This window comes from Pongo abelii, chromosome 11 (genome assembly GCF_028885655.2).
Source record: "Pongo abelii isolate AG06213 chromosome 11, NHGRI_mPonAbe1-v2.0_pri, whole genome shotgun sequence".
Classification (NCBI taxonomy): Eukaryota; Metazoa; Chordata; class Mammalia; order Primates; family Hominidae; genus Pongo; species Pongo abelii.
In genome coordinates this window covers 82,578,102-82,722,280 of record NC_071996.2, presented here as the reverse complement: position 1 = coordinate 82,722,280, position 144,179 = coordinate 82,578,102, and the positions used below count along the sequence as shown (strand labels likewise).

At 36.7% G+C, this 144,179-nt stretch overlaps 1 protein-coding gene across 1 annotated transcript; it reads left to right on the top strand.

Annotated features, from left to right (window-relative positions):
• The first annotated feature begins 81,475 nt into the window (after window positions 1-81,475).
• CWC22 (CWC22 spliceosome associated protein homolog) lies at window positions 81,476-143,253 on the top strand. The gene is given in 20 exon segments (NM_001132308.1): window positions 81,476-81,515; window positions 95,141-95,280; window positions 99,892-99,959; window positions 101,724-101,834; window positions 106,556-106,801; window positions 110,238-110,366; window positions 114,762-114,930; window positions 115,318-115,371; window positions 117,492-117,627; window positions 117,715-117,921; window positions 118,009-118,071; window positions 122,575-122,679; window positions 123,923-124,004; window positions 129,104-129,164; window positions 133,126-133,203; window positions 133,802-133,954; window positions 135,558-135,685; window positions 137,226-137,327; window positions 137,420-137,640; window positions 142,410-143,253. Coding segments are annotated over 19 exon segments (2,727 nt in total). The 5' UTR covers window positions 81,476-81,515; window positions 95,141-95,253; the 3' UTR covers window positions 142,997-143,253.
• The last annotated feature ends 926 nt before the right edge of the window (window positions 143,254-144,179 follow it).

Sequence of the window (144,179 nt, the reverse complement as noted above, 5' to 3'; positions counted from 1 at the left end):
AGAAATGCTAGGGTGGTTCAAGGTAGCCAAACCAAACTATTAATGTAATTAATTATATCACACTAAAGCATCAAAAAAATAGAATCATATGTCAAGAAAAAGCTTAATAAAATTTGTTAAAAATTTTCTTAGTAAAATACACTCACATCCGTAATGCCAGCACTCAGGCAGGCTGAAGCAGGAGGTTTGCTTGAGGCCAAGAGTTTGAAACCAGCCTGGGCAACAAAGCAAGACCCCGTTTCTTTTTTTTTAAAGAATGCATGGTGGTGTGTGTCTGTTGTTCCAGCTACTTAGGAGGCTGAGGCAGGAAGATTACTTGAGCCCAAGAGATCAAGGCTTCAGTGAGCTGTGGTTGTGCCACTGTACTCTAGCAGCCTGGGCAAAAAAGCAAGACACTGACTCAAAAACATAGAATAAAATTTGGTAAAATATAAATTAAGAGCCCTAAACAAGATGGAGTATTTTTTAATTTTGAGATGGAGTCTTGCTCTGTCACCCAGGCTGGAGTGCAGTGATGCGATCTTGGCTTACTGCCATCTCCGACCCCCAGGTTCAAGTGAGCCTCCCGAGTAGCTAGGATTACAGGCACCCGCCACCTCGCCCGGCTAATTTTTTTGTATTTTTAGTAGAGACAGGGTTTCACCATGTTGGCCAGGCTGGTCTCGAACTCCTGACCTCAGGTGATCTACCCACCCTCTTGAAATTTAATAACTATCAGAAACATTTGTAGCAACACTGCTTTACAAACTATATTAGAAGTCCCCAGTGTAATGAGACAAGAGAAAAAAAAAAATTGCAAAGAAGAGGCAAATACCATTATTTATGGAAGAATTAATTTTAGACAATCAGCCAAGAAATAATAAAAACTAAGAAGAAAGTTCTGTAGGGAACCCATAAAGATTAAAATGTTAAAGATCAATAGATCTCTAACATATTAGCAATGGTCAATTATAAAATAACAGAAAATAGGTGCCACTATTTTAGAATAATAGATTATAATAAATAGATAATATAATAGATAATAGAATAAAAATAAGATATCTAAGATTCTAAAAGTGTGAAGACAGGTCATGGCACTCATATTTACCTATTATATCTGAAATTTATTTTTTAGCATGGGGTAGACAACTAATGTTTTTACAGTAGATACTCAATTGTACTAAGAACATAAATGGAAAGATATATACCAAATTTCTAGATAAGAAGACTCAATGATTTAAATATGTACTCTCTTGCCAAATTAACAATTGAGACAATATGAATAAGATTTTAACAGGGTGTTTTAAAACCAAATAATCTGAATCTAAAATTTATATAGAAAGGAAAAGTACTTGGGTGGCCAAAATCTTTTTAAAAAGAACAAAGAATACAAACTTGCCCACAAGATATAAAAAGCATATCTGAAAACTATTATAGGGTAATTTAGATCTTGAGATACTAGTACCATTTTCAAATCAGTGTGGAAAAGGTAAGCTACTGAATAAACATTCAGACCATTAGCCATTCATTTGGGAAGAAAAGCAAAAGAAACCATAAACTATAAAAAAACATTGGATGGAAATTTTATAATCATGGAATGGGGAAGATCTTCCTAAGGAATATGAAAACACAGCTTTTGTAAGGAGAAAGGTTAACATATTCTAATATAAAAAATATTTAACTTTTGTCCAAAAAAGGATCTCACAAACATTAAAAGAACGATTTACAATACATAAAATACAGAAAGTTAAAACCCTAAATATAAACAACTACCCTTATAGACCAAGAAAAAGAACAAACTCAATAGATAAAAGAAAAGCAGTGAACAAGCAATTTTCAGAGGAGAAAATATAAATGGTAAATAGATGTTAAGATTCTCAACTTCACAACTAATCAGGAAAACAAAACTATGACAAAAATTTTCACCCAATTGGCAAAAATTAAGTATTAAATTATAAATATTAAATATTATAAAGATTTAGCTTTTAGGAGGATGCTGGGGAATGGACACTCGTCTTTTTTCTGTTATTACTTGTTAACATGTGAAAAAAGTACTGCACACAGTATACATTATTTAATGTTCTTACTAAGTGAGATTTGCTATGCTTACAGAGAATTGACAATTTACAAACGTTTTATTTCTTAAATTACCCTCATCCAATGATGTACCACATTATACCACAAGGGGATGGTATTTCTCTAAAAAAATTCACTGTCACAGACTAATGTAATTTACTGAGGTAGTGAGGAACACCTTTTAATGATGTCAAGATCAAAATAATTTAGCCTCCATGTTCAACTATAACTCACAGCTATTGAAAACAGTCACAGTCTTACATTTCTGGAAACACGAATAATTCCTAAAATCAAATGTTCATGGGTTAACCCAGCACTAGAGATGGAATGCTACCAACCAGAACAGAAAAAACAAATACGTAGTTCTGGCCCCAGCATAAAGCTGTCTTCATGCTAGAAGGAGGTTAGGTAGCATGTTGCTGCTTCAACAGCAGTAGCAATTAGGTGTAAAAAAAACAAAATAAAGTGTTACCTCAACATGCTAATAGAGTCCATTGGGGGAAATATCAAGTAGACAAAATGGTTGTTTCCCCAGAAACAGGCAGCAGGAATCCTTGCAAAGAATTCCCCACTCCATGCTTAAAAGCACTGGCTTATAGAACTCCAGTTTACTATACACAAGTACCAAAGATATATAGCTCAATACTTTTTATGGCAGCCCTAATGGCATTTTATTCATGGGTCAAGTCATAAGCCAATGAGAATAACCTCTCTAATGGCCTGAAAAAGTAGAATACATAACACTATAGCATGAGATGAAACTACCAACAGCTTAAATGATTCTAAATATAGGTCAAATAGCAAAGCAGACCAGCCTTCTTAAGGCAACGTGGTGTCATTAACATCTATAGAGTTCTCACTATGCCAGGCTACCTTAAGCTTCATTTAGTTCATGTATTCTCACCAAGACTGTGAGATAGATGCTCGTACTGAGGCACAGGTTAAATAAATGGCAAGGGCTGGATGGAACCAAAATTAAACCTAGAAGGTCTACCTCCAGAGCCTGTACATTTAAATACATGTTACACTACTTATCACGAGGCTGAATTCTGGACTAGTATTTTTAGGTAGACTGGATTCCAGTCCTCCACTGCCACTACACCGTTGAGGCTGGGAAAAGTGCATTGTTTTGGGGTTTTCAGGTCTTAGGGTCCCCTACACCCCCACTCACCAACTGCCCACCACCTTCACCCCCATAAAGGAACTGAACTAGATAATGTACAAGGTCTTTCTTTGGTTCATCAATTCATGACAATATTATGAAAGCAGCTATCAGATTGATGCAAAGTTGTAAGGTCTTATATGTTTAGATATCTGCCTTCTATGATCGCCAATAGCAGCAAAGAAAACTTGTTTTATAATATCTGTCAAAGGCGTACAATAAATCACCAGTTTGTTTAAATAAAAGTATGACTGTCTCTTATCTGCAAACAGGTTTTGATATAGAGAGCTATATATGAGCATTATATGCCTATAAAGAGTGTGGGTGTACTGCCATCAAGAAAGTAAATGGAGAACCAAATATAGAAGTTCTAAGCAGAACTTCACAACTCTGACTTTACCTGGCTCCAGTCCCTCCACTGTGACTTAAGTAATGTGATGACTTTAAGAAGCTTCATAACATAACAGAAATTACATGTGCTTTAAAGGCATTTTGACTACAGCTGGGTGCAGTGGCCCACGCCTGTAATCCTAGCACTTTGGGAGGCTGAGGCTGAGGCGGGTGGATTGCCTGAGCTCAGGAGTTTGAGACCAGCCTGGGGAACAGAGTGAAACCCCGTCTCTACTAAAAATACAAAAAATTAGCTGGGCGTGGCAGCAGGCGCCTTTAATCCAAGCTACTGGGGAGGCTGAGGCAGGAGAATAGTTTGAACCCAGGAGGCAGAGGTTGCAGTGAGCTGAGATGGCACCACTGCACTCCAACCTGGGCAAGAGAGTGAGACTCTGTCGCAAAAAAAAAAAAAAAAAAAAACAACGAACAAAAAAACAGATTCTGACTACAATTGCTGACATTTTCATTAAAATTTACAGAAATGTAATGCACTGGAATAGTATTAGGTAATCTTACAACCGTTTTAAGAGGCCTTCAAATTTATGATTTTAGCTTTTATTTTAGATTCAGGGTATATGTGGCAGGCTTGTTATTTGGGTATATTGTGTGATGCTGAGGTTTGGGGTATGATTGATCCCATTATCTAGGTACTGAGACTAGATAGTTTCAAATAGTTAGCTTTTCAATCCTTCTCCCCCTCATTTCCCACTCTAGTAGTCCCCAGTGTCTATTGTTCATCTTCATGTCAAGTATCCAGTGTTTAGCTCTCAACTTATATAAGTGAGAGCATTTGTTATTTGGTTTTCTGCTCCTGCATTAATTCACTTAGGATAATGGCCTCCAACTGTATCCATGTTGTTGAAAAGGACATGATTTCTTTTTTGTGGCTGCATAGTACTCCATGGTGTACATGTACCACATTTTCTTTTTCTACTCCACCATTGAGGGACATCTAGGTAGATTCCATGTCTTTGCTGTTGTAAATAATGCTGCAATGAACAGAGAGGGAGAGTGAGGGAGGGAGAGAGAGAGTGAGGGAGGGAGAGAGAGAGTGAGGGAGGGAGGGAGGGAGGGAGAGAGTGAGGGAGGGAGGGAGGGAGGGAGAGAGTGAGGGAGGGAGAGAGTGTTTGGTTGAATGATTTATTTTCCTTTAGATCCCAGTAATGGGATTGCTGGGTCAAATGGTATTTCTGTTTTAAGTTCAAGAAAATCTCCATATTGCTTTCCACAGTGGCTAAACTAATTTACATTCCCATGGACAATGTACAAGCATTTCCTTTTCTTCTCAGCCTCACCGGCATCTGCTATTGTTTGACTTTTTAATAATAGCCATTCTGACTGGTGTGGCATGATATCTCATTGTGGCTTTGATTTGCATTTCTCTGATTAGTGATGTAGAACATTTTTTCACATGGGCATTGGCCGCTTGTATGTCTTCCTTTAAGAAGTTCAGTCTTTTGCCCATCTTTAATGGGATTATTTTTGTTTGTTGAGTTGTTTACATTTCTTATAGATTCTGGATATTAGACCTCTGTCAGATGCATAGTTTGTGAATATTTTTTCCTATTCTATAGGTTCTCTGTTAACTCTTAATAGCTTCTTTTGCTGTACAGTAGCTCTTTCATCTAGTTAGATCCCACTTGTCAATTTTTGTTTTTGTTGCAATTGCTTGAGGACTTAGTCATAAATTATTTCCCAAGGCCAATGTCCAGAATGGTGTTTCCTAGGTTTTCTTCTAGGATTCCTATATAATGAGCTCTTACATTTAAGATACTTAATCCATGTTAATTTTGAATATGGTGACAGGTAGGGGTCCAGTTTCATTCTTCTGCATGTGGCTAACCAGATATCCCTGCACCATCTATTGATTAGGGAGTCCTTTCTCATTGCTTATTTGTCAGTTTTGTCAAAGATGAGATGGTTGTAGGTGTATGGCTTCATCTTTGAGTTTTCCATTCTGTTCCATTAGTGTATGTGTCTGTTTTGGTACCAATATCATGCTGTTTGGGGTACTCTAGCCTTATAGTATAATTTGAACTCAGGTAATGTGATACCTCTGCTTTGTTTTTGCTTAGGATTGCTTTCAATATTAGGGCTCCTTTTTGGTTCTATATGAACTTTGGAATAGTTTTTTCTAGTTCTGTAAAAAAATTACGTTTGAATCTATAGATTGCTTTGGGCAGTATGGCCATTTTAATAATACTGATTCTTCTAATTCATGAGCATGGAATGTTTGTCCATTTGTTTGTGTCATCTATGATTTCTTTCAACAGTTTTTTGCAGTTCTCCTTGTAGAGATCTTGCATTTCCTTAATTAAATGTATTCCTAGAGTTGTTTTTGTGTGTGTATGTGTGGCTACTGTAAATAAGATTGCTTTCTTGATTTGGCTCAGCTTAAGTGTTATTGGTGTGTAGAAATGCTACTGATATTTGTACATTAATAAAGTTTCAGGATACAAAATTAAAGTTGTTTATCTGTTCCAGGAATTCTTTGGCAGAATCTTTAGGGTTTTCCAGGTGTAGAATCATATCATCGTCAGAGAAAAGATAGTTTGATTTATTCTTTTCCTATTTAGATGTCTTTTATTTCTCTTGCCTGATTGTCCTGGCTAGGACTTCCAGTACTATGGTTGAATAGGAGTGATGAGAGTGGGCATCCTTAGCTTGTTCCAGTTCTCAAAGAATACTTCTAGTTTTTGCCTGTGGTCTTCAGCTATTCTAACAGAATATCAATTCAGCATTAAATTATATGTTTCACATTTATCATGAGTATTAAAATTTTTTAAGTCTATAATTTCAAACTAGACATTTCTACAAATTGAAGGAAATACTTCCTTAATACATTTTTCAACTTACAGTATCTTAAAGTCTTTAAAAGATTTTTATACGTTAAGTCTATTTCTGCCATATTCCCATTCTGGCCTCAGATGTTGCCAGAGGCTTGTCCAAAAACAAAACATTATTTTCAAACAAAAATAAAATTAGTTGAGAGCTCTTAAGTTCAAAACTGCTAAAATTTCAGAGTTGAAATAAATGCTAGGGATTAGAGAAAAATCCAAGGAATAATGGTTTAATGAAGTTTAAAAATCTTTAGTATTTACTACTCTATATATGAAGTAGCAATATCATCACAGTAGACTTTATAGTTTGATTTATAAGTTTACTTTGGCCTTTTCCCCCCATAATAAAACTACTATTGAGAAAACTAAGTATAGGGCAACTAGCTTCATTAAAGCTGAATAAACTTCCTTACCTATATTTCTCAATAATTCACTTCTTGGTGTTTGGTGCATATGCAAAATCAGGAGCTAGCTCCATAAAAATTAGTCCTATATGATAGCTCTAAGAGCTAAAGATGTTCTTTCAGAGACTGAATATCCGTGGAAATTTTGCCATTCAGCTTATGTTGTATTTTCCTAGCTGTAAATAAAGCATATCATCTATGACATAAAAACAAAAAACCATATTTTTTATTATCAGTATAATTTTCTGTCAATCCTACAAATGTTACGAAATAGTCAACATTTTAATTATCTTAAAGATTTGCATACATACTGGTGTCCTTTTAAGAGTAACGCAGAACTAATGGTCAAAATGTTCACAGAATTCTTCTCTGAAATCCATATTTCCTATTGGTTCTCAAAAGGCACATTAGATTAGATCATAAAGCTTTTTCCAGAGTCAAACTAAACTAGAAAACAGGATCCCAGAGAGTAAGGATATAAAGAGCAAACTATCTCTATTTGTGCCAAAATGAATTGAAAAAGTTTAGATTCTTAGCTTCATTTGAACTACTTTAAAACAGACAAAAGAATATTTTAGGCAAGAGTAATCAACCTTAGTAAACTTCAAGCCATTTTGAATTTTATTATCTTATTCTCGTCTTGTAGATTATGCTATATTTTTTCTTAAGTTGTCATGTTTTAAAGGAGAAAAGGAAACTAACATTATGTTTCAGCACAGTGCCAAAACTGAATTATCTCATTTAACACAACTTTCCAGCAAGTGATACATTACTTTCCAGAAATTTCTGATGAAGGACTTCACATTTAAAATCTTGGTGCTATACTATTTATTGATGTGACTAAAAAGACTGACCTGGGAGCAACAATCTTTCCATAGCATATTTCTGAACTCTATGTGGAAAAAATGCCTGAACCAAGATATTAATTCAAACTTTAAAAGCCATGGGATTCACTGAGAAGAGCTTACCATTCAACAAATGTCTGTTGAGTGCCCACAGAGGCCCTGGTTGGGAACCGGAACCAAAGGTAACACATGGTCGCAGTCCTTAAGGGGCTTGTAAGTTAGGACATGTGCATAAGCTTAAGACTTATGCACTTGACTTAGGTTACCATAAACATGTGTCCCCAGGAATGTTCTAACCCAAATTTCTCCCAAGTGCTTTCTAACTACAGATAACTAGAACAAAATCTCAGACTTACTACTGGTTTTTAATATTTCCTTCTAGATATCTTACATATCACTTACATATCACACTGCCTCTCTGAGGCCTGTGCTGTTCCTTAGTGGTTGCAAGGACTTTTAGATCTCTTTTCCAATTACTGGGTGATGGGGTCCAGTTATATGAAAGCAAGGCTTTCTGAACTAACTACAAAAAAAGCTTAGTGCTGTTGCTGGTGTTATATACAACTTAGAAATTATATTGTAATGGTGGTTGTGTGGTATCATTTGAGGACTACAATAGGTTATTTTCTAGTTCTCAGAATTCCTCAATTTGCTTTTAACAGTGCCTGCAACTGCAATTGTAGTCATGCTTTTTAGTAGGCCTAGAGCAGAGATGACAAATACCTGTTCTTTCCCCCTGTGCCACAGTAGGCATTATTCATTACAGCACTCTCTCCATATAATGGGAAGAGGACTTCTCATTATAGCATTACACCCTTCTATTGAAGGAGTTCCTGGATATATCCTCTAAAGGTGGAGATTGTCACCTACAGACCAGCCCTGGCTGAAAAACCCATGTTAAAATGTAAATCTTGAAATCCAAAAGGGAATTGCCATAAAAGACTCCAAATAAGGGCAGTGTTGCCAATGAGAGAAAGAGGGCATTACCCTAGTTCACTCCAGACTGGCACGAATAAGCAGAGATCTGAAACTCATTTTCTGACAAGACCTATGTTTTCCTCAGGACACTAGAACTCCAATCTCTTAGCTCAGGAGCTTGACTTGAGGACTGGTCCTAGGGCAGTTTTGAGGGGCAAAGGTCAGCCCTCCTTCAATTCCAGAGAGAGCAATAGGAGTCAGCACAAGGAGTGCTGGGGATCCCACTTGGGGAAGGCAATGAAAGAAATCTCATTTGCCATAACAATTAAGTAATGCATTATGATACCACCTCTGGCTCCAAACAGCCCCCAATCTCATTCTCCCCCCTCACCGTCTAGGCAAAAACATCTTTAATCCATCAAAATAAAAAGTTTTAAATGTAAAATTTTCTCTTCTTTGTTTGGAACTAAAACTTTCATTAGAAAGTCACACAATCTCACTAGAACCAATTGTAATTCCCACTAATACACATCTCCATGTAAGGATAAATACTAGCATATGAAAAGCTTCATTAAATGAAAATCAAAACACTGCCTTTTTGACCACATCTCCTAACATCTCCTTTACACCCTGTTCCAGGAACATTGTTTTCCTTGCTTCCCTTTGAACATAGCATACATGTTTCCCACCATGGTTCCTTTGTAGATGGCTTTTTCTGTAGCTATCCACGTGGCCCACTGCCTCACCTCCTCTATGCCTTTGTTCAAATGAACTTCTCAGAAGAAGCCTTCCTTGAAAAGCTATTTAAAATTACAATCTCCCACTGCTTCCCCACCTGGCACCTCCAATGCCCTCTTATCCTACTTTGTTTCATGACATTATATTAAACTGTAATATTTAATTATTTGTTATTGCACAGGAAACGGTTGACATAGAAGACCTGATACTGTCCTTCAGAAAGACCTGGTTGGTGGGGGCTAACCCTTGGCTGAGCCTAGGAACTTGAATTTTTGAATGCTGTTTTACTAACTGACAAGGCTGCTTTGTGAGCCTGAGGCACTGAGCTCCATTTGCCTGAGCTGTTTGTAAAAATGATTTATGGTGAACATCTACTTTCCTTCAGGGAGTCTGGAATCTCAGTAATTGTGGCTGGTTGCACAGGCAAAGAATGCCTACATAATGAGCCCCTAAATAAAAACTCTGCACTCAGTCTCAAGTGGGATTATCTGGGAAGAAACAATGCCACTCAGCATGTGTTGCTGCATTTCATTGCTACAGCAGGAAGTGGGTTCTGTGTAACACCTTGTACCTCCCACCTATTCTACCCCTCCCCCACTAGGCAACCCCTGGGGGAAAGAATGTTGGGAGGCTGTGTCTGGACTCCTACAGGGTCTGACTTGTCTTTTCTTCTTGCAGATCCTGATATGAATCCATAGCTGTGAATAGAATTACCTGTGTGTCCTGTGAGTCTCCCAGCAAGTCAAACTTGTTGAGTGATCATGCAACCCTCAAAAAATTATGTTTATTGTTCATGATGTTTCTTTCCCTATTAGAATATAAGCTCCTCAGGGCAGGGACTTTAGACTATCTTTAGTTCACTGACATATCCCCAGTGCCTAGAGCAATACTTGACATAATAGGTATTCAGTAAATATTTGAATGGATGGGGAATAAAGCACATATTCTCCAATTAAAAAATATCAATGTTCCCAAAGATTTTTAAAAGGATATTTCATCTACAATACGAACACATTCTGCTATCAAGAAAAGCTGCTTTTAAATGAAAGGCAAGAGCTGAATTGCAAATATTATGGTGACAGTAAAAAGCAGATTGCGCATTGCAGAAATACCACAAACAAGAATGAGATCATTTGAAGAAATTCTCTTTAAACTAAGAATGAGATAAAAATAGATTGACAATGTTTAACTATCAAAATCACAAGAATCCAAGGAGAGATCCAGTTACCTACACTATACATAGTAGGCTCACAGTAATTGTTGAATGAATTGAATGCAATAGAAAAAAAAAAAGTTGGTATTAGTATCTCAAATATAAAGGCAATTAGAATGTTTTAGGGAAAAACATCATGAAACAAGAATTCAATAGATTCAAGAGATCATATGTGAGAACAAAAAGATTCCCAGATATTTGGTAATAGAGGAAGTAATTATAAACTCTTTAAAACATTTACTCAATCCTGCTGACTAAAAAATTAACCAAATGAATTCAAGTCACAGAATAACCAGTACCAAGATAAAATTATGAAATCATAACAATGTTTCTGTCATATTAAGGACTAAGACAGGAATTTAACTATCGTGACTTTAATTTGGTTTTGGCCAGGCTTTCACCTTTGTGGGTATTAAAATGAGAGAACAAAATGAGGCCTGTAGACCACATGACTACATAATTAGGAGTTACAAATCAAACTAAAATGATGCTAATTCAAATATGTTCTATCCCATAGCTTGACAAATATACCACTCCAAGTGAGTGAGGTCCCTGGCTTAAGGTGCTTTTTAACACAATGTTTTAGTTTATTAAAAGTGACTCACAGGGGCATCCATAGTCTAGAACCTATTTTGGAGTCCCATCTACTTACCAGCCCTGGTGACAAAAAAATATAAACTATGTGTAAACCGATGATTTTATATAATTTATAAGTTATCAAAATATCAAAGACAGTTGAGCTTATTAATACAGCTATCTTGGTATTCTATTGGTGAAATAAGATTCAAATGAGTAATAAAAATATAGTTTATAAATTATGGATTTATTCTAAAAATTCATTCCCTTTATTTCAGTAAGTTACTAATTACATTATGTTTAATACTTTAATTTGTATTCTATTGGCAGTAATACCAAATTAGACAATCTTCCTGGAGTCACCATAGATCAGATTTTTTTTTTTGGCAATAATTTCAATTTGGAGAATTTCACTGCAACTGGAAGTGTCAAAAATCTTAAAACAATGTTTGGATTCAGAAATGTGAATTCTCCACATTATGTTAAAACATTGTAATGGATCACATATCACAAATTAGTATCAATACTAGAAAATACTTATTGTAACTCATCACATTTTAATTGCAATTTTCACTTTTTAAAGCAATAGCTGATGTAAAGAATCATTAGTTTTCCCATTAGATCTACACATAACTTAGAGTAATATGAATTGTTTAATATCATAAGATATCCCTCAGCTGCCATCAGCATCTATAGCAAACATTGTGCTAATTCATAAGTACCTCCAGAACTGTGAATGAGAGAACATGAAGAGAAGCAAGAAGATGCTCAGTGATTAGCGGTACTGATAAATAATTCATTACACAAAATGCAATTGTATCTGTTATGACAGAAAAGATTTTTTAGTTAATGTGTCCTTTCTATGACCAAGAACTTAAATTGTTCAAAGCTTCTTTCACTCCAAAGCAGTATCCATTCAATGTTAGTGGCATAATCCTCAAAACTTTTTATTGACTTTTGTTTCAAAGACATGAGGCAGGAGTTGGGGAGAAGCATCTCTCTGCTAATTGGGTTAGAAAAGTGGGCTGCTATGGTTTGGATGTGGTTTGTCCTCACCAAAATTCATGTTGAAATTCAAACCCCAATGTGGGCCTGTGGGAGTTGTTTGAATCTCTCATGATTAAGGTTAATGCCCTTCCAATATGGAGGGGATTTGACCTCCCAAATTGCATCTTGAATTGTAACTCCCACTATTCCAATGTGTCATGGGAGGAACATGCTGGGAGGTGATTGAATTATGGGGACAGGTCTTTCCTGGCTGTTCTCATGATAGTGAATGAGTCTCATGAGATCTGATAGTTTTAAAAACAGGAGTTCCCCTGCACAAGCTCTCTTTGCCCAATGCCATATATGTAAGATGCGACTTGCTTCTCCTCGCCTTCTGCCATGATCATGAGGCCTCCCCAGCCACGTGGAGCTGTAAATCCTTTAAAATCTCTTGTAAATTGCCCAGTTTCAGGTATGTCTTTATCAGCAGCATGGAAACAGACTAATACACCTCCCACAGGGTTAGTGAATTCCCACCCTCACAGGAATAGAAAAGTTCCCAGAAGAGTGGGTGTTAAAGAATTTGGCTTCTTCAGTTTCTTTTTAAAAAATATGAGCTTTTTTTAATTTGTTCACTTCTTGCATTTGAAGTGCTCTTTGATGACATCCTTAGCCTAAGATTCTTTGCTATAATTCTTTATTACTACACAATTGCAACTAATCACTTTACAAGGTTTGCCCACTGTCAATTTTTCAGAGGTATAAGCATCTAGACATAGATGAATTTAGAGCCAAGCCCATCTTTGTGTACTTTCATCTAACTGTAATGAGTCTTGGTTTCCCTCTTGCTTTCTTGTCTCACTGGGTGATATCTCTGCACACGACCATTCCCTGCCATGAGTGGAAGCAGCTTAAGGACCTCACCAGAAGCTGAGCAGATGCCAGTGCCTCGCATCTTGTATTTCACAACTTGTCAAACTAAGCTAAATAAACCTCGTTCCTTCATGAATTACGAGATAGTCCCAGGCTTCTGTTTTTCACAAATTACCCAGGTTCAGGTATTCTGTGACACAAAATGGGCTAAGACATGGGCATTTAAGTTCAGATTATACTAAATCAGCATTGAGTGCAGAATCTCAAGTGACAGTGGCAATCATAAGCTCTTCAGTAAATTTATTATTGTGTGTTCTTGAGATAGGTAGAGCCATATAAAGCATGAATCTTAAGGAGAGGGCTTCCTTGGTAATGGTAACCGGTGTTATCCAGACTTAAAATTTACATTTTTCTAAGAAAGTGAAATTCTCAATGTCTACACATGAACGTCTGCCTAGAAAATACAATTGTATTGATGAAAAGACCATATTTTAATAACCCGCTTAGTTATAAATATACATTTTGAATGACACTACATAACAAAAATGCCATTCACAGAAGCAATAAAGACAAAACTGTTTTAAACATGTGTGAATAAAAAGTTATATGAACAAAACTAATAGAACACTTCTAAATGGTATAAAAGTACACTTGAATGGAGAGAGATGTCATTTTTGAATAGTGTGCTGGACCACTATTTTTAACTTGGTTAAGCTAAAGTCATGTTCCCAGATTAGAATTGGCCAAGCAAGGTATTTGCATGGGATTTGGGAAGTGGAAGAGAATCAGCAGCTATCGCTCTTTGAAGCTGACAGTGATTAGTTGCAGTGATGGGCAGAGGTTTCAATGAGTTTCAGCTTGTCCTCCCCTTCTCTTCTGCTCCATGACCTGCTCTTTCTTGACTGCTGATCCTACTAGCCAATATGAATCCCAACCTATCAACCAGACACCTTGATATAGACCCACATGACTGACAGGTAGTCCCAAAGACAGCCACCATCAATTCTCCCCTCCCTGGACATGTTATTTTGCTCCTTTAATCAACAGGTAGAATTTGTTTCTCCTTTTGGCATTGGGATAGACTTGTGACTTTATTTGACCAATAGAATGCAGTGAAGGTAATGCTTTGCAGCCCTGAGCCCAGGCTTTAAGAAACCCATGACTTCCACTTTTACACTCTTAGAAGCATGCTGCCATGCTTTAAGGAAGTCCAAGCTACCTAGCTGGACAGGAAGGCCCTGTGCAGAAGACTTGAGGCATCTGCCTTTGTCAGTTCAGCCTTCTATAATGAAACACCTTAGACTTAATGACTTATAAACAGGAATCTATTTCGTACAGTTCTTGGGGCTGGGAGTCAGATCAGGGTGCCAATATGGTCAGGTTCTGGTGAGGGCCCTCTTCCAGGCTGCAGACTGCCATCTCTTTGTTGTATCCTCATATGGTAAAAAGAATGAGAAAGTTTGTTGAGGTACCTTCATAAGAGCACTAATCCCATTTATGAGGTCTCCACCTAATTAGCTCCTGAAGGCCCTACCTCATATCATATTGGGGATTAGAATTTCAACTTATAAATTTGGGGGGCATACAGACATTCAGTCTTTGTGCTCATTGTTGCTAGGATGCTGTTAAAGTCTCCAAATATGTGAGGGAGGTCTTCTTGGACTTTCCAGCCCAGCTGCAGCAGAACTCCAAGTTAAATACAACTGCATGAGCAACTTTGTCTACACAACATGGAACACTGGGCCTGTCCATACATTGTATTGAATGAATAATCATTAGAACTGAAGAGGCTTCAGCCTTTTGAAAAGTTTCCCAAGGAATCTAGAGCAATCTTGGCACTCATCTTAGGGAAAAAGTTAGAAAATACTCGATTTCAGATGTCCTAGCATTTTGCTCAGTACAGTAGCATAGAGCAAGAATCAGGGCAGGTAAAGTAAAATTTCTCTGCCTAGCACATAAATTTTGCTTTCAGAGTTGAGAAAACTCATTCCTTGGGGAAAACAGCTACATTCATAAATTATAGCTGAAAAAACCTTTGAGCTCAAAGAGAAATACATTTATTTCAGATGAAGGAACTGATGCCCAATGGGTCATGTGATTTGTGCAGGGCCATACGTTGGTGCCATAGCTATTCCCAAGACCCAAATTCCACTCTATCCCAGGGTACTTCCCTCCCTATACTCTTTTCTACACCCAACCCACTTAATCAGCCTCTCCAGCTCCTGCAACTTTACGTTTATGAACTGAAAGCAACTCAAAGGAGGTAAAGCACAGAGGCAGAGTGTGGTTCACATCATCTCCCAGAGCACTGTCCTCTCCACAGAACACACTCAAAAAAGCAATGATCAAGAGAAGAAAGTGAAGTGCTTACTTGCCAAGAGTTTTCTTCCACTCTACTCAGCAAGGGCAATCTATTTACAAAAGTAATTTTGAATAGATCAACATATTGACATGTTGAATCTGTTAACACACAATTATTGATTTCTACCTATGCTATTAAGTTGTAAGACAAGATTCTTATTCTTTGAAATTAAAGACATTTTCCAGTATAACTGAGGGGATTTGTTTGCTTAATTAATGTCATAAAGTAGGAAGAATTTCTTCTATTTGTTACAAGAAAAGTGTTTACTTATAAATAAAATGTTCCAAGGTGGACAGCCTGCACTTTGAATTGCCATTTCATCTGCAGGAATGCTACTCCTGTTTCATGAAACCAGATTAAAGCCATGTTTATTTAAAGATGCCTGTTCACAAAAGGCAATGCCAGCATAAAATTAAAATTCAAGAGATCAGAATATATTACTAACAAAAGGGTGCTCCGAGGTCATGGGTTTTTACAACACCCTGAACAAAATTCCCCCTGAAGACTTTAGAGCAGTGAAATTATGCACCATGTCAGAATATTTTCCTCTAAGTGTGTATGCTGCTCATATCTGGGAATTGTTCTGACCTCAGTGTCACAGGGTCAAAGTATGGAGTCTCAGACATTTGCTAACCCTCCTTGGCATTCTCAGCAGTGAGCATCTATCTGTTTCTCACCAGTGGCACCTGCACAATTCCGCTAGGAAAATTATTCAGGACTATCCCATCAACTGCTGTCCACTAGATGTCTACAGCATCCTCAGTCAGAGGCAACCAAACACATTCTCATTCCTCAATTCAGCAGTCAGCCAGGCTATTCCAAGTTTCCACCTCCCTGCATGCCATGACCTGGACACTCTCTCAAGGCAGTAGATTAGGGCAATTGTAGGGCTCACCTCATTTGTTTCCAGTTTCTCAGAAATTAATGTCTTGTATCATCTGATGTCTTGAAAAAGCATTTCATGTTTTTCCAAGTTTATTTCAGGCATAACTATAAATCAAGTCTGTTACTTCACCTTAGCTAGAAGCAAGTCAGTTTTTTTAAACTTAATATGATTCTGACTTTAAAAAGCAAGATATAGGATGTGATGGAGATAAGGAAAAAAGACTTGTGGTTCAGGGTACGTGAGGGGGAGAGGAGACTGGGGGTAGAAAAACAGGAAGGCATTGAACACTAACCTGCTCTATCCCACAATTTTTTCTAGGCATAGCCTGGAAAAGAGTTCAAGCACTTCAGGGTTATGTCAAGGCTTATATTTATGACTCAGTATTTACAGTAATAAAGTGATTTCTTTCTAAGACTACCCAGCTTATGCTACACAAAGAAACATCAAGCCACCTTGTTTGTGACTGGTGCTCTGTCAGCTGTCTCTAGATCTGCACTTGCAGATGGGCAGTTCCCTGCAAGGCATCCACACTTTAATGTGGAGACAAGGCCATCAGCTCCCAGAAAAGATGAGATTTACAGGCACCTCATGTTCTGCATCCTGTCTCCCACCATCTCCTCCCAACAACCTCCCTCAGGTCACAGAGCATAGAAGAGTTACTGACCAAAATCAATCCTGGAAAGATGACTGTCATTCTATCCTCCACGGACTCATATCCCATTCTCTTGGAGAACTAAGTAGGTATGGTATGAGTTAAGATGAACCTATATATTCCAAAAGCAGATTTTCCCAATGCAGTGAGCAGAGGGGACATTTGAGGACATTTTTTAATTAGTTGAGTGAAATCTCTAAGAAACAGTGTTACATACCCTGTGATGTTTTCTTTGTAAAGATACTAGGACCTTGGCTTAAATACATTGTAAGGCTAGATGAAAAACTTTTGGTAAAATAACGTACACTGATTAGTTCCAACAAGATGGGAATCTTCAACTGGCCTGTGGTTAAAATGAACTAGTCCTTATTTCTTTACTTGAATAAAAACTAGATTTCTGTCATCTGAATATTAATCCATGCAAATCTCAGTCATTATTTGAATAGGAAACTGTTTGCATGGCTGCGATTCAGATAACCTGTTTCTTGGACTTACATGCATGAGAGCAGGGCTGTAGTGTGGCAGGTGTGGATACGCTAGATGACACACTGAGTCAGACCATGCTCAGGTGATAGGTCCGATGATGTCAGTCATTGAGAGAGAAGAAATACTAAATGTATATGTTCTCTTTAAAAGCAGTCTTAATCACACTTAGAAAAAAAGATCATGCCAAAGAATTGGGTTAATAGAGAATCTGCTGGGAAACAGCATAATATGAGGTCTAACCTGTTCTTCAACTAAGGAGGTACAGCAGCACTTACCATACCATTTCTGTATGAAGTGGCTTGATGTGTGGCCTTTTATGTAAGGGGGAGAGCTACTTCCACACCTTCTATACAACTGAATCCAAGTGCATATCCAGAAATAAGATGTACAAGCACCATTAACTCTTCTCATCTTTAGCCATGCTAAACTGCAGTCTCTGAAACTCTGCCTACAGGCTTTAGCTTAGGAATTACCAAGACAAGTATAACCAGGGCATAAAGTGCTAAAAGAATATCCTTGATCATTGTAAATTTAGTTTGCTGCCAAAAGTATGGTATGAGATCAGCAAAAATTTAGCTTCATTTGCCCTCCAGGTAGCACATACTCTCCAAATCCCTGCTGGGTTAGCCTAGGCTAGAAGATTTGGCTCAATTTCCTGCTTTGTATTCTAGTCAAACTATTATGGCTGTCCTGTTTAATAATTGTGAACTGTTAAATAATTGTTAACTATTTGAAGCTGCTCATTTATAGAGATGGAGCCCAGTCTCCTCCACTCTCAGCTGCAGTCTATAGTCTGATTAGGAATATGATCTAGAGAATTTGTCACACATGTCTAGCTATGCATGTCAGCACCACCTACCTTGTCCTGCCACTATTTTCCATCTTCCAGAATAGACCATCATGCAGCCCAAGTGTATGCTGGGCATTTGACCACCAACTTTGCTGGGGTGATCAGACCCAACACCAGGTCGTAGGAGTGACAAAGTCCAGCAGAGTCAAAGGACTGAAAGAAGAAAAAAAAAAAAAAGGTGGGACACAAGGGGGCCATCGCTATTGTATGGAGGCTGCAGAGGCCCCGAGCTCTGGGAGCCCATGGTATTTATTGGTAATGCAACGAAGAAACAGGTGATGAGAACGTGGAGGTCAAAAGGGCACATTGCATTAAGCACATGATTTACCAGCTGTGATGGCTTAGCATTTATAAGGAACATGTTCTGCTACTTGAGATAATGGGAATAGGCGCCTAGGAAGGCTAGAAACAAGGAGCCAGTAAGTCTAGACACATTCCAAAGACATTATGCAAGCCCTGCCTCAGTTTCCCTCCCAACACTCAGCTTTTTCTCCAACATGCCCCCCTTTTTTGGTAAGGGAGAAGGTATCATTACTACTATTACTAGCTATCATTAGCCAGGCGATTGCAGGCTGTGCAGTCCTTAATTGCCAGTGACCCAGCTTTTCTCTTAGCCCTTATTCAAAACTGGAGTCACTCTGGTTTGAATGCTTCCCACATACCTCCCCCTTTGCCTTTTTACAAGGGGACCCTTAATCCTAGGGATTGCAGAAGGATGAAGGTCTGTCTTCTGTAACTTCTTCATGCTGAATAGGGGCGATGATACTCCTGTAACTATTAGGGTCTCTTGTATTCATGGTAAAGAGTCAGAAAGCATTCGTCCATTAAGCATTGTGACTCTAGTCAAGTCCTTGTTCCATCTTCACATTCAGATTCAACTGTCTCATGGCTCGTACTGGGGGAGAACCTGGTCCATGGTTGGGATACATGGGTCCCTCCAGTCTCCCCATTCCATAGTCGTACACATCTTGAGGTCATCCACACGGTTCATTCATCTCCCGCAAAAGCATACCCTCAACCTCTACATTAGTAAATCTACTGAAACAGAAGCAAACACTTTTGTGGTTGTAGCCGGGAGGCCACTGATAATGAGAAACAGGCCTTTTCTGATTAACTGAAGGCATAGAGAAAGCAAATCGAGGCTTGTTCAAACCTTCAATTCGCACTGGATAGGCGGGTCCACTAGATGCTGTGGCTCATGATAGATCTTCAGATGTTTGGTGGGCACCCACACAGGCACCTGATGCAAGCAAGTCCTCTTCCCCATAAAATTATATTTAGGCAGGGATCAGAGGAAGTAGACTCAGGTAAGGAGAATTTTGGGGTCTAATGGCTTCCTGATGTTTGATAGGTGTTCCCTCGGAAGTTAGGAATTCCCTTTCTCTCCATATTGCTGCATGGGCATGGAGGACTAGGTAAGCATACTTAGAGTCTGCATATATATTTACCCTTTTTCCTTCTCCTAATTCTAGTGTATAATGGCCCCTTGCTTTTGCTAGGATGTCTCTCCCTAACAAAGGCGTGGGGTTTTCAGGCATAATTAGAAAAGCACGTGAGAAGAGTGAATTTCCCCAGTCACAACTTAGTGGCTGGAAGATGATCTAGTGACTGCCTGTCCTAGGACACCTCAGATAGTGACAGATCTGGAGGACAGTTGTCCAGGACAGGAGAGTAAGACTAAGAAGACCATGCCAGTGTCCAGGAGAGTTAACCTTCTGGCCCTCAATGGTCAAGCATACCCTGGGGCTCTGTGAGGGTGATGGCATGGGCTGGAGCTTACCCCAGGCACCCTTAGTCCTGCTGCTGGATCATCTGGTTAGTGGCTTCTGACTCACAGGACCTTTGTCCCCTGGGGCAGTGGGCCTTCCAGCGATTCCCTTGACATAAGGGGCATGGACGAGGGGCAGCTTATTTCTATTCGGACAATCTTTTTGGAAATGTCCTTGCAGACTGCACTGGAAGCAAGCCCTATTAAGGCATTCAATTTGCCCAGCTTTTCCCTTTTCCAGAGCCTCCAAAGTCTGCTTGCCTGAGGGTCGTGACTAAAACGGTGGCTTTTTTTATCCTGTTTGTCCCATTCTGCCTGCTCCATCCTGATCTCTATTATAAAAAACCGAGGTTGCCAAGTTCAATAGGGTTTCTAAGTTTTGCTCTGAGCCTAAGGCGGACTTTTTTTCTAATGTCTGCAGCTGACTGAGTGATAAACTTATCCTTTAAGATTAGTTGGCCTTCAACATAGGTGACAGAGGTATGCTTCCCCAATGCCTCCCTTTGTCTTTCCAAAAAGGCAGGATTTTCTTCCTTTCCTTGTGTTATAACGGACATCATTGAATAATTCATAGACTTTTTCCTTTCTAGTTTTCCTTAGTCCTTTCTAGCACGCAAGTTAGCAAGTGTCTACAAGCACCAATCTCCATGTTCTGATTCTGCGTCCCAATGAGGGTCTACACTGGGAAATGCCTGCTGGCCTGTGGGGAATTGTTCTTTCCTCTGTCATCATCCTATCATTGACCTGAGATACCAGAGATCAGCACACTCTCGGGCTGCCACTACAGTGGCACTTCTCTCATTTGGGGTTAGTGTCTGATCTAGCAGTAACATTATCTCTCTCCATGTCAAAGGATTGTCCTAACCCTTGTAAAACATCAATATAGCCATCAGGGTTATTTGAGAATTTACCTAGGTCTATTTTGTTTCAAGTCTGAGAGGGAAAAAGGTACTATACTGACTGGGCCGAATTCTCCAGGATACACTTAGGGGCGTTTTTACCTTGTGGGGAATGTTTCCCATCTGAAAAAACAGGGATGCCAACACCCCTAGTCATTTTCCAGTAAGCATTAGTCCTAGAGCATTCCCTATGGTCCTAATGCTTATTCCTTTCCAGGATGCGTAGCCACCCATGGACCTCTGCTTATCGGATTAGTTACGCTCACCAATGTAGCAGTCCGGCACCTGTTTTCCCACCTTTCTTGATCACAAAGAAATGGGTCTGGGCTGCTGGATTCTAGTCGTCCTTTACCAGCATGCCCAACATTGCCTTTGCGCTCAGAGGTGAGTCCTAGAGCTGGGCTGGGTTCCTGAGTATTTCATACCCACCCAGCTGCCCCATCAAGATGCACTCCCATAAGCAGTTCTTAGGCAAATTCATTTCAGAGAGGGTGTAGATAACCTTTGGAGTCAGGATTGAGAGTTGTTTTTTTTTTATTCTGTGAGTACTTTAAGGCTTGGCTGAGTGCAAACAGCTCGCAGGTTTGAGCAGGCACATTATGCAATTTTTTTTTTTATCTCTGCTTCTATAATAGTCTCCCTATCAATTACTGAATACCCATTGTGTTCCCCCCCCATCCCCCATCACCCAGGAGGAACCATCTATTTTCCTGTCCTGAAGGGAGTTCCTAGGTCTGGTCGGGCCTTTGTATGGTAATTAAAGACTTAAATCCCTCGTTAGGAAACCTGCTGGGTTAAGGGAATTTCCAGTGGTTAATGTTAAATCACTTTTTTCCTAACAGAATAACCCTATACTTTTAGATTTTTGAGTTAGTAAGCTACCTTTTTGGTTTTTGACTTAGGATAGCTCTGAACTGGTGAGGTGTGCTCACAGTGAGGTTTTCCTCTAAAGGTTATTTTTCTATTTTCTTCTGTTAGCAAAGCAGTTGCCACTACCGATGGAATGCATTTGGGCCATCCGCAGGTTACTGGGATAAGGATTTTTGATAGGAAGGCTATTGGTTGTCCGTGGTCTCAGTGCTTTCGGCCTTGTTTACAGACAAGGTAGTACTGGAGTGTTGTAGGGCCACGGAGAAGACCTTCAATTATAGGTTTTAAATTTACCCTGGCTTTTGAAGAGAAAAGTATACCCTATTCCTTTAACTACTTGTGTATCTTTCTCCTTTGTAGATAGATTTAGGAAACACAGTGGAAAGACGTTTGCTATCCTCCCTGCTGGATTATAGTTATGGGAAATTGCTATGTTTCGAGGTGTCCCTCAGCTGTAGCCTTTTGAGTAGAATTTTGTATAGCACCACCAATTGCTCCAGGTTTTAATTTTGCAATTATAGGAGCAGTACGTTTTCTAGCTAATTCATTTTCTAGCCCATTAAGGGGAGAGGTGGCCTTTCACTTAACTCAGCAGGTGGAGCCAACAGTCTAGTAAGACATACTTTTTTCAGTTTCCCTTTTAATTTCCTCCGTTTCCTGTTCCTCACATTAAGAATCTGCAGTTTACGCTCATCCTCCTCTTCCTTATCTGAGCCTACCTCACGTTTGAAATGGCTCAAGAACTGCCTTTATTCGTGCCCACGTTGACTAAAACTGGAATTTCTGCTCCCTCTATTATACGTCTTTTAAAAGTCTCTTCCAATTCTCTCCCATTCACCCAACTCCACAGTCCCTTGTTCTGGAAACCATGGGCAAAACTTACTGTATGAAAGAGTGATAAGTTTTGTGTACTAATTTTTGCTCCCCCTCTTCGTAATAAATGCCTTAAGAAATTTAAGCAGAATGTCTGCTTTTACTTTATCCTATTGTTACCCTGGTTCTTCCAAGTGCTCAGCTTTCCCGCTGAGCTTTTAGACATTCTTCGCTTTGCACACGCTCATAGCATTCCTTCACTGGGGTCTTTATTGCCCCACGTTAGGCAGCCGGGAATGTTAAGGTGATCAGACCCAACACCAGATCGTGGGGGTGACAAAATCCGGCAGAGTCAAAGGATTGAGAAAAAGACAGTGAGAAAGAAAACAGTGAGAGAGAAAAAGGTAGGACGCTAAGAGGGCCATCGCTATCGTATGGAGGCTGCGAAGGCCTTAAGCGCTGGGAGCCCACGGTATTTATTGGTAACGCAACAAAGAAACAGGTGGTGAAAACGTGGAGGTCAAAAGGGCACAGCTGATTAAGCACATGATTTACAGCTGTGATGGTTTAGCATTTATAAGGAACATGTTCTGCTACTTGAGATAATGGGAATAGGAGCCTACGAAGGCTAGAAACAAGGAGCCAGCAAGTCTAGACACATTCCAAAGACATTATGCAAGCCCTGCCCCAGTTTCCCTCCCAACACTCAGCTTTTTCCCAACAAACTTCCCAGCTTAAAGGCAAACCATAGAGGATATGGTCCTAAGACAAAGTCTAAAAAGCTTTAGATTACCCATGAATAAGTTTCAAGCAATCCCTCAACCCCTAGTATTAATTTTATGTATGGATAATTTAGGTCATATGCAAATGCATTTTGATCAAAGTCTCTTAGGATCCATAGCCCCAAAAAAGTTTATGTTCCACCATCCAAAAGACAGATATATTTTTCCTGTTCTTATCCCTCCCAGTCTTTCTCCTCCCTACTATTAAGGGCCACTAAAATTGCAATAAGTATAATAAATGAGCTGGGCAGAATTATAACAACTTCAGAGTAGGTTTCATAGGTCAACCACATCATTCAGAAATGTCCCCTTTACTTCAGTTTCTTGTTCACATTTTCCACTGTGGTTAAGAAAAAATCAGCAACTGCTATTACTTAATGATGCAGTATTCTGAAGCAGCTCCTTAATGGACGTTTAATTGATTTTTCACCCAATTAAAACATTTACTTTCAAATTGAACAGGATGTTGATGAAGGGTATCAGTTTCCAAGAATATTCTCTGCTGTAAATTTTATGCTTTGCTTTTCCTGCTATTTAATTTAAAGCTATCATAGTCTAAAAGGGGAAAATGTCCAAAATTAATCCTACTTAACATGGAAGAATGTAAACAAATGCCAATTTACTTTTTTTATTTGAACAGACATTCTTATACTGGGTTTGTGATCTTCAGAAACTAAAGTTTTTCTATCAATTCATGACTCATGACTTGTCTCAGTTATTACTGATTTCTACTGATATTATTCACAGGCACAACAAAAATCACACAATTTTTTTATTGCATTTTCACCTCAAATGTTAAAATAATTAATTTTCCCCAGATGTATTGAGATATAATTCATCAATAAAAATTGTGTTTATACGTATATATGCAAAAGGTGTATAAACTGATGTTTTGATATACATATATACTGTGAAATGATTACCACAATCAAGCTAATTAATATATTCATCACCTCATATAGTTACCCTTTTAAATTTTTAAGTTGGCAAAAAATTGTACAATTCATGAGGTACATGGTGATGTTTTGATACACATACTGATCAGATAAAGGTTATTGCACATTTGTCATCTCAAACATTTATCACTTCTTTGTGTTGGGAACATGCACCATCCTCCTTTAGCTATTTGAAACTACATATTATTGCTCACTATAGTCATCCTACAGTGGTATAGAACACCAGAATTTATTTCTCCTATCTATCTATAATTTGGTATCCTTTAACAAATTTCTACATAGTTACCTTTTCTGTGTATGTGAGGCCACATAAGACCTAGTTTCTTGGCAAATTTCAAGTACATATATAATGCATTATTTTTTTTTACTGCTCTACTTTTTTTTTATTATACTTTAAGTTCTCTGATACATGTACAGAATATGCAGGTTTGTTACATAAGTATGCATGTGCCATGGTGGTTTGCTGCACCCATCAACCCATCATCTACATTAGGTATTTCTCCTGATGCTATCCCTCCCCTAGTTCCCCACCCTCCAATGGGCCCCAGTATGTGATATACCCCTCCCTATGTTCATGTGTTCTCATTGCTCAACTCCCACTTATGAGTGAGAACATGTGGTGTTTGGTTTTATGTTCCTGTGTTAGTTTGCTGAGAATGGTAAAGTTTCCAGCTTCATCCATGTCCCTACAAAGAACATGAACTCATCCTTTTTTATGGCTGCATAGTATTCCATGGTGTATATGTGCCACATTTTCTTTATCCAGTCTATCATTGGTGGGCATTTGGCTTGCTTCCAAGTCTTTGCTATCGTGAACAGCACTGCAATAAATATACATGTGCATGTGTCTTTATAGTAGAATGATTTATAATCCTTTGGGTATATACCCAGTAATGGGATTGCTGGGTCAAATGGTATTTCTGGTTCTAGATCCTTGAGGAATCGCCACATTGTCTTCCACAATGGTTGAACTAATTTACGCTCCCACCAGCAATGTAAAATTGTTCCTATTTCTCCACATTCTCTCCAGCATCTCTTGTTTCCCGACTTTTTAATGATCCGTATTCTAACTGGCATGATATGGTATCTCACTGTGGTTTTGATTGCATTTTCCTAATGACCAGTGAGGATGAGCTCTTTTTCATATGGTTTTTGGCCACATAAATGTCTTCTTTTGAGAAGTGTCTATCTCTATCCTTTGCCCACTTTTTCATGGGTTTTTTTTTCTTGTAAATTTGTTTAAGTTCTTGGTAGATTCTGGATACTAACCCTTTGTCAGATGGATAGATTGCAAAAATTTTTCCCCATTCTGTAGGTTGCCTATAACTCTGATGATAGTTATTTTTTTTTTTCCTGCTGTGCAGAAGCTCTTTAGTTTAATTAGATCCCATTTGTCAATTTTGGCTTTTGTTACCATTCCTTTTGCTGTTTTAGACATGAAGTCTTTGCCCATGCCTATGTCCTGAATGGTATTGCCTAGGTTTTCTTCTAGGGTTTTTTATGATTTTAGGTCTTATGTTTAAGTCTTTAACCCATCTTGAGTTAATTTTTGTATAAGGTATAAGGAAGGGGTCCAGTTTCAGTTTTCTGTATATGTCTAGTCAGTTTTCCCAACACAATTTATTAAATAGAGAATCCTTTCCCCATTGCTTGTTTTTGTCAGGTTTGTCAAAGATCAGATGGCTGTAGATGTGTGGTGTTATTTCTGAGTCCTCTGTTCTGTTCCATCGGTCTATATATCTGTTTTGGCACCAGTACCATGCTGTTTTGGTTACTGTAGCATTGTAGTATAGTTTGAGGTCACGTAGCATGATGCCTCCAGCTTTGTTCTTTTTGCTTAGGATTGTTTTGGCTATGCAGGCTCTTTTTTGGTTCCATATGAAATTTAAAGTAGTTTTTTCTAATTCTGTGAAGAAAGTAAATGGTAGCTTGATGGGGATAGCATTGAATCTATAAATTACTTTGTTCAGTATGGCCATTTTCACGATTTTGATTCTTCCTATCCATGAGCATGGAATGTTTTTCCATTTGTTTGTGTCTTCTCATTTTCCTGAACAGTGGTATGTATCTCCACTTGAAGAGGTCCTTCACATCCCTTGTAAGTTGTATTCCTAGTTATTTTATTCTCTTTGTAGCAATTGTGAATGGGAGTTCACTCATGACTTGGCTCTCTGTTTGTCTATTATTGGTGTATTGGAATGCTTGTAATTTTTGCACATTCATTTTGTATCCCGAGACTTTGCTGAAGTTTCTTATCAGCTTAAGGAGATTTGGGGCTGAGACAATGGGGTTTTCTAAATATATAATCATGTCATCTTAAAACAGAGACAATTTTACTTCCTCTCTTCCTATTTGAATACCGTTTATTTCTTTCTCTTGCCTGATTGCCCTGGCCAGAACTTCAGTACTATGTTGAATAGGAGTGGTGAGAGAGGGCATCCTTGTCTTGTGCCAGTTTTCAAAGGGAATGCTTCCAGTTTTTGCCCATTCAGTATGACATTGGCTGTGGGTTTGTCATAAATAGCTCTTATTTTGAGATACGTTCCATCAATACTTAGTTTATTGAGAGTATTTAGCATGAAGTGCTGTTGAATTTTGTCAAAGGCCTTTTCTGCATCTGTTGAGATTATCATGTGGTTTTTGTCATTGGTTCTGTTTATGTGATGGATTACGTTTATTGATTTGTGTATGTTGAACCAGCCTTGCATCCCAGGGATGAACCCGACTTGATCTTGATGGATAAGCTTTTTGATGTGCTGCTGGATTCGGTTTGCCAGTATTTTACTGAGGATTTTCGCATTGATGTTCATCAGGGATATTGGCCTGAAATTTTCTTTTTTTGTTGTGTCTTTGCCAGGTTTTGGTATCAGGATGATGTGACCTCATGAAATGAGTTAGGGAGGAGTCTCTATTTTTCTACTGTTTGGAATAGTTTCAGAAGGAATGGTACCAGCTCCTCTTTGTACCTCTGGTAGAATTCGGCTGTGAATCTGTCTGGTCCTGGGGTTTTTTGGTTGGTAGTATAATGTCTTCTAGGTTCATCTATATTGTTGCAAATTGCAGGATTTTCTTCTTTTTAAGGCTGAATAATATTCCTGTGTGTGTGTGTTTTAGTGTTTATGTGTGTGTACCTTTCACATTTTTCTTATTGCTTTATTTGTCAACACTTAGGTTATTTCCATATCTTGGCTATACTGTGAATAATACTGCAATGAACATGTGAGTGAAGGCATCTCTTTGAGACGTTGATTTCAATTCTTTTGAATATATATGCAGAAGTGGGATTGCTGGATCATATGGTTCTTCAAACTGTGTCTAGCTCTCTCTCACTTCTCCCTGGAAATGAAGACAGCTCACTGCTTTGTTTATTTTTACAGGGAAATTAGGAAAGAAGAAAGACTTCTTCTTACACTATTCTTAGACTTTTTTAAGTTCTTTGTCTTTCATTTTTTGTTTGTAGCCAAACAGTCACACTATCCACAAAATCTACCAGTTAATAGCCAGCAGTGAAAGGAAAATAGACTACATTGTCAGTTACAAAACAAATGAGGTTAAGATTTAAATTTCTTATAGTAATACTGTTTATTACATTAAAATTATAGATAATATATTAAGAAAAAAGTACGTATTTGAACCCCAATTAACAAATATTTTTACTGAAACATAAATCAATCTAAAACTACAACTTTCAACAAATAAGTTCTTTTCAGTTGAACTGTTTTTGCTAAAGAAAAAAAACTTATGAAGTCAGGGAAATGTGGGTGTGTCAGAATTTATATTGCTCTATTTTGTTGTTGATTTTTCAAAAGAAAGTATATAAAAATACACACACATTTCTATGGGGAACTGTATTCAGCATTTCGGAATGAATACTTTGTTAGTGTAGCAGAAAAACACATTTGTTAGTATAGCAAAATGTAGGCTTGAGTGTGAAAGGAGACAGACCATGGTTGAGAATGTAGTCTATGAGCCTACCTATAGGAGTTAAGCTTAAGAAAAACAAAATTAGAAACAAAACTAAATTGGGCCTGGTAGCATGCACCTGTAGTCCCGACTACCCTGGAGGCTGAGGAGGGAGAATTGCTTGAGCCCAGGAGTTTGAGATCAGCCTGGGCAACATAGTGAAACTCCAGCTCTATTTAAAAATAAATAATAATAATAAGAAGAAAGGCAAATGAAACAATAAAACAATACTTAAGGGGCATCAGAGAGCAGCCCTTTCCCCTCTTCCTCAATATAGGGTTACAAAAGACCCCACTCTACATAAACCCAGGGAGGAAGTAAGAATGTGCCTCTCTATACTGCTTTTCCAGCTATGGAATTGTAATCAGAATCATAAATGTCTTCAACATTGGGCAGCCAACATAAATAACTGAAACTGTAATGTATTTGGTACCAGAGAGTGGTGGGGAGAGTGGTAAACTGAAGAGTGCATATTCTACACCTAAAATCCTTCAAAGTAATAAAACAAAGAAAAAGACACCATGTTGGCCAAATGAAACACATCAACACAGTAAAATCAGCTGTTGTTCATCAGTTTTCTCCCTAGGACTTTCTCCTACTCCTAGATCCAAGCACCTGATGCAGTTCTCATGGGCTAGGGAGGGCCTCCAGCAGAATGTGGTGGCTTGATAGAGATCTTGTTAACTGAAATCAGAGGCTCCTAGGAATGATGATAAATGATGTTACCATCTTGAACAGTGCCCTATCACCTCCTAAAAGCCTCAAGAATTGGTCAGGCTACTTCTACATTTAATACCACATCTTTTGCTTCTGTCTAGAGCCTTTCCCTCATCAAATGAGAAATTTAGTAACCTCACAGCATTTGCCCTATTCTCCTGGTCTTAAAGCAAGCATGAAACTATTTTTATGGTTTTTCTCACAGTTTTAGTAATTAAAGGTAAAATGTGACTTAAAAAATTGCTTACTATCTATCTAGGGTTTTTTTTTCTTTCTTCTGCTTCCACTCTAGTAGCAAAGATAATAATGATGCAGATGATAATGGAAGGTTTATGTAGTAAAATTTGCCTCATGTTCAGAAGAACCCCCAAGCATTTCGTAAGAGCAGATGAGGCATAGTTTGTAGTTAGGAAGCTGAACAGGCAAAAGGGAGACTTGTGGAGAGGTGATAAGAAATACTCTGAAACTACCCCGAGGTGGAGAGAGGATAAGGGTAGCAAAGGAAACATTTACATCAGTGGCTTACAGACTTACTCTCCCGTACATCTCCTCAACCTTTCTCCTCCTGTCTCCATGGAACCTACCTGAAAAGACACAGAGAATGAACAATGGATGAAACAATTTTGAGAAAGCTAGAGACAGGAAAGCCACAGGGGAGAGAATAGCCTGGGCCGATGTAGAGAAAAGGAAGGTAGAGACCTGAACTGAGGGGCAATATCTGTATCTACTCTTATGAACGGGACATCCATCAACTGTTTGGGCCAAAGTCCAGTGTTGCCTATGTCAGCCAAGCAAACGTTTCATGATCTCACCTACATTTATGGCAGACATTCTGCAGACATCACAGCAGAGATGTTAACTAAGCATTTCAAAGTAATGTTCCACTACTTAATTACATAATTAGCCACTGCTTTAGCAAAGGTTTCCTCTTTTACTTCCTGTCTTAATAGCACAGTTTCTGTTGTCATATAATTCTAGACTCAAACAACTGAGAGTAACATTTGAAATATTCATTTGGCTTCAGACAGAAGGCTATGCACGTGTGTGTGTGCATATGTGTGTGTTTCTGTGTGTGTGTGTGTGTGTATTCTGGCTGGTTTACATTACTGAAGTCAAGCAGACAATTTTTCCATATTCCTTTGAAAAACCAATTTAATAGTGAAAACAGCAAAAGGCAAAAATTATGTTAACCAGTAAACAAATCAGCGCAAGAAAGTGAAGAGAAAGGGCAGGATTTGGTCTGTAACATTCATTTCTGTAAAACTAACCAGGTCATATTAACTGGAACCAATGACCTTTACTATATCAACAGGATAAAGGAAGTCAACATCTGAGCTTCACAATTTTTCTTGGAAGCTTCTCTTCATAATTTTTAACTTGGTTGGTACATTTATGTTTTCTGCCAGTTAAAATTATGCAATATTCTCAAAGATTAAAATATTCACAGCAACTACGTATCCTTGGAAAAAAATAAAATTGTGGGTTTTTAAGTGTTTTATTTAAGAATATCTTAAGTAGACCTAACCACTAAATATTCATTTTTAAAATCTCATAAGCATTTTCTAAATTACTATTTAGGAACATTGAGAATGAAGACCCAGAATTTTCTCCATTATGAAAACACAAAATATATGAAGTAATTCCTAATAGTTTACAACACAATAATTTTATAAGCTAGAAAATGTCTAAACATTATGAAAGCCATTTCATGTTAATCCACTACAAATTGGTCTTTTGATGTGCTACAAGTCCAAGGCATTGGAAACACAATCAAGAAGTATCACTCTTACTTAGGTAATAAAATTTGATCAAGCTGTTATGTAAACAAAACAAAGAGCAAAGGATAGGAATAGATCATTTAAGAAGAAGTACTCCAAATGGACAATAAACATATAAATAAAGGTATCATAACTCACAGTTCTTAAGAGTATGAAGCTTTAGACTCAGATGATCTAGATTCAAATCCAGCTTTATCACTCCTAGCTGTGTGACCTTAAACAAGTCACTGATATTTCTATGTCTCAGTTTCATCTTTGAAATGAAGATGATTAGATAGCCTAGTTCATGGGGATACTATTAGAATAAAAGAGACAATCCACAAAAAGGACTTAGCAAATAATTGTCATAGTATATGCATTCAATAATTGTTGGCTATTACAGATAGAGTATCCTTTATCGGAAATGCTTGGGACCAGAAGTGTTTTAGATTTCGGATTTTTTCAGACTTTGGAACATTTGCACTACCCTATGGGTGTTATGTAGGCCTTTTGACATTTTCAACAGTATCTTTAAACTACAGAGCAGAGAATAAAAGAAAAACAGTGAGTAATACATGTAGGTCTTGGCCTCATGTAGGACATCAGCGTGTCTGGCCTGCACATATAACATTTTATTACCCTTTGTCTTTTCATCCCCCCTTGTGTAGAGAAATCTGGGTATGTGAGAAAAGATATATTGCAGCTGCAGGAGGATGGGAAATTGGCACTGAAAAAGTTTTGGATTTTGAAGCATTTCAGATTTTGAATTTTCAGATTAGGAATGCTCAACCTATATTGCCATTCTTTAGTTGATTTTTTTATAAGGTGAGAGATGAAGATCCAGTTTCATCATTCTTCTACATGTGGCTTGCCAATTATTCCAGCACCATTTGTTTAATAGAGTGTTCTTTCCCCACTTTATGGTTTTGTTTGTTTTCTTTCTTTTTTTTTTTTTTTTTTTTTTGCATTGTCGAAAATCAGTTGGGGCTGTAAGTATTTGGGTTTATTTCTGGGTTCTCTATTCTGTTCCATTGGTCTGTGTGCCTATTTTTATATCAGTACCATGCTGTTTTGGTGACTATGGCCTTATAGTATAGTTTGAAATCAAGTAATGTGATGCCTCCAGATTTGTTCTTTTGCTTAGTCTTGCTTTGGCTATGCAGGCTGTTTTTTGCTTCCATACGAATTTTAGGATTGTTTTTTCTAACTCTGTGAAGAATCATGGTGGAATTTTGATGGGAGTTGCATTGAATTTGTAGATTGCTTTTGGCAGTATGGTCATTTTCACAATATTGATTCTACTCACCTATGACCATGGAATGTGTTTCCATTTGTTTGTGTCATCTATGATTTCTTTCAGCAGTGTTTTGTAGTTTTCCTTGTAGAGGTCTTTCACCTCATAGGTGAGGTATATTCCTAAGTATTTTATTTTATTTTATTTGTAGCAATTGTAAAAGGGGTTGAGTTCTTGATTTGATTATCATCTTGGTCACTGTTGGTGTAAAGAGGAGCTACTGATTTGTGTACATTAATTTTGTATCCAGAAACTTTGCTGAAATCTTTTATCAGTTCTAGGAGCTTTCTAGAAGAGTCTTTAGAGTTTTCTAGGTAAACAATGATATCACCAGCAAACAGTTAGTTTGACTTCCTCTTTACTGATTTGGATGCCCTTTATTGAGGGCTCTTTTTAATTCAATGATAGGCAACACCTTTTTTCCAGTAAGTCCCTGTAGATCTTTAAATTAAATCTATTTGGATTGGCACAAAAGTAATCGCAGTTTTGCCGTTACTTTTAATGGCAAAAAATATAATTACTTTTGCACCAACATAATATATTTAATAAAACAACTATCAGGTATCTATTGGTTCTTTACTGTAAATAAGTCTTTGATATATAATACTTAATCTACTTTTTGTTCTTTTTTTCTCTCTCTCTTCCTTTTCTATTTGGAAATTTTCCTGAGACTTGATTCCTTTGACTCAAATCAGACTAACTTCATATGTTATGGTAGGGAAATTCCCTTGGCCACAGCCATTTTTAAAAAAATAAATGAAACATAAAATAATAAAGTGTTAATAGTCATAACATAGTGGAAAGAAAACTGTAGTCCGGTCAAAAACCCTGAGTTATTCCATTTGGAGACCTCAGGCTCTTAACCTGACTAAGATTCAACATTCTCATCTGTAAATCATAACATCTTTAACTTCATCAGCCTTCATGCAGGCTCAGACTCTGGGGACAAAGCTCAGAAGACTGGTCTTTGTTTGTCCTCAAGGAGTGGGACAATGTATTCTAGGAGAGTTTGGGGCTTTAGGAACAGAACTTTGGGTATTATTTTTGCCTTTTATAATCAATACCATCTCTATTGTGATTCTAAGGGTAATTAGAGTACTACAAAGGATATTTCCTCCTAGAATTCTTGCTATAATCAGATAATTAAAAGTGTCTCTAAAGATTGCTAGGTTTCTAAAGACTCATTTCTCAAACCAGAAAGCCCTACAGGCAACTCAAAGTGAACGTTCCATCGAATCCCTGTATTCCCAAAGACTTACTCTGAGTAACCCTGGGGAACAGCATGGGGAGTACATGGAACACTCATTTGGATCATTAAAAGTAATAAATGTCTACCATTACTTGCTGTCATGGATGATGCAATCTGAGAAAGTGTCCCAAAGTAACAAGTGAAGTTACTTAAAAATTAACTAGCTAAGATAATATTTTGACTTTTATATGTCCTAGGATCCAGAAATTGTGATGTTCAGTTTGATGTCAACAAGGCAGAGTTGGCTGTAAGCAAATTTATGAAAATGCAAAAGGTTTTTTGGCCCCCTGAAAATAGTATCTACTCTTTGCTTTGTCTCTTTGTGAAGACCCCTCAGCACTCAAATCTCTCTTAATGTCTCCTGGTGGGCTGAGTCCTCCTATGTAATGTCCTCATCTGATTAGCCCACCTCAAGCAGGGCTTCATTACTGAGGTTCTTACTTCACACTAACTTCTAATCAAAAACTTATTATATATTCTACTCTTTTTAGACTTTTTTTGCTTAAAATTTGTTATTAGTATTAAGTTAAAGTTAACTTTAACTTTAACTCTGTGATTCTATTATTAAACACAAATATATCAAAAACAAGTTCATAAGATCCCAGTATTTTTCCACAAGAACCTTTGCCAAGTTGGTGACCAAGAAATCTTCAGCAGAACCCCCACTTCAAATGCCAGAAGCAAAGATTCAGTTATGTGCCAAGGCACAAAGCTACTCCAAAGAGTACACAGTGAGACCACCAGGAAATGATCCCTTGAACTCACTCCTTTCCCAAATACAAGCAGATGGAATTATTTATCAATTGAATTAAAAGATTATAGGAATGTGATGTTACATCCAACACTTTTTATTCTCTCCCGGTAAGCATTTGGTAACCTAGCCTTTTGTTTCAGGACAACCCTGACTATAGTTAGCTGAGGAGACCACAGTATGGGGATGCCCAGACCTGACTCTTAAGGTAATTAAAGGATTATTTTAAAAAGAGTATTTATGTCTAAGTTATCTGGAAAAAAAAAGTGGAAAAAAAAAGATTAGGCATAGAAACCCTATTTAGAAATGAAGAGTGCATTTGACTAGGAGTGTTTTCATTTTTGTGTCTCCTGAGACTCTAAGTACAGAAATAGTGACTAGAGGGTATGTGGGTTTGATAGAAGCAAATAAGGCTTTTGAGTGGTTATTGGTTCTTTCCCCTAACAAAAAATTACATTGTTCTGTAATTATTTCTTGTCCTTTTCTTATTTTGTTGCTTCCACATATCATATTGAAGCAATAAATCTTTCTCTCTCTTTTTTCCCCAGCTCATAGATAGAATGTCTTCTGGTTTTTAGTTTCTAGTAAGCTAAAAAAGCTTTCTCCTTCCTTTCTTCTTGCAACCAGAGTTTGGGGCTCCCCTTTGATCACTAGATTGTAAATTAGGTCACTGGAAATTCAGAAGTTTCAGCAGCAATAATTTTCACAAAATAGTTTTATATCTGTTGAGATATTCAGGCCTTGCCAGTGGGGATATTTTAGCTTGCACCATTTTCCCATTAGGTAGCACAGTGACCATGGCCTGTGATATGTAAGGACCTAAGAAAAGTGGGAATATAAAAGAGTTATTAACTGATAGATATAAAAGTAAAAACTGACAATTCAATAATGATAAAGACTTTAATACTCAAATTTGAATACTGGATAGAACAACCACATAGATTAATAAGAAAATAGAAGACTAAAATAACACTATAAACTAGCCAGACTCAATAGATGTCTATACAACACTTCATTCAGCAGCAACAGAATACACATTCTTCTTTTTTTTTTTTTTTTTTTTTTTTTGAGACGGTGTCTGGCTCTGTTGCCCAGGCTGGAGTGCAGTGGCATGATCTCAGCTCACTGCAAGATCTGCCTCCCAGGTTCACGCCATTCTCCTGCCTCAGCCTCCCGAGTAGCTGGGACTGCAGGCACCCACCACCACACCCGGCTAATTTTTTGTACTTTTAGTAGAGACGGGGTTTCACCTTGTTAGCCAGGATGGTCTCGATCTCCTGACCTCGTGATCCGCCCGCCTTAGCCTCCCAAAGTGCTGGGATTACAGGCGTGAGCCACCACACCCAGCCCAGAATATACATTCTTCTCAAGTGCACATGGAAGATTCTCCAGGATAGTCCATAAGATGAGTCTCAAAAAAACTTCAAAGGTAGAAATAATAAAAAGTATGTTTTCCAATCAAAACAGAATGAAAGTAAATATCAATAACAGAATAAAAATTGGGAAAAATCACAAATATGTGGAAATTAAACAACATGCTCCTAAATAGCCAATAGGTCAGTGAAGAAATCAAAAGATAAATAAGAAAATATTTTGAGATAAATGAAAATGAAGACATAACATATCAAAACTTATGGGAGGCAGCTAATGCAGTGCTTAGAGAAAAATTTGTGCCTAAAAATATCTAAATTAAGAAAGAAGAAATATCTCAACTCAAAAACCTAAACTTTCCCCTAAAATGCTGGAAAAACAAGAGCAAAATAAACTTAAAGCAAGCAGAGAAAGGAAAAATGAAGACTAGAGTAGAACTTAGGAAAATGAGGATACAAAAACAATAAGGAAAATAAATGACACTAAAACCTGTTTTTTTAATAAAAATCAAAATTTATAAATCTTTAGATAGATAAATCCAAGAAAAAGACTAAAATTACTAGAATCATAAATGAAAGAGGAGCTATTACTACTGGCCTTACAGAAATTAAAAAGTGTTCTAAAGGAATACTATGAACAATTGTATGCCAATAAGTTAGATTACTTAGATGAAATGGACAAATTCCTAGAAAGACATAAACTACCTAGAAAGACAAAACTGACTCAAAAACATATAGACAATCTGAATAGACCTATAGTAAGTGAAGAGCGTGCATTAGTAATCAAGAAACTACCCACAAAGGAAAGCCAAGATCCATATGGCTTCACTGGTGATTTCTACAAAACACATAATGAATTAATACTAATTCCTCACAAACACCTCCAGAAAAATAGAAAAAGAGGAATACTTCCCAACTCACTTTATGAGGCCAGTATTACCCTGATACCAAAATCAGACCAAAACATCATAGGGGGAAAAAAATCCTACAGAGTTATATCTCTTGTGAATATGAATGCAGATATCCTCCACAAAATGCCAGTTCACTGAATCCAGTAACATATAAAAAATTATACATCATAACCATATGGGATTAATAAGTTAGCTTAACACCTGAAAATCTATTGATATAATGCACCATATCAGTAAAATTTTAAAAATCACATAGTCATCTCAATAAATGTAGAAAACCATTTTATAAAATCCAATACATTTTCATAAAAAGATGTTCAGCAAACAAGAAATAGAAGGAAATTTCCTCAACTCAATAAAGGGCATCTACAAAAATTATATAGCTAATATCATACATAATATCAAAAGACTACATGTCTTCCCCCTAAAATCAGTGTAAGAGATAAACAAAAACTGAAAAGTTTCATCCTACTCTCACATAACTCACCACAGAGTGCAATACTCTGGTCACCAAAGTGTGTGTGGCTTTTCTCCCCAACAACGGATTCTCCAATGAACTCCAACTGAGTGTCCTATAATTTATCTCAATTTTGACACTATCTAGCTGCCCCCAACTTCAGGTGTCAATTGCAAGTAGTAAGCTGTCACCTATTTTGACTGACTGGCTATAAATTAGGGTTCCTAAAAACTCCCAATTTGGATCTGATTAATTTGCTAGGAAGGCTCACAGAAACACTTATTTAGGGTTACCAGGGATACACTTAGGTTTACATTTATTATAAATGATATTACAAAGAATGCAGATGAATGACCAGATGAAGAGATGCATAGGGCAAGGGATGGGGGTCGGGGAAACATGCAGAGCTTTCATGGCCCCTTTGGGCACACCTCCTTCCTGAGACCTCTGTGTGTTCAGCAATACAGAAGCTCTCTATACCCTGTCCTTTGGGTTTTTATGGCAAATTCATTATATAATTATGACTGATTAAAATATTGGCCATTGGTGATCAACTCAAATTTCAGCCCCTCTTACCTCTCAAGAGGCTGAGGAATGAGACTGAAAGTTCCAACTCTCCATCCATAAGGCTGATTCCCCTGGCAACCAACTCTCATCATGAGGCTGTCAAGGAGATCAGTAAGAGTTGCCTTATTAGAATAAAAGATGTTCCTACTCTGAAGGACATTCCAAGAAATGTAGGAGCTCTGTATCAGATGCCCTTAGTTTATTGGTGATTGCTGTAACAGAATACCACAGATAAGGTAATTTGTAAAAAAAAAAAAAAAAAAAAAAAAAAAACAAATTTATTCCTCACAGTTATGAAGCTGATAAGTCCAAGATCAAGGCACCATCACTTGGTGTCTGATGAGGGCCTTCTTGCTGCATCCTTAAATAGCAAAAGATAGAATGGCAAAAAAGAGAAGAAGAGAAGGAAGGCAAAAATTGGGACAAACACTGGGTCCTCACATGGCAGAAGGGTAGAAGAGCCTTTTATAAGGGTGCTAATCCCATTTATGAAGGTGGATTTCTTATGATGTAATCATCTTTCTAATGTTACACCTGTTAATACTCTTGCATTGGGAATTCAGTTTCAACATGAATTTTGGAGGAGACACCATCATTCAAACCATATCATGCTCCTATCACTCAGGAAATTACAAAGGTCTTAGGAACTCTGTGTCAGGAACTGGAGTCAAAGACCAAATATTAGAACAAAAGGTTATCCTAACACCCCTACCTACAAGGGTTTTGGAGTTCTATGTCAGGAACCAGGGGCAGAGACCAATATATATTTCTTCATATATCATAATATAAAAATCAGGAACAAGAGAAACATATTCACTTTTACTGCTTTTATTGAAAACTGTAGTAGAGGTTCTAGTAAAGACATTTAGTCAAGAAAAAGAAATAAAAGGCATCCAGATTGCAAAGTAAGAAGTACAACTATCTCTATTCACAGATGATATCATGCTGTGAACAGAAAGTCCTAAGAAATCCACTAGAAAACTACTAGAACTAATAAGTTAGTTCAGCAAGGTTGTAGGATATGAGGTCAATATATAAAAATCAATATTATTTCTACACACTAACAATGAACAATCCAGAAATGAAAATAAGAATACAATTCCATTCATAATAGCATCAAAATAATTAAATATGTAGGAATAAATTTAGCAAAATAAGTGCAAAACTTATACTTTGAAATCCATAAACATTTTTGAAAGAAACTGAAGAAGATACAAATAAATGGAAAAAGTTAACAATCATGGATTCGAAGACAATAGTGTTATAATGGCAATATTCCCCAAATTGATCTACCAACTTCTAACACAATCTGCATAATAATCCCAGCTGACATTTTTGTAGAAATTGACAAACCAATTTTAAAAATTCATATGGAATTGCATAGGGTCCAGAATAGACAAAAGAATCTTGAAAAAGAACAAGTAGGAGCTCTCACATGACCCAGTTTCAAAACTTACTACCAAGCAATGTTAATCAACACTGGCAAAAGGACAGATATACACATGAATGGAATCGAAATGGGCGTTCAGAATAAAATCATGCATCTATGATCAACTGATTTTCAACAAGGATGCCAAGACCATTTAATGTGAGTATTTTCAAAAGAGAGTGCTGTATTTACTAGACAGCTACACACAAAAGAGTCAGGCTGGACCCTTTCCTCACACCATATGCAAAAACTAACTCAAAATAAAGACCTAAATATAAGAGCTAAAACTACAAAGCCATTAGAAGAAACCAAAGAGTAAACCTCATGACCTTGGATTTGGCAAAAGATTCTCGGAATATGACATCAAAAGCATAAGCAATGAAAGGAAAAATAAAGTGGACTTGATTAAATTTAGAAACATTTGTGCTTCAAAGGATACCATTGAGAAAATGAAAAGACAAACCACAGGATGTGAAAAATTATTTGCAAATCATATACCTGATAAGGAACTTGTATACCAAATATACAATGGACTTTTACAACTCAATAGTAAAATGACAAATAGCTCAATTTAAAAATTGGCAAAAGATTTGAATAGGCATTTCTCCAAGGAAGATGTACAAATGGCCAAAAAGCACTTGAAAAGATGCTCAACATTACTCATCAGGAAAGTGCAAATGGAAACCACAATGAGATACCATTTTGCATCCACTAGGAAGTTAGAATCAAGTGCCAAATATAACAAGCATTGGCAAGGATGTGGAAGAATCAGAACCTTCATACACTACTGGTAAGAATGTAAAATTGTGCAGACACTTTGGAAAAGAGTCTAGCATTTTCTCAAACATTTAAACATAGTTATATCACACAGCAAGTCCACTCCTTGTATATGCTGCAAAGAATTGAAAACAGGTATTCAAATAGCTGAATACAGGTGTTCATGCAGCACTGTTCACAACAGCCAAAAGGCAGAAACAACTCAAATGTCCATCAACTGATGAATGGACAAATAAAATATGATATATCCATACAATGAAACATCATTCAACCGTAATAAGTAATGAACTACTGATACATGCTATAACATGTAGGAATCTTGAACACATTATGCTAAGTAAGAGAAGTCAAAAATATCACATATTATATTATTTCATTCATATGAAATATCCATAATTGGAAAGTCCATAGAGATGGAATGTAGATTAGTGGTTGCCTTGGGCTGAAGAGCGGATGGAGGGTGAAAGCAATAATAGCTAAAGCACAGGGGGTTTTTCTGAGGTGATTAAAATGTCCTAAAATTGACTGTTATGATGATCTCATATATCTGTGAATGTACTAAAAATCATTGAATTGTACATTTTAAATGAGTGAGTTGTGTGGTATGTGAATGACATCTCAATAAAGCTGCTTTTTAAAAAGCAGTGCTCTATTTTTTAAAAAGTTATTGGTTTCAAACACAAAGCAAAATATATATCTACAAAAGGAATGCTATGTTTCTTTCATTAATCATTAAATTTAATATTACTAACAATTTCATTACCCTGGAGAGAAATCTGCAGGTCAAATTATCTCATTTCAAAATAATTCCCCAGTAAGCACAATGATTCTTTAGAAAATGGAACTAACTATAAATTAAACAATTTCAGAAACAAAACTATAAAAAGCATTTACATTCTGTTCACTGCACAGATATTGCATTTAATGCGGCATGTGGGCACATTTAAGTGAGTTTGATATAATGCGAGGCAGGATTTCCAAAAGTAAGTGTTAGGAACTAACAAAGTCTTAAAATGTCTCTACTTTTACCATGCTGTTCCCTACAGGCACATGCTCATACCCTGTTTGCCAGTAAAAGAGCCTTACTGATTTCAATGCCATTCCTCTTAACTCACGTTTTGGTTTCCAGGGACTTTTAGCTTTTGCTTTCTCTTCCAGGTTCTGACCACTAATTCTTTATTTGGTGTCTTTCATACACTGATGTTTGTACTTTCATATTAAGAATAACGAAAATGTGAGCAGATAAGCCACTAAGAAATTAGCTCATTTTCATGCAAATATCTTTGTGTCAAGAGAAAATGAATTAAAGGACCATTCTATGGGTTGCTGAAGTGAAATTAGGTATGGTATAGAAAATTATTCTTCCTCGAGGTAAAATTTTAGCTATTTCAATATTTTTAATTTGGCCAATCACAAAGATAGAAAGCTAAGAGAGATAAGGGATCTAAACCCCTTATCTTTCGTTTACTTTGTTGTGTGATCTTGAACAAGTTGCCTAACTCTTTGAACGTGAGTTCCCTTATCTGTAAAAACATGGAAGAATAAATTTACCCGTCTCTTAATAAGGAAAACCAAGAATATGCCTAACAATAGTAAGTAATCAAAAAACTTTTCTACCTTGAAATTCTGAAATCTCAGTGTAAATTGACAATGTCAGTGATGGCACCATTGAACCATTCAAGAAATGTTGCTTGCTCCTTAGTAACTGGGCAGATTTATTCTCTGTTCTAAATACCAGAGGCAGACCACACACTATTGGTAGTCTACATGTATACCCTCTCTACTCCCTCTCACTCTCTAACCCTGTATGATACCTAATGAAATAGTTCCAGTAGAGCTCCCTGTGCAAATTGAGAAGAAGAAAATTGAGAGCAGGACAATCGCTGGAGTACATCTGACAATAATAAGCAACAGTTGCTCAACTTTGCTCATAGCAAAATAATATCTCTGCTCATTCCTTGCTTTTTGGTGTGCTGTTTAACCTTCAAACTGTATTATGTGACACAAATATTTTAAAAAATTAAAGATCTGCTAGAAACTCATTACTTGATTATAGGCACCCCATCCCTACTGAATTAATTAATGAATAAGCAAAGCAGAAAAAAAAAAAAACTAAAAAAAAGGAGCAAATGAAAGACCAAGTTATCCTCAGCTGACAACTAAAGAAAAAGCAACTTAATTGAGGTCACAAAAACATGTTAATGAAATTGTTGAGAGATGTCTTCTAAATGTTTAATTTGCCAAATGTGGTTTTGGTTCTCTCTCAATTTACATTTCTTTTTATTCCTCATTTTCTTTCACACATCCACTCTATGAAACTGCACTGTACCTATAATGGAATAGTACACACCCAGTGACAAAAATTTTCTAATGGGGCATGGTGAAGAAGATAAGTTTTGATTCTTTATGCACCTACCATGTGCCCTTGAAAAGTTAAGTTTTAAAGAGCTAGCGTCAGAGAGAGCTGTGGCTTGATTTAGTCAAGTCACTTTCTAATGCAGTCTGGAAATAAACCATGTGCTTGTTTGCTTTTTTGTTTTTATTTTCCCTTCTGCAGCTAAATACTGTATCCTTCCTACTAGAGGAGAAAGAAATCAGATAAAGATTTGAAGATGTCTTTATGGTCAAAATTAGTTGTGAAATGATCTGTAGCATATCTTCAATCAATACATCAGAATCTATAAATAGCTCTTAAACCTAGAATGTATTATCTTATCCATGTTTAAGTGTACAGTTCGGTAGTATTAAGTATGTTCTTATTGTTGCAAAAAAATTGCCAGAGCTTTTTCATCTTGCAAGTCTGAAAACTCTATACTTATTAAATAATGTGGCTTTTCCTCTTCCCTTAATCCCTGGTAACCAACATTGTACTATTTATATGAATTTTACTGCTTTAAATATCTCACATAAGTAGACTCTTGTTGTGACTTGGTTACTTCACTTAACATGATATTTCCAAAATTCATCCATGATGTAGCATATGATAAGTTTCTTTCTTTGTAAGGCAAAATATTCTATTGTATGCATATGCTACATTTTGGTTAGGCCTTCATCTGTTGATGGACATTTGGGTTACTTCACCTCTATGCTATTATGAATGATGCTGCTATTAACATGGGTTTGCAAGTATTTCTTTAAGACCCTGCCTTCAATTCTTTCAGTTATGTGCTGAGAAGTAGGATTCCTAGATCACATGGTAGTTCAATTTTTGAGGAACCTCCGTACTGTTTCCTATAGGGTTTGCACCATTTTATAATCCTACCAGTAGTGCACAAGGGTTCATATTTATCCACATGCTTTCCAACATATGTTATTTTCTGGGATCTTTTTTATAGTAGCCACCCTAATAGGTATGAAGAATTATTTCATTGTGGTTTTGATTTATATTTCTCAGATGATTAGTGATATTGAGCATCTTTTCATATGAATTTTGGCCATTTGTATTTCTTATTTGAAGAAATATCTGCTCAAGGTCTTTGCCCAATTTTTAATCAGATTATTTGATTTTTGTTGTTGTTGAGTTGTAGGAGTTCTTTATATATTCTGGATATTAACCTCTTAACAGTCATAAAACTTGCAAATATTTTCTCCCATTTTGCCAGTTGCCTTTTTACTCAGTTGATTGTGTGCTTTGATGCACAAAAGTTTCTAAGTTTTATATAGTGCTATTTGCCTAGTTTTCTTTTGTTGCCTGTACTTTGTAGAGGACATAGCCAAGAAATCATTGCCAAGTCCAGTGTTATGTTACAAAGCTTTTTCTCTACATTTTCTTATAAGAGTTTCATAGTTTGGGATTTTACATTTAGGTATGTAGTCCATTTTCCAGGAACTTTTGTATATAAAGTAAAAGAGGAGTCCAATTTCATTATTTTGCATGTAGATACCCAGTTTTCCCAACACTATTTGTTGAAGAAACTGTCCTTTTCCCACTAAGTAGTCTAGGCACCCTTGCTGAAGATCATCAACTATATAACCAGGGTTTATTTCTGGGTTCTCTATTCTATTCCATTGATCTATTTGCCAATACCATACTTGGTTTTCGTTTGCTTGTTTGTTTGTTAGTTAGAAACAAGGTCTCTGTCACCCAGGCTGTCACTAGTGGCATGATTATGGCTCAGTACAGCCTCGAATTACTGGGCTCCAGTGATCCTCCTGCCTCAGCCTCCCAAAATGCTAGGATTACAGATGTGAGCCACTGAGTCCAACCCAAAATAATTCAAAATTTAAATCTAAATCTAAAAAGTTAAAAAGTATCTCTTAATGGGGGGACATGCTATTGACATTTTTTCTGAAGTAATTCTTTATTATTCCTAATTAGTCTTTACATCACAAAATATTTACCATCCCTGGCCTTAGGTACTAAATGCTGGTGACAGCAGCCCCAAACACAAGCAGTGTTTCTTCCCAGAGTGAATAGTACAAAGCTTGGTTTAGAACTGCTGCTAGACAGTTCAGCAGCATGCTACAGGTCAAGGTTAATCTCCACATTCAGAAGGCTAACAGTGTTTCTGCTCTCTTCAGTTTGTTCAACTGTTCCTCCTTCAATGGCTTTTGTTCTCAGATTGACCCCAGAGTAACAATGGCTGCAGAAATTCTAGACTTCACATTTCTACCATATTGTCCACAAGAAAATAGCATCTCTGCCCCAAGGTTTCCATCCAAATCCCAAGATTTGTTGTGATTGGACTCGTTTGTTCACATTCCATGACTAAAACAAGTATCCAGAGGGATGCAATGCTTTTATTGGTCTAGTCTTGATCATAGGCCCTTTGGTAGAGTGATGGATTGAGTTAGTGTCCCCAGATAAAGGTGCAATCCCCAAATAAAAATTAAAGACTATTGTGAAGGGGACAAGTTGGTAAATAGACATTGAAAATATAACTAACAAATTTATATTGTAAAAGTGCTACTCAAAATGCCAGTTCATGAATTATTTTTTACCAATCAACCATAAGATTAAAAAAAAAACTTGCACCAGAGTAAGTCAACTATGTGAATGAATAGACTACTTAATTTAGTCAATATTTATTTTATAATAAAACTACCTCCAATGAAATTGGCCTCATGTGCCTCCTGATATGATCCACTGAGAAAACAATTCATCGCTTTTGTGGTATTCCTGAAAAAATGCATACATAACATGAATCTAATCATGACAAAACACCAGACAAATTTAAGTTAAAAGGCATTCTACAGAATAACCAGTGTGTGTTCTCCAAAAATGTCAATGTTATGAAAGACAAAAAGGAAAAGAAACTGAGAAACTGCTTTAAATTAAAGGAGGCTTGAGCAAAGCAAGATGGCAGAATAGAAGCTTACACTGTTCACCACCCCACCACCCACATGCTGGAACCCCAAATTTTTACAACTATCTGCACACAGAAAAGCACCATTACAATAACCACAAATCAGGTGAGCAATCATAGTACCTGGTTTTAACTCTATATCATGGAGCAACCACAGTATCTGGTTTTAACTTCATATCATGCCCTCATTGAGGTGGGCAGGAGAGAGAGTATTGAATCATAGATGCCACCCCTCCCCCATCCCCTGATAGCAGCTGTGTGGTATGGAGAGAGAATCTGTGTACATTGGGGAGGGAAAGTACAGCAGCTGGGGGAATTTACATTGAACTTACTGCTGCCCTGTCACAGCAGAGAATAAAGCTGTGCTGGGTCAGCCAGTGCCCCCACATGAAAAGAGAATTTGGACCAGCCCTAGCCAGAGGGAAACTGCCCATCCCAGCAGTCATAACTTGAATTTCTTTGCAAACTTTGCCATTATGCTACCATGGGCTAAAGTGCTCTGGAGTTCTAGATAAACTTGAAGCGCATTCTAGGACACAATGTCTGCAATTCTTAGGGAACTCCTACTGTTAGGCTGGGCTTAGAGCCAGTGAATGAGAGTAGCACATGACCAAGGGAGGTATCAGGTGGCATGGCTAAAGGAGGGCTTATGCTACCCCTTCCCCAACCCCAGGCAGTACAGCTCATAGCAATAAAAGTGACTCCTTCCTTCTGCTTAAGGAGAGGAGAGTGAAGAATAAAGAGGATTTTGTCTTACATCTTGGACACTAGCTAGGACAGGGGACCAGGCAGAGTTTTGAGGCCTCCATTCCGGCACTGAGCTCCCAGAAAACATTTCTAGACATACCCTGGGCCAAACAGGAACTTGCTGCCTTCAGAGGAAGGAACCAGTTGTGGCAGGATTTGCCACCTGCTGACTAAAGAGCCCTTGAGCCCTGAATAACCACCTGCGATACCCAGGGAGTGTACTGTGGGCCATGGGCTCGGAGATGTACAAACTCAGGGGAGACCCATATATTCTCAGCTGTGGTGGCTATGGTGAAAGACTTCTTTTTGAGAAAAGCAGAGGGAAAAGTAGAGGCGACTTAGTCTTGCACCCTAAGTACCAGGTCAGCCACAGTAAAGTAGAGCAACAATCTGGCTCTTGGGGTTGCTAAGTCCAGGCCTAGGCTCTTAGACAGTATTTCTGGACCTGCCCTGGGCCAGAGGGGAGCCCACTTCCCTGAAGGGTGAGTCCAAGGCCTCACAGCATTCATCACAAGCTGACAGAAGAGCCCTTGAGCTTTAAGCAAATGTCAGCACTGGCCTGGCAAAATCTCCCATGGACCAGTGGTGGTGGTGGCCACAGGGTGACAGATGCTCCTCTGCCTGTGGAAAGGGGAGTAAAAATAAGAAGAATTTTATATTGTGGTTTGAGTGCCAGCTTGGCCGCAGTAGAATAGAACATTACATAAATTGCTAAGGTTTTTTACTCCAATCCCAGACCACATCTCTGGACATGCCAAGGGCTTGGTGAAAGTTGCCACACTGAACTGAAAGGTTTGGGGTAAGGCCCAGTGCTGTGATGGTTTCATGTTTGACCCAGCACAGTCCCAGTGGTGGTGACCATAAAGGTGCTTGCATAACTACATTCCCAGTTCAGGTGGTTCAGCACAGAGAGCAAGAATCTGTATATTTTGGGTTAAAAAAAGGAAAAAGAACAAGTGTCTCTGCCTGGTAATCCAGAGAATCCTTCCAGATCTTATCCAAGGCCACCGAGGCAGAAATTCTATGAGTCTATAAAAATCACAGCATTACTTACTGGGCTTGGGGCACAGGTGGCTTCAAATCCCTGGAAAGCCTTCCCAAAAAGAACAGGCACAAACAAGCCCAAACTATGAAGACTACAATAAATACATAACTCCTCAATGCCCAGACACCAAAGAGCATCTATAAGTATCAACACCATGCAGGAAAACATGACCTTACCACATTAACTACATAAGGCACCAGGGGCCAATCCTGGAGAAACAGAGATATATGACCTTTCAGACAGATAAAAAATAGCTGTTTTCACTTGAGTCCAGGGGTTCAAGACCAACTTGGATAACATGGCAAAATCCTATCTCTACATATAAAAAGATATAAAAATACTCAAAGAAATTCAAGATAACACAGAGAAGGAATTCAGAATTCTATCAAATAAATTTAATAAAGAGAATGAAATAATTAAACAGAGTCAAGCAGTAATGCTAGAGTTGAAAAATGCAATTGACATGCTGAAGAATGTATCAGAATCTCTAAATAGCAGAACTGATCAAGCATAACAAAGAATTAGTAGCCTGGAAGACAGGCTATTTGAAAATACATAGTCAGGAGACAAAAGAATAAGGAAAAAAGAAGCATTCCTACAAGGTCTAGAAAATAGCCTCAAAAGGACAAATCTAAGAGTTTTTGGACATAAAGAGGAAGTAGAGAAAAAGATAGGTGGAAAGTTTATTCAAAGTAATAATAACTGAGAGCATCTCAAACCTAGAGAAAGACATCAACATTCAAGTACAGGAAGGTTTTGGAACACTAAGCATATTTAACCCAAAAAGACTACCTCAAGGTATTTAATAATCAAACTCCCAAAGCCGGGTGGGGGGATAAAGAAAGGATTCTAAAAGCAGTAAGAAAAAAGAGACAAATAATGTACAATGGAGCTCCAATATGTCTGGCCACAAACTTTTCAGTGGAACTCTTACAGGCCAAGAGAGTGGCATGACACACTTAAAGTGCTGAAAGAGAAGAACTTTTACCCTAGAATAGTATATCCAGTGAAAATATTCTTTAAGCATGAAAGAGAAATAAAAACCTTCCCAGACCAAAAGAAAAAAAAAAAGCTGAAGGATTTCATCAACACTAGACCTGTTCTACAAGAAAAACTAAAGGGAGTTCTTCAATCTGAAAGAAAGGGATGTTAATCAGCAAGAAGAAATTGTCTGAAGGCACAAAACTCACTGGTAATAGTAAGCATACAGTAAAACATGAGTAGTACAACACTGTAAATGTGGTGTAAAAACTTCTCTTGACTTAAAAGACTAAAAGATAAACCAATAAAAAATAATAACTACAACAACTTTTCAAGACATAGTGCAATAAGACATAAGGAAAAACAATAATGAAAAAAGTGGGGGGACAAAGTTTAACTGTAGAGTTTTTATTAGTTTTCTTTTTGCATGACTGTTTCTTGTTTATGTTATCAGTGTTAAGTTGTCATAAGTTTAAAATAATGGGTTATAAGATAGTATTTGCAAGCCGCATGGTAATCTCAAGCCAAAAAACATATAACAGATCCACAAAAAAATTAAAAGCAAAAAATTAATGTATACTACCAGATAAAATAACCTTCACTAAAAGGAAGACAGAAAGGAAGGAAAGAAGGAAGAGGAAGAGAAGACCACAAAAAAATAAATAAAATGAAAATAAATAAAGTAGCAGGAGTAAGTCCCCACTTGTCAATTAAAATTGAATGTAAATGGTCTAAACTCTCCAAACAAAAGACATAGAGCAGCTGAATGGATGAATAAACAAGACCCAGTGATCGGTTTCCTAAAAGAAATACACTTCACGTATAAAAATACATGTAGGCTGAAAATAAAGAAATGCAAAAAGATATTCCATACAAATGGAAGGCAAAAATGAACAGATTCACTATACTTATATTAGCCAAAACAGATTTCAAGACAAAAACTGTAAGAAGAGACAAAGAAGTCCATTATATAATCATAAAGGTATCAATTCAGCAAGAGTATATAACAATTGTAAATATACATGCACCCTAACCTGGGCCACCCAGATATATAAAAACAATATTGTTAGAGCTAAAGAGAGAGACAGACCCCAATATGATAATAACTGGAAACGTCAACATCCCACTTTCTGCACTGGGCAGATCTCCCAGACAGAACATCAACAAAGAAACATCAGCCTTAATCTGCACTCTAGAACAAATGGACCTAATAGATAGTTACAGAACATTTCATCCAATGGCTATGGAACACGCATTTTTTTCCTCAGCACATGAATCATTCCCAAGGATAGACCATATGATAGGCCACAAAACAAGCCTTAAAACATTCAAAAAATTTGAAATAATATCAAGCATATTCTGTAACCACAATAGAATAAAGCTACAAATCAACAAGAAGAAGAATTTTGGAAACTATACAAACACATGGAAATTAAATAATATGTTCCAGAATGACCAGTAGATTAATAAAAAAATTAAGAAGAAAGCTGAAAAACGTATTGAAATCAATGATAATGGAAATATAACGTATCAAAACCTACGAGATACAGTGGAAACAATACTGAGAGAAATTTGTAGTTATAATCTCCAACAGTAAAAAAATGAAGAAAAACTTCAACTAAATAAAGAACCATGTTAAAGAATGAGAAAACAAGAGCAAACCAAACCCAAAATTAGTAGAAGAAATACTAAAGATTAGAGCAGGAAAAAGTAAATTTAAAATGAAGAAAAAATACAAAACATCAATAAAACAAAATTGGTTTTTTGAAAAGATAAACAAGACGGACAAATCTTTAACCAGAATAACAAAGAAGAAATAACCAGAGTAACTAAGAAAGAAGACTCAAATAAATAAAGTCAGAGATGAAAAAGGAAACATTATGACTGATACTGCAAAAATTTAAAGGACCATTAGTGGCTACTATGAGCAACTATATGCAAATAAATTTAAAAATCTAGAAGAAATTGATAAGTTCTTAGACACATACAACCTACCAAGATTGAACCATGAAGAAATCCAAAACCTAGGCAGACAAGTAATGAAATTAAAGCCATAATAAAAAGTCTCCCAGTAAAGAAGAGCCTGGGACCCTACGGCTTCACTGCTGAAGTCTACCAAACATTTAAAGAAGAACTAACACCAATCCTACTCAAACTGTTTTAAAAAATGGAGGAGGAAGGAATACTTCCAAATTCATTCTATGAGGCCATATTACCCTGGTAGCAAAACCAGACAAAGACACATAAAAAGAAGAAAGACGAAAGAAAAAAAGAAAGGAAGGAAGGAAGGAAACTACAGGCTAATATCTCTGATGAATATTGATGCAAATATTTTCAACAAAATACTAGCAAACTGGCAAACGAAATTCAACAATACATTAGAAATATCATTTATCATGACCAAGTGGGACCTATTTCAGGAATGCAAGGATGGTTCAGCATACCCAAATAAATCGATGTGATACATTACATCAACAGAATTAAGGACAAAAACCATATGATCATTTCAATTGATGCTAAAAAAAGTGTTTGATAAAGTTCAGCATCCTTTCATAATAAAAATCCTCAAAAAAACTGGGTATAGAAAAAACATACCTCAACTTAATAAAAGCCATATATGACAGACCCACAGCTAGTATTGTACTGAATGGGGAAAAACTGAAAGCTCTTCCTCCTAGATCTGGAACATGACAAGGATGCCCACTTCAACCACTGTTATTCTATGAAGTACTGGAAATCTTAGCTAGAGCAATCAGACAAGAGAAAGAAATAAAGGGTATCCAAATTGGAAAATAAGAATCCAAATTATCCTTGTTTGCAGTTGATAAGATCGGATTCAAAAGCAACAACAAAAAATAGTAGCATTTCTATATACCAACATGAACAATATGAAAAAAATCTGAAAAGTAACCCCATTTACAGTAGCCACAAATAAAATTAAGTACCTAGAAATCAGCTTAACTGAAGAAGTGAAAGATCTCTACAATGAAACCTATAAAACACTGATCAAAGAACTTGGAGAGGATACCAAAAAATGGAAAGATATTCCATGTTCCTGGATGGGAAGAATTAATGTTGTTAAAATGTCCATACTACCCAAAGCAATCTACAGATTCAATGCAATCCCTATCAAAATACCAATGACATTCTTCAGATAAAAAGAAAAACCAATCCTAAAATTTATACAGAGTCACAAAAGACCCAGAATAGCCAAAGCTATCCTAAGGATAAAGAACAAAACTGGAGGAATCACATTACCTGACCTTGAATTACACTACAAAGGTATAGTAACTAAAACAGTGTGGTACAGGCATAAAAATGGACACGCAGACCAATGGAATAGCACAGAGAACCAAGAAACAAATCCACGCACCTACAGTAAACTCATTTTTAATAAAGGTGCTAAGAACCGACATTAGAAAAAAGACAGTGTCATCAACAAATGATGTTGGGAAAACTGGATATTCATATGCAGAAGAATGAAACGTGATCCCTATCTCTCATCCTATACAAAAATCAAATCAAAATGGATTAAAAACTTGAATCTAAGACTTCAAACTATGAAACTACCACACGAAAACTTTGGGGAAACTCTCCAGGACGTTGATCTGGGTAAAAATTTTCTGAGAAATATCCCATAAGTATAGGAACCAAAGGTGAAATGGACAAATGGGATGACATCCAGTTAAAAAGCTTCTGCGCCACAAAGGAAACAATCACCAAATTAAGAGACAACCCAGAGAATGGGAGAAAATATTTGCAAACTACACATTTGACAAGGGATTAATAACCAGCTCCTTATATATTATAAGGAGCTCAAACAACTCTATAGGAAAAACTCTAAAAATCCTATTTTAAAATTGGCAAAAAATCTGAATAGAGATTTCTCAAAAGAAGACATACAACTGGCAAACAGGCATATGAAAAAGTCCTCGTCATTGATCATCAGAGAAATGCAAATCAAAACTACAAAGAGATATCACTTCATTCCAGTTAAAACGGCTTTTATTCAAAAAGGCAATAACAAATGGTGGTGAGGATGTGGAGAAAAGGGAATCCTCATACGCTGTTGGTGGGAATGTAAATTAGTACAGCCACTATGGAGAACAGTTTGAAGATTCCTTGAAAAACTAAAAATAGAACTATCATGTGATTCAACAATCCCACTGCTAGGTGTATATAACCGAAAGAAAGGAAATCAATATAGAGAAGAGTGATCTGTACTCCCACGTTTATTGCCACCTTGTTCATAATAGTCAATATTTGGAAGCAATCTAAGTGTCCATGAACAGATGAATGAATAAAGAAAATGTACTTATATACAATGGAGTACTACTCTGCCATAAAAAGGAGAATGATACTCTGTCATTTGCAACAACATGGATGGAACTGGAGGTCATTATGTTAAGTGAAATAAGCCAGGTAGACAGAAAGACAAACACTGCATGTACTCACTTATTTGTGGGATATGCAAATCAAAACAATTGAACTCATGAAGATACAGAATAGAAGGCTGGTTACCAGAGGCTGGGAAGGGTAGGGAGGGGGGTGATGATGGGGATGGTTAATGGGTACAAAAAAAATAGAAAGAATGAATAAGATGTAGTATTTGACAGCACAAGACAATTATTATTGACTGTAGTCAATTATATATTAAATTATTATTATTATATGTTAAATACATTAAATTATTACTGACTATAGTCAAAAATAATCATTTCCTCTCAAATGATTCAGATGTGTGTGTGTCCATGCATGCACACGCAAGTGCACATAGAGGCATACAGAGAGAGAGAGAGAAGGGAAAGCAAATGTAATAAAACAATCTTCTTTAAAAGCATGTGAGAATTTGTTGTATTAATCTTGTAATTCTTCCGTGAACCTGAAAACATTTATTTAAAATTAGAATAAAATGTAATTTCAGAATCCATAAAAAGCAGCAATAATGGATAAGTTCCTATTAAAATAGTAGATCAATTTGTTTAAAATTCATGTTATTACTTATAATACAGTCAGTAACTTAATTGCTCATTTTAAAATAAGTAAAAAAGTATAATAGGATAGTTCTTAACACAAAGGATAAATTCTTGAGGGGATGCATACACAATTTTTCATTATGTGATTATTACATATTGCATGCTTATACCAAAATATCTCATATACCCCAGAAACATATACACATATTATGTACCCACAAAAAAAATTTTTTTAGAGGAGGCTAAGGAGATATGACAACTAATGCAACCTGTGATCTAAGATTTTTTTTTACTGCAAAGGATGTTACTGACAAATGTAAAAATGTACAGGTGTGTAGATTAGATGGTAGTGTTTGGTCAATGTTAGTTTCCTGATTTTGTTAACTGTCCTGTGGTTTTATAAGAGAAGGTATTTGTTTTAAAGTATTTGATATGGTTTGGATTTGTGGTCCCACCCAAATCTCAGGTCGAATTTGTAATCTCCAGTGTTGGAGGAGGGGTCTGGGGGAGGTGATTGGATCACGGGAGCAGATTTACCCCTTGCTGTTCTCATGATAGCGAGTCAGTTATCACAATATCTGGTTGTTTAAAAGTGTGTAGCACCTCCCCCTTCCCTCTATTTCTCCTTCTCTGGCCACACATGATGTGCCTGCTTCCCCTTTGCCTTCCACCATGACTGTACGTTTCCTGAGGTCTCCCAGCCATGCTTCCTGTACAACCTGCAGAACCATGAGTCCACTAAACCTTTCTTCTTTATAAATTACCCAGTCTCAGGTAGTTCATTACGGCAATGCCAGAATAGACTGCAACAGTATTTAAGCATAAGTAAGCATCATTGTTAGAGCTTCCTCTCAAATGATTCAGATATGTGTGTGTCCACGCATGCACACACAAGTGCTCATAGAGACACACACAGAGAGAGAGAAGAGAAAGCAAATGTGGTAAAATGTTAATTTTGAAAAATCTTCTTTAAAAGCGTGTGAGAATTTGTTGTATTCGTCTTATAACTTTTCTGTAAACCTGAAAATGTTTATTTAAAATTAGAATAAAGTATAATTTCAGAATCCATAAAAAGCAGCAATAATGGATAAGTTCCTATTAAAATAGTCAATCGATTTGTTTAAAATGCATGTTATTACTTTAGCTATTCCCTCAAAGTCTTATTCTTATTTTTAGAATAAATAATTTGATATATGATATAATTGTGCACATGTATGAAGAAAATCAACTATTTGGAATATACGTGCTCTTTTTTTAATAGGAAGCCAGAAAAACAGATATATAAGTGCAATACTAGAATGTGGATACTGAAAACTTTGCACTCATTTCATGAAATATGGGTCTGTAAATGCCTTTTATAAGTTTCATTCAATAATACAATTTGAACTGATATATATTTGGGGCATCATAACATTTCTTCATGGAAGTCTTATGAACTGATTTCACTGCTTTCCGTTATTTAGCCCCTTAGAGAAGAGGCAGCTTTGATTCTTGTTCTTTGTAGGTAACCTGATATTTCTATTCTGTACTTGTAGGATTTTTCTCTTTATCCTATTGTGGTATCCTAGGAAGATATTTGTTCTTTGTCCCCAGTTCTTGGTCTCTCTGGAGTGAAGAGTGTGTCTTTTGTATGCTAAGGACATGACTTGAAGGGAAGGCACCAGATGGCTTCAAGATTTGGCTGGTCTCCAGGAAGACCAAGCCTGGATTAGAAATGGAATTTTCAGTTCCATCTGAAACCTGCAAGGAGAGGACACGGACTGGATATTGGGTTAATCGCCAATGGCTAATCATGTAATTAATCATGCCGATGTAATGAAGCCTCTATTAAAAACCCCTAAATGATGGGGTTCAGAGAGCTTCCAAGTTGGTGAGACACATGGAGATGCTAGGAGGATGGTGTGCCAAGAAAGGGGATGCAAGCTTTACACACAGCCACCCCCACCCCTATACCTTATCTTAATGCAACTTTTTCATTTGGCTGTTTCAGAATTGTATGTAGACTTTGTAATAAACTGATAACATGAGAACACTTTCCTAAGTTCTGTGAGTCCTTCTAGAGAATTAACATACTTAGAGTTGGGGATTGGTCATGAGCCCTGGTGGAAGAGAACAATAGGCAGAAGAACCCGAAATCCTGCATGACCTCCTGGAGCATAGACACCCCACCAGCCCGGACCAGTCAAGCGTTAATGTGAAAGAGAAGTAAACCACTGTGCTCTTTAGATCTCTTTCTTAAAATTTCTTAGCCTATGCCCTACCTAATACAAAAAGGGAACTTATTATAAGGAAACATGGATGGATATATAACATTAAATCTAGAAAATCATAAAGAACTAAACCTTTATCTGACTGTCTCTTGTTCCCACATCCCCCCCGGCAGCATGTAATATTTTGTCTCTATTTCGTTGTGCATGTCTGTTTTATTCTGCTTCCTCTAGAGACTGGCTTTTTATGTTGTCTATATAACCTGTAGAGAATGACTATCTCACTGTCCGCAAGTCTGCGTGTTCCTCCAAGTCTATCTAGTCTTCTTTTCAGCCCAATTCCAAGTTAACAGAAGAATGTAGTTGTATCAGCTTGGGACTAGTGCCTACCTCTGTCTCAAACTATAGTCCCAACCACTGTGTCACACAGATCAAACATGGTTGTCGGAGGGCATGAAGAATATGGTAATTATAGAAATCTGGTCATTGCAATCTTAATCACTTAAAAAAGTGTGAAATCTGTCTTTCCACACTCTCCCTCTTTCATCGTTTGCATACAGAGGTACTATACTCCAACTGTCCACTTCTTCAACCTCACCATCCCCATACTGTAGGTAAACAAGGACTGAGGTATTAAAATTGATGTAATTGTTCCCTCATATCCTTCAGCTTCTAAGTATATGGAAGGCATCCTCTCTAAGAACCCTTAAATTATTATGAGTAAATCTAGTTTTGGGGTAGATTTCCAGGTTTTCATTGTAGTAGGATTGCCAAATTAAATAGAGAATGGCCAGTTAAATTGGGATTTCAGATAAATTTTTAGTATAAAGTTGTTCCAAATATTGTGTGAGACATACTAAACATTTTTGTTGTTTACCCCAAATTAAAATGTGAGTGTCCTATACTTTTATTTGTTAAATTTGACAACGTTAATCTGTAAAAACTGTTCTTTTTACTCAGCTTCAGAAGCTTCTTCCTGTAATTTCCTTGCTCGTCAGTGATACTATTCTTCTTATCTTTTTCTAGGATGCCTGGATTCCACAGGCTCAAATGCTGCTTGCTCAGAACAAAAGTTATAGAACTCCTAGAGTTCAGTAGTCATGCCCTTCCAAAGAGGTTCCCTAGCAGGCCATCCCTGTTCTTTCTTTCACTTTGCTGCCATGATCCAGGGCTTGCTTTATTTTCCCTCAGGGGCCGGGCCCCCACACCAACCCCAAACCAGCCAATATTATCATAATTTCTACAGAGATAACATTTGTTCATAAAGAAAACAGAACAGATTTCTTTCTCCTTGTCTCAAGCATTTCCATACCCAGTTTCTCCTTTGCTTTGCAAAGGAGAAAGGAGGCTGCTTCCCTCTTACACTGAGATGGGATGGGATCCAGAGATTCCACCCCATCAGACTGAAGAGGTTAGTTCAAATGTCATTCCATCTCTGCGGGGCCACTTCCACTTCCCCAGTGCCATTCCACCAACAGCCTTTGCTGCAATGCTGGAAGGCCTTTGGTTTACTACATTGGTATTATATGACTCTAACAGCTGATTCCACACCACAAATCAATCATCCTGAATGGAAGCTCTCAAATGTAACCCCAGCATCATGCTCCTTTTTCTGGAATGGGAGTACCATTCCTAACAAAATAAATTGAGAATCCAGGAAAATGTTCAAGAAATGCTTTACTTCCAGCAAAACAATAAATTCCAACTCACCTAGAGCTCATGGGCTGGTAGAATTAAGGAGTGATTTTCCTAGTTTATTCAACGTGTTAGAGAAAGTGAAGTTGTTTACTCACGAGAACAGGCTATTATGAAAAGACATGGTAACTGATACTTGTCTTCAGAGATCAGATACTCAGTTGTCTCCTTATAAAAGGAGACTTGGATCCAATGCAGAATAAAAGTTATTGGGATATGGATTTGATTCATTATCTTCCTCACCTTTTTCTACCCTGAAATACTAATCCAGGAATTGTGATACAGACTATAATGAGGGTTTGTCGGATGGAGTTCAGTATAGGTGAAATCAGATTGAAATATGTGTTTCTTGTTCTACGTGTGGCAGGATATTTATATTTGAGGAAAGACAGCTCTTTAGTAAACATGCATTTTCCTGGGCTTTCAGGTTATGCAAAGCAAAGGAGAAACTGGCTATGGAAATGCTTGAGACAAGGAGAAAGAAATCTGTTCTGTTTTCTTTATGAACAAGTGTTATCTCTGTAGAAATTATGATGATATTGGCTGGTTTGGGGTTGGGGTGGGGGCCTGGCCCCTGAGGGAAAATAAAGCAAGCCCTGGATCATGGCAGCAAAGTGAAAGAAAGAACAGGGATGGCCTGCTAGGGAACCTCTTTGGAAGGGCATGACTACTGAACTCTAGGAGAAATGGTGCATCTTTGTTTTAGGATTTCCTTTTTTGAATTATAGTCTCATATATGCTTATCTATGCATATATCATCTCATAATAAGCTCGAGTAAAGTTTTTATAAAATGCTACAGCTGTGCTATAGGCAATTAAAGGTTAGGAGTCATGCCAATCTTTGAGGCATAACTAAAGTAGAAAGCAAACAGCAACCAGATGAAGTGTTTACAAGATAATAATAGGTGATGACTAGAAAAGTCAGAAACAGTCTTTTTGTGGAGAAAAGTGAGCAACAACCAGCTAAAAATAGTATGCGCATGTTTATTGAGCCAGACATTTTTGAACTAACATGTTCTAAACATTTTCACAGATTATCTCTTATAATCTAGGGAATATTATTATTTCTGCTTTATAGGTAGGAAAACAGGTAAAAAAAAAATGCTAAATAACTTGATCAAGATCAAACGGGGCAGTAAGTGGCAGAGCCAAGGTACATATTCTGGCCGCCTTGCCTCAGAGTCAGTAACCTCAACCAACATAATATCCTGTATACATGCCCTCCCACCACCCACGATGTGGGTGTGATACCACCCTCTCCCCCACTGGATATTACGAACCACCTCGCGTGGCGGCGGGCGGTGTACATCCCCTCCCTCGCGATGTGGGGAGTGATATCAGCCTCTCCCCCCACCCGGATATTATGGACCACCACCCCCCGCGAGGTGGTTCGTAATATCCAGGGTGAGAGAGGGTGATATCACTCCCCACATCGCTGGGGGGGTATTATACACCGACCCCGCGAAGTGGTTTGTAATACCCGGGGGGGGAAGTGTGATATTACTCCCCAAATCATGGGGAAGTAGGGTGTATACCCCCGACCACGATATGGTTTGTAATATCCAAGGGGGAGAGGGCAATATTACTCCCCATATTGTGAGGGAGTGTACAGTCCTTTGCAATACCTACCTTGGAATTAGGAGTAAACTTATCCTAGAATATTTCGAATAATTTCACCTAATTTCACCAGGTGTACACCTACTGTGACATTAGGAGTAACATCTCCCTACAATATTATGAATAATATCACAAGGTGTAAACCCACTGTGACATTAGATGTAATATCTCAGTAGGATATTATGAATGATATAACTGGGGGTGTACCCTGTGTGGTATTAGAAGTAACATCTCCCTTGGATAATACAAATAATAACAATTAATAATTACAATAATAATGTTTAATATGATATTATGCATAATATGCTAGGGGAATATTATTCCTAAAGTCACAGTGTGTGTACACCATGTGTGTACACCCTGTGGTATTATTCGTAGTATCCTAAAAAAATGTTACTCCTAACGTCACAGTAGGTGCACACCATGTGTGCACACTCTGTGATATTATTTGTAATATTCTAGGGGGTGTTATGTGGGTGTACACTCTGTGATATTATCTGTAATATCTTAGGTGATGTTACTTTTAATGTCACAGTGGGTGTACACAATGTTTGTACATCCTGTGTTATTATTCATAATATCGTTAGGGGGATGTTACTTCTACTGTCACGGTGAGTGTACACAATGTGTAGGTACTCCCAGTGATACTAAAAGTAATATCCTAGAGGGGTGTTATTCCTAATGTCACAGTGAGTGTACACCATGTATGTACACACCCTGTGATATTATTCGTGATATCCTGGTGAGATGTTACTTTTAATGTCACAGTGGGTGTATACCCTGTGATATTATTTGTAATATCCTAGGTGGATGTTACCCCTAATGTCATACTGGGTGTACACTATGTGTATACAGTCTGTGCTATTTTTTGTAATATCCTAGGGGGATGTTACTCCTAATGTCACAGCTGGTGTACACCACATGTGTTCACCCTATGGTATTATTCATAAAATCCTACAGGGATGTTATGCCTCATTTCACAGTAAGTGTACACCATGTGTGTAAACCCTATGATATTATTTGTATAATTATAGGGGGATGTTCTTCTAATGTCACCATGGGTGTACACCATATGTGTAAACCCTGTGATTATATTCGTAATATTTTAGGGAGATTTAACTGCTAATATCACAGTGGTTGTACAACCTGTGTGTATAACCTGTGATACTATTCATAATATCCTAGGGATATATTACTTATAATATCACAGTGAGTGTACTCCCTGTGATATTATTCATAATATCCTAGAGAGATATTACTCCTAATATCACAGTGAACGTATAACCTGTGATATTAGCAGTAATATCCTAGGGGGATATTATGCCTAATGTCACAAGTGATGTATAACCTGTGATATTATTCATTATATTCTAGGATGATGTTACTCCTAATGTCACAGGGGGTATACAACCTGTGATATTGATCATAATTTCCTAGGGAGATGTTACTTTTAATTTCACAGGGAGTGTACACGCTGTGATGTTATTCATAATATCCTAGCAGGTTGTTACTCCTAATGTCACAGGGGGTGTACACTCTGTAATATTATTCATAATATTTTAGAGGATTGTTACTCCTAATGTCACAGGGTGTGTACACCCCGTGATATTATTCGTAATATCCTAGGGGGATGTTACTCCCAATGTCACAGGGAGTGTACATTCTGTGATATTATTCTTTATATCCTAGATGGATGTTACTCCTAATGTCACAGAAGGTGTACACCCTGTGATATTACTGGTAATATCCTAGAGGGATGTTGTTCCTAACATCACAATGGGTGTACATCCTGTGATATTATTCATAATACCCAAGGGTGATGTTACTCCTAATGTCACAAAGAATGTACCTCCTGTAATATTATTTATAATATCCTAAGGTGATATTACTTATAATGTCACAGGTGGTGTACACATTGTAATATTATTTGTTATTTTCTAGAAGTTTGTTACTTTTAATGTCACAGGAGGTGTACACACTGTGATATTATTCATAATATCCTAGGTAGTTACTACTTCTAATATCACAGTGGGTGTACACCCTGTGATATTTTTCATAATATTCTAGGGAGATATTACTTCTAATATCAGTGGGTGTACACCCTGTGATAATATTCATAATATCCAAGGGAGAAATTACTCCTAATATCACAGTTGGTGTACACCCTGTGATATTACTTGTAATATTCTAGGAAGATATTACTCCTAATATCACAATGGTGTACGCACTGTGATATTATTTGTAATATCCTAAGGGAATGTTACTACTACTGTCACAATGGGTGTAAACCCTGTTATATTATTCATAGTATCCTACTTGGATGTTACTCCTAATGTCACACGGTGTGTACTCCCTGTGATATTATTCATAGTATATTATGGGCCTGTTACTCCTAATGTCACAGGGAGTGTACACCTCGTGATATTATTCGTAACATCCTAAAAAGGTATTATTCCTCATGTCACAGGGGGTGTATACGCTGTGATATTATTCGTAATACCTTACGGAGATATTACTCCGAATGTCAAACAATGTGTACACCCTGAGATATTATTCATAATATTTGGGGGATGTTACTCTTAATGTCAAAGGGGGTGTACATACTGTGATATTATTCATAATATCCTAAGGGAATGTTACTAGTAATGTAATAGGGGCTGTACACCCTGTGATATTATTCATACTATTATAGGGGGATGTTACTACTAGTGTCACTGTGAGTGTACAACCTATGATATTATTCCTAGTATCCTAGGGGGATGTTACTCCTAATGTCAAAGTTGGTATACACCATGTGGGTTCACCCTGTGGTATTATTCTTAACATCCTAAGGGGATGTTACTCCTAATTTCACAGTAAGTGTACACCATGTGTATACACCCTGTGATATTACTCATATAATTATAGAGGGATGTTACCTCTAATGTCACAGTGGGTGTACACCATATGTGTACACCCTGTGATAATATTCATATTTTAGAGGAATTTTACTCCTAATATTACAGTGCTTGTACAGACTGTGTGTACAACCTGTGATATTATTCATAATATCCTAGGGAGATATAACTTCTAATATCACAGCGGGTGTACACCCTGTGATATTATTCATAATATCCTAGGGAGATATTACTCCTAACATCACAGTGGGTGTACAACCTGTGGTATTAGCAGTAATATCCTAGGGGGATATTACACCTAATGTCACAGTGTGTGTACAGCCTGTGGTATTATTTGTAATATCTTAGGGGAGTGTTACTTTTAATGTCACAGATGATGTATAACCTGTGATATTATTCATTATAATGAATACACCATCTGTGTACACCCACTGTGATATTATTCAAAATATCTTAAGTAGTAATTACTACTAATATCGTAGTGGGTGTACACCCTGTGATTTTTTAATAATATTTTAGGGAGATATTACTACTAATATCACAGTGGGTGTACACCATAATATCCAAGGGAGATTTTACTTTTAATATCACATTTGGTGTATACCCTGTGATATTATTTGTAATATTCTAGAGAGATATCACTCCTAATATCACAGTGGGTGTACACACTGTTTTAATATATGTAATATTCTAGGGGGATGTTACTCCTAATTTCACAGTGAATGTACATCCTGTGACATTTTTGGTAATATCCTAGGTGGATGTTACTCCTAATGTCACTGGGGGTGTACACCCTATGCTATTATTCACAATATTCTAGGGGGATGTTACTCCTAATGTCACAGTGGGTGTACAGCCTGTGATATTATTCATAATATTCTAGGGGGATGTTACTCCTAATGTGTATACCCTGTGATATTATTCATAACATCCTAGGGGGATGCTACTTTTAATGTCACAAGGGATGTGTACACTGTGATATCATTAGTAATATCCTAGCAAAATGTTACTCCTAATGTCACAGAGGGTGTACAACCAGTGATATTATTGGTAATATCCTAGGGGAATGTTACTACTGTCACAATGGGTGTACACCCTGTTATATTATTCATAGTATCATACTGGGATGTTACTCTTAACATCACAGGGGGTGTACTCCCTGTGGTATTATCCATAATATCTTATGGGGATATTACTCCTAATGTCACAGGGGGTGTACAACTTGTGATATTATTCGTAATATCCTGAAAAGATGCTACTCCTCATGTCACAGGGGGCATACACGATGTGATATTATTCGTAATACCTTAGGGGATGTTACTCCAAATGTCACAGAGGGTGTACACCCTGAGTTGTTATTCGTAATATTTAGGGGGTATGTCACTTTTAATGTCACAGGGGGTGTACACACTGTGATATTATTCATAATATCCTAGGGGAATATTACTCCTAATGTCACAGGTGCTGTACACCCTGTGATAGTATTCGTAATCTCATATGGGGATGTTACTACTTATGTCACAGGGATTGTACAACCTGTAATATTATTCCTAATATCCTAGAGGGATGTGATTCCTAATGTTGCAGAGGTTGTACACTCTGTGATATTATTCATAATATTTTAAAGGGATTTTACTTCTAATGTCACAGAAGGTGTACACCCTGTGATATTCTTCCCAATATCCTAGAAGGATGTTACTCCTAATGTCACAGAAAGTGTACACCATGTGTGTACACCTCCTATGATAATATTCATAATATCCTAAGGGGATGTTACTCCTAATGTCACATGGTGTGTACACCCCTGTGATATTATTTGTAATATCCTAGTGGGATGTTACTTTCGATGTCAAAGGGAGTGACACCAAGTGTCTACACCTCCTATGATAATATTCATAATATCCTAAGGAGATGTTACTCCTAATGTCAGAGGGGGTGTACACCATGTGTGTACACACCCTGTAATATTATTCGTAACATCCTAGAGGGATGTTACTCCTAATGTAACTTGGGGTGTACACCATGTGTGTACACCCTTGTGTTATATTATTCATAATAACCTCTGGGGATTTTACCTTTAATGTCACAGGGATTGTATATCATGTGTGTACAACCCCTGTGATATTCTTCATAATATGCTAGGGGGATATTATCTCTAATATTTTAGTGGATGTAACTCCTATGAAACAGGGGTTGTACACCGTGTGTGTACACCAAAGGGGTTGATATCATTCCTAATATCCTAGGGAGATGTTACTCCTAATGTCACAGGGCTTGTACACCATGTGTGTACAAGCCCTGCAATATTATTCGTAATATTCTAGGGGGATGTTAATCTTAATGTAACTTAGGGTGTACATGTGTGTACACCACCTGTGCTATTATTCCTAATATTTTAAATGATGTTACTCCTAATATCACAGGGGTTGTATACCATGTGTGTACATGCTCTGTGATATTATTCGTAATATGCTAGGAAGATATTTCTCCTAAAGTCACAGGGAGTGTACACATACAATATTATTTGTAATATTTAAGGTGGATGTTACTTCTAATGTCACAGGGTGTGCACACCGGGTGTGTATTCTACCTGTCATATTATTCATCACATTCTAGTGAGATGTTACTCCTGATATCACAGGGCGTGTACACACATGGTGTACACGCCCTGTGATATTATTCTTAATATTCTAGAAGAATGTTACTCCTAATGTCACCCCCTGTGATATTATTTGTACTATCTTAGGGGGATGCTATTCCTAATGTCACAGGGGATGTCCGCCATGTGTGCACACCCCCTGCGATATTATTCATAATACCCTAAAGTGATGTTACTTCTAATGTCACAGGGGTGTACACCATGTGTGATATTCTTTGTAATATCCTAGGGAGATGTTACTTCTAATGTCACAGGGTGTGTACCCTATGTGTGTACACCCTGTGATATTAATCATAATATTCTACAGTGATGTTGCTCCTAATATCACAGGGGATGTACCCCATGTGTGTACACCCCCTGTCATATTATTCATAACATCCTAGGGGGATGTTATTTCTAATGTCATGGGGGATGTCCACTATGTGTGCACAGCCCCTGTGATATAATTCATAATATCCTAAAGTGATGTTACTTCTAATGTCACAGGGGGTGTACCCGATATGTGTAAACCACCAGTGATATTATTTGTAATATACTAGGGAAATGTTACTGCTAATTTCACAGTGTGTTACATGATGTGTGTACAACCTGTGATATTATTCATAATATTTTAAGGGGATGTTACACCTAATGTCAGTGAGTGTACACCATGTGTGTACACCCTGTGATATTAATTTTAATATTCTAGGGGGATGTTAGTTCTAATGTCACAGTGTGTTTACACCCTGTGATACTATTTGTAATATCTTATGGAGACATTAATCTTAATATCACAGTGGCTGTACAGACAACGTGTACACCCTGAAATATTATTTATAATATCTTAGACAGATATTACTCTGAATACAACAGTGGGTGTCAACCCCGGTATATTATTCGTTATATTCTGGGGAGGCATTACTCTTAATATTACAGTGCATGTACACTTTGGGATATTATTCATAATATCTTGCGGAGATATTACTTCTGATGTCACGGTGAATGTACACTCTGGGATATTATTTGTAATATCCTGGGGATATATTACTTCTAATATAGCAGTGGGTATACACTCTGGCATATTATTTATAATATTTTGGGGAGATATTACTCCTAATACCACAGTGGGTGTACACCCTGGGATATTGTTTATAATATCCTGGGGAGATATTACTCCTTATTGTCACAGTAGATGTACATAATGTGTGTACACCCTGGGATATTATTCATAATATCCTGGGGAGATATTACTCCTAATATCACAGTGGGTGTACAACATGTGGGTACACTCTGGGATATTATTCGTAATACCTGGGGAGATATCAGTCTCCTAATATCACAGAAAGTGTACACCGTGTGTGTACACCCTGGGATATTATTCATAATATCCAGGGGAGATATTATTCTCCTAACATCACATTGTATGTACACCATGTGCGTACACCCTGGATATTATTTGTACTATCCTGGGGACACATTACCTTCCAAAAACCACCATGGGTGTACAAGCGAAGATGATATTACTCCCAATATATCAGGGAGTGTACACCCCCCCTTTGATATTGCTGCTAATATCTTGGGGGAAAGAAAGCGATATTACTCCCAATATCGTATGGAGTGTACACCTTCCCTGTGATATCATTCCTAATATCTGGGGGTTGGGGGGAGAAGATATTACAGCCAACATCCCAGGAAGTTTACACCCCCACAGTGATATTGTTCCTAATCTCCAGGGGGGGAGAGTATGATATTATTTTCATTCTTGCAGGGCTAGTACACCCGGCCTGTAATATTGTTCCTAATATTCACAGGGGAGAGAATATTACTCCCAATATCGCATGGGGTGTAAACCCACCCTGTGATATTGTTCCTAATATCCATGAGTAAAGAGAATAATATCACACCCAATATTGCCGGAGGTGTACAGCCCCTCTGTGATATTGTTCTTAATATCCAGGGGGTACAGGATGATATTACTCTCAATATCGCAGGTGTACACCCCCACCATGATATATTTTTTAATTTCCAAGGGGGAAGAGAATGATATTTCTCCCAAAATCGCAGAAAGTGTACACCTTTTAAGTAATATAGTTCCTAATATCCAGAGAATCAGAGAATGACATTTCTCCCAATATTGCAGCAGGTGTACAACTCCCTGTGGTTTTTTTCCTAATATTTAAGGAGGGAGAAGATGATATTACTCCCAATATCGCTGGAAGTGTACACCCTTTTGTGATATTGTTTCTAATATCCAGAGCCTGATAGAATGATATTACCCCCAATATCGCACGGGGTGTACATGCCCTTGTGACATTGTTCCTAATATCTAACTGGGGAGAGGATATTATTGATCCCAATATCGCAAGGGGAGTACACCTTCCCTGTGTTATTATTCCTAATATCCCGGGTTGGGGAGAGAGAGTGACATTACTCCCAATATGGCAGGGATGTACACCCCACCCCCTGTGATATTTTTTCTAATGTCCAGGTGGGGTAAAGGATTATATTACTTCCAAATTCGCAGGGGGTGTACATCCACCCTGTTATTGTTTCTAATATCCTGGTATGTAGAGGATGATATTACTCCAAATATCTCAGGGGGTGCACAACCCCTTGTGATATTGTTTCTAATATCCAACTGGGGAGACGATAATATCGATTCCAATATCACAAGGAGTGTACACCTTCCCTGTGATATTGTTCCTAATATCCAGTTGGGGGGTAGAGAGTGATATTACTCTCAATATCGTAGGGATGTACACCCATCCCCCGACCCCCGCCATGATATCGTTTCTAATGTCCAGGTGGGGTAAAGGATGACATTACTCCCAAATTTGCAGGGGGTGTACACCCCTCTGTGATATTGTTTCTAATATCCTGGTAGGTAGAGGATGATATTCCTCCAAATATCTCAGTAGTTTATACACACACACCCGTGATATTGTTCCAAATACACAGGGAGAAAGAGGATGATGTTACTCCTAATATCGCAGGCAGGCGGGGAGAGGATGATATTACTGCCAATATTACAAGGGGTGTACACCCACCCTGTGATATTGTTCCTAATATCCAGAAGCGAGAGGATATTACTCCCAATATCGCAGGGAGTATATATCCCCTCTGTGATATTGTTCCTAATATCTAAGGGGTGGGAGGAAGGTAATATTACTCCCAATGTCACAAAGGTTGTACACCCCCCCGTGATATTATTCCTAATATTCAGGTTAGGAAAGGATGATATTACTCCCAAAATCCCAGGGGGTGTACACACCCCCTGTGATATTTTTTCTAATATTTAGTGAGGGAACGTATGATATTACTCCTAAAATCGCAGGGGATATACACCCCCACTGTGATATTGTTCCTAATATCCGGGGCGGGGGGGGGGGAGGATGATAGTACTCCCAATATCGCAGGGGGTGTACACGCCTTCTGTGATATTGTTTCTAACATCCCTGGGGGAGAGGATAATATTACTCCCAATATCACAAGGCGTTTACATCCCCTCTATGATATTGTTCCTAACATCAAGAGGGGAGAAGATGATAATACTCCCAATACTGCAACAGGTGTACAACCCCCACTTAATATTGTTTCTAAATCCAGAGGGTGAGAAGATGATATTACTCCCAATATCGCATGAGGCATACACATCTACTGTGGTATTGTTCCTAATATACGGGGGGTGGGGGGAGAGGATGATATTATTCCCAATATTGCCTTTAATATCCAAAAGGGAAAAGGATGATATTACTTTCAATATCACATGGGGTGTACACCCCCCCCCCATTGTTCCTAATATCCAGAGGGGAAGAGCATGATATTACTCCCACTATCGCAGAGGCTGTACACCACCCCCCTGTGATATTTTTCCTTATACCCAAAAAGGGAGAGGCTGATATTACTCTCAATATGGCAGAAAGTGTACACCCCCCGTGTGATATTGTTCCTAATATCCAGGGGTGGGGAGGATAATATTACTCCCAATATCGCAGGGGTTGTACAGTCTCCCGTGATATTGTCCCCAATATCCAAAAAAGGGAGAGGCTGATATTACTCCCAATATCGAAGGGTGTGTGCACTCCCCATGTGACATTGTCATAATATACAGGGGGAAAGAAGACAACATTGCTCCCAATATCACAGCTGGTATACATCCTCCCTGTGATATTGTTCCTAATATCCAGGGGGAGAGAATATATTACTTCCAACATTGCTGGTACTGTACATTTCCCCTGTAATATTGTTCCTAGTATTCGGCGGGGGGAGAAAATCATATTACTTCCAATATTGCAGGGGTGTACACTCCCCCTGTGATATTGTTGCTAATATCCAGGGGAGAAAAGGATCATATTGTTCCCAATATCATAGGGCATGTACACCCATCCTGTGATATTGTTTCTAATATACAGATGAAGAAAGGATGATATTCCTGTCAATATCGCAGGGGGTGTACACCACACCTGTGATATTGTTCCTAACATCCAGGGGAAGAGAGGATGACATTACTTTCAATATCGCAGGGGTTGTACACCCTAACTCGGATATTGTTTTTAGTGTCCAGAGAGGGAGAGGATAATATTACTTCCAATACCGCAGGGGGGGTTCAGCCTCCTTTGATATTGTTCCTAATATCAGTGGAGGTAGAGGATGATATTACTCCCAATATCCCAGGGCCTGTACACCCCCACCCTGTCATATTGTTTTTAATATCCAGAAGAGGAGAGGTTGATATTACTCCCAATATCGCAGTGTGTGTATACCCACCATGTGATGTTGTTCCCAATATCCAGATGGGGAGAGGATGATGTTACTCCCAATATCACAGGAAGTGTACATTTCCCCTGTGATATTTTTCCTAATATCCAGTGGTGGTGAGCATGATGTTACTCTTAATATCGCAGACGGTATACACCCCCTACCCCGTGATATTGTTTCTAATGTGCAGAAAGAGAGAGGATGATATGACTCATAATATCGCAGGGGGTGTACACCCTTCCTGTGATATTGTTTCTGACCTTACAGGGGTGAGGATGATATTGTTCCAAATATCCAGGTGGGTAGAGGATGATATTACTCCCAATATCACAGAGGGTTTGCACCCTTTCAGTGTTATTGTTTCTAATATCCAGAAGGGGATAAAATGACATTATTCCCAATATTGCAGGGAGTATACACCCGCCTTGTGATATTGTTCATAAAATCCAGGGAGGGGAGAGGATGATATTACTCTCAATTTCGCAGGGGCTCTACAACCCTCCATGATATTGTTTCTAATATGCAGGTGGGAGATTATTATATTACTCCTAATATTCCAGGAGGTGTACACCTCCCCTGATATATTGTTCATACTATCCAGGAGGGAAGAGGATGTTATTCCAAGTATCGCAGGAAGTGTACTCCCTTTTCGTGATATTGTTCCTAATATCCAGGTGTGAGGATGATATTACTCCCAATATCGCAAGGGGTTTACACCCCTCCCCCCCGCCCCGTGATATTGTTCCTAATATTTGGGCGGGAAGAGGATAATATAACTTCCATTATTGCAGGGGTTGTACACCTCCATTTTGATATTGTTCTTAATATCCAGAGGGGAGAGTTTGATGTTAATTGCAATACTGCTGAGGTGTATACCCATGCTGTGATATTTTTCCTAATACCCAGGGAGGGAGAGTATAATATTACTCCCAATACTGCAGGGCGTGTACACCCCCGCTGTGATATTGTTCCTAATACACAGGGGGGAAGGGGATGATATAACTCCCAAAATCGCAGGGGGTGTACACCCCCTCTGTGATATTGTTCCTGATATCAAGGAGGTGAAAGGATGATATTACTCCCAATTATCACAGGAAATGTACACCTTCCCTGTGATATTGTTTTTAATATCCAGTGGGGGAGAGGATGATATTGCTCGTAGTATCGCAGGGGTGTACACCCCCCATGTGATATTGTTCCTAATATCCTGGCGGAAAGAGCATTTTACTCCCAAAATCGCAGGGGTTGTACACTCCCTGTGCGATATTGTTCCTAATATCCAGTGGGGGAGAGGATGTTATTACTCCCAATATCAGAGGGGATGTACACACCCCCTGTGATACTGTTTTTATTATACAGGGAGGGAGAGGATGATATTACTTTCAATATCACAGAAGGTATATATCCCCTTGTGATATTGTTTGTAATATCCATGAAGGGAGATAATATTACTCCCAAAAGAGTAAATACCCTGTGTGTACACCCACCTGTGATATGGTTTGTAATATCTGGTGGGGGAGAGGGTGATATTACTCACCATATCGCGGGGGGTGTACGCCCTCCTGTGATATGGTTTGTAACATCCAGTGGGGGGAGAGGGTGATATTACTCCACATATCGCGGGGTGTGTACACCCTCCTGTGATATGGTTTGTAATATCCAGTGGGGGGAGAGGGTGATTTTATTTCCCATATTGCGGGGGGTGTACATGCCCCTGTGATATGGTTCATAATATCCAGAGGAGGAGAGGGTGATATTACTCCCCATATCACGGGGGGTTTACACCCCACTGTGATATGGTTCATAGTATCCAGGGGGTGAGAGAGTGGCCTCAAGGGATCCACTTGCCTTGGCCTCCCAAAGTGCTGGGGTTACAGGCATGAGTCATTATGCCCATCTACATTATTTTTTATTGTTGCACTGTTATTTTTGTTTTTTTAAGAATATTTTTTATCTGCAGTTGGTTGAATCCACAGATACAGAACCAGTGACATAGAAGGGTGACGATATTCATGCCCTTGGGTCATTCCCTGCCCCTGAACATTGGCTGACCCTGGTGACTTGATTCTAACAAATGTAATATGGCAAAAATAATGGGATGTCACTTTCGAGATTAGGCTATGCCCTTTCTCACTTGTTCATCCTGATGGAAGCCAGCTGCTATGTTGTGAGCTGTCCTAGGGTGAGGTTCACATCAGTGGCATGGAGCCAATGTCCCTGGGCAACAGCCACCAAGAACCTGAGCCCTGCCAACAACCACATGAGTGAACTTGAAAGCTATCTTAGTTTGGGCTGATAAAACAAAAGTTACATAAACTGGATGGTTTATAAACAATAACATGCATTTTGCACAGTTCTGGAAGCTGGGGAATATAAAATCAAGGCACCAGCTGATTTGGTAGCTTGTGAGTATCTGTTCCTCATAGAGGGCACCTTCTCGCTGCATCCTCACATGGTGGAAGAGGCAAACAAGCTGTCTTGGGCCTCTCTTACAGGGGCACTAATTCCATTCTTGAGGGCTTGGCCCTCATGACCTAATCACCTCTCAAAAGACCCCACCTCCTAATACTATCACCTTGGGGGTTAGCATGTCATCATGTGAATTTTGTGATGACACAAGCATACAGACTACAGCAGATGCAATCTCCTCCCAGTTGAACATTGAGGTGGCTAAAGCCCTGGCCCACACCTTAACTGCAGCCTTGTGAGAGGCCAAGGGCGGGCCAGAAGACCCAGCTAAGCTATACCTGGATTTTCACCCTACAGAAACTGTGAGATAATAAATGTTGTTTTAATGTGTTGTGCAGCAACCAATAACTAATACAGTTGACAAATTTAAACTTAGATAACCTGGCTTTGAACACCACGTTATAATCACCATATTCCACTGGGAATTGATCCCCTTGGCTTCCCTCACAGAGACCAACATTTACAGCCAGGCCTAGTGTGCTGCCTCTGCTTCCCAGGGGCCCAGGTGGTGCCGGGAGTCTAGCACACAGCATACAACACAATCAACTCTAAGGTACTAAACAAAGATTCCTGTCTTCTTGCTTGCACCACAAGATCATTATTGATCATTCCTGTTGGATTGTGACTTAGAAATGTCAACTCTTCTTACCATTTCATTTGTTTTCATTCTCCACTTTCTTTTTTTTCATTGCTTTCATGCTCCGTTTTGCTCTTTTCTACCCTTAAATCTATTTTCCTCTTCATTTCTATCTTCTCTCTCCTGTAAACTGTTTTCTCCTGCTTCTGCTTTCACTTACAGAAGAAGGCACTATTTACTCTCTGGAAATATTAACATTGGTCTGAGAAGGACTGTTTTTTTGGAAACAGCATCAGGAAGAAAAGCACAGGTTGGGGGTGGGCTAGGGGTGGGACAAGAGAACCCTCTTTAGTGGGTTTTTTGTTGTTGTTTTTGTTCCCACCAAACTCTCATATCAAAATATCCCCTATGGTAATTAAAAGCTGTTGGCTACCCCAATTAAAGTGTTTTTGTAGAAACTGTCAGAAATAGTTCCAAGAGCACTTTTAAGTTATTACATGTGGGTTGCATAAGCACTGGAGACTCACTAAAACATTCAACATATGATATGAATTAAGTGACAAATCAGTGAGTCAAAGCTTCAGCTTTACAGCGTGACTAATGCGATCCTCTGAAATTTAGGTGCCCTGCAATAAAAAAATCTTAAAAAAAAAAAAAACAAAGAGTATGTTTTGTTCCCTCTAGGAATCTATACTCCTAGCTTTAAAAAATATGGACATAATTGCATTTGGATTAATCGTGCTTTTAAATATATCTGCAACTAACAGAACCAGTCATATTACAAATTGGATCTGGGACACAAAGGTAATTCTTTATTTTGTTTAAACAAATCTTATCTTCCTTAAGAGCTCCACCCACTGGGTTGTGCAAAGGGGAGGAAAAGAAATCTATTAACCCATTTCCCTAAATCCAATGGACTGTAAGATTTAACAGCACCTTTCCATATTCCTTATGATAACCTAAGGGGCATACTGGGTGGGACATTTCTTCCTAAAGCTGCACAGACATTTAGCACCAGTACTTTCTCCCTTACCCTACTTCCTTCCCCTACAAAATGGCAGCAGCTGCCTCTCCTGGCATGGGGGCAACCTTAACTGACCTTATATATTTCCAAACACCCCCTTGAGGGTAAGTACTGCCCTCCCCACTAAACAACAACAAAAACTCTAACTGATGCTGAGGTATTTCAGTAAAGCTTCTAGTGTGTCCAATCCATCCTTTCCCGCCTCCTCTCCAAAGTAGCATCTGAACTTTACAGGAAAAGGGATTAGTGAGAGTTCTTTGATGAGTTCAATGTCCCTGGGTGCCCTGGTCTCCAAGGAAATGGTCATTGTTCAGCTTACTGACCTTCCCAGTAATGACAACAGCTGGTGTCATTTATGAGCTGGTCTCCACATATAAAGTCAATTCTTGTTCATATATACTTAAATGAGAATTATTTTCAAATGTAACATTTCAAATATAGTCTTATTGCAAAATTGATTTGTCCAATTATACCCTGATAAAAATGAAGACATATTCTTATTTATCCTATGCAAAAATTATATTGCTCTGAAAAAGTAAAGAGACTTGTAAAAATAATTTTCTCAATTCTTATATGTCAGTGAAAATCAAACCCCAAAAGAAAGAGTCTACTTAATTGAGGATTTAAGATAGCTTCAGAAGAAAAAGAATCTGTTATGTATCTATGAAAAAATAGAACATAAAATTAATACCAAAAATATTCTGAATAAACCACATTAAAATTTCCCTCATTAGCTTAAGCATGCTGTAATTAATTCTTATTCCACTGGGCCTTGGATTAAGCAGTTGGATTTGATAAAGCATAACTGTTTCTGAACAGAAAGGGGTTCTGGAAATCCTGACTTTGTCCACTAGTACAGCCTGAAAGGTTTCTAAGCAATCTTATCTTGGAAGATTATTCTCAAGACTATTCTTTGAAATATCCATAGTTCAGAGTACCTAGCACAGTCTTTTCTGCAGCACTCTGAGATTATATTCGCTAAAAACAAAGACTAGCCTGTTATTTTAGGCAAGCTTCAGAGGGAAACAGAAATCTGCTTGAGAATTAGGCTGAATAGCTATGATCGATTTATTATAATACCAATACTATCAGAATGAGTCGGAATAAAATTTTCCATTAGTATTTCATAAGTGTTTAATCAATGCTTCCTATAAAGTGAGAACTTAATATGAACAGTGAGGGCAGTGATAACTCTCCAGAGTCGTCCCTTAAAATCTAAAATCTCTGAAATGTTTATATTAACTGAACCTAGGGGAGGCTGAGTATCTCTTCCGATTTGACAGTTCTTCCCATGCAACTCTTATAATAGTGTTGAGCTAGTTTAAAAATATGGAGCATACCAAACATATCTAATTACTTCTAGCATCTCCCTATGCTAATACCTATTGTGGCAGGCATAGAAATGCAACCTTCCGATGTTCAGACTTGTGGCCTCCAGCTGTTAACTCCTTCAGATCTGCCTCAGAGCCCGGGTCATACTCTTCTTGGAGTCATGGGGGCTTGGGGTCACCCCAGCCAAAGACCAAGCAAGAATGTGGTATAATGATGTGTTAGTCTGTTTTGTATCACTGTGAAGGAATACCTGAAACTGGATAATTTATAAAGAAAAGAAGTTTATTTGGCTCACGGTTCTGCAGGCTGTATAAGCAGGGGACCAGCATCTTCTTGACTTCTTGTGAGGCCTCAGGAAGCTTTTACTCATGGCAGAAAGCAAAGGGAGAGCAGGCGGGTTACATGTCGAGAGAGAGCAAAAGAGAGCAGGAGGGGGCACACTCCTTTTTTTTGTTGTTGTTGTTTTTTTTAAACAATCAGCTATCACATGAACTAATAGAGCAAGAACTCACTCATTTCTGTGGGGAGGGCACTAAGGCATTCATTTGGGATCTGCTGCCATAACCCAAACACCTCCCATCAGGCCCCACCTCCAACATTGGTGGGGGAAGGGGGGCCACATTTAAACCTGACATTTGGAGGGGACAAACATCCAAACTATATTAAATGGCCTAAAATTTCACCCAATGTAAGACTCTTCTAACAAGCAATCCTTGCTCTGGACCTCTCTGTTGGGCTTTCAGAGACCTGTCAGATTTTCATCATGATCTGCTGAGTTTTTCTTCTCAATCTTGCTTTCTGTCTTTTCCTTTCACAGGTATTACTTTCTAATACACCTTTGACACCCCTTTTTCTATCTCAGTATCTGCTTCTTAGAGGATCCAATTGACACAGTGATTCCAGGAATGATTCCAAAAAAAAACAAGTGGTAAGCTGACACTTTGACACTGGACCCCTCATTATCTGAATGACAAACAAGAGCCCACTGCAGGTGGCATATGGGGCACAATTAGTCCCTGGCACAATATAGTAGCCCAGCTGCTAAAATACTTCACTGGTAAATAGTACTGGAACATAATACCAGATAAATAAGAATTTATTGACATTGGGGCACTCTCTTGGGATATAAGATTAAACTCCCTGGAAAGGATCTGAGGAGGTAGAGCAAATTTGCTGCTAGGGTGCCTCTAGACACCTGGAGAAAGTGATGGCCCATGCTGAGGAAAACTGAAATGCCTAAATTGTCACAGCACACAATGGAGGAAGGCAGTAAGAAGACCAGGAAAGCGGACATGCTGGAGTGGATGTGAGATCAGAAAGCCTACTAGAAACAATTATTTTCCACAGGAGGCCATGAGGACACATCATTCCCCAAGGTCATCAGGAATTTGCTAGTAAGTGGTGCACCAACATCACCAAGACATCCAGTGCTGGCTCTTCTCAACAGGTCAGTGCTGACTGTAGGAGGGGCAGTCATAGAACTTGGCTCCTTAGTAACAATGACGATCATGGAGCCCAAGAGCAAGAGAGGTTGAAGTAAAACTTAATCCTCAATGCTGGGGGTGGGGTGGGTCACAGTTATCATTGTGCCCAACAATGTCAGAGCAGCAGCTAAGAGAGAATTGTGAAGACGGTTAATAAAACATAGTGTCACTAGGAGCAAAATACATGGGCTTCCAATGAGGATGCTGCTTGATACATGCAATTAAAGGAAAGAATGGATGAACAGGAGGCTGAGGGTGGTAACCCCAATAAAAAGTCACAATATCTTGCCCACTTCCTGGATCTGTGCCAGTTGTCAAGCTATTGAGACTTATCTGGGTCTCAGGAAGAAATATCCTGTGATATCAAGTCAAGTATGACATGTAATGATTCTCCTTCCCCAAAGAGATCCATTTCCACATACTTGAATGACTGTACATTCAGAAAAGGAGTACCCACACTTCCTGAGAACTATTGCACACAGGATCAGAATTAACACTGATACCTAAAGATCTGAAGAAACATCACGACTCTCCTTTTGGAATGAAAGCATACGGAGGCCATGAGTCATGTCCATGAGTCTGTTCAGAGTCTGCTCACAATGAGTCCACTGGGTTCACAAATCAACCCAGTGGACATTTACCCCATCTTCAGGTGTATAATTGGGACTGACATATTTCACAGTTGGAGCAACTTCCATGTATTGTTCTTGGCCTATGGAGTAACAGCTATCATAGTGAGCAAGGCTAAAAAGAAGTCTTCAAAACTGCCTCTCTTGCCCAAGAGACAACATCTAAAACAATATAATGTGCCTAGAAAATGGTGCAGATTAATGATACCCATAAAATATAAATAAAAAATAAAAATAAAAAAAATGCAGGGTTGATAGTTTCCATCACATCTCCATTTAATTCAACAGTCTGGCCTTTGCAGAAACTAGATGAACTATAATAGAAGAATGATTGTAGACTACCAAAAGTTTAACAAAGTAGCAGCCCCGGTTGCAATTGACATGCCAAGCATAGTATCATTGATAAAGCAGGATAATATGGCTCCAGGTATATGGTATGCAGCTATCAGTTTGGAGAATTCATTCTTTTCTATCCCAATCAAGCAAGACAATTTAAAATAGTTTATGTCCATATGAAATATAATATCAATATACATTGAAACTGTTCCGCAGGACTATATTAACTTTCCTACTCACACTTATAGTCCAAAGAGAGGAATCATTTGGAAATTCTGTAGAATATTATATTGATTCATTATATCAATGACATCATGCTGATCAAACAGGTTTAGCAAGAGGTTATTAGCATGCTCGAGGCTTGTGCTCCAGAGAGAGAGAGAAATGAACCCTTGGAAGAATCATGGAGGTACCTGGTTCTTTATTAAAGACCTTAAGGGCCCATTGTTCAGAGGAGTGCTAGGATATCCCCTCCAAAATACAAGACAAATGGCAGCATCTTACATCCAATATGAAAAAGGAAAAAGCACAATGCCTAGGAGGCTGCTTTGGGTTCTGTAAGCCACATACTCTACACCTAGAAATATTTTTCTCATCCATAAACCAGGTGACATAAAAGGCTGCCAATTTTGCAACCTGCCACAGGAAAGGGTTCTACAGCAGGACTGAGCTGTAGTGAAAATAGCCTTGACACTGGGCTATATGATCTGGCAGATCCTATGATGTTAGACGTGTCAGTGGTGGAAAAAGTTGTAGTACGAAGTTTATAGAAATCTCAGTGGGAAAATCACAGTTCAGGAGCCTGGGGATCTAGATGAAGGCTGCAAGTCTTTTGAAAAATGGCCCTTATAATGCTACTGGTAAAGAGGAAATGCTTACTGTGGGACACTAAGTGCCACAAAACAAAATGTACCTTGACTCCAGCCTGGGCGACAGAGCGAGACTCCATCTCAAAAAAAAAAAAAAAAATTGGCTTGTTGGACACACCAGGTTATAAGATCTGGGAAGCTGAACTGTAATCCATCGTAAGATAAAAAGAATTACATTTGGGATGAAGCACAAAGAAGACCACAATCAATCTATAGGATTAGATAGCATACACTCTGACATCACTGTTAGAGTTGCATCAATACTCCCTCAGCTCATATTGGTGACCATATGGAGCAGAGGTGTGGTCTTGATCAATAAGCTAAAGAAAAAAAATGGATGAGCTTAGTTTATGAATTGGCTGAGCCCAAGTATGTGGATGAAAGCTGAAATTGGGCAGCAGCTTATATTACAATCTCATTAAGGAATAGCCTTGAAGACAGTGGAGAGAAACAGTCTTCCTAGTGGGCAAAGCTTTGGATGGTGCACCTTGTCATCCACTTTCTGTAGAGGGAGAAGTAGCCTGGGGTTAGAATATAAATATACTTACAGGAAATGACAAACATCCTGGCTGGCTGGTCAGAGGCCTGAAAATAATGAGTTTAGAAGATCACAAATAAAGAGTCCTGAGGGTCTTAGAGGAACTTGGATATACATATTGGTGTGAGCAAAAAGTGTGAAGATATTTTTATCACACATCAATGTCCACAAGAAAGTATAATCTATGGAGTAAGCACTAAAAAAAAAGTAGAAAAATTACTCAGTTAGTTGATGTCAACCTCTCTTTATTAGTGGCCACCTCAGTGCTGATACAACTGGCACATGAACAAAATGGCCAGGGTGGCAAAAATGGAATATATGCACAGGTCCATCAGCACAAAGCCCTCTTACCACAGCTGATCTACCTACTTACTGCCTCATCTGAAAGCTTAACCTGTGAAACTGGTCCTTGATTTGACACCGTATCTTTAGGAGATCAAGTAGACACTTGGTTGTAAGTAGACTACATTGAGATGTTTCCATTCTAGCAGTTCAATTTTATGGGAATATTTATTTGGGGTATGCATTCACATTTTATACTCACCAAGACTCATCCAGCACCAGTATCTGTTGACTTCCACAATGCTTGATCCACAGGTATGGAATATAACACAACATAACATCCAAGCAGGACTTACTTTATAGCAAAGGTGGTACAAGCCTGTGACCATGGGTTCCACTGGATGTATCACATGCTGCACGCCCAGAAGCTGGTGGCCTAATAGAGCACTGGAATGACCTGCTGAAGGTTCAGTTAAAGTATCAGCTAGAAGACAATATTCTGCAAGAATGAGGTACTGTCTCTCAGGATGCAGGGTCCCTAGTAAGAACAACACTTGGATCCAGGAAACAAGGGATGAAAACAGGAATGTAACCTAACTTACTATTTTTCTCAATGACCTGCTGTGGGACATAGTATTTCCCATTCCTGCAACTCTGAGCTCTGTGGAATTGGTGGTCCTAATCCCCAAAGGTGGTGTATTCTTGCTAGGGGACACAGTGTCCCACTGAACTAAGCTCAGCAGGTGCCTGGAAACACGGGACTTCCAGAGTTCAGGGGCTAGTAGGCAAGAAAGGAATCAATGCTTTGTCAGAGGTAGCTAAATCCAAACAGCAGGAGGAGATAGGCTTGCTGTTACACAATGGGAGCAAGTAAGAATATATGTGGTACTTAGGCGATCCACTTGAGCATCTCTTGGTAATCCCTTACCTTACAGTGACCATCAATGAAAAAATGCAGCAGCATCTGCCTGAAAAGAAGATCACTACCAGGCGCTCAGACTTCCCAGGAATTAGGATTTTTACACCACCAGTTTGACCACAGAGAGCAGTAGAGTAGTAGCTGACAGCAAGGGAAATTTAGAAAGAATAGTGGAGAAGAGAGGCAATGGATTCAGTGTGGCCTCAGGACCCAAAGATGGGGAGTGTAATTTCTCTCATTAACTTGCCACTTCTAATTTTTTTTTAGGAAGAAATGTGCACTAGAACCCTGGAAAAGTTGTTCCTGAAAAGTGTATGGAGACTGGGTTCACATGGTGTAATGTGTGGACTGTGACAGGCACAGAGATATGCTGCTCAGATACCTCTTCAGGAAAGGACTTGTTTGTAGCCTAGCTGCAAGCAGTGTGGTTAGGTGACAGCCTTCAACTGTTGACATCTTCATGTCCACCTTGGGTTTTTAGTTGAAGTCACACTCTTCTTGGGGTGGCTCTAGCCAGTGACTGAGCAAAACTGTGGTACAAGGGCCTACCCATTTCATCCCGTTGTAGGCCTCTTCATCTTTATTCTGGAGCTACCCCTGCCCAATACTATTTCCTCCCTTTTCTTTCACCTTTTTTATTCATAACTCTTTCTCTGTGTCTGCTTCCTGAAGGACCCAACTGACAAATCCATTCTTTTCCAGCTCCATCTAGTTCTCCTCTGCTCAACCCTAACTTTCCTATTTCTGTTGATAATTGTAGAGGTAGTATATTCGTCAGGGTTCCCTAGAGGGACAGAACTAATAGGAGATATATATATACACACACACACACACACACACGTATATATATATCCTATTACATATATATCCTATTTTATATATATATCCTTATATATATATATCCTAATATATATATCCATATATATATATATAAAGGGGACTTTATTAAGTATTAACTTACACAATCACAAGGTCCCACAATAGGCTGTCTGCAAGCTTGAGGAGCAAGGAGAGCCGGTCTGAGTCTCACAACTGAAGAATTTGGAGTCCAGTGTTTGAGGGCAGGAAGCATTCAGCATGGGAGAAAGATAAAGCCTGGGAGGCTAGGCCAGTCTCGCCTTTTCGTGTTTTTCTGCCTGCTTTACATTCGCTGGTAGCTGATTAGATTGTTCCCACCAGATTAAGGGTGAGTCTGTCTTCCCCAGTCCACTGACTCAACTGTTAATCTCCTTTGGCAACACCCTCGAAGACACACCCAAGATCAATAATTTGCATCCTTCAATCCAATCAAGTTGACATTCAGAATTAATCATCACAGGTAGTATTGTGGGTTTTTAAATATATGAATACAAATGTTCATCTCCAGATCCATCTCCTGTGCCCTGTATTGGTGCACCAAAATGCACCATCAACAATGGCCAAATATGTTAAATATGAAATAAAATAGATAACACTATTGTATACTAGCAATTATCTTAAATGCATCTTGCGAATCAACTAATTCAATGCTTAAAACTACTGCCTGGATGGATACTATTAGTATTTCCACTTAACAGATCAGGAAACGGCCATAGAATGTGAAGTTACTTGCCCCAATCATCCATAAATAATAAAAGGACTCAAGATTCAAAATAAGTAGTCCAACTGCAGTGTTTTTATTCTTAATCATCACACTCTGCCTCCAGAAAGGAGTGGAAGCACAGCACCCTAAAACTGTAATAGAGAAGTGTGTGGAGAAACCAGGCCTGGTTTCTGAAAGATTTGATAACATAAAGATATTCTTGTCTTAGGAAGAGAGTTTCCAAAATAGCAAGTAGTTGAACTTTTAGGTTTTGTTACTAGTGAAAAGTGAAGTTTAAAGAAACTGTTTGATGCCCTAGTTCTGCACGCTGTACAAACTGCTACTTCCTACTCAGCCAGGCAATCTCCTTATTCTCAGGTCATACCAGTTGGTAACTTAACCTAAAAGAGAGGCAACACAGTCTCTATAGAATTAGCTTTTCCTCATTATTTCACTCTATTTATGATCTAATATTCTCCCATTCTCATGGCCTGGATTATCTTGGAATTTATTAGGCACTTAACTCTTGGTCAAACTCTTATAAAGTCTCAGGAAAATCTCTCTCTTAAGATTTTTCAAGGAAAGTGACAACTGACTGCTTTAAAAAAAAAAAAATTTCCCCAAAATGCAGTGAAATAGTTTTAAAGTAAATTCGGCTAGACCCTGAACACTACTAGGCTGTCAGTGAGCAGCGTGGATGTTAACTCGCCGGCGCGCATCTGTATGAACTACAATTCCCATCGTACACCGCGCCATTTCACACTAAACTACAATTATGCTTTCGTCATTTCCGTCGGCACAGGCGCTGGATTTCGGACTTTGTAGTTCATGCCAACTTCTCTTTTTTGCCGCCATTTTGATAAGAAGACAGTGTGCCTGGATCGACTACTTTGACTCTGGTATTATGATATGGTATTTTAAATAAATTAATGGGATAACGTGTCAAGCCAATTGAGCGTCAAGTTTTTAAGTATTTCACTATTCGCCTTCTTCCTACCGTCGGTGCTGGGGAAGAGGAAGTGACGTACGTCCGGTGTAATGGCGGCGCGGTGGAGCTCTAGGTAATTATCGAACTCCGTGGAGTCCCCGCAGGCAGGGACGCGGAGTCGGGGTGGCGGGTCGCCGGATCGGGTGGGAAGTAAAAGACCCCCAGGAGTGGGTGCGGGCTCACTGATACGGCTGTGAGCGGCATTGGAGTGTGCGTGGGTCTTCTGGCTACGCTCGGGCCCGCAAGAGGGGTGTGAGAGCGGCTAGGTCCGAGCAGGTGGGGAGGGAATGGGCTGTTGTGAACTAACTGCCTGAGCGGACCGGCTGACCTTCTTTGTGAAGTTCCTGGAGCTGTCTGAAATCCTGCACCAACGCTGGTGCTCTGTTGTTTCTTGTGCAGTGTGTTTTATACTTACAGCCTCTGGAGTCCACTGGGCTTGCCAAAGCCCCTTTCCTAGTGCCCGGGTCCCAGGGCTAGGGGAGTGGGATTAATGAGCTCTAGTTGATTAAAAGTTAGTTGAATTACTTGCACTCTTATGCCTCTTTCCGGCATTATATCCCTTTGACTATTTGTTTTAAATTTCATTAGCGGCTTCTTTTTCATTTATTTGCCCTGTAAATACTGATAGTGTCTAGTGTTTAGTCTTGAAGACACTTCGCTTCTCATGTGCCCGCTTCATCTGTCATTCTTGATCCTTCCATGACTTGAACTATCTCCAGTGAGGTAATAACTGGCAAACTCGGGTCTCTAGGCTCCACCTCTCTAACGAGCTCTGGGTCCTACAACACAGCATTATACAACGGAAATATTATAGTTAATTTCACTGAGTTTAACTGCAAAAACCACGGTACCTATTTCCATTTAATCCTAACAATTCTTTTGAGGTAAGTGGAGAAGGCAGGATTTGGAGAAAGCCTATTCTAGATGCAAGGATTAGGTAAGAGTTTCCTTTGCATTTTTAGATGTGCAGAGGCTCGAAATAGCAGATAAGCAAGCAAACTTGGTCCTCAGCAGATCAGTTAACCTACCTCTTATCTGTATTTAGACTTACCTTGTTTTAGGATTGCTTGTGAATTCAGGAGTTAACATAAATTATCATCCTACTATGGAAGGGCAGATTTAAAATTGACATAAAAGTGTGGTTTTGACCAGGAGAGGAGAAGCGTTGTTACCGGCGTTATCAGTAGGTGGAGGAAAGCCACTTGTGTTGGTCCTGGGTGATGGATTAGTAGACCAAAGATTTCAGTTTTATCCAGCTATTATTAGGTCTATCACTTGGAACAAGTTACCTAAAGTCTCTAGTGTCAGCTTCATCATCTGGAAACATGTAGGTAATAATACAATACCTGCCTCACTGTGTTGTCTTTTTTGAGTATAAAGAAAAATAATGCAGATGAGGCACTGAGCACAGTGCCTGTTACACAGTGTTAGCATTGTATTATTGTAAATTACTACTATGATACAGTTGATGAGTTCTCTCTGTTCCTCAATTCTTGTTCTCTGGTTCTGAATGTTGCCTTTCCACCTATAAGTGTCCTTCCAGTTGTTTTTTGTTTTGTTTTGTTTTGTTTTGAGACGGAGTCTCACTCTGTCGCCCAGGCCGGAGTGCTGTGGCGCTATCTCGGCTCACTGCAAGCTCCGCCTCCCTAGTTCATGCCATTCTCCTGCCTCAGCCTCCCGAGTAGCTGGGACTAAGGTGCCCGCCACCATGCCCGGCTAATTTTTTGTATGTTTAGTAGAGACGGGGTTTCACCGTGTTAGCCAAGATGGTGTCTGTCTCCTGACCTCGTGATCCACCCGCCTCCGCCTCCCAAAGTGCTGGGATTACAGGCGTGAGCCACCGCGCCCGGCCGGTGTCCTAGTTTTAAGTGTCCATACCACTTTTGTGGAGTCTTTCCCAACTCAGTTGACTGGGGCTCTGAGACTGTCTTGGTTAGAAGTTAAAGGCCAAGAACTTTGATCTAATACCCTGGTCTATTGATTCCAAAAATGTAGTCTCCTGAATCAGCAGCATCATCTCCTTGAAGCTTGTTAGCAATGTAAATTACTGGGCTTCAACCGGTTTTGTTGAATCGGAAACGTGGAAATGGAGGCCCAACAGTCTGTCTGTCTGTCTGTTTTTTGTTTTTTTTTTCCCGAAAGCATTCGAGTGATTCTCATGCCAATTAGTTTGAGAACTTCTGCTCTAGCTCATCCTTTAGGGGCATGCTATGGTTCATCCTCCCCCTGTCCTCAGAATCATGTTTGCTGCCCTCCTTGCTCCAAAGTACTTGATGCATGGCCAGCCAGTATTTATTATTATTCCACCACATCCTTTCCTGCTTTGGATAGGGAACCTCCAATCACTTTTTGGAGTTCTGACATTTCCTAGACTACCTAATTGTTTTTCTAAGCCAGCTTTCTTAGCTCTGTTAGCTTTCCCAGCTGCTGAATTTTTAGAAGTTAACTCTCCTTGGGGGGGGCTAGGGGCGGGGGCGGCTATGGCTCATGCCTGCATTCCCAGCACTTTGGGAGGCCAAGGCGGGCGGATCACTTGAGATAGACCAGCCTGGCCAACATGGTGAAACCCCGTCTCTACTAAAAATACAAAAAAAATCAGCAGGGTGTGGTGCTGTGCGCTTGTAGCCCCAGCTACTCGGGTGGCTGAGGCACGAGAATCACTTGAACCTGGGAGGCGGAGGTTGCAGTGAGCCGAGATCTCTCCACTGCACTCCAGCTTAGGCGATAAAGTGAGCCTCTGTCTCAAGAAAAAAAAAAAGAAGAAAAAAAGAAGTTAACTCTCCTTCCCAATGATTGCATATTGTTGAGTGACCTACAGTGGCTTGTACCTGAGACCAACCAAAAGACAACACAGTGACGCATTTTGTATTTCAAATGCCCGTGCCTTAACTTGGATAATATTTTCAATTTATTGTCCACTTGTATTTAAATGGAATTTGATACTACTCATCATATCCCTAACTTGGTCATGGTTTGTTCATGATGCCAGGAGCTAGTCCAAGAAAAAAGTGGCTATTGGTAATACATTCATGCATCCCGCTTATAACTTTGAAGGCTCCCTTGTTGAATTTCCCTACTTTTCTGTTTATCTGAGCATGGGAGGGTGGTGGAACAATAAAGCCAGAGAGCATACTAGTTTCAGCAAACTCCCAGACTTACACTTTTTCTCAGTGTATACATTTCCCAAGTGGACATTGGAAGAGATACTTGAATGCCTACAACAAAGTGCAAACTTTAAGCATGGATTAAAGCCAGCCTTTATATAGTCAAGTTAATAAGTCTTTCCTAGTGAACAGATACCAAAAACGGGGTATGGGCTGCCTTGGCCTTGGGACATATTAACTCCTGTAGAATGGGTTAGCTAGTGGGAAGGAGGAACTCAGTGGTGACTCATGTTTAACCTGTCTTTCAGCCTAACTCATAAATGGGTGGAGCTAGACAGAGTTCAGCACTTCCACCTGGAAAGTTACCCTGTGAGTCCGTCCTGAAATAGTTTGTCAGGATAGCTTTATTTTAGACCTGGCTACAGGAGCCTCTGTAGTAGAATGCAGTGCTTACATTGTCTAGGGGCTAAATTTCTCTGTGGAGGCCAACACCGCCAAGTTTTCTTTAAACCAGAATGTGGTTTACTACATGGCTCTCTAATTAAATAATCAGGTGACTTTCAAAGCTGTGCCTTGAAAATTGGCAGAATGTGTTCACCCATATACTTAATTAGGCAAGCTGAGGAACAGATTTGGGGCAGGAGAGAGTGGTTTGAATGTGTGATGAAGGCATATGGCATATTCAGTAATTAGGGTTGATTTTGTAAGTTAAAAGAACTGCACCTTCAGGGACAGATTTCCTTTTGCAGTGCCTGCAAAGGAACTAGTATTTTTTTCATCTCACTCAATGAGGAAGTGTTTTCAAGCTGCTCCACAGGTTAACATTGAGTGAAGACTAATAGGGGGTGGCATCTGATAGTGTTGTCTTGATGCACTAAGACTTGGAAATCTTAGTATTTCCAAGAAGTAGGAGTTAATAGGTGAGACAAGGCTGCTGTTGTATTCCTTGATGAACAAGTTGACAAAATGGCATTATAGGGAGTTCTATGTACGAAGAAATAGGAGTAATCAGCAGAAATCTACAGTCCCCATTTTTTATTTAATTTTAGAGTTGGAACTTATTAAGTAGCAGACACTGTCCTAGGTTCTGGATGTGTAGCAGTGACCAAGAACCTTGAGGATCCAGTGTACTCATACAGAGCCTTTCATAGTTTAGCTTAATGAGTCTCTCATGTTCCATCTTATTCATGTTCAGTTTTTCATGTACACCTTGGGATCCCCAAATTCTCTGTCTCTGAGTCTTTACACATGCTTATCTTATTTCCTGAATGACCTTTTCCCCTTTCTATATGGACAAGTCCTACTTGTTCTTTAAGACTCAGCTTCAAGACCTACTTCTTTCTGTATGTCCCAAACCCTCTTTTCTAGTAACACTTGTTTATGACATTGTTGTAGCACTTAGACATTTCTTCTTTACCCAAGGACAGAGTCCTCAATGCCTTGTCTGTTGTGTAATGTATATATCTCCCCACCATACATAGGCACTGCCTTTAGTAAAGACCATGACTGTACTTTCTTTCTCTTAGCTTCATACTTCCTTATTTTCTCTGTAAGCACTTTTCTGTTTTTTTCTTCTTTTACTATTTTTTTGAGTTGGGATCTCACTATGTTGCCCAGGCTGGGACTCTAGGCACATGCCACTGCACCCAGCTTTTCTCAGCCACTGAATATAAATATCAATTATGGCCCTAGCCTAAATGGAACCTTCCCCCAGCCTCCTATATACAGTGACAGAATGAGGGGGAAACATGGGCAGATTTGGTAGAATCAGTAGGATTTGGTGACTTACAGGGAGTAAGGAAAAGGAAATTGCCAAATCATATCTTAGAAGAAGTGCTGGTTTGAGATGGGGAGAAGGAAATAATTAGTTCCACTGTGGATTTCTTTAGTTCAGATGGCCTTTGGCACATCCACATAGAGGTTTCCTATAGCAAATTGGACATAATGATTTGGAACTCTAGAGAAGATTGGCTGGAGTAAAAAGTTGTTTTCACATGTTAATTAAAGCTATGGGGATGGAGATGATCTTCCACAGAGAATATGGAGAAAGAAAAGATAAGGACTATTCATTCATGCATTTAACAAATGTGTATTGAGAGCCTGTAGTGTTGTGAATGTAGCAATGAACAAAACATAAATTCATGAGCAAATATTAAACTCTCAGGCATAGTAAATATTAAAGGGATGGATAAATGAAGGTGGTGTCCCTGTAAGTTGACAAGTGAGAACTTCAAGAAGGGGATTAGGTGCCAAATGCTAGAGCAATATCCCATGAAAGAAGGAAGCTGCCCCTGGATTTAGCAACAAGAAAAAAAGTTACTGTGTAACATTGGTAAGTGCTGTGGAGTAGTGGGAAGGGAAAGCCAAATTACAGTGGGTAGGAGAGGTTAAGAATTAGAGACATCAGGCTGGACATGGTGGCTCACTCCTGGAATCCCAGTACTTTGGGAGGCCCAGGTGGGCGGATCACTTGAGGTCAGGAGTTTGAGACCAGCCTGGCCAACATGGTGAAACCCCATCTCTACTAAAAATACAAAAAATTAGCTGGGCATGGTGGTGCGCACCTGTAATCCCAGCTATTCAGGAGGAGGCTGAGGCACGAGAATCACTTGAACCTGGGCGGTGGAGGCTGCGGTGAGCTGAGATCATGCCACTGTGCTCCAGCCTGGGTGACAGTCAAGACTTTGTCTCAAGAAAAAAAAAAAGAAAAAAAAACTTAGAGGCATCAAGTGTGAACTTACCTATCACAAAATAGCGTGTAGGGATGAGATAGTAAAACTAGAGAGGGGACAGGATAAAGGGAATTTGCCCCTTAATGTCATAATTTATTTTTAAATGAATCATTAAAAAGTTCAACATGTAGAATTTTTCTTTAAAACCAACTTAAATAGAAATCAATACTGTACTGTAAATCAAGAGACAGCTTATTGAAATGTGGAAACTAACAAAAATAGACAAATTCCTATTCTCATAGATCCTGCATTCTGTTGAAAAGAAGCACATTGGGGAATCTTCCTATGCATAAAAAAATTAATAGTATTTCCAAATGATTGGATCACTTAACTCTTTATTTGGCTACTTAAACAGCCTAAAATAGACTAGCTTCATGATACAGGAAATGAATGGGGGTAATACTACCTCCCAATTTATAATGTGAAGTTTTCAGTATAGATAATGGTGTCATTGGGTTCATTAAAATGTCTTTTTTTTTTTTTTTCACTCATCTGTGTCTTACTGTCTTAAAGTGTCTGAAAATTTGGGCTGTCTACTCTCCACACACAGTTGCAGACCAGTCAAATGCTTTTATATTACTTACTTCTTACAGAAAACAATGTCCAGAACTATCTGCACAACTTCTAGCCTCGTACTTGAATCTGGCAATCTAGTCATTCAAATGGTTATGAGTCAGCACACCTGGCATATGCAATGACTAGGAAGCAAAAGGGAGGACAGCTCTGCAACTCTTTATTTGTAATTCTTGGAGCCAGAAGTGTTTTGATTTCAGTATCTTGTAGATTTTAGAAAACTGCAGTGCCTATACTACATATTAAGTAATCCCCGCTTTTGGGGTCTGGAGCAACATCCTCTAGTCAAACACATTAATATTTCTGCACTGTATGAAGTCACATTAAGTATCAAGTCAGTATATGCTAAGTTTTGCTGTCAAGTGAGTTGCCACATGCTTAAGAATAATCTTTGTATTTTCAGAGCTTTACGGATTTTAGAACTGCAGATAAAGGATTTTCAACCTGTACCTGGTTACTTTTCCAGAAAGAGACAGGAGTATTTTGACCCTTTTATTTTCTTGAAATTGTGATTCTATGCTGACATCAAATTATAATTTTTGGGCCTTATGAGGTATATCATGAGGCAAATTTTTCACTAATATGTAAATTAAGACGGGAAAAAATAGCAAGAAATGGTTTTTCTAAACAAGTAAGTTTTCCTTCAGTACAGATATGGAAAGTACATAGCAATCTTGTTTTATATTGTTCAAGAGCAAAGCCAATCTCTTACTCCTGTTTGTTCCCTGAAAAGGAAAATCCGTTCCTTGGGGACTTGGCTCTTGTTGAGGTATTTTCTGAGAATTCCATTAATTCCCCTCCCATTATATTTTGGCATTCAGAATAATTTTAAGACAGTTTTTATTTTGTATTGTATAATATTACCACTTTCCCCATTGTGCAACTAAGATTTTTGTTTTTGTTTTTGTTTTTGTTTTAAATATGAACTCTGTTAAAATGTTTGAAATTCACCAAACCTGTTGTTACTATTTAGAAGCCAGAGGAGCCAACTAAAGGTAATTCACTGTTGATTCTCCTTTACTTTAGCAATTTTACGACAGTATGTTTCAGCAAGTTCCTCTAACTTGGACTGAGGACACCGAAGTGACAATGGTGGAAGTGTTTTGCTACGGAAGTCATCTGGAAAGCAGTGCATTTCAGCCATTAGTTGAATATTTTCTCATTTTCTTAATTTTTGAGATAATTGCAGAATTCACAATTTTCTGGTTAACAGTCTGAAGTACTTATATATGTTATTAAATATTTTGCTTTCTACTGCTTCATGAAACTGAAAGAAAAACTCTATCTTTTTTTTTTAATAGTGCTCTCATGAATACTATATCTCCTATTGGAAAATATCCTTTTTCTTCGAGAGAGCAGGTGTGGTTTTGTTGAGTTGCTTTCTTGTGAGAGGGGGAAAGAAATTTAATAATTCACCATAAAATTCACATAGTGATGCTTAGAAGAACAGAGAGTGCTATAAACTCTAGATAAATTGCTCTCATTTCAGGAATTTCCAATTAGTGTAAGTATTAGCATGCATATGTTGAACTCAGAATTTCCGAACAGGCATATTCTGTATAAATCTGGACAATGACAATACTTTATTCATTTTTTGTTAGAACTATGATAGCAGTCTACTTTACCATATTGTCATTTTCACACTTATGTTTTGAGACATGGAAATGTAACAGATTGTACTTTATTGCCAGAAATTATTTGCTGATGAAAGTTGAAAGGGGAAAGATGATATCGATCAGAAAGAAAACTCATTAAATTTAAATATGTAAATTTAAATATGTAAATTTAAATAGAAATAAAATACACAGAAATTGCTTGTTCTGAAATGTGTAAGTAGGTTGGGAAGAGGAACCAGGTGTAAGACTCCAGGAGAATAGCAAAAGAAAATGCTAAATCTTGTGCAATGGGGTCAAGTGATTTTTTATTTTTATTTTTTGCTCGTGGTATACCTAGTCACAGTGAATTCTAGGTATGCTAAATTAAATAAAAAGGAATCCTTAAAATTATTATGAATGTTTGAAAAGAAGTAGTGCTTCGTTATATTAAATCACAGTCTTTGCTATCTGGAACTTTGAACGAATGGATCAATTTAGGCTAGGATAATTTTCTGGATAGTAGAGTCTGTACTTGTTTACATTTTATAATTTACCATTTTGGCTTCAATTCATTAGTGTTGGCGTTTTCATTGGGGCACAATATATGGCTTTGGCATCAGATAAACCTGGCTTTGAAGTTTAGCTTCTGCCATTTACTAGGTGTAATTTACATGGACAAATTGCTTGAATTCTCTGTACTTCAGTTGTTTCACTGAAAAACATGGCTAAAAAAAAAAATCACCAGAACAGGGTAATTATGAGGATTGAGTAAGATTGTATAAGTGATTATAAATTGTGGCCATAATTTCTCAGGTTTAAAAAACACTTCTTACCTGTGAATTATTAAGAATTAATACATTTGGATTTTCTGTTTCCCTTTCCAATTGATTTACAACTAAGTTCTTCACTATAAAGTAGGTAGGCTGTGGGGTCTCTATAGTCTGCCTAAGTGGCTTATGGTTTGAGAACAAATTAAGAACCAAAGTTTCTTATGTAGAATTGAAAAGCTGAGGAGACTTGGGGAAAAGTTGGATTTTGGAATTACCTTGGGAATACTTTCATAAAACAAGTATGCACGGGTTTCCCCTACACTTTCTGCCCATTTTCTGATTTCGTAAGTCAGAGGTGGGCCCCAATATATGTACAAGTAATTCTCCTCTCATGCATTTTTTCTTGATTCAAGTTGTTTTTAATATAGTGACATCAGACTAGTTTTACACTGTTAAGTAGTGATTTAAAACTGACCTGTAGGAAAAAAGCCCAACCTGTCACCTTGCCTGAGTGGCTTGGTGTTTTGTTTATCATTATAGATTTGTTTCTTATACCTAGAATGTAAGCTTCACGTGAACAGGAGATTTTGTTAGGGTAGTTCATTGCTGCCTATCCAATGCCTAGAAAGATGCTGGGCAAATAACAGAAGTGCTGTATTATTTGTTGGGGAACAAATGTTTGTATAAATAACACTGGGTTTAAAGGTAATAAAGGATATGTTAAAAATGTTAAATGGTTGTGCTAGTAGAGGTAGGGAAAAAAATACCAATATCTTTGACCAAAAGTAAGTCAAGCGAAGTTTTGAGTTTTATGGGTCTCTATACCTTTATAGCCATTAAAACAGGACCTTTGGAAAGAGGCATGCAATTTGGTTTCAACAGAGTCATCTTGTTGAGGCAAATGGTCCTAAAATCCAGCTGAGATAAGGGTTATCCCTACAGGGATCTCATCCTCAAGTGAGGGAGAGGGTAGCCTCTGTTTTAAATATTTTTTAAAATTCTATTTTAATGTGTAGGCTTTTAAGCTATATTTTATACTTTTTTTTTAGTCATTACTCTAAGGAACAGTATATATATATCCTTAACTTTTCATGTGCTACTTAGAGTCGATATTGTATCACCTCACGAAAGATGTAGAAAACCTTGCATAGTGCAGATCCATTTTGGTCGCTAATTCTATATACTATACATATATATACTCTGGCTACATATATTATAACCCCTCAAGACATAATTTTTGCTGTAAAGAGTCCTATGTATTTTAGATAAATTAAAATAAAACAGTATTTTGTATTTCCTGAGAAAGTTATCATTTACAGTATTCTTCATTTCTTTCTGAAAAACAGTTTCCATCTAGTATCATTTCCCTTTAGCTTGAAGAACTTATTTTAGCATTTTTTGTAGTGCAGATCTGCTGGTGATAAATTCTCTTAGTTTCTCTTAGTTGTTGTTTTTTGTTTAATCAGTAAATGTCTTCATTTTGTCTTCCTTTAAAGATTGTTTTTGCTGGAATTCTAGGTTAACTGGTTTTTTTTTTTATCTTTTAACACTTTTAAAAATTGTTTCACTATTTTCAAGTCTCTCTAGTTTTTTTTTCAAAAATTTTGATATAAAAATATATAGAGATGTAATTTACCATCTTTACCATGTTTAAGTGTACAGTTCAGTGGTAATAAATACATTTATACTCCTTTTTTTTCCTTCATCCTCCACACCCCACTCCCCTTTCCGGCCTCTGATAACCACCAGTCTGCTTTATCTTCATGAGATCCACTTTTTTAGCTTCTGCATGTAAATGAGAACATGGTCTATTTAGTTTCTGATGAGAAGTCAACAGTAATTTGAATTGTTATTTTCTTGTATATAATATGTTGTTTTTTGTTTTCTGCTCTCAGGATTTTTCTCTTTATCTTTGGCTTTAACTATTAACCATTCTACTGTTAAGCATATTCAGTGAATTTTTTATTTCATATATTTTTCAGTTTTAGAATTTCTGTTTGGCTCTATTTTATCGTTTCTCTTGGCTGAAATTTCCCAGGCATATTTTTCTTTGCATCGTTCCATATGTTTTAAAAACCATGCTTTAAAAACCTTATATACTAATTCCAGGATCTGGATCATCTCAACATTGATCTATTTTGATTGTCTTTTCCCTTAAGATTGGGCCACATTTTTAAAATGTTATTTTTAATTGTCTCCTGGATATTATTTTTATGTTATAGAGACTTTGGTTTCCTTACATTCCTCTAAGGAGTGGTGACTTTTTAGGCAGTTAACTTGGTTGGACTTAAATTGCAAACTCTAGTCTCTTGAGCAGCAGTTCAAATCTTAGTTCAGTTCTTGGCAGGAATCTGTCTTGTACATGTGTTGGTTCAGAGGTAGTCAGAGATGTGGGAACAATTTATACCCAGCATATGGGGTTCCCCTCCACTGACTCTCTCCCCTCCTGGATTCTCCCTCAGTTTCCAGCAGCTGTGGTTGCCTCAGAGTCTGTCCTCTTGTTCTTCAAATGAGAATGGCTGCAGCTTTTCATCAGTTTTAGCCACCCTTGCGTGGTACAGACTGCAGCTTGCCCTCAGACTAAAGCTATATTAAATGGGATAACTCACTCATGTTGCTCCTTTCTCAAGGCATCTACTCTCCTCTAGACTCAGCCTGGTTTTGTTCATTCTCCAGTGCCTTCAGGTGGTTGTTGTATGTTTTGTCAAGAGTTTATGGTTGTTACCTGTGAAAGGATTGGGTTCATTAGGAACTTCCTAGCCATTTCAGAAGTGGAAGTTCAGTTACCGTTTTAAAAAATTTGTTCAGAAGTGCCACATAAACTACCCAGTGGCCCTGGGAATCAAAACACCCTTATTATTTAAGTTCTTAGAGGAACATAGTGTAATTCTCTCTAGTCTCGAACCTCTCTTTCCCCTTTGAAACACGTTTTTTATTTGACTTTTGATAACATAGGCTTATTAAGATAGTAACTCTTGCATGGTATCAGAATAGACTGTTTATGGTGGAGGGGCATACCTCTCCTCTCTGCTGCCGTCACAGGGTCTGATTTTATGAAGTGTTTTACATTACTTATTCTGGATTTTCTCAATTATTTATCTAAGGTATAGCATCCAGTAGGAAAAGTTACTCTGAAACTAAGTTCAAACAATGATGTCATAGTTGTGGGCATAATAAGGTCCTAGATAGACTAGTCTGTGGGCATTAGGATTTAGGACCCAGAGTAATTTTTTGTTTGTTTGTTTGTTTGTTTGAGACGAAGTCTCGCTCTGTTGCCCAGGCTGGAGTGCAGTGGCACGATCTCAGCTCACTGCAAGCTCCGCCTCCTGGGTTCGTGCCATTCTCCTGCCTCAGCCTCCCGAGTAGCTGGGACTACAGGCACCCGCCACCACGCCTGGCTAATTTTTTGTATTTTTTCAGTAGAGACGGGGTTTCACCGTGTTTGCCAGGATGGTGTCGATCTCCTGACCTTGTGATGCACCCGCCGTGGCCTCCCAAAGTGCTGATAAACTTTAAAAAGATACATAAAGAAAAGATTTGGGGACAACTTGCCAGCTGAAAACAAGGCTGAGCTTTCTAAACAACTGCAATAATAACTAATTGAAGAAAGAGCCTGTTAATAAGCGTATTATGTAAAGTTACACACATTTGTCTCTTTAACTGTAGGCCTCGTACATAAGCAGTGATGTGCTTTAGATTGTAGTTATATTTTATAGATTGATAAGTTTGCCTTTACTAACCTTGACCCCATGCCAATCATTGTAATAGAAACCTTTCTTGACTTAGTAATTCGTATACATCCCCGTCTGCATTAAATGATAGCAGCTCTGTATCACTTTATAATGTCAAGACTATTTGTATGTGTGTGCCAGTGAAAGGAATACTTAACAGGGTGTCCTTATGGTAGGTTTCTAGTTGTAAGTCTAGCTGGTATTATAATTTAGTTATTATAATTATAATTGAAATAGCATATCTGGTTTTCAGTGTTCTCTTTTAAAAGAAGGAATTGGACCAGATAATCTGTTATACCCTTTCTGACACTCAAATTAATTTTTTTTCCAGTTGTATTCAGTTATTTTGCTACTAAGCACATTGCTTTCTCTGCATTCTCTGTATCTTTTAATCCTTTTATTTTTTTTCTATTTTATTTTTGGGATTTCATTGCCTTATACTATAAACCATTTAGATATGTACTTACAATAAAATATTTGAATGCAAGTTCTTTGTGAACATAAGTATCAATTTAGCATCTTGCAGAAATTGCTAAAATTTACTTAGAGTATTAAGACACATCTGAAGATTTTAGATTTAATGCTGATGACTAGGTTTATTCTGAGCTAAATACTTAGTTCTCATATGTGCATGTATCTGAAGCTTTGTGCCATTAATAGATCACATTGAGACATAATTATTGTAGTTTAGCACCTTAAATTTCTATGTGGATTAAATTTATTTCTTAATGATCATTATTGCAAGGATATTGGGTATTTCATTCTTAGTCTATATAGAAACATTGGATTTTTATACTCAGTTTATATAGAGTTTCTCTTCTATCATTGTTTCCTCAGTTTTTTTTTTTAATAATATCACACTACTATTTTATGATGTAGGTATATATCTCCCTCACTGTGAGAACATTTTTAATAAAGTTATAGGACGTCCCTTTTTAAATTAACTTTTGTTCCCCTTGGTCCTTAGAATAAAACCTTCTATTTGCTCTCTTGTTCATGGATTTTTTTTCTACTTGTATGTGTTAGGTATACATTATTATGTGTAACTACTTAAGGATTTTTACAATTTTTATTATATTTGTTTATGGATTAAGAAAAATAAGGAGGTCAAATATCCATTGTATAGAAAATATATATCATCATTTTTCACACTTTAGTAGTGTTAATAAAGCTTTCTTTGGTATATTTTATAGGTGATGTTTACAGACAGAAAAAGTAAACTGTCAAGGAATTCAGAGCATTGGGCACTTGTTATTTGGACCAGTTTGAGGAGTCTTTGATTTATTGGACCAACTGGCAACAGAAAATGAAAAGTGGTGTGGCACAGATAAAAGTAAGTGTTTGAAACTTAAAATAGAGGATGTAAACTTATACTTTAAATATAAATGCATTTATGTAATGAGGACATTAAAGCCAGACAGTAGAGTGGCAGTTAGGTTGGTGCAAAAGTAATTGCAGTTTTTGCAATTTTAAAAACCACAATTACTGTTTGCACCAACCTAATAGATCCATCTAACTTAAACAATTTTAAATGTAGATACTTAGCTATATGGAAGTATTAGTGTGCAAGAGGGCAGTTGAGAGAACATACAGAAGTGTGTGTATGTGTGTGCACGTGTGTGTGTGTGTACACATGGATGCATGCATCAGGGCCTGCATATATCATGTGAGTGATCACATGTAAAAGAAAAGTAACAAACAGTGCAGGGAAATTTCTGCATATCTGTTTACAATGTGAGCCTCTTGGATATTTCTTATGAATAGATGGATGGTCTCTTTATTCTGTGCTGTACTTTAGACAGTGTGCGTTCATTTATTTAACAAATGCATATTGAGTTCTAGTGATTGTTCTAAGAACTTTGAACAAAATAGTGTTATATGTGTTATATGTTATGTTGATTGTTAGATGTTATAGTGATTGTTCTAAGAACTTTGAACAAAATAGTGAATAAAACAAATCCTTGTTTTCATGGAGTTTATAGTTGTGGGGAGGAGATAAAATAAATTATAAACTTGATAAGTTATGTAGTATGTTAGAATGTTAGGTAATAGAATTGTCCTATGGAGAAAAGAAGTAGAACAGGGTAGGGGGATTCAACATTGAGGGGTTGCAGTTTTTAATAGAGGGCTGAGTAGGGCCCATTGAAAAGATAGCCATTTGAGCAGAGACTTGAAAATGTGAGAGTTAACTATGCCGATATCTGGGGAAAGAGTGTCCTGGCAAAAGGAACAGCAAAGGCAAAGAATCTAGAGTGGAGCAGGTATCAGAAGGGGAGAATTGTAGGAGGTGAGATCAGGGCAGTCATTCCATCTGCTTTCAAAACTGTTCTGCCTGTGAGTGGACTTGGCAGGAGAGCAAACTACTCAACTTCCTTTTCTCTTCAACTGCATGGATTTAAAACCAGGACATCACTTTTTGGGCCTTGGAGTCTGTAAAGGGGGAACTGTATTTTTATTTTATTATAAATGTAGGCACTCCTCCCTTCCTATCCTCTTACAGCTGTACACACCTAAAGTTCCTTCTTTAAAGAGAAGCAGTAGATTGCAAGCTCCTTGACAGCAGGCCCTGTAGTAGGTGCTTATTAAGCTGAACTGATAGACTTGTAGAGTAAGGCAGCCTCTGCTGCAATCTTTTCCAGCCTCTTGTCAAGTGTGAGAAGACACTCACCCACCTCCCTGTTAGGTAGACATCCAGGCTTTGCTTGCATATCTCTTTTGGCAAGGGGCTCACAGTTTCCTAAGGTAGTTCCATCTGTCAGTAACCCTTGTATATTGTTCTCAAATCGGCCTTTTTGGGACTTGTACTCACTGGACCATAGTTACTTAAACAGTTAATTTATTGAGGACCTAGTAGGTGGCAGATTCTGGGTTAGGAGCTGGGGACGTAAAGGAGACCTTGTACAGAACTGGCTCTTGACAGAGCCGTGTTAGACAAGAGCGCTCAGATCTTTAGACTAATGCCTTTTACTCAAAGGGAGAAATGTTTAGCCTTTCTCAGACTCCTCTTTTGGTTCCTGTTAGTCTCTGCTTCTCCATGCTTCCCTCTTGTGGCCCAGATGGGTCTCCTGTAGCATTTTCTCCCCCAGCGTGCCCGTGGGTGGCTTCATTTAGCATGCCCTTCACACTTAATGGCTTGGCTCTACCAGCCAGCTCTCTTTGGTCTGCTTCCATTTATCTCCTTTCTGTTAGCCACAATGGGTCCACTAGCTGCGTTGATGCTGATTCTTTCTTTAGGTGAAGCTCAGCTCTTCCCTTGATGTTCTGAGGACTCACCTGTTAGGTTCATAAGGCTTCAACTGAGAATCCCGTTTTTCCCTTGAACCTCACTGTAGCTTCCTTAGCAAGCTCCCTACCTCTTCCAGCCCCTCCTTCCTCTTTCTTTTAAAGTCTAGTGGATCATGAAAGCCACTGCACTCAGGCTTCTTGTTCCCCTTGTCTCCTCATACTGCTCTCCCTACGTTGTTGGAGACTATGGGTTACTACATGATGTCACCATATTTGTTTTGCTTCATGAACAATTTAGAAAAATTTTAAAGGTAATTCTGATTGTATAGTATTTTCAACTACTGCACTGACTTACAATCTAAACTCTGTGATAAAAGAAATAGGGAAATTCAGGTTCTTAATATTTGATTCATACCCGAAAGTGATTCTTAACTTGGTGAAATCCTATTCATCTACCAAAGCCAAATTCAAGTCCCTGTTTTCCCACTTTCATCCCTTAGCACTCTATGCCACAGTGATTGTTTCCTACTCAAGATCTCCTGTTAGCACTTACTATGTGTGCCAGTCATTTGTTACTTGATCATATTTATGAAATCCTTCTTCACAACTTCAATATTTTTGGTCTCTTCCTCTTGCTCACAACAGATGTTGCGGAGATGTGTTAAAAATCATTAGCACAGAATTGGGGCCTTCTCCTTAATGTAATAAAAATAACTTCCTTGCCTTGTAAAAGAAAAAGGAGATAATGCAGTTTTATTGTTCTCTGTCTTCTCCCCTCTCCTCTCCCTGCCCCCTCCTCCTTCTTCTTCTCTCTCTCTCTCTCTCTGTCTGTCTGTCTCACTCACTCTCTCTCATTCTGGGGAACATATAATCTAATGTGTTTAATCATAGAAATCTTTATAAGCCTCTCTGTCTTCTACAAGATCATAAGCTCCTTGGCCTTTCTTATCTATTGTATCCTTCAGAATGTCTACACAGGAAGGACTATGTCTTGTAATAAGTGATCAGTATAAATATTGTATTTTATGTTACCATTGAATTGAATGAATCTTGTGCTTTGTATTTGACCTAAGATCTTTATGTGAAGTTTTATAGAAACCTATGTCATATATATTGAACAGTTCTATTTCACTGTGTTGCTGAGTGAAATAATTTGTAAAACTTTCTTATATTAGACACAGAATTTTAAAATGGTTGAATTTAATGCAAAGTAACAGCTAAACTATGGTTACTTTAAGTTATCAATTTTGGTTACATGCTTATTCACCTGTATAGATTAGTTAGTGGATACTATTCAAAAAATTCAATAATGAGACTGTTTTGCATTGTACTTGTGATTATGTTAGACTCAAACTGCTGTTAATTAGTCATAAAATCAGAGGAAGTTGGATCTTATATTTCTACTCAGAATAATTTTCTTTTTTAAAATATATCCTTTCTTCATTAAGGAGGCAAGCATGTAAGTTTGCAGAACAGTTACTCATTGTTTGATTTAGTTTATCTTAGATTTCAAGATTAAGGTATGTTAAATGCTATTTTTCTTTACAGTATGGTTAATTAAAATTATTTTAATTCTTAAAAAAAGCTTGTTGATATTTGAATGTTGACCAGTTATATAAAAAATTTTACCTATATACAGAGGTAAACATTTTGGTTCCTTAATGTATTTGGATTTTTAAATTAGGATATAGTCTCAAACTGGATGGTTCACATCTCTGTCTCATGTCAGTCTCATGTTACATGAAGTTACTTATTTGTATATTGATTGTTTTTCAAAAAATTTGGAATAGTGCTTATACCCTAAAAGTAATGTTGTTCGATTCCCTAGAGCCTACCACAGTATAATGCATATCAGACACTCAATTGATGTTTGTTGAAAACAAAAATTAACTTTTATAAACATGTTAGAGTCAGTTTCTTCTAGCTATTTTACCCTGTACTAAAGTTGTGGTTTTCATAAGCCAAAGGAGATAGGAGGTAAGTACAATATTGTGGCTGAGGCGAGAGGATCACTTGAGCCTGGGTGGTTGAGTCTGCAGTGAGCCGTGATCATGCCACTGCACTCCAGCCTGGGCAACAGAGCAAGACCCTGTCTCAAAAAATAATAATAAAAATTATAACTTATTACATAGAAGTAAAATATAAACTAGTTGTCATCGAAAATTTGAGAATTATCTTTTTCTGCCTTGAATTTTTTTGGCTAGAAAGAAGTATTTGGTTCCGCAAAGGCGTAAGAATGATACAATGGGTTTTAGGGACTCAGCGGAAAGGGTCAGGGAGAGTAGGGGGGCGATTAGGGATAAAAGACTACGCATTGGGGTACAGTGTACATTATTCATGTGATGGGTGCAGCACAGTCTCAGAAATCACCACTAAAGAACTTATCCATGTAACCAAACACCACTTGTTCCACATAAAAGTATTGAAATAAAAAATAAAATAAAAAGAAATAAAAAATAAAAATAAACAGAAAAAAAAAAAGAAGTTTTTGGTCCATAATGAAACAGGTGCCTGCCACAGACAGGCCTATCTGGGATGGTCTGAAGATTTTGTTTTATCTTATAGACTGTTTAGGTTACATGAATTATTCTTAATGATTTAAAAAATGTTTTGATACAATTTCTAAAGTACTTCCAACTTTCTAAGCCATGTATTTCAGTCTATGTTATTAACATAAATAATTTTTGAAACGTTTTCCCCTTTTTTTCCTCTTTTAAAGCCTTCTTCTGGTCATGACAGAAGGGAAAACCTTAATTCATATCAGAGGAACTCCTCTCCAGAAGACAGGTAAATAGTTTAATATGTTCTGAATGCAATGTAAATTTTTATAGTAAGGTTTATGTAATAATTTAGCTCTTAGATTTCTAATTTTAGGGTGGATAACTTCTTTTTAATGGTTTTATAACCAATATTACTTGAATGGGCTGTAGGAGGAATCATCCTTAAATGACTCTTCTAGGAGTTTCTAGTAAATAATTCCAGATATTATGTAATTTTTATGTGAAAGGGAGTAATTTTGAATGTTTCAAATACTAATGGAATGAAAGTGTAAAATGGAAAACTGAGTTGAAATTACACTATGTAGAAGTGCTGCTTTTGCTACTGTTAGTATTATCTCTTACATGTACATAGCTCTGTGTTGTCTTTAAAATATTTTTATATAGATTATATCAGGGGTCCCCAACCCCCAGAGCCATGGACCAGGCCGCACAGCAGGAGGTGAGCAGCAGGCCTGCTAGCATTCCCGCCTGAGCTCCACCTCCTGTCAGATCACCTGTGGCATTCCATTCTCATAGGAGCACAAACCCCATTGTGAACCGCGCATGCGAGGGATCTAGGTTGTGTGCCCCTTATTAGAATCTAACTAATGCCTGATGATCTGAGGTGGAACAGTTTCATCCTGAAACCATCCCCTCACCCCCCAACATCTGTGGAAAAGTTGTCTTCCACAAAACCAGTCCCTGGTGCCAAAAAGGTTTGAGACCGCTGGATTATATCATATAATTATGTTAAGGTCAGCGATCCAAAAATGTTAACGTTAATATGCATTATGAATTCATATTAGCACTACAATTATTTCGTTTATGATCATTGAAAGACCATTAAGCATATGGTCTATTAAAAGTAATGACTGTAAAAAAAATTTTTTATGCCCATTAAAAATAATTTGTGAAGGAAGAAGCACCCTTCAAACTTTCTTTCAGTTGTCTAGGCTTCCTTACTCCATATGTACTTTCTTATTCTACTCTGCTAAATATCTCTAAAAACTTTGTGAACATCAAGTTAATTGCCCTGATTCATGATTACTTACTATCTTTCACCAATTGTCTACTCCCTATATATTTAAAAACAAAAAACAAAAAAAAACTCTTTACACACAGACACACACACACACAGGTATTTGTGTGTATAACTTAATTGTAGATATGTATATAAAATATGGATTATGTTACTATGTATCTATTATGCATATATTTAACTTCTCTTAAGGTTCTCTGATTTTATTGACTTTTAAGATTCAAATAACAGATCTGATGCTATCCATCCCTGTTTGCTAATAATTTCAATCCATTCTCATTGCTGTCCAGTAATGCATTTTCAAGATTAACAGCTGATGAATATGGTCTTTTGGTATGGAATTAAACTGATCCTTATGGAGGCCAGCCAATGAACTTGGTCTCATACATTCAGTGTTTTGATAAACGAGCCAACTAAGCAAAAGGAGTCATTTGTAGGACAGCCTTTTTCATGCTAACTATATATGATATCCAGATATATGTCTCCTACTGAGAACAGAGTGAATCAGGATAATTCACTAAACAAGTAAGTTCGGTTAAGTGAATCCTAGGAGTTGTTTTACTGTGTACAAACTGAAAGCTTTTGTAATTCTGATGGAATGAATGGGTGTTAGCAAAATGAGCTGTTAAGAACAGTTTGACACGATGTTGTTCAGTCATAGAGTTGCTTTACCATTACCAATATATGACTTTCCTAAATATTTATAACATAGTTGTTTTTAATTTGCAACTTGGTTTTCTTATTTTATGTTAGATATGAAGAACAAGAAAGATCCCCCCGGGATAGAGATTACTTTGATTACAGCAGATCAGATTATGAGCATTCAAGAAGAGGACATTCTTATGATAGTAGCATGGAGTCACGGTTAGTGTTGGGAATTTCTAACTTGTAGAAAATTATATTTGTTTAAACTTTCTTTATGCTATATTTGTAATAAAAACAAAAATAATACTAGCTAACATTAATTGAATGTTCTTAGGTGCTAGGCTTTCTAATAAGGGCTTTATGTGAATTAACTTCTTATTGCAGTAAATATGTGAAGTAGGTACTAGTATCTCTGCTTTACAGCTGAAGAAACTGAGGCCTAGAGAAGTTTAGTAATTTGTTCATGTTTTGAAACATAATAGTGGCCAGCCTAAGTCTGTCTGACTCTAAAGCCCAAGCTCATTCATTGTATTGTACCGCAAGAGGGGTTGGCTTATGTGATTTTTTGAGATTCTTTACTCAATGAAAGAAATTTATATTGTATGATATAGAGTGGTCTAAATTTACTTTCCTGCGTAATGGCAGAGGGACATTGAGACTTAAGTTTCCAATTTGTAGTTTTTTTCTACATGTGAAGGATTCTTACTTGAGCTTTAGAGAACTTGGTTACCCACCTGTTCCTCTGGCTAACAAGACTTGCAAGATTTACTTGGTTGAGAAATGGGCAAGGGAACTGAATGGAAGGCAGATAGCAAGAAACATTGGAATGAGAGTGTTTGGAGACTCCTAGGGGTAATATTTAAGAAGAGTCAGACATTAAGTGCCATTCATGTTTCATTGAAAACTAGGCAGAGTATTATAACCCCTTGTTATTGATTTGTATTTATTTTCAATTCTTTTTCTCCCTTGTAGAAATTAGTAATAGTTTTTACAATGAGAATACATTAGTCCCCACTTATCCATGGGGAATGTGTTCTAGGACCCCAGTGGGTGCCTGAAACTGCGGATAATACCTGAACCATGTATATATACTATGTTTTTTCCAATACATACATACCTATGATAAAGTTTAATGTATAAATTAGGCATAGTAAAAGATTAACAACAGTAACTACTACTAAAATAGAATGATTATAAGAATATACTCTAATAAAAGTTACTGAATGTGGTCTCCCTCTCTCAAAATATCTTATTGTACTGTAGTCACTTATTTTTGGACTGTGGTTAATCACTGGTAGCCGAAGCCTCAGAAAGTGAAACCACAGATAAGGGTGACTACTGTGTTAGAAAGATGTCGGCGTTTTAATAATTCCCTTTAAAACTTCACTAAAGGGCCTCTGTATTTGCTCAGGAGAAAGTATAATGGAATTAAAAGTTACTTAGTACATGTGGGGAGAGACTCTCTAGGTAGAAGTAATGGTAGTCTCAAAGAAAGTAGTGGGGCAGATACTTGAGATGCTCAATATAGGAAAGCGATGTTAAGTAGCATTCTGCAGATGGAAATACTCTCAAGTACTTAAAACAGAAGTCACTATAATGGGTAGTATTTCCTTAACTTGCATGTATCTTTGCTTAGGAGAGGAGTAGTGATGCAGACAATTTCCAGGTCATTTGAAATTGACTTTGGAATGTCTATATTTTGCACTTTTTAATGAGGCAGTGTTGCATGGTAGAAAGAGAATAGATTCCATATTCATGCAGATTAGAGTTCAAGTTTTAGTTACTAGTTACAGAAATTTGGCAAAATTTCTTAACAAACTTCTTCTGAGCCTCAGTTTCCTTATCTGTAAGATGAGGATGATAACATGTATCTTGTCTGGTTGTTTAGGTTTAAAAATAATGCCTGTCCTACTACCATGTCTGAACATAGTAGATACTAAGAAAATGACAACTTCAAAATGTTAGTTTCTTGAGCATATCAGTTTGAGTAGTGATAAGTGGTGAACCAGTGGCACTTTATATGGAAAACAGTAGAAGAGTTCAGGTAAACTATTGTTGAACAACGTGGTTGATTCTGAATGTATTTCTAATTAATCTTACAAAACTAACATTATTTTAGTATTTTATAAAGGAACTGTGATTTGTCTCTGTAACAACCGTTTTCATTATCCCTTCATGGACATCTTTCTGCCTTTGTCATTGTTTTCATAAAACCAGCTTTCTCCTGATTTTCCTGTATTCCCTTGTTAGTCATCTAGTTTCCAAAACTTGACCCTCATGGTTTATTGTTCACTAAGATCAATATCTTTTTTTGATGTCTCTCAGATATTATCCACCCCTTTACTGCCAATATTATACCCCCCACAGGAATTTTGACCAAATTCCTCTGCAGTTTGGAGTTTGAAGCTAAGCACATTCTTTGATATCTATAGCCAAACATTTCCTTCTCATCACTTTCTAGTATATACCTAATCCTATAATGTCAGATTATATTAACCTTCAAAATCCAGGCTTGTCTGCTGTCACCTTAATGAGAATGACTACTAGAATGACTACTAGTACTAGAACTACTAGAGCTTAATGGTAAGCTAAGCTTTTTGTATATTTTCCCAAATACTGTTAAAACTCTTAGAAACTAAATACTATTTTTTCCAATTTACAAATAAGGAAATGGCTTTGAGTTTATTAAGTAGCTTACCTGAGGTTGCATTTAAACATCTGGTAGATGTTGAAACTGGAATTTGAACTCAGTTCTGGCTCCAGAGCCTCTGTATTTTTCACAATCCCTGACTAGTACTTCAGTATAACTCTATGTTAGGTCTAGTATATGAAAATGAAGTCTCATGTTATCCACACAGTCACACTATGAAGTAAGCAGGCTAGGTAGGTATTATGCAGAACATAAAGGCTAACAGTCCAAAAATGTTTCTATTTAGACTTTTAGAATATTTTGTTACTTCTGCACTATAAAGGAACAAACACAATAATGGTAAGGATCTGATTTTATCAGCCAGCTAGCTCTCTTACCTGGCGTTTCTCAGAAGAATCATAACCAATGTCAGGAAATCCCTGCTGTAGCTACTCTCTTGGAACATGTATATTCACAAGAAGAAGCAACTCAGTTGCAAATTAGTGCAGAGAACTTAGAGCATCTGCCTTTGTGACTAATTGAGGTTTATATTTGAAATCACTCTTTCCCCCATCTGTTCACTCTTGGTGTATACAGATTGTCTATCCTCCCTAGGAGTCATTTAAGTCTCTTATACCTCAGTTTCAAAACTGTTCATTCAACCCAGCAATCTCATTACTGGGTATATACCCAAAAGAATATAAATAATTATATTATAAAGACACATGCATGTGTATATTTATCGCAGCACTATTGACAATAGCAAAGCCATAGAATGCCCATCAGTGATAGACTGGATAAAGGAAATATGGTACTTACACACCATGGAATACTATGCAGCCATAAAAAAGAATGAGATTATGTTCTTTGCAGGGACGTGGATGGAGCTAGAGGCCATTATCCTTAACAAACTAACACAGGAACTGAAAACCAAATACCACATGTTCTCGTTTATAAGTGGGAGCTAAATTATGAGAACACATTAACACATGGAGAACAACACACACTGGGGCCTTATGGAGGGTGAAGGAAAGTGGAGGGTAGGAGGAGGAAGAGGATCACGAAAAACAGCTAATGAATACTAGGTTTAATACTTGGGTGATAAAATAATCTGTACAACAAACCCCCATGACACAAGTTTACCTGTGTAATAAACCTGCACTCGTTTGTACCCCTGAACTTAAAATAAAAGTAAACAAACGAACAAAAAAAATCTGTTCCTCCACAGCTACCTGGGAAGATGACTGCTGTTCAATCTCCATGTAGGTTTTACTACTATATATTTAAAAGACCATCTCAAACATACTCCTTACATTTAGCTAAAATCTATCCCACAGTTTCCTGGTAATGCAGTGATAATATGAAATTTACTTTTATTTACTATATTATATATAACTCATGGTTACCCAAAACACGAACAGAATGATCTGAGTTTCCAAGGCAATATATGTAAAAAGCAGCTCAGTGGATAAACTTTGCTCTGGGGAAAGATAGCAAAAAGCAAGGATTCGTTCTTTCCCGTTAGTTCTTGATGGTTTCAGAGAACTGTACCTTGATTGTTTTAAAAGCCTCAGCTTAAGAAAGGATAATCAGGTACGTTAGTAGGGAAGACTTATTGTGGCTAGAAAAATTTTTCCCCCCACATTGTCTCAAATAAGCGGAAGCTTCCAATATTCTGAGATTTCTAATAAAAATATTAGTTCTATCAAGAAACAATTTCAAATATTATATTCTATAGCAGTCTTAAAACTAAAGTAACCACTATTGGAGATTAACTCTGGTTTCTTCTCCTTTATACAATTTGTCATATACACCACAGGCTAATTTGTCTTCTTAAAACACTCTTTTCATGCCACTCTCCTACTGAGAAACTTTTAATGATTCCCCATCACCTCCAGTATAAAAACCTTACAGTCTTTACATATGTTTTAAGATTTTAGTCTAACTCTAACTCATCTTTCCAACGACCATGACACATAATCCTTTGTTTCCTGATTGTCCTACTCATTCTGACCTTAACACCCCTCCCTGCTCAGTCTTTCAGTAAGTATTCCCTCTTCTACTAGTTGCAAAATGTCATCCTTCCTCTCCCCTTCCTCCTGCCGACTTGCCCCCAATCTAAATCCTGTCAAGCCTTCAGGACCTAATTTGTTGAATTTTCTCTGTGAAACACTTTGTCACCATTCTAAACCACTTTTCCTAGTCTGAATTTGTGGGACCCACTTATGGTCTCACTCACTTGTGTGCAGTTAATTGCTAAGAGTGTATTTTATATTGTCTTTTCTGCTCTTAAAAAAAATTTCTATTACAGAAACAGGGACCGAGAAAAACGCAGAGAAAGAGAAAGAGATACGGATCGGAAAAGGTCTCGGAAATCCCCATCTCCTGGGAGGAGAAACCCAGAAACATCAGTAACTCAGAGTTCCCCTGCTCAGGATGAACCTGCTACAAAGAAAAAGAAAGATGAGCTGGATCCTCTTCTTACTCGCACTGGTGGAGCATATATTCCCCCTGCAAAGCTCAGGATGATGCAGGAACAGATTACAGATAAAAACAGGCATGTTTATATCAATCAGTATATAAAGCCATGAAATTGTCATTGAAAAATAAGTCAACTATGGTTTAATTAACCCTGGCTCTTGAGAATCTACGTTAGTCTATAGTGATAGAGACCTCAAATTAGAGACCTCTTTACTTTATAGCTCCATTGGAGAGCCACACACTATGTGCCCTTATATTAGCGCATTACTTCTTTTTTTTTTTTTTTTTTTTGCATGAATGAATTAAAAAGTTTGAGGAAAAGATTGCTTACCCTTTTTATAGTATTTTCAAACTATTGTTCCTTTCATAGTTTCATGGATGCATTCCTATTGATAATGTCTATTTTTTGTAGAAAAGAGTAATATTGACATTTTAGTTCTAAAATTGACTTTTCCTGTTGTAAACCAGGAGTCAGCAAATTTTTTCTGTAAAAGCCCAGATTGTAAATATTTTACACTGTGAGTCATTTTATCTCTGTTGTTGCTACTTAACTCCGCTCTTGAAATGTGAAAACAGTCATAGGCATTATGTAGAAAATTATAAGCATGGCTGTGTTCCAATAAAGCATTATTTACAAAAGCAGGTGGTCAGCTGCATTTGGCTCATGGGTGTAGTTTGCCAACATCTGTACTTATCTATAAAACTGAAGCTGGCAGTTATCTCTTTTTGTACATTTTCTTCAGATCATGATATATTAGACTATACATTTTTGCTACTCTAAGGCAGACAGACAAAATTTATATATGAACAGTCACACAGTCACACTTAAAACACTCTTCCTTCCCTTTTCAGAATAATTGAGATGGTGAGGAGCTTATTTAGGAAAGTACAGCTAAGTTTTTAAGATATTTTTCTCTGATAGGATGAGTTGATAACTAGGGAAAGTATGGTCCCAGGTTGAAATGATTATTCATTTGCCAGATAACTAGTTAAAAGATTGGGATAGAAGGTATTAATAGTTATAATTTAAGAAACAGATGGAAGGTGAGCCAGACAGGAATATTTCCACATCTTTTCATGAGCGTTTTAATAGCAATTTGAGAAGTGCTTGAGAACCTTATTTAAGTTAAATCTAAATTTGTTTCAAGGATTAGCTTGAAGTAGAAATGTCATGATCCGCCCACCTCGGCCTCCCAAAGTTCGAGACCAGCCTGGCCAATATAGTGAAACCCTGTCTCTACTAAAAATACAAAAATTACCCGAGCTTGGTGGTGGGCACCTGTAGCCCCAGCTACTTGGGAGGCTGAGGCAGAAGAATGGTGTGAACCCAGGAGGCGGAGCTTACAGTGAGCCGAGATCGCACCACTGCACTCCAGCCTGGGCAACAGAGAGAGACTCTGCCTCAAAAAAAAAAAGAAATGTCATTTATCTAAAAGAAGCTATGAAGATTTGAAATAAATTAAAACCGAATTTAAGAGCCAGAAAGGGGTATTTGATGACATTAAATTCAAAACTAATAAGTTTTTCTTCATGTGTCATATTTTAGCACTTGGCAGTGATATTTGAAGTGTTAGGTTGAAAAGGAATTTGGAGATGGTTTCTGTGGTTAGTAGGACTTTCATTGTCATGTAAACGTTTTGCTCATGCATAAGGCAGTAGTGGCAGCATTACTGAAAGGTATTCACTTTCTCCAGTCCAGTCCAAAGCAATCCTGATTGTAAAAGACTAGAAACTTTGTCAGTCCAAGTCTTACTTCCTTTTAAATAAAGCAGACAGGAGAGTCAGCAATACATGCAATTTAAAGCAGATTCCTTTAGGATAATTTTATATACAGTTGAAGTCTGTTTGTAGGCTGTAAAGGGTACAAGGAGAAGTAGACATCTGTAAGAGAAGGCCATAGTCTTTGCTTTCAGTAGATACGTGAATTGTGGGCTTCCTAATTAGGATGTATAATTGTAGTTGATGTAGCCGTTTGATTAGTTTAATAAGATAGGTTGTGATTGTATATGAGCAACATCTTATTAATCAGGCCACTTGTTAAGCCATGCATCTTGTTTATAGAGATAGTGGGATACCAAAAGGTTGGAGTTATGAAACAGTGGAATAATCCACCTTGGGTACAGGCAGTAAGGGGGTACATAATTTATAGAGAATTTAGAAACAAAATAAAATTAACTGCAAAGTGAGTCTGTTTTTTATCCTCACCATGCTAGCAATACTAAACAATGTCAGTGATACAATATTCGTACCCACCAGGAACTGCTCTCACCAACCTTCCTTGTACCACTCCAGAACAGGGATTCTTAATCTACAAGCCCCTCAAGAGGTCCATGAATAGAATTCAAGCAATCAGTCCATGAATGTGTTTGGGAAAAAAATTGAATCTTTATTTTTACTCTTCTCTAAAGTTTAGCTTTTTTTTTTTTTTCTTTTGAGAATGTTGGCAATAGATCAGAGTATTGACAGTCTGTTACAGATATTTCATGATACGGATTATGGCCATGCTACTTAGAAATTTAAGTAGTTATTAAACATACTGCCAGTTCTTATTGCTTAATGTGTTATGAAGCACATAGAATATTATATCAAACTTTTGTTATTTTCATGTTTCAAAAACTGAATTTTAGTATGATTAGTATCCTTTGTAATCCCATTCATTGTATATATCATTCCAAAAAGTCTACTGATTTCACCAGACTTCCCGAGAGAGACGTGTATGGAAGAAAAAAGGTTAAGACTTCCTGCAGCTGAAATCAGATTCCACAGAAAAGCAGTTACAAAACCCATAGAACTGTAGAGCATTGAAAGATCTTAGACATTGTCCAATTCAACCTAAAGAAACTCAATGAGGCCAAGTAATCTCCCCAAAATCTAGGGTAAAAAGCAGTGCAGCTATCTAACATTCAACTGGTGTAGCTGTAGGACTACTACATCAACATAGAGATTGTCTTTAAAATACTCTGAACGGTATTTCAGCCCCATGATTTCATGTGACTCCCTTTTCCTGTAGTTACCATTTCTTTGTGGCTTAAAACATTTAATTTTGTTGTCTCTGTCATCTTTTTATGAGAAGGGACATACAAATTTTTTTTGCAGCTTATATTTGGGTATTTCATGTTACCATTTAAATTTTTTAAATTGCATTTATTTTAAAGGTTTCCATTAAAGACAAGTTTAAGTCAAGCATTATATGTAAAATAAGCATGTATTGAATTTGACTAATAAATTAAATACTAGACATAAGAACAAAACATTATCCTTATATATCCTTACATAATCTTATTGTATTATTAAAGGAAAATGGTGTATACTTAAGCATATGTACAGAACATCAAATATGGTTCAGGATATAATCTATGTATCCTGATAGGCATCATATATTTTACTGTACTTGGGGGTCGTTTCATGAAAATAATGTTAAAAATTAAGGAACACTATGTAGTTTTTATATTCTTATAGCTTCTTATTATTGTAATTAAGTTTTCATCTTTATTAAAATCAATTCTTTTTAGCTTAGCATACCAGAGGATGAGTTGGGAGGCCCTAAAGAAGTCAATTAATGGCCTTATCAACAAAGTCAACATTTCCAACATAAGTATTATTATTCAAGAGCTTCTTCAAGAAAATATAGTTAGAGGAAGGTAAGTATCAGCTATTTTATTTGTAGTATTTCTAAGTAATTTTTTCAAAGGAATATAATATCTACATGAACAATAATCATTGATTTATTATGCTACTTCATTTCAAAGGTCATTGAGAATATTTATTTAAAATGCAGTACTAATAAAAATATAGACTGCTAAGAAATAACTTGTGCCTTGCTGTTAGAGGTTGTATGGAATTTTTGCTTTTTGAGAAGCTTTGATTTCACATAATGGTTTTTGCAGACATTTACTTAATGCCTCCAATAATTTAAACTCATGAGGAATAATGAATGTTAAAATATACTACCTCAAACTAATTTAATTTTTTATTTCTTTTTTAAATTGACAAGTAAAAATTGTATACATTTGTGGTATACATCATGATGTTTTGATATATATGTACTTTGTAGAATGACTAAATCAAGCTGTTTAACATGCATTCACATGCCTGTCATTTTTTGTGGTGAGAACACTTAAAAATCTACTCTGTTTTCAGCTTTCAAGTATATAATATATGGTTATTAACTATGGTCAAAATATTGTAGAATGGATCTCTTGAACTTACTCCTCCTGTCTAACTGAAATTTTGTGTCCATTGACCAATATCTAAATTCCCCCAACCCCCAGCCTCTGGTAACCATCATTTTATACTCTGATTCTATGAGTTCAGTTTTTTTTAGATTCCACATATTAGTGAGGTCATGCATTATTCGTCTTTCTGTGCCTGGCTTATTTCACTTAGCATAATGTTCTCCAAGTTCATCTGTGTTTTTGCAAATGACAGGATTTCCTTTATGGTTGAATGGTATTCCATTATACATGTATACATTTTCTTTATCCATTTATTCACAACAGACACTTTTGTTGTTTCCATATTTTCACCATTGTGAATAATGCTGCAATAAATGTGGGAGTGCAGATACCTCTTCAACATACTGATTTCATTTTCTTTGTATATATACCCAATAGTGGGATTGCTGGATCAAATGGTAGTTATAATCAAAAAAAATTTTTTTGTATTGATTTATTTTAGAGATGGGGGTCTTGCTTTATTGTCAGGCCGGAGTACAGTGCATGGTCATAGTTCACTGCCCCCTTGAATTGCTGGGCTCAAGGAATTCTCCCACCTCAGCATCCTAAGTAGCTGGGACCACAAGCACTCATCACCACACTGGGCTAATTTTTTAATATTTTGTAGAGAATGAGGTCTTGCCATTTTGCCCAGGCTGGTCTCGTACTCTTGAGCTCAAGCAGTCCTCCCCACTTGGCTTCCCAAAGTGTTGGTATGACAGGCGTGAGTCACCGCACCTGGCTGGTAATTCTGTTTTTAATATTTTAAGGAACCTCTATACTATTTTCATAATGGCTGTACTAATTTATATTTCTATGAACAGTGTACAAGCGTTCTCTTTTCTCCATGTCCTTGGCAACACTTGCTATTTTTCATCTTTTTTATTACAGCCATTGTTAACAGTTGTGAGATGTCTCATTGTGGTTTTAATTTGTATTTCTTTGATAATGGGTGATGTTGAGCATTTCTCATATATATATATATTATATATACACATATGCTATTTGTACATCTTTTGAAAAATGTTCTTGTCGTTTGCTCATTTTTTAGATTGGGTTATTTGTTTTCTTACTATTGAGTTGAATGCCTAATGTATTTTGGATATTAACCCCTTATCAGGTGTATGGTTTGCAAATGTTTTCTCCCATTCTGTAGGTTGTCTCTTCACTCTGTTGATATTTTCCTGTGCTGTGCAGAAGCATTCTAGTTTTATGTAATCCCATTTGTCTCTTTTTGCTTTTGTTGCCTGTGCTTTAGTGGTCATATCCAAAAAATCATTAACCATACCAATGTCTCGGAGCTTTTCCTTTGTATTTTTCTTTTAGAAACTGGTAGTAGTTTCACAGTTTCAGGTCTAATGTTTAAGTCTTCAATCTGTTTTGCGTTGATGTTTGTATATGGTGTGGGACTAAGGTCTATTTTCATTCTTCTGCATCTGGGTATTCTGTTTTCTTGGCACCATTTATTGAAGACACTGTCTTTTCCCTATTGTGTCTTCTTAGCATCTTTGTCGAAAATCAGTTGACTGCAAATGTCTGGATTTATCTCTGGTTTCTTTGTTCTCTGTAGCTCTGTGTGTCTGTTTTTATACTATTGTCGTGCTGTTTTGATTACTATAACTTTGTAGCAGATTCCAGGTCAGGGAGTGTGATGCCTCCAGCTTTGTTCTTTTTGTTCAAGATTGCTGTGGCTATTTGGAGTTTTTTATGGTTCCATGTGAGTTTTAGGATTGTTTTTTCTATTTCTGTGAAAAACGTGACTGGAATTTTGATGGGGATTGAGTCCAGTCTGTATGTTGCTTTGGGTACTATGGACATTTTAACGTATTATTTCAGTCCGTGGACATGGGATGTCATGCATGTTCTTCCATTTTTTCATCAGCAATTTGTAATTTTTAGTGTACAGATCTTTCATCTCCATGGTTAGATTTATTCCTAAGTTTTTTTTTTCATAGCTATTGTAAATGGGATATTTTCTTGATTTTTCAGAAAGATAGTTCATTGTAAGCATATGGAAGCACTACTGATTTTCGTATGTTGATTTTGTGTCTGCAGCTTTACTAAATTAGTTTATTAGTTCTAACAATTTTTTGGTTAAGTCTGTAGGGTTTTCTATATTAAGATCCTGTTTACAGCAAACACGCTTCTCTATTTTTGATTTGGATGCCTTTTATTTCTTTCTCTTGCCTAATGGCTCTGACTAGGACTTCTAGTACTACGTTGAATAGAATTGGAAAGAGTAGGCACCCTTTTCTTATTCCTGATCCTAGAGGAAAAGCTTTCAGCTTGTCACTGTTGAGTATATTAGCTATGGGTTCGTCGTATATGGCCTTTATTCCAATTTAATTTCTAGTGAGAGTGAAATGGGAATGTGAGAGAAATGGGAAAGATGAGCAATAAATTTTAGAAAAGCAGAAGGGAATCACCGTATTCTATAATATGTGGCTTTAAGCAATTGGTGATATTTAAAAGGGTCAGAAAATAGAATTACTCCATGTTGTATTTATTATTTTAAAATCTGAGGGCTGTTTTCTCATGTCATTTTACATGACTATGATTCATCTTTTAAAAAATATGGAATGTAGTGGCCAGGCATGGTCGTTCAATACTTGTAATCCTAGCACTTTGGGAGCCTGAGGCAAGAGGATCACTTGAGTCCAGGAGTTGCCTAGGCAACATTGTGAAAACCTGTCTCTATGAAAAATACAAAAATTAGCTGGGCGTGGTGGCACACAGTAGTCCCAGCTCCTCCGGAGGCTGAGGTGGGAGGATTGCTTGAGCCCAGGAGGCAGAGCTTCCAGTGAGCCAAGATCGCGCCACTGCACTCCTGCCTGGGTGACAGAGTGAGACCCTGTCTCTCCCCAGCCTCTCCAAAAAAGGTGGGGGTATAAAGTAGGAGCAGCAAGTTTTAGAGGTACAGAAAGTTGATCAAGAGACAGCCATTATCCTCAAAAGTGGGCAGAGATCTCTCCAATTTACTTAGAAAAAAAGTAGACTTAGAAGAGTTATGGATTGCTAAAGATATTATAATTTATAAGCTGCATCCTTTTTCTCATTTTCTACTCTAGTGATTCAGTTGTCATATCTAAAACTACCATTAAGACTTTTTTTTCCTGACTTTTGGCAATCCAATAATTACTTGTCATTACATTGCTAAAAATAACTTTAGTTTGCCCAGTTTGCCTTTCCCCTTCCTCATCAAATGCATATAGAAACATGACCATTTTCAAAATGAGTTACAAGTAGGTACCTTTTAATTTCCTGTTATTGTTTTAGCATTAATCTTGCATTGCTTTTAATTTGTGTCTTTATTTCTCACAGTATTCCAAATCTTCATTTTATTCTACTAAAATTAGACTTAAAGATTTAAACCCAAATTTGTCTTTAATCACAAAATTAATTTTATAAAAATGACAGATCTGTAGTAGAAACTTTATGTTGTCTACCTTTTATACTTTTGAAGCAGGTCTGCTTTTGTTTACTTTTTTGAAAATGTTAAAGAAATTATTTATATGAACCTTAAAAGCCTCAAATTCATGATTAGATATAACAGACTGGGAAAAGAGGAATTATATGTAGAGAGAAAAATTTTGGTGATAAATTGCAGTAAAATCTTCATTCTATTTTACAAAATCACAAATTCACATTTCATTTTCTGAAAAACAATTTTTATTTATTAGTAAGACAAACTCTTTCCAGTTAGTTCTGATTTAGATTTTATGATTACTTATAGAGAAATATTACTGAATTTTAATAGTTTTTGTTTTGTTTAATTAATTTGGTGATTATTGTTGACTCCTTTTTAAATTCTTTTTTAAACAGAGGACTGCTGTCCAGGTCTGTTTTGCAAGCACAGAGTGCTTCTCCAATCTTCACCCATGTTTATGCAGCATTAGTGGCAATTATCAACTCAAAATTTCCACAAATTGGAGAATTAATCCTCAAAAGGTTAATTCTTAATTTTCGAAAAGGCTATCGAAGAAATGACAAGGTATATATGAATGGCTTGTAAGTAGAATGATACATAGGAACAGACTAATAAACCAGTATCAACAAAAGTAAGCAAGGTTGATTTTGACACAGCTACATAACATAATGCTTTTTAAAAACCGTCTTACATGAGAACTTCTTTGTTCTGTTAAATATCCCTGGCCACTATTGATGAGCCACAAAAATGAAGGCTATAACTGTAGAACTATAACTATTTAACCAGAAGGGATACTCTTTCATGTGTTTTATCTTGTAACTTTCTTATAATGTAAAAATTATACTTGTGTGGTACATGTTTTAAACAGATGATGTTAGTAGGCCATAGATTATGTAAATAAATGAAAATTGGGTTTAGTTTATAGGTTAACTTTCCACCTTTATTTTTCAGCAACTTTGCCTGACTGCTTCAAAATTTGTGGCGCATCTTATTAACCAAAATGTGGTAAGTAATTATCTTCAATACTTGGTCCCATTCAGTGGCATTAGACCAGAGAGTTGATGCCACTTCACTGATACCTCTCTATTTTTGCTTTGCTTTATAGTCCTTGGGATAAATATGTTGGATGATATTTTCATTTTAAAACTATAATAAATGTATTTAATATTCTTTTTTGTTTTGTTTTGTTTTTTTGAGATGGAGTCTTGCTCTGTTGCCCAGGCTGGAGTGCAGTGGCACGATCTTGGCTCACTGCAAGCTCCGCCTCCTGGGTTCACACCATTCTCCTGCCTCAGTCTCACGAGTAGCTGGGACTACGAGCGCCTGCCACCACACCCAGCTAGTTTTTTTTGTATTTTTAGTAGAGACGGGGTTTCACCATGTTAGCCAGGATGGTCTCGATCTCCTGAACTCGTGATCCACCCGCCTCGGCCTCCCAAAGTGTTGGGATTACAGGTGTGAGCCACCACGCCTGGCCATATTTAATATTCTTTAACATAACACTTTGATGCTGATCAAAACACTTTAGATATTTATCAAATTAATCTGACTTAATACTATACATGGTTACTTGACTGCAAACCATTCCTTTGAAGAACCATTCCCTTCATTTTTATAAAACAATAAAGTTGGTATCTCCTCCACTTCATTCCCTGCTGTTCATGAGAATCTAATAAATATCTGATATTCTACAAAAACCTCTATTCCTTGCAACCACACAGGTATAGTCATATATTTTTAGAATCACTTGATAGAATAGAGTTGATCGATTTTAATCTGTTTCAAATGCAAGTAATTTTATCATGCTGTTATTCAGTTTGTGTTTATTTTGTATTCATTGTTTGATGGTTTTGATTTAGCTTTTGTTTAACCATGAAAGTGGTAAAATTGTTCTTGCTCATACTCAAAAGTTTCCTTCAGATATATATTATCATTTCCAATTTAATATCATGTATAACAGGAATAATTTTAAAGTCATGCTTAGTCTTATTTCACTAATATTAAATATTTTGATTCTTATTTACATGAAAATTCTTTCACTCTTAGAAATCTTTTAGATTTTGACCTAATTAGTCATCATATTATTACAGTGATAACTTGCTACCTAAGACCATGGAAACTTAATTTCACATCTGTAACCACAGAGATATATTTCCGTTTTTAAATGTGTACTACACTTAGACTAGAGATTTTTGGCGTTGCCATAAAACACTCGATATGATAAATTTTTTGCATCTTCCAACTGTGGTACAGGGCAGTATTTTCTTGTCACTGATGTAAGACTGTTTGACACCCTTCCTCCCCTAGTAAAAAGAAGTAGTGGGTGTCTTTGATGTGGTGCACAATTGGAAGAAGATATCTCCTGAGTTGAGATTTAGACTTCTTTCCTCACCATCTCAAATCACTGTCTGACTTTAGAAAGGCATATGTATGGTGTTTTAAACATTCTTTGTAGTTCGTTTTCTTCTCTTAGCAAAGCTGCTCAATAGAATTTTATTCCCACTCTTCCTGGCATTGTTTATAAATGTCAGTTTTTGAACGTGGCCAGTAATAGTTTGATTTAATTTTTTTAAGAAAGACTATTCAAAACTGTTGTGTTCCAGAAGTTGTTAAGATATTTTGTGAAAAAATTAGTATTCATGTAACTTAAGGACTATTTGTGTCTAACAGAGTTGCTGATAGAATGAATTGGGAAATGTGTATAAAGAATTGTGATCATGGAGAAGGGTATTATAAATCATATTACTATTTCTTATGTAGTAATTATGAAAATAATTACCTTATTAGAAAGTAGTATATGATTTTTAACATATTTTATCTATGACACTTTCTGTACATAATGGCTAAGAATATTTCTTCTGAAGATAATTCAAATAGTTGTATTCAGCATAGAAAATTAAGATTTTTGGAACAGTCGTCTGAAAATTCTTAGTAGATAGATAATAAAAGTGATAGAAAAATTGTATCCCATATTTGGAGTATTTCCATGTGCTTTATAAAACTTTGCCCATCATATGTGCAATATAATTATTGTAAACAGATTTACTAATTTTTAGAAATTATAAAAATAATTTAATGTATGTAAAAGCATTTTCTTTCTTCCTTGTATATGTATTCTATTTAAGGCACATGAAGTTTTATGCTTAGAGATGCTCACTTTGCTCCTGGAAAGACCAACAGATGATAGTGTTGAAGTAGCTATTGGTTTTCTTAAGGAATGTGGCCTCAAATTAACACAAGTGTCACCAAGAGGAATCAATGGTAAGTGTACATTCATAGTTTGATGTTAAGTTTTTATTATAATATTTATTGCTTATTTTATTGTCTTTTCTTTCTGTTAACCTTTAGCTATATTTGAACGCCTTCGAAACATTCTGCATGAGTCTGAAATTGACAAAAGAGTTCAATATATGATTGAAGTGATGTTTGCTGTACGGAAAGATGGATTCAAGGACCACCCCATTATCCTAGAAGGTCTTGATTTGGTGGAAGAAGATGATCAATTCACCCATATGCTCCCTCTGGAGGATGATTATAATCCAGAAGATGTTCTTAGTAAGTCTGGGGCATGTTAGTTGGAAAGAGGTGTACCAACAAATGTAAATATAGAAAATAAACATTAACTTTTAAAATTTTTTTTAGATGTTTTCAAGATGGATCCTAATTTTATGGAGAATGAAGAGAAGTACAAAGCTATTAAGAAAGGTGTGTAAAATTTTATAAAATAATTTAGTTTGGATAAGTAGAAGCAATTTAAGTAGTTATGTAATACTGACAGGAAATATTTAGAGATCCCCACCTAATGAATCACTGCTCTTATAAAGTTATTCTCTTAGCTGTTTCCTCGGGCATTTTTTTTTCCTGGTGCTTGCCCATGGTTTTTTACTTCATTCTGAATTACTTACCCCATTGTTCCTTTCCTCTTTCCCTCTAAACTTTGCAACCCTTGCATCTCACCCATCTTAAGAAATATTCGTAGATTAGTGGTGACCTTTATTTAGCTTCTCTACCATTTACATTCTGTGCCACCCAGTTTAATATTCAATTAAGTGGTATACTTTATTGTAAAGTGCTATACTTTATTGTTTCTTGAGGTCAGGTTGGTATCCTTCTGGTAGGATGAATCATAGTATTGGTGCCTCTCTGATAAAATAAATTGATCATTTTCATTTGTACATCATTGGTATATTGTAAGCACTAACTTTGGACAGGTTTTGATGTGTAATTTATCTTTGACATTACTAGCTGAGTGACCTGTAGCAAGTTACTTGTTTGATGGGAGACTAAATGTTACCTTTCTATGGAAGGATATATAAAACAGTGTTGTGTATTATCACCAACAATGATAGCTATTATTAGTGTTACTATTTTCACATTTGTATTATTTTCCTCCTAAAGCTAACACTCAGGCCTACTTACATAATAATTTTATGGGCTTATTTCTCTTGAGTTGTAGTTTTACTGGAGAAGTATTTATTGCTATGGAAGCAATAAATATTTACCTTTGTATTAAACCCCAAAAGTTTGTATTAAAAGCTCTCTGATTATAATAGAAATGTAAAGAGTTGCTTAGCTTTGCAAAATCTTTTTCAGGCTAACAGCACCATTGGGCAAAATATAATTTTAGTTTTTGTCATTTGTTTGCTTTTAACATAAAGACCAGCCTTATGTAGTCTCATATACAGAGAAAGCAGAAACCTAGAACTCTATCTCTGTCTGCATTCCATTGTTCAGTAGTGCTTAGAAGTAGAAGGTTGAAATGAAAAGTAAAATTGGGAGAAATCTTCCATTCCTATGCATTATCCTAAAAATCTGTTATAATAATAATAATGGGTTTCTCTTCTTAGATGCTGATTTCCTAGGAGCTTTTTACTGTAATATGCCAGATTCTTTTTTTCTGTTATAATTTCATTTCCAAACAGAGAACTCCATAGATCCATTTTGCCTTCTTTTCTTATGAACCTCTTTTCCTGCAATCTCCCTGAAAAATGCCAGATGTTTTTTGTGAAATTCTTAGATACACCTGATTTGATTTCTTTCTTTTTTTAAACTTGAGAATTCTCTATCCATTTCTTTAGCATCTAGGCAATTGGCCAATGCGTGGAAAGTAGTACTTTCTTTTATTATAGCAGTTCTCAAATTCTTTGGTCTCGGGATCCCTTTACACTCTTGAAAATTATTGACAACTCCAAAGAGCTTCTTTTTATGTGGGTTGTATCTATTGCTATTTACTATATTAAAGGTTAAAACAATATAAAAGAATATTTATTAAATTATTTCAAAATAATAGCAAACCTAGTATATGTTAACATAAATTACATATTTTTATGAAAATTGTTATTTTATGGGCCGGGCATGGTGGCTCATGCCTGTAATTCCAGCACTTTGGAAGGCTGAGGTGGGCAGATCACAAGGTCAGGAGTTCGAGACTAGTCTGACCAACATGGTGAAATCCTGTCTCTACTAAAAATATAAAAATTAGCTGGGTGTGGTGGTGCACGCCTATAATCCCAACGAGTCATGAGGCTGAGGCAGGAGAATCGCTTGAACCGGGGAGGTGGAGGTTGCAGTGAGCCAAGATCACGCCACTGCACTCCAGCCTGGGCGACAGAGTGAGACTCTGTCTCAAAAAAAAAAATAAATAAAAATAAAAATAAAAATATAGTTGTTATTTTACAAAACAAATTTAGTGAGAATGATGTTTTCTATATTTTGTATTATATATATATTTTATAAAATTTTATTTGTAAAGTTTACTGTCTGGCCTACTGGGAAGCAGCTGGACTCTCATATCTGTTTCCACATTCAATCTATTGCAGTAGGTTGTTTTAATGGAAGTACATGAAGAAAATCTAGCCCCAGATAGATATGTAGTTAGAAAAAGGGAGCAATATTTTAACAGCCTTTTCAGATAAATGCCAGTGTTTAACAACTAGTAGTTTTAAGATTAATTGCAGTGTGAATTCTGAAACAATATCAATGAACTTTGATAGTGTTGCATTAGAATCCATTTGTCACTTTAAATAAATCTTTTACTCATGCATGATTTTGTAACGTTGCATTAGTCATTTAGAAAATACTAATTCACTGAGTTATGCATATCTTTTAAATGTTAACATTAATATTATCAAAATCAATAACATGTTCATATAATACCTAGATAGCACATTTAATAATATTACCACCGCTCTCGTCCAAAAAAATCTAAGTATCGGGGAACTCTCAAGCTCGCAGAGATGGATATAGGTTTTTCAAAATTCTTGAAAACCCTAATGTTATCATCGTCGCAGATATCGTTAGTTGTTTTCCCCAAAGTGACAGTCTCAGTTTGTTTGCATTTGAGAAATTGTTGGCAAAATATCTAACAACTATAGTTAGTTGGCCATTTTTTTCAAGTAAAAATGAAAAAAATAGCTAATTCATCTTGCAAAGCAAGCAGTCACACATTGTATATATGTCTTTAACAGAAGGGCTATATATATGAACTTTATATTTCATCACTCAGATTAGGATAAAGTCCTATATTCAGGGCTGAGATTTAATAAAATTCATCAAGGACATTCTCAGATGAAACTGGCTTTCTACTTCAAGAGGGTGGCAGTAAACAATACATTGATTACTAGTGAAGTTTGATGCCTTGATTAGTGCTTGGGTTACAGAAGTTTTAACCTCCATTGCTTTTGGATCATCATCACAGATGTCAGCACAGTGAAAGGGCAGATACTGTCTTGGTATTATTATGAAAATCGTTTTGACCTCCAGACCACCTGACAGGTCTCAGTGATCCCCCATGGACTCCTAGACCATGCTTTGAAACCACTACTTTATTCAGTTAATGAAATCCAATTGTCCTTGCCTAAGTGATTCTAATAAGTAGAGTCTAAAGTGGAGAGATGAGAAGAGGATGATGTAAATGATTAGACAATTCATTTCACCTTCATTGTTTTGTAAAACATTCTTCTAGAGCTGGCATAAAAAAATGGCCCCAGCAGGAAGTGGGCACAGCTTTAGTAATTAGCACCTTCGACTGACCCAGGTGTACTTGTGTTTTAGATCTTGACAGCATTTGGGAAAACAGCAGGAATGCCTGTCTTCCTACTATTGAATGCTAAATAGTTTCTTTTAAAAGTCTGTCTAAGCCATGTTGCATAGTAATAAACTAGATACTTCAGATTATCTCTTGAATTCACATTTGTTTGAATTATTATTGAGATTTATATGTCAGATAAGGGCTAAATGACTACTCTTCATTTTTGTAAAATGATTTGTTTCTCATAATGTGAAGTTCTCTGCTAACTTTCATTATGTGTCTCCTGATTTATACTGCTTAAATATAAAGAAATTAGAATTTTTCTTAAAGTGAATTGATCTCAGAACTTTGTATTAAAAACCCTCTGATTATAATAGAAATGCAAAAGTAAAGAGTTAGTAAGGTTTGCAAAGTCTTTTATCAGAGCACCATTGGGCAAAATATAATTTTAGTTTTTGTCATTTGTTTGCTTTTAACATAATGACTGGCCTTATGTAGTCTCGTATACATCACTATTTTCATCCAGTTCTGAATATATCATTTGTATTTTTAAAAGTGATAATCTAATACAGTGCTTGTCTTACCAGTTGTCATAAAGGGCTTTAAACTTCTGTTTCTGTTTTATATATGAAAAGTCTTTGAATTTATTGTAATGTTCAATTTAGTAGGCATGTATTTTAATAAAAATCTCATTACTATTTATTTCAAGTGAACACTAAATTATGCAATTATTTTCTCTCCCTTCTTTGTCTTTCCAGGTACATTCTTAGCCTAAATTCTTGTTTTCTGTATGTAGCCTTAACTTTTTATAATGGACTGTCTTCTTTCTGATGATGAAACAATATTTTGACTCCCATATACTAACTTCTATTCCTAATATTTGCCAGTGCTCTTGTTCTTTTCAAAAACCATCATCTACTTTTTATTTGTTTTTCTCATCTCCTTGTTTCATGGGCACTTTTTATGTGGCAGAAGAGTGATACATACAGCTCTCTTTAGTCAAATCAGTTATAATGCTTTTTGACAACCTAGGCAATAACACGTGGCTTGGTGGTTATCTTTGTTGGCTAGCAAACTGTTACACCACAGTGGATTTCAACGAACTGAGAATTATCTTCTTAGAATGAAATACATGTATATGACTTGCACATTTTTTTCCTAAACTTTGTACTTTACAGAAATTCTTGATGAGGGAGATACTGACTCAAACACAGACCAAGATGCTGGGAGTAGTGAAGAGGACGAGGAAGAAGAAGAGGAAGAGGGAGAAGAAGATGAAGAAGGTAAACATGTAGCGTATTCAAATAATATTATAAGATACTCTAAAATTAATTCTAATGTAATCTTTTAAAACAATAGTTCTCAGTCTTTGGGGAGAGCAAGGACGGCTGCTGATGGCATCTAGTGGGTGAAGACTAGGGCTGCTGTTAAACAGCCTACAAACCACAAGACTGCCCCCTACAACAAGATATGATCTAGCCCAAAATGCCAGTATTGCCAAGACTGAGAAACTGCTCAAAAAGTATTAAAGAAATTCATTTTTTAACATCAGCACAATTTTAATTTAGTATATTATGCCTTTGATTATATTCTAGACAATGAAAAACATGTTTTCTTATTGAGTTCATGTGATTTATGTAGCCCTGGCAGGAATGTGACAAATGAGAGTGACTGCATATTTGCTGTTCATTTTGGCAAAATAGAGTGAAGAGGCCAAAAGCTATATTTACACAGAAGTAGTATGTTCTTCCTCTTCAGCTTTGATTACATTATTTCACAGAAATAAGCTCGGAACTTTACTTTGGTTAAGGCACAGTTAATACATCAGAACATAAATAAACTGGTCATTATTTACATGTATTGCATGTGTGAAGATATTAAAAGTATACATTTGCCTTTTAGGGCATAATAAATACTTCTGTCTTATAGTACAATTGTTCTTCTATAACGTATTTTGTAAAAATAGATTTAATTTTTTCCAACTTTTCTTATTAAAATTATCTTCTATCCATGTACTACATTTTACTGTTCAGATAAAAACTATTAAATGTTTATAAGGAAAGTTTTCATGCATTAAATGAGAGAAAATTTTAACAAATATATATATTTATGTTGGACTCATCCAGCCTGTTGTGATGATCCAGTGTTCTCTGAAACTGAATTTTTACGCATGAGTTATATAGTGCGTCTAAATTATCAAGATATTGTTTATAACTCTAGAAATAATATTTTAGCAAACAACTGCATGAGTGCAGCCTTTTATAGTGTCTAAATGAGCAGATAACAGATAAACAAAAATAGTTTTCTTGGCCTGGTTCTGGACTTCTTTGAGCTAACATTGTGATACAGCAAAAGACTTGAAATAGTTACTTTCAATTCTATAAATACTAATTTACACAGTAAAAAAGAATATTATTAAATTTGTATTGATTCTAAATAGATTTTTGAAGAAAATGCTATACAGAGATAACATTTTAGCTTCACATTTATTTTTGCAGTTTTGTAATTTTGTTATGTTTCTTTCAGGACAAAAAGTAACTATTCATGACAAAACAGAAATTAACCTGGTCTCATTTCGTCGTACAATTTATCTTGCTATTCAGTCAAGGTAAGGCATCATATCTCAGTTCATCCTTTTTTTGTTTTTGATAAGGGATAGGTAAAGAGATCAGGGATACATTTTAGGGTCTCATAACAGAAAACTGGACACCATTTCAGCATTCTTAGACTACCTACCTCTCTCCCCCATCCCGTGCCCAAGCTCATAGTACCCTTCTGTTGGTTCTTTGCTTTACAGGCAAGTTGTTTTTACTTAATTGGAAGGTCTAATTGTGTTACCTAATTAAATGGTTTTTTTAGCTATATCATTTCTTATAGTTAAGTGCCACTAATAAAAACCTGAAAATAATTCTGTTTTACAAGATAGCAGAGTACCTAATTTTATAATGAAAATGTAATATTTAACATTTTTAAAATTTGGTTTCTAGTTCTGATTCTAGGCAAAGAAGCACTGTTGTGATGACTGTTGGACAGTGATTTGCTCTGCAGATGTAAATGAGTATAAACAGAAATAGGAGTTAGACTTAGGAAGATTTTGAGGACTCTTTGAAGTAATGCTAAGTAAGAAGTAGTGTGATGTGATGTCATGAAAACAAAACCTATTCCCTTTGAAGGCTGTGAATTTGGTTTTGAAGAGAAATAAATGAGGATGTTAAATCTTAGTGCATCTGGTACTTTGTATGTGAATCAACCTATTGATTTAATAGGCACAGTGTTTACATTTTACACTGGAGGAGAAATGTTTCCTCAGTTTTGTTTCATTACTAGGTTTAGTATATTTCCATTTAGTATGATGTAATAGCAGTAATGATTCATAAGTAGGAGTCATCTGTTTTCAGTCTGAACATTTTTTGGCTTTAGGTTTATCTTCAAATAGAGGAATGTTAAACAGCAAAACATTGGTTGGGAATTTTTTTGCTTTATCCTTACTTATTTTCTGTTCACATAAGAAGTATTAAATATTTTTTCATATAAACTTAAAGCGAAAAGTGAGAAATATTTTGTCAGAGGTAAATATTCTTTGGGTTTGACCTTTCATTTGTTTGTCCTTTTAGAAATCCAACAGTCATCAGTTGTGAGCAGCAGATTTACTGTGTTAGTGTTGCAGTTAACATTAACTTTGAAGAGTTACAGTGGAGCTCTTTGAATAATTATTTGAAAGAAACGTAACCTTGATAATCTCTGAATCACACAAAAGACTTGAAAAATTAAAGCATTAAAAAACAAGTAATAGCCACTACTACATAGTGGTATCAGTCCTAGTAGCAGTAATTTCCTGTCTTATATGTTGATTTTCTGTGGGGATTTTTTGTTATTTTTTTAAACATTATTAATTTTAATTAGTTAATTTTTATTTGTAATTGACACATAATAATTGTACATATTTATACCCTAAGGGTGATTATACATTGTATAATCAAATCAGGGTAATTACCATATCTGTCTCTTTAAACTTTCATCGTTTCTTTATGGTAACAACAATCAAAATCTGGCTACATTGTTATTTGCTATAGCCGCCCTGCTATGTATACAATGTGAATCAAGGGCTTTTTGTTCATGCTATTTGACCCTTGATTTTTATTACTGTATTTCCTAAAGATATAAATATGGACACATAATTATATAAAGAATTGTTTAGTGCAAAAAAAAAAATGGAGACAATCTTATTTTCTACCACAAATAATCAAAATGTTCAGTCTATGCCACCACTGAAAATTAGGTTAATAGAGAATTGTTTTAAATGTGAGCAAACAGTCTGATGTAATATTAAGTCGGATAAAAACTATATAACTATATAGAATTGTGCTTGTAGTATTTTAAGGGGAGGTTTATGTTTATTATATACCAGGCTAAAAATCAGGAATAGGATGTAATAATCAAGCCAGGTGGCTATGAGGGCATCTTAAACAGTCCACTTTTGAAAATCTTGTGAACAAAAGCGAAGTTCTGGCAACTGAACTGTGTGGAAATTTTATTTTTTAAATTTGTTTTTGTTGACTGATCTCACCAGTAGTCTTATCTTCCTTCTGTTATGGCTCCTTAAATACCCTTTTTTGTATGCATAAAACATTAAACTACGCAATTGCCTTTGCTATTAAAAATAAAACATTCCTCTTTGTTCTTGCTTTTAAACGATAATCCAGTCTGATTTTATTTTATTGAAGTTGTAACATCAGCGGGAGACGGACTACCATGTCCCCACCTGTTTAAAGTTTCTGATATTGGACACATCAACAAAACCATTTGTAAACACAACTTGGAATCTGGCATCATGTAAAGAAGACAGTAATTCAGTAAATGTCTTCTTTTTTCTTTACCCTCTCCTCAATTGCTATTAATTTGTGTTAAACCTGAAACTCATTTGGTTTAGCAGCCTAAGATGAGAACTAAAATATCAAGAAAATTTAATTCATTTAATATTTATAATTAGTACAACCTAAAAACTATCTTGGTGTAGGGGGGTCATTAAATACTTTCAAAATAAAACAAGAACAGGAAAAACAGACTGTCATGTAGCTAACTTTCTCCCTGATACTTCACTTAGTAGATAAAAGTAGTAACATTTCTTCATCAACTACTTGACTGTTTTTCAGAAATTTCAGGATTTTGTCTCAGTACTAATTTCGTTTTTTAAAAAAGCTGGAAAAGAAAAAGTCACATCTGTTTTAAATGTTTTTGGTTTTGCTGTGTTATTAAAATGTATCAATTACCATTTAGTATTTTAATCTTAATGTTAGATACTGTTTAATGTTATCTGTTATATAATCTCTTTCCTGATAGGTTTCTTTTTTATTTCATTGCTTTGCACCATCCTGGATTATTACCCTGTTGTGCTTAGGAAACCCTTTAAGTAATAGAAGCTGAGGAATATAGATGAACTGCAAAACTAAGTCCATAATCATTACTTAGTGATGATTTTATGCTGTATTATCAAAAGTAAGGATGTGGGCATTCCACAGAAATGCAAATATAGTAGCATTATTTCTGAATCAATGAACAATTAACAAATTGAGTTTGCTAATTCTCTTAGGTGAACTATACTGACAATATTTTAAATTCTGTTCATATGAATACTGGGTAAAAGCATATTTTTTTCTTGCAAGTTATTTTATGTTTACTATTTTTGTATGTGGTATTTATAAAATGTGGATGCCCTGTGTTTAGGATGAACCAAGCTAACTTGTAAAAGTAGTGATTAAGCACTAACGTCATGCTGAGCTCCTGGTACGCCTTTCACCTCTTGGAAGCAGTATAGAAAAATATAAGAAATTGGCAATGTCTAGTAAAAGTAGATAGAGTTATGATAGAATAATATATCATTTACTCTTCCACACTGAGATTGTAATGCAAGCAGAGAAACTTGACCTGTGCTTGCTGCTGTCTTAATTAGGACTTTTCCTGGCTTCTGTAAACACATGATATGCATTTCAAGAAATGACTTTTCAAATTAAGTATTAATTATAGCCTTTTCTTATGAAATATTGGGTGAGAAAGTGTAAATATTCCTGTTTTCAAGTTCTACTTCTGGGACGATGTGGCCAGGAGCAAGTTTCAAATACTAATACCTAAGTCTCATTTTTCTCATCTATAAAAATGAGAGTCAAATTAGATTGTCTCTAAATCCTTCTGAAATCCTGTGTATAAACCTAAATCAGTATAGTATCCTATAGGTGTTTTTACCTCCAGTTATTTCTAATTTAGGTGTACATTTGTGAATAAAAATGTATTTCTTAAAAATTTTAGGTAGGTGTAATTATTTTTTTAAAGTGTTAACTTTTAAAAGCTTTTATTTCTTTGTCCTCATTGTTAACCATTCTACCTGTTGTTTTATCTAAGCTTTTGAATAGAGTTATTGATCTTTTTCTTTCTTAGATTTATTTAACAACTAATTGTAGAACAGAACAGCTATGTCTCTTTAAAACCTTGAGCATTGGGAAGCACTCTTTGAGACCTGAACCTGATTACCCAGATTTAGAGTATTTAGATTTGTGCTGTAATATGGGATTATCAAGTCAGAACATTTAATAAATTCTTTATATACAGTTATTATCCTCCAATGCTTGAAGGAAAAGATATTGCTAACACTTAAGAATTTACTACCGTCATACTTGAGTGACCAGTTTGTAGTGGGAAAACATTCGATAAGCATTATCTGACTGCAGAAATGAGAGAAACTTACACATCATGTGTTTTGTTTCTTAAAATGAAGAAAATCACATAGAATAGAAACCCTTTTATCTGATTAGTTGTGGCTTGAAGTTGGTTGGTTTCAGAGAGTAATACAATTCAGTGCATATACCTCTTTTTTATTTTTATTTTTGCCTTTTTAAGGTTGAGATTTTATTAACATGCTATGATACCCTTTTAAAGTATACATTTACAGTCATGTGCCATATAACGGTTTTTCAGTCAACAATAGACCACGTAGGCAATGGTGGTCCCATAAGATTATAATACCATATTGTTACTAAACCTTTTCTATGTTTAGGCGTGTTTAGATACATAAATACTTACCATTGTGTTAACAGTTGCCTACAGTATTCAGAAGTACAGTAACATGCTGAACAGGTTTGTAGCATAGGGGCAACAGCCATAGCATGTAGCCTAGGTATATTAGCTTGTACGATCTAGGTTTTTGTAAATACACTCTGTGATGTTCTCACATGAAAAATTTTCCTAAGAATGCATTTCTCATTAGATAACCGTGTCATTAAGCGATGCATGACTGCAAGTGGTTTTATTATATTTACAAAGTTGTACAACCATCATCATTGTCTAATTCCAGAACATTTTTATTACTCTAAACTAAACCTGAGGCTATTAGCAGTCACTTTCTAGTCATTTAATCTACTTTCTGTGTCCATAGATTTGTTACTTCTGAACATTTTGTATAAATGGAATCATACTATATGTAGTCTTTTGTGTCGAGATTCTTTCACTTAGCATAATTCAAGGATTCATCCATGTTGTATGTATTGGCACTTCTCTGTAGAGTTAAGAGCTATATTTTCCTTATATACACAGTACAACAATATGAAATTACAGTTAAAAAAGATGATTTAAAACCATTATTAAAGTAAGATTCTTGTGTATAAGAGTGTACAGTCTATGTTGCAAGCTTTTAACCTATTGTGATCATTTCCACAGTTTAGATTTTGAAGAATGTGCTCACAAATTGCTGAAAATGGAGTTTCCTGAAAGCCAAACAGTATGTTAATACTTTTTCTATTAGGAAATGTATATATTGGTTTTAAAAATGTTTAAGGCTGTTAATGGGTACGTTTTGTGGATTGAAGCAATACCTCAGTACTAAATATTTATTTTTTAGTGTAGGTTTTATATCATTTTAAGATAACACAAAGCTTAGGGTGTTTCAGATATATTGCTCACTCCAGTGAATTAAATTTTCTGCTCAAATGAGATGGTAAAAAGAGAGTCTCTGAAACACTGCACTTTACGTAGAATTTCTGAGTTGTTGCCTATAAATCAAATTTTGGCTTAAGTATAGTAGGAAATTTGTTCTTTAATGGATTATGTGGTCCATCTTTTGGATGCACTGCAGGGGTATCCAATCTTTTGGTTTCTCTGGGCTGCATTGGAAGACAAATTGTCTTGGCCACACATAAAATACACTAACACTAAAAATAGCTGATGAGCTAAAAAAAAAATTTGCAAAAAGATAACATAATGTTTTAAGAAAGTTTATGAATTTGTGTTGGGCCTCATTCAAAGCTGTCCTGGACTGCATGCAGCCTGTTGGCCACAGGTTGGACGAGCTTGCGACTAACGCATTCTTTGCAGTAGAAATGATAAAGATCACAGCACATATTACATTGCTCTAGTTGGATATAGAAAAATGTATATAATTTTTTCATTCTTTTTTTTTTTGAGCCAGAATCTTACTCTGTCACCCAGGCTAGAGTGCAGTGGCATGATATCAGCTCACTGCAACCTCTGCCTCCCAGGTTCAAGCAATTCTCCTGCCTCAACCTCCCTAGTAGCTGGGATTACAGGCACCCTCTACCACACCCGGCTAGTTTTTATGTTTTTAATAGAGATGGTGTTTCACCATGTTGGCCAGGCTGGTCTCAAACTCCTGACCTCAGGTGATCTGCCTGCCTCGGCCTCCCAAAGCAGTGGGATTACAGGCGTGAGCCACCACTCCCAGACTTCATTCATTAATTCCTTTAATGAAAATGTATTCAGCAGATAATATATGTCAGGCACACCAGAAGATAGCTCCATCTTGGCTCTCACTGTCTTACAGCTTGGTATACTTCACTTTTCAAAGTATCAGAACCCTAATGCCAAGGATAATGAAGATCAGATTAAGTAGATAAAGTTGCTCTTTCTTCTGTTTTTTTTTTTCTAATGTATATTGTATATATTGCTTCCTTCCCATCTAGATATTACATCCTTAGAAACTGAGCCAAAGCTTTGGTGATTGTATTTTTCTCACTTTGCTTTACATGTGGTAAACCGGGCACAGATGCCAGAGTGAATGTATCAGCTCTGATGGGCTGTTCAGTTTCTGGTTCTTCTAGGTCTTCTTGATTATCGGAGCTAAGTTACTGTTAGATATAAATTCTTTGTCCAAAGCCTTTAAAAATGTTTATGTGTTACAGAGGTTGGCAGCCTGCAGCGGAGGCCTGCTGCCTGTTTTTATGAATAAAGTGTTATTGGAATATAGCAAGACTCATTCATTGATATATTGTCAGTGGCTGTTTTCACACCACAGCCGCAGAATAAGTAGTTTTGACAGAGACCATATGGACTCTAAAGCCTAAAATATTTATTATCTGGCCCTTTACAGAAAAGGTTTGCCAGTCTTTGTTCTAGAATATAGATTAATTCTTGAACTATAGTGATACGGAATTTTGACAAAAAATTATCTTTTAAAATGTAAAAGATTCCTTTTTTTCCCTTTCAAAGTTTTGTTATTGGTATATTAGTAATAGTGTGCTTGTTTGTACACTGGCCATGCTTGATATGCCATCACTGGAAGGAAATTAATACATTAAAACCTTTAAAATTATAATTGTCACTGAAATTACTGTATGATCTTGTCGTGTTATCTGAGGAAGATAATTAAGCCATTATAAATTGTATTAATATTCACTGAGAAGATAGTTATTCCAGAAATAACCTCAGTATATTTTGATAATATTTGGAAAAGTATCTTAGTGCATTTATTTTCATGTGCTCAAAAGACTCCTAAAATTGCTGTAATACTTAATTAAAATGTTAAAATATTTAATTATTATAAGCTAGAGGGAATAACTCTTATAATTGCGTTTAGTCTAGGGAAGAAGGTAATTTGTTTTGCAAGTAGCGCATAGCAGTGCTATCAGCATATTACCATGTTTTGTTGTTTAAAACCTGATTAACTTATATTATAAAATGTAATGTTGGTAAAAAAAGTTGAAAGTGAATTTTCATATATGAAGTTAACATAATTTGGTAGAATTTAGAAAAGCCTAATATTTTTAGTTTTTAGTACTTTATGAAATTTTGATAAAGTACACCTTTTCAGAACTTACACATTTATAAACATTTAGTTGCGATAACTTGAGATAACTTGAGACTTATCTTTATTTTTATATATATTTTTATATATATATAGCACAATATAATGGCATCTGAAAGTAGCCATCCCTGTGTTGTAAAGTGAGGCCTTTGAGCTTTGAGTAGATTGTTCCTTGAGTATCAGTATCTAAAGCGGTGCTGTCCAATACAACTTCCTGTACTGATGGAAGTATTTATATTCTGCACTTTCTAGTACAGTAGTCACTAGTCACATGTGGCTTTTGAGTATTTGAAATATGACTAGTAATGTGGCTGAAGAACTAAAATTTTAATTTTATGTATAATTTAACATAATTTAAATTTAAATAGCCACTGGCCATAATGGCTAGCGGCTACCATGTTGAACAGCATAATTCTAGAGTATCTGTTCTGTGCTTCTCCAAGGTTCCCTTCGTACCTCTTGCTCTAAGTCCTCCTCTGGAGTCTCTGACAATACTGTTAACATGCAGTAAATACTTAATAATATAATTTTTTTAAATATTTACTATTTTTAGTTAGGTTATATCCTGTGTTAGTAAATATGACAAAATGTCAAAATTGTTCATTGAAAATATAAAGGTAAAAATTAAAAAGCAACACGTTTTTATATGCTTACTTTCTGTTTGCACAAAGCAAGTATATTACAGTTACTCTATTCGGAAAATTGTTTTAAGTTTCTGGTAAATCTTTATAGAAAAGATTACACTGATCGTAGATGAATTAACACCTTTTTTCATTTTGTCTCTATTCACCTTATGTTGCTTGAGTTTTTTCATCTATGACATTGCTATAATCAATACATATTTCATTTGAATTATTTCAGCAATTAACATGTTAATTAAAAAACTAATTTGTTAAGTAGAAATCATCTGTGAGGATAGTATTTCTTGACTGGGCATTTATCCATTAGTTTAACAGAATTTTCAGAGAGGTTTACATGGCACCTGAATAGCTAATTGGAACAATATACTAGCAGTTATGGAATGATTCCATTTATTTGTATAGATCCATATAGATAGGTCTATATGAATAACATTTATTTTGAGGTGAGAAAATTCATCCACAGAGGTATTTTTTGATGTTTCTTTATCAACGTTAACTTTATGTTAACGTTGAAGTTGTACCGACTTATGCCTCAGTAAAGACTAATAATGATCTGCCTTTTCCATGCTAAATATATTCCTTAGCAATTGAGTTCATATCCTTGGGACATATGTAACTGAATTGTTAGATGTTGTGTTGGTGAGACTGTATTTAAAAGAATTCTGCATAGAATCCTTTAAGAATGCAGTGTATTAAATCTCTCCCTCATATGTCTGTTTCCTATACTAGGTTTTCTTGATGTGGTTCATACTTATCATGAATTTAGAATTTTATAATTAATGTAATTAGCATAAATGACTGTGGAAGCTGTCAGCCAGACCCAAGGCTGTAAAAAATTATGAGTTTGACATAGATTGAGGTTTTTATTTTATTTACAAAATTTTTGAACTGTTTTAAACCCTTATTTAAAAACGCAGGCAGTCACTATCATACTGGTAAATTATACAATATTTAGTCTCTTTGTGTTTTGAATCATTAATGTATTTTTTTTCCGCAAATAGAAAGAACTCTGCAACATGATACTTGATTGCTGTGCCCAACAGAGGACATACGAAAAATTTTTTGGCTTATTAGCTGGGGTGAGTTCCAGCCTCTACTGAGGGAATCCTTAAAACAAATATTGTAAATTAATGGTGTCTGCTTTATGGTCTGGTCTCATATAACAACATATTACCACTTTTGCTAAAAGCAAATTATTATCTCCTTCCTCAGGTTTCCCACTCTCTTCACCTTCCTCTTTTTCTACTTCATTTTTGCAGTGCTTTAACTTTGCATATCACTTTTCCAGAGCTTTTTGGAATTTTCCATGATTTGTAATAATTTCCCAATAGACGACAAGTAAATGCTGTCTTTTCAAAATCTCAAAGCAGTGTCTAAAGTCAAGTACATGTTCAGGCAGCACAATTAAAGCATGATCTAAAATATTTCTTTAAGCTCTACCCACATGTGATCAGCTACATGTATGATTTTGTTTTAACATGTAAATCTCAGGTAATTAGAAACATATATATTAACTTCTTTTTTGAGCATCATATGGCACAAAAGGATTTAGTGATATATGCTCTTTGAAAATATAAAACATATTTATTAAGTTTTGGTTCAGTAAATTTAGGATTTAATATGCTCATAATTTTATTAACATTCAATTTTTAATGGTACTGATTTTTTATTTATTAGCGATTTTGCATGCTAAAGAAAGAGTACATGGAATCCTTTGAAGGTATATTCAAAGAACAGTATGATACCATCCATCGCTTGGAAACAAACAAATTGAGAAATGTTGCTAAGATGTTTGCTCACCTTTTATACACTGATTCACTTCCATGGAGTGTAAGTACATGGGTCAATATTTATACTTCCTTCCTAATTCCCTGTTCTCAAATAGATTTTCATATAAGCTAGCCATATTTATCCTATTATGAAATGTGCTTTAAAATGAAATGTGTAGAACTGCTGTCTTTGAGATTATCGTCATGTAATAAGGAATCAGAAAGCTAGGTAAATAATATACAAGAAATACTATATTTGTATTATATTAATAGTCCAAACATGCCAGTGTTTCAATAGTGATGGCTAGGAGTGTCTTCAGGAAAAATACTGCAGATTTTCATCTTCTCCGTGTACACACACATGCATGCACACTCACATCCACATATGCCACTATTTTGGTGGTAAATGTGTCTCTGAATTACTCTCCCTTGATTCCCGAGGGAATAACTCTCCATGGGTCCTCTTGTTGTGTTTAAGAAAAAATGATTGTTCTAGAAGGATGTGTTCTTTTTAGCAGACATTGAAGTTGGGTAAGCTATAGAGAGAATATCCTATAGTCATAGAACAAAGAAAGATATATTCTTGATGGGAAAATGTGCACTGGATTGAAATTTGAAAGGCATTCATTAAGTTGGCATTTATTTTACAGCTATTATTCAACCAATGTTAGTTAGCCACCACTTATATACTGAGTCATTGAGAGAGGTGCTGGGTATTCAAAGTGAATTATACATGGCCCCTCCTTTCAAGAGGGTTACAGTATAAGACCAGAGGTAAGATATGCCCATAGCAATGATACAAAATAAAAAGTCTTAGATTCTAAGAAAAGCAAAATTGCTAAAGGAATTGAAAGAAAGAAAGAGAAGAGAAATGACATCCAGGAGGAAAGAACAGGATTATCTTGTAGAGTGCCATCCTACTAATGGTAGAATGAGGCAATATCTCAAACTTAAAAACATTGGTTAGATTTTTTTAGTACTTTAAGTACCAAGTATGTCCAGCTACATTAATAGGCATTTGTAATCTAACCCAGGAGACTAATTGTAATAATTTTTGACTTCTTTTTTTCCCCTCTTTGAGAAAATGAAGTGAGAATTTTAAACAATTAGCTAACTAATGGGCCCCCCAAACACATAACCCATAAAAACTAGAGGTTACTTTTATTTTTATTTGCCCTAAAAATATTTCTTTAGGCATTTCAGTTTTTAAGCCACATTCTTAATATTCTGAATAAACCATTATACTTTCTGTCTTTTTTTTTTTATCATATATTATATGTGCTAAACAAAATTGTAGCCTAATGTGCTAAGTGGCATTTTGCCCCAAACCTTCATATACACCACATTTTGATGAGTAAGGTTTAGGAGCTAGTAATCTTTACCATTATATGCTCAAGAGAGGATATCTTCCCTGCTATAAAAAGCACATTACTCAAAACAGAGAATGAAATCTATTTCTGTAGCATCTTAACATTTTGAAAGTTAGTATAAAGAAGTAGTTTTAAACTTTATGTCAGCATAAGGGGAGATATTCAGAGATAACTCTGGTTGAAGATGGGAATAAATAGTGATTTTGAGAAACACTTAAACCTACAAATATTGGTCACTCTGTCCTGTCTTTTATAAATTAAAATATACTTGTCTTTTTTGATTTTAATTTTCAGGTTCTTGAATGTATAAAACTGAGTGAAGAAACCACTACATCATCCAGTAGAATTTTTGTCAAAATATTTTTCCAGGAACTGTGTGAATACATGGGTCTTCCTAAACTTAATGCAAGATTAAAGGATGAGTAAGTTTGCCATTAAGCACTTTTTATTCTTATTGACCTCTGGTTTTCTCCCATTGTAGCAGACATAAGCCCATCTGAGATTGTAAAAACAAGAACTAAGCCCCCTGAGACTTTCTTCATCCATGAATCACTATGAATCTCATGTTATGTCACACAGGACAACATGCAACTTTTAGTGGTGGTTTTTAGTTTAAGTGGAGTTCAGATTAATGCCTTTTTAAATTTTCTTAGAAAATACAGAATTATTTTTGTATGCTCACTTGAATTCTCCAGCGATATTTATAATTTTATTTTCTTTTTACCCTAATTTTAAGCCTTAGAATGATAACTAATATTATCAGTGGACAGTTTTGAGTATATATTAAATCTATTAATAATTGTTCAAATTATTACATAGAACTAGAGCCTTATTTCAGGACTATTATGTAATCCTCTCTCACCTTTCTTATTTCCTATTTGTTCAGATTGCCACTTAGATTGACTTCTACTCCATTGACACTACTGAAATCATCCTTTGAGATTTCTCAGTGACCACCTGCCATATTCAGTTGTCTTTCTCAGGCTGCATGCCTCTTCACTTCTCTGCCTCACTTATGCAGTTGACCACCTACTCACTGTGGCTCCACACTTTCTTCTCACTTCCTCTCTCAGTCTTCTCCTCAGCCTGCCTCTTCATTGTTCCTGGGTTCCACACGCTGTCTCTGGACTATTCCATCCACTTCTCTTGGCTTCATATACTTGCTTATTTGGTCCCTGTCTACTTGACCAGGCTCATCTTCTCTCTCTTCAGCAAGCTGCACTCCAGCCATACCAACACTGCCAAGCTTGTTAAACACATCTGGCTCTTTCATGCTTCCTTACCTCAGTTCCCACTGCTGGCATTTTCCTGTCTTATTGATCTATCTGGCAAACTCTTAATCATTCTTCTTATATTTTACCTTTTTCTGTGAGAAAGTTTTTTCTGACTCCACTGAGTAGTTACTCAGTGTGGTGCTGAAAACCAAATGTCCAAAACCACCTTGTATTGTTAGTGTCTTTCTGGTTGTCTCACTCCATATATATTGTAATTATATGGTCTTCATCCTTGATTTCTCCCTGTTGATGACTTACACCTCTCCCCCAGTACTTGACACAGTTCTGTGTATGTGTGTGTACATGCACATACAACAGAGAAGGTTTTTAAAATTTTTTGTACATATACTCACTTATATACATATGTGTGCATATATATATACACACTATATATATTCACACGTGTATATATGTGTATATATTTATCTTTCTATGTGTGTGTAAAAAAAGTTTTTTAAAAACCTCCTACATTGTATAATGATAGAAATCAAGTTTGGTACATTATTACTTGACCCTACTCATTTCGTTTAGATAGCACGTAACCTAACCTAATAAATGACATCAACTAGTTACTTGGTTGTATTTCATTTAGTAATTTAATATATGAAAAGTCTGAAAAATGACTAAGGATTTTACCTTTTTATCTTTAAGCAATGTATTCTCTTTTGTTTATTTTTTTCCTTTTTAGAACTCTACAGCCATTCTTTGAAGGATTATTACCCCGAGATAATCCAAGAAACACTCGGTTTGCCATCAACTTCTTTACTTCTATAGGTCTTGGAGGTTTAACGTAAGGATTATTCTCAGAATTTATGTTCAGATTATAAAATCATCTCATAATTGTCTTTGAAATAGAATCTAACAGATTATATTTTAAATTAGGGATGAACTGCGTGAGCATCTCAAAAATACACCAAAGGTCATCGTGGCACAGAAACCAGATGTTGAGCAAAATAAATCCTCCCCATCCTCTTCCTCTTCAGCATCCTCCTCTTCAGAGTCTGACTCATCCGACTCTGATTCTGACAGCAGTGATAGCAGTTCAGAGTCTTCCAGTGAAGAGAGCGACTCTTCATCCATCAGTAGTCATAGCTCTGCCTCAGGTATTGAAGCTCATTTGTAATTTGGCTTGCTCTTTTCTAATAAATATATTGCTGATATATATGAAGGAAGAAAATAATTTGATTGCTTATTTGTTTTAGAGATCAGTTGTTTAAAAGCCACAATTAATACAAATGGTCCCATCTATCATTCTTGCAGTCTGTAGTACAACATTTATAATCCTGGGATTACCTTTTGACATCCTCATCATAGAAATGAAAATATTTCATTCGAAGATACTTATCTGAGTGATGACTGATATGAACCATCCATTCATAATGTTTGTAATTTAGTTTATAGGAGCTATCCTGATGTTTTTATTTTAAATAAATTTTAGTTTTTTACTTTTAATATTAAAGCTGTTTGTAATTGACATATATCGTACATTCAATATGGATCTCAGATGCTATATGAATTTTTATAAAGGGAACACAGCCTCATAGCTAGCACACAGATCAAGACATACCGGTACCCCAGAAGTTCTCTGTGTTTCCTCTCCCAGTTCCTACTCCTTCCATCCTCATGGCAGCTACTATTCTGGTTTGTAATTTCATAAATTAATTTTGCCTGTTTTTACCTTTAGCATTATGTATTATGGACTCCTTTTTATGTCTGGCTTATTTTTTTACCATTATGTTTGTGAGATTTAGGTGCATTACTGCATTTAGTTATAGTTAATTCAGTAATATTGCTGTGTAGTTTCCTACTATATGAATATACCACAATATATATTTATCATTTTTGCTCAACAGACTTTAGATTTACAAGTGATATTCCATGTATATTCTTGTACATATCTTTTGATGACCTTATTTATTTTTTCACATTTCTACTGGGTATATACCTATAGGTGGAGTCAGTGTGTCATAAGATGTACATATATTTAGTTTTAGTGAATACTGTCAGTTTTCCAAGTGGTTATTCCAATTTACACTCCCACCGGCCATGTATAAGAGTTTCAGTAGCTCCCATTCTCATTAATACTTCAAATTAACAGTCTTTTTCATTTCAGCCATTCTGGTGGATGTGTAATGGTACTGCATTGTGGTTTTAGTTTTAATTTGCATTTCAACTAAAGAAGTTAAATGCCATTTTACCCATTATTGACCATTTGGATTTTTGTTGTCAAGCGGCTGTTCAAGTATTTTACCAATTTTTTTAAATTAAGTTGTTTTCTCTGTTGATTTGTAGGTTTTCTTTACATATTCTAGATATGATATCTTCTGTACATATGTGTATTGCAAATAACCAGTCCCATTCTTGTCTCTCTAGCCCTGCAAGGCTACCAGACCGCTGGTGTCTTCTGTCCCTCAGTAGCTTCCCTGAATCAGCAGATGCTCCCAGGGAGAAAGTGGCTGTAGAACATCACTTCTCAATGTTTCTGCTTTCTCCTGCATCTTGGCCCCTCTAGTCCTTGTTTTTCCACTAGCTCTCTGATGCCTTTATAATTTTTACTTTGTAACTGTAACCTTTTATTCTGAGCTAATTTTAGACTTAGGAAAGTTGCAAAAACAGTACAGAGAATTTCCATATACTCTTCATCCAACTTCCCCTAATGGTAGCATCTTACATAATCCTGGTTCATTTATCAAACTAGGAAATTAGCATTGGAACAGCATTATTGACTAGACTGCAGATGTGATTTGAAAACCAGTTTTACCACTAGTGTCGTTTTTCTTATTTCAGGATTCTGCTAGCATTTAACTGTATTCTCAGTTTTCTGCATTCTGTGATAGTTCCTCTCGGGCTTTCCTTGTTCTTAATAGCTTTAACACTTTTGAAGTCCTCTGGTCACTTATTTTGTAACCTGTCCCTCAGTATGGAGTTTCGTCTGATGTTTTCTCATTATTAGAATGAGATTAGACATTTTTGGCAAGAGTACATTAGAAACAATGTGTTCTTCGTGCGTCTTATCAAGAGGTTCGTAATTTTATTTTGGGTGACAACCTTGATCACTTGAGTAAGGTGGTGTCCACTGGATGTCTTCAGGGAAACTATTTTTCTCTGTGAAAATATCTTGTAGGGAGGTAACTTGATACTATGCAAATCTCTTTTTCCTCCAGCTTTTACTCACTAATTTTAACATCCATCTTTGGATCTTGTCTGCAACGCTTATTTTTACTATGGTGTTTTCCTAATGGTGATTTTTTATTTGTCTGTTTTCTTCTACATCTAGTAATTGAATTTCTTCTATAAGAAAGTGTTGTCCCTCTTCCCTCATTTATTTATTTAGTCAACTGTATATATCAATATAGACTCACGGTTATTTATCTTATCCTGTGGGTTAAAGTCCAATACTGTCATTTATTTTGTTCAAATCATCTTAGCTTTGGCAATTAGGAGTTCCTTCAACTTGATTTCTGTGTACTTTTCAACGTTTTTCAATGCAACATTTTAAAATTGTATCTGGCATTTCTAGTTATTTTCAGCAGGAGCACAGGTTTGCCACAGTCTTCTCTATCCTACCTGGAAGTGGAAATGCTATAGTAAAAGATGTTTTCAAAGTTTGATCTGGTTCACAGTTTCTGAAAAGATCTGTGTTGTTTTACCCAAGGTCAGCTCTGCTTTCTTTCATTACAGTATCTTGGTCCAAATAAGGGATTGTCTGCTTATCCTACATGCATGTCATTTCTCATTTTGTTTTGTTTGGATGCAATATTTCATCAAATATGGCATCAGTACTTTCCTCTGTAGCCTTAAATTGAAAGGCTAATCTTTACACCTTTGTTCCATAGCTTGTTATGTTTCAAAGTGTTTTACATACTGTGTGACATCCAGAATTGTGGGACTGTTTTTTGTATTATCAGAGAAAGATTGTTTGCTTACAGGAACTTTTATTCATGAATTGAAGTGTACAAACATTGTTCATTTAACATTCACCATTTTTATATTCTACAGAATTTGTTATTTCATGGTATCCATTTTGAGAACAGATGATAACACAGCATGAATTGCTGCAATAAGGAAGCTTGCTGATTCAAAATTAATTTGCCTTCTCATACAATTTCAGTAGAGAACTTTGTTTTATTAATAAAATATTAAATAGCATAAAAGCAGCATGAACTGCCCCAAAATTAGCAAATTATAATGCAAACATAGCAAACGGAGAAGAGATTGCCTGTTGTTATATGGCTGGGTTTTAATATCAGTAAAGCCTGACAGTGGTGTACAGTAGGATCAGGGGGACGCTGGTTTAGCACAGAGCCAGATGGTTTCTGCTTGGGTAGCTGCAGCTCAGCTGAGCTGTTTGATAGGAACCAGAGAAATAGGTCCTTAGTGGCAAACCAACTGACTGTACCATGTGCCAAAGATATGCATTTAGCGGAAGAAATAGAGGCTGGTACAGTGAGATTTAGGTAGAGTTAGGGTGACAAGAGGCACTTTTCTATCATATTTTCTCTTTCTTGTCTATGTATGAATTTGACAGAAATTTTTGTTATCTTAGCATCTTTGATTTATGCACCCAAATTAACAGATAAACTGATTAAATTTGTTTTATTGCTTAAAGTGGTTATTTCAGTATAGCCATTTTATATTTATAGTTGTGATTATATCAGCAAAATCAAATTGTTTGAGGTCTTTTCAGAAGAGTTTCTACAGAAACTAAAGCCTATGACTGTAAATCTTAACATATCTGCTCTTGTTGGTGCAATTAGTGCCTCTCTGATAGTAACGGGAGAACTATTGTTTTTGCAGGAAGAGGCCTTTCATTGAGAAATACATGTTCATGCTGTTAAGCAAACCCAGTTATTCTACTCCTCCTATGTTTAGGAAGTGAATGCTAGTTTGGGTGATCATTGTATTTTGATCTGACTTAATAGTCCTATGAATAACACTCTATGGGCTGGAATTTTAGCTTTTGGATTCAATTTGTTAAGTAGAAATGTACCATTTGAGTTGCTTTCTAAAATTTTTACATTTGCTATAAAATTTCTGTTTACTGTCTTAAATCTCAAGATCAAAACAGTACTTTAGTAACTAATGTTGAGATATTATATATTCCCCTTCCTCCCTCCCCTCCCCTTCCCTTTTTTTTTTTTTTTTGGACAGAGTCCCACTTTGTTACCCAGGCTGGAGTCTAGTGGTGCATTCTTGGCGTACTGCAACCTCTGCCTCCCAGGCTCAATTGATCCTCCCACCTCAGGCTCCTGAGTAGCTGAGACTACAGGCTTACGCCACCACAGCTAGCTAATTTTTGAATTTTTTGTAGAGAAGGGGTTTTCACTACATTACCCAGGCTGGTCTCCAACTTCTGGGCTCAAGCAGTCTGTCCCCAACCCCCTCTGCTTCCCAAAGTGCTGGGATTATAGGCATGAGCCACTGTACTTGGCCTGAAATGTTGTATATTCTTAAAAGGCCGAGCTGGGCAGATCACCTGAGGTCAGGAGTTCGAGACCAGCCTGACCAACAGGGAGAAACCCTGTCTCTACTAAAAATACAAAAATTAGCCAGACATGGTGGCAGACGCCTGCAATCTCAGCTATTCGGGAGGCTAAGGCAGGAGAATCACTTGAACCCAGGAGGCAGAGGTTGCAGTGAGCCGAGATTGCGCCACTGCACTCCAGCCTGGGCAACGAGCAAAACTGTCTCAAAAAATAAAATTAAGCATTTGGTAAGACTCTGTGTCATCAGACTTTCTATTCAATCAATTTGGCTTTGCACCTGGTTTATCTGAGTTAGTAAACCTACACTGTATCAGTAAATGTGATTGTTATAATTATGAAATTAAGATTGAAATAAAAGCTAACTGTCTTTTATTTTACACACGCAGCTAATGATGTAAGAAAGAAGGGACATGGGAAGACCAGAAGTAAAGAGGTAGATAAATTGATCAGAAACCAGCAAACAAATGATAGGAAACAAAAAGAAAGAAGACAAGAACACGGGCACCAGGAAACAAGGACTGAGAGAGAAAGAAGATCAGAAAAACACAGAGATCAAAATTCAAGAGATTCAAATTGGAGAGATCCTATAACAAAGTACACATCAGACAAAGATGTTCCTTCTGAACGAAATAACTACAGTAGAGTTGCGAATGACAGAGACCAAGAAATGCATATAGATTTGGAAAATAAGCATGGTGATCCGAAAAAGAAGAGAGGAGAGAGAAGAAATTCTTTCTCTGAAAATGAGAAGCATACACACCGAAATAAAGACAGTGAAAATTTCAGAAGAAAAGATAGATCAAAGTCAAGGGAAATGAATAGAAGGCACTCAGGCTCAAGAAGTGATGAAGATAGATATCAAAATGGTGCTGAGAGACGATGGGAAAAATCTAGCAGATACTCTGAACAATCCAGAGAATCAAAGAAAAATCAGGACCGGCGAAGAGAAAAGTCTCCAGCAAAACAAAAATAATTCTACAAAATAACATAAACTGGACATGCCTTATATTCAGTTGAAACAAATTATTTTTTACTTTGATTGACGAACTTTATAGAGAATTCTTGTATAAAGTATTGGTTTGTATTTGTAAATTTAAAAAATGTTTTCATTTTAACATGTTTTATAATTGGTACATCTCAAGGCCCTACACATAAAATTATTTGAAAACTTTCACCAGAAAGGGATGTAAGTCTCGCTTATATTTTGTGAATAAAATGATCAAAAGCTCATTGATTCAGTGATGTTTTTTCAGTTGACAAAATATTTTTTAATTGTTTAAGAAGCTGTTATAGTGAATTATCAGTGCTTTTTTGTTTGTAACTGAAGACCAAAACAGGTGAACCTTTTCAGTTTAACATTTTTGCTTTGTTAATGAGATGTTATGAATCTTTTTCAGGTAGTCACTTTTTTTTTTTTTTTAAGTAGAGGATTTGTTACAATTTTCATATTAGGCTTTGAACAAAGTATGTAATGTGTAATTTTTTTCACAAGTGTTGGTAAAGCTAGGTGTGTGTTAGTCTTTAAACCAATACACAGTTATTTATAATTAGAACTTCTCCCACAGGAAATATTTCTTCTCTCTGGACTCCTTGATATCATTTAATTGAAATTCTTTGTGATTAGTGCATTTTTCTCAGCCTTGAAGTTATATCACTGTTGATGAATTAATGTGTATTTAATTTTTAGTTTAGGTTAATAGATCATTGGAAAACATATAGTTGTGAAATATGCAAGCAGCCTAACTGTAATTTCAGTTTTTTATACGAATTTTAAGGGTTTCCATCATTGTAACTGTTAACTAATTAATTAATATGACCACATTAGTTATTACTTTTGAAATAAATATTTCCTCTAAGATATTAGACTTGCTGACAAGCATTTTAACTTCCTTGCTAAATATAGACTTCTTGTGTTTGTTCACCTTAAAAGTGCATATAGTTCATTTTAGCCAATGTTTGGTTTCAGGAATAGTGGGACCACCATTTTAATGTTTAGTTTTTGGGCATATGCTGATTCAAAATGTTTCCTATTTTTGTTGTTTAACTTGAGTATAAATAACAATAAAATTCATGTAAAGAAATATCCGCTCCTTCTCCCCACCAACTCACAAAAAGCATTCATTCGAATGAGACAGCTTGGATAAATTCCTTTTAGT